Genomic DNA, 121,458 nt, shown 5'->3' on the forward strand with positions numbered 1-121,458 from the left:
CTTCCCCACCTTGGCTACCTGATGAATGCATTCATCAAGGCCTAGCAGCAGTGAGGCCTGCTCTGTGCTGTTTGCTCTAAACCTCTCCTTCCCAGGATGCGGAATAATGCTGTTCCCTGCATTTATTATTATTATTTGTGATGACATAGCACGGCCTCCAATTACTTCTTTACCTGGCTGAAGTTTCCAGAATACCATGAACTCTTTGTCTTTTATCCTTGTATTCCAACATTTACTGTAGTACAAACACACAGTATGCCCAATAATTGCTTGTTTAGTTAGCAAATATAGTTTACAATGATTTACCTGAATGTTTTTGAGAGTTCTAGCTGTTGGGGTAAAAATGTTTCTATGTACTCTGGTCCAGCCAGGTCTTCAAGTCTGTAAGCACACAGACACAGACATACGTGCCCAAGCCCCAAGGCCTCAGGCATATACTCTATGCTCTAGGTGTTTCACTACTGGCAAAGGGAGCACTCGACCAGCTGGAGACTTACTCCTGAATAGCACCATGCATCAATCACAGGAGTGTGGGCTGACTCTTCAAGAGGTAAAAATGTTCAGTGTTTTCACCCAAAGCATGACATTTTGTCTAATTATGTTAATTTTGCACCATTAACACTTTATACTACCAAGAAAGAAAAAAAAAAAAGGAAATGCGTGTCAGGTCAACAGTTACAAATGGCTAAGGAGAGATAGATTAATTCCTGCAACAGTGAGTTCAAATTATCCAGAAGACAAGTATTTAAAAGACAATTTGACACAGATTAATTAGCTCTGTGTCTTCATAAAGCAAAATCTTCCGTTTGGCTTGAAATAACACTCTAATCTGCGTGGAATGTTAAGTATACAGCTATGGTTTACTCAGTCTTTACCTCAATTTTCATTCTGAGTTTTCCACTCACACTCAGAGCTTTTCCCCACAGTTACGTAATGCCACCATTAACGAGCATGTTTTCGCTTGTAGGTGGCTGGTTACCAACCCTTTTTTCAGAATCAACCATTTGGTCAGAGGAAATGCAGGGGGACCTCCCTTGAAGACATTCATGAGACAGCTGCCTCACACTCCAGATGTATTTAAAAACAAAAACAAAAACAAAAAACCTACTTGTCAAAATTGTTCCCCATAAATTCCGTAAATTACTGTATATACTCATGTTGATCTTTACATACCAGTTTGAGAAATCATACCTAACTAAGCCATCATAGAGGTATGCATGTACTTTCGAGTTGCTTTTTTGTAAAAATATTCACAGTAGGGAAAAAAAATGAACCAATTTTTCTTACATAGAATTGGAGTATTCAAGTACTCCAACACTATTTAGCCTTTACAAGTAATATTTCAAGAGAACACAGGATCATTGGGAAGATGTTCTTGATTCAGTGATAGGAGAGAATTTAAAAAAAAAAAAACCAGTCATAAGCAATATTTGGAGGCAGCAAAAACTGTGATCAAGAGCATGGATTCTGCGGCGCCTGGGTGGCTCAGTCGTTAAGCGTCTGCCTTCGACTCAGGGCGTGATCCCGGCGTTCTGGGATCGAGCCCCACATCAGGCTCCTACGCTAGGAGCCTGCTTCTTCCTCTCCCACTCCCCCTGCTTGTGTTCCCTCTCTCGTTGGCTGTCTCTCTCTGTCAAATAAATAAATAAAATCTTAAAAAAAAAAAAAAAGAAAAAAAGAGCATGGATTCTGGAGCCCAACTGCCTTGGCTCAACACCCAGTTCTAGCACTCACTAGCTGGAGGGCTTCAGCCGAATTACTTCACTTCCTGGTGCCTCAGTTTCCTCCTCTGTGAAATGATGTAATACTAGCACTTCCATCAAGTGTTGCACCATATAAATAAGGATAAATAAGGCACTTAGAAGAGAGCTTTTCACATAGTAAGTGCAACATCAACACTGGCTCTTCTTAACGTTTAGAGTAGGTTTGTTTTTAAATACAATGAAAATATTACACACAAGAAAAAAACTTGACTGAGTATGCCCCCAAATATTAGCAATGAATAAGTCAATGGTGTTAAGGGCAATTTTTAGGGTTTTTTTCTTTTTTTAACTCTCCTAGAATAAAGCTAGCACTTTTTTGTTACTTTAAACGTTTGTAATTTTTAATTAAAATCACCTTTCCATCTATGCTTTTGCTATTAATAAAACACCATTTTTTTTAAAACTAGCACATTAGAATGTAATGGATCTGCAGATTTTAGTTGAAATTAAGCACAAATCCATTGTACAAGAATTTGAAGTCTATGGTATAAAGGTATGACTGCGGTTTTGTTTAATGTTTTATTCCCTGTTACCAATTATTCCTACATGGCACTCAAAAATGTCACTCATTTATTCACTTAATTATTTTAAGTATCTACTCTGAGAATAGAATACACAAAAACCCTTGCCCTCAGGTATTTTACATTCTCTTGGGGGACGGCCGGGGGGGGGGGACTGAAACAAAGTATCAGTAAAATTTGTAGGAAATTAGTAGATAATAATTGGGTCTGCCAGCAACAAAGCAGAACTCCAAGGCTAGGGCAGAGTGGAAGGAACCAAAGAGAGAGCCACAGTTTTTAAAAGGGGAGAGTCCCTAAGCTCACCAAGAAGCCGCCAGATGGATGAATACTTTTCTGGCTAGTACAAATATTCATTCCATCATTCCACCAAGAGTTACTGAGCACTCAGTCGATGTCAGGTCCTGGGCTGGGAGCAAAAGGATCCATCGTATCCGAGCGGTTGCGGGAGCTGCCCGACCCAACTAAGTCTAAATGGTCACAATACAATCTGGCCCTTTACAGGAGGATTTTCTTGACCACCCCCCCACCCCACCCCCCTTGCTCTTAACCGTGATCTCATTGGAAAAACTCATTTGAGGATTTGGGGAAAATCATCCTAATGGCAGTCCATTTAAATAAGAACATTCACAGTGAGTTGGGAAATGCAGACTGTGCCTTTAAGGTTTAATACATTTAATGCTTGAGAGGAATTACAAGAAGACATTTTGTGACATTTGAAGCTGTTTCGATTTCAGCTGCCAGTTATCTGACACTCCAAAATAAAAATCACTACGAATTTGCAGCCTACTTTACTTCTAAGTTCACACAGCAGACCTGTGATTCTCCCAATGCCCCGCAGACCCTCAAACACAATGATCCTTTAAAAAAAAAAAAAAAAGATGTGGTTTGCAAGGCAATGAAAAATTGTAATTTCAGGACTTTGGGTATTACTAACTAAAAATAGTATCCATACCTTTTCGCAAGCTGAAATGCAGAAATCTCCATTTTAAATCTAAAGGAAATTTAGGTTTCAATTACATTCCACAAAATCTCAAGTATTCACTCATTCCAAACTTTTTACTCAAAACCTACTAGGTGCCCAGCATTGCCACGGCTTTCAGAGCAGTTACATTTCAGGCATCTGCAGTCTATTTAGTATTACATACCCCTCACCAATGCTATTTTCACTTTTTTAATTTTAAAGCTTTTTTTTTTTTTATTTTTTAGTGATCCCTACACCCAAGGTGGAGCTCGAACTCACAACCTCAAGATCAAGAGTCACATGCTCCTCTAACCGAGCCAGCCAGGCACCGCAAGATTTTTCATTTTTAAGTGAGATGAAACAAGTATGTCCCTATTATCTGGGAATTTCTTAGTGTACTCAGTAACAGAGAATTCAAACACAGATATAAATAATTCTATCATTTAAATTGTACAGAATGTGTGAAGAAGGTTCTAGAGAATAACAGGACATCTCAATCTGATTTGAAGACTAAGAAAGCTTCTTGAAGGAGGTGGCATCTGTGATGGGAACAAGAGGGGCAGGGTCAAGCCAAGTAAATTATACGGGGAATAGTCCCCTTGTCCCTTGTCCCAACATGTACATACTGAAGTGCTGATTTGACTAAACTGGGACCAGGATAGAGTATTTAACATACTTCAGCTGGACATTACAATTTTACCCTTCTCCTTCAAACATGAACTTACCAATAGTTCAACTGAAGCTAGAAAAATAGCCAACACATCCACTGGCCCAGAAAATGGCAAATCCTAGATCAGCCTCAGCTTGGCTCAATGGCCAAAGCTTTTCATTGCCCCATAGTGCACCTGTTTCCAGCTGCTCGACCCTAAGGAAGCTGGCCAGGCTTGCAAACACTGCCTAGCTCCCATTTCAGTTCATGGGACACTGGACTACTCGAAGAAGAAACCAATTTCAGAGCCATAGGAGTTTACTTTAAGATTTCCAAATGCAAAGAGAAGAAAATGTCAAAAGCTGTCATTTAAGCCCAACCCCATACTCTCTACAACTCGGGCAGCCCACTCACCCTGCCTTCATTAACACAGCTGCTTCATGAATTCCTTTTCTGGCAAGAAAACCTAATCATCAATTCTTTGGACTCTTGGNCAGAGCCATAGGAGTTTACTTTAAGATTTCCAAATGCAAAGAGAAGAAAATGTCAAAAGCTGTCATTTAAGCCCAACCCCATACTCTCTACAACTCGGGCAGCCCACTCACCCTGCCTTCATTAACACAGCTGCTTCATGAATTCCTTTTCTGGCAAGAAAACCTAATCATCAATTCTTTGGACTCTTGGACATTCTGAAAACAGATACTGGTGTTTGTGAAATGCCATCTCCCCTTTACCTGCTTTCCTGGTCCTGACACTACTTCTCACTTGCCGGCGATGCAATATGGAGCTCGGGAAGCGGAGCGCAGGATCTGCAACTTCCGCAACCACCCAAGAAGAAAGCCGTTTTCCCTTTACAGCAAACACATACGCGGAAAGACACAGCCACACATCTATTCGTGGTCATTTAATGCTCACTTGACAGTGGAGGAAAAAAAATGATTAGAGAAGAGCAATGTGACCTCCACAACTCTGATGGTTATTTAGAGGGTGCTTCTTAAGCATCAGTGGTAGCCAGAGGTTTTTCTAACCATCAACAGGGCCCCCAACTTTCCCTCACTTCTCAACATGAATCTGAAATGATTCTGGGACCAACAGAACTGGATTCAAATCCCCAATCTTGCANCCACTTGACAGTGGAGGAAAAAAATGATTAGAGAGGAGCAATGTGACCTCCACAACTCTGATGGTTATTTAGAGGGTGTTTCTTAAGCATCAGTGGTAGCCAGAGGTTTTTCTAACCATCAACAGGGCCCCCAACTTTCCCTCACTTCTCAACATGAATCTGAAATGATTCTGGGACCAACAGAACTGGATTCAAATCCCCAATCTTGCACACACTGGCTGTGTGACCTTGGGAAACTGAAGTGGTAAAGCTAAGCCGCAGTTTACTCATGCCACATGCTCAAAAAATATAAATTTACTTTCCTGTATCCCCTTCAGTTGATATTCCACAGGTTTTCATAAACAGGGCAATAGGGATTTTAAAAATACTAGATTTATCTGTCATTTTACTCAAGAGCAACTGCCTTGAGCTTTCCAAGGAACACCCCTCCCAGTATCCCCCGAATCTCTCCATAATCCAGCAACAAAAGGCTAACTCACACATCTGGGACCTCTAAGACCCCACAGCTGGTATCCTTTTTGATTCGTTGATGCCTGAGACATTCAAAGTGGCCTCAAAGTACCTTGCTTCCAGGGATCCCCAAGAGTTAGCCATGTTTCCCCTATGTACTCCTCCAGGCCTTCAGGATCCCTTGCCATCATGACGCAACCATACAGGGCAGCCAATCCACTATGCTCCCACAGGCCAGAACGTGTCCTGACTGCCACAGTGGGTAGGTATGCCTTTGGAGGCGCCATAACCACTGTAACCCAGGTGAGCAAGCCCCCCATGCCTATCTGGCCCTCGAAGGCTTTGACTCCCCACCTTGGGATGATATTCCCTACAATGATCTGTGTGGCCACTTGTGGGTATTTCAGCCACTGTCAGCAGGTTCTGAGAAAACCAGAAAAGGATGGGTAGAGCAGATGGTCAGGCCAGGAGATAAGAGTCACTGCAGGCTCGGACCAATGGCAGGAAGTTCCAACTGGGTGGCTCACACTGACCGGGGAGTGTAGCCAAGACCAAATATAAACCTGGTCATCTCAAGACAGAGGGTGAAAGCTTAACCTTCACACTGCACCACCTCTCATTTGCCCTTAAGTCTATTTTCAATTTAATTAAACATGACATTCTAGTAAACGATTTCCATGGCTTAGTTAACATGACAGATTTGGCCATCTAAAAATCTTAAGCAACATTTTAAAATCTAGAAAAAAATTTTTAACGTAATTGCTTAGTTCAGCAGAAGCTTAAAGAGGGCCTTAAACAGTATTACTGATTTTAAAAGAAATTCTGTACTTTACTGCAACTCACCTAATGACTACCAGTCGAACAAAATGTATCCACCCAAAAAAAAAAAAAAAGGGTGGCTACAAAACTTGGATGTAATACCCTGTCAAACCACAAGGTGTCATTTAGGACGTGCCGGCCACGCCACCAAAAGAGCACACCAATGTCTGAAAAAATTTTATAAAAAATCCTCACAGGATCAGTGAATTGTTACTTTAATGAACTATGTGTGTTACAATTTCTTTCTTGGTAAGTTTTTTGACTTCAGAATAAATTTAAAGAGAACACGTTTAATTTTTTTATGTATACCTTGCTTCATACGTTAACTGTATTACTGTAATGCTTAAGTATTTTTACATCCCACCATTGCATTTACTTTCCAAAAAAGTGTGTAAGTGAGTCAGCTAGTAAAATTATCATCTGAGTCGTTCCTCAAGCACCACCACTTTGCGCAATACAGGCCTCCGTGTCTGCGACTCCCGCAGACCACTCCTTGTCTATTGCTAAGAGGAAGCTGTGCATCATCAGGACTCCCCTTCAAGGTCAAGGAAACTGAGAGATGGACACTTTTTTTGTTGTTTTGGGTCTGGGAGGGGATACTCCCAGCATTCCTCCTTAGGGGGATCAACTCTCCCATACTTCATGTAGCCCAGCCAGAATTCATCAGGATACTTTCTGTGGCCTACAGGCTGAGTTGAACAGCATTAAAAAAAATTTTTTTTTAAGCAGCCTCATACCACAGTACAAAAGTCAGAATTTAGTAACATCAATCCTACACCGTAAGAACGCAAAAGGGAAAGCAGTTCAATCCCATCAAGGTATCCCATTCTTGAAAGACCTAAGAACTTTTCCACAGTAATTCCCACCTCCAGCAGACTTCCATTTTGTCTTGTTGACCAGAACTGAGCTACACACACCTTTTAAGCCAACCACTCACGTGAGGGAAGAAAGGGTCTCAATGACGCCATTCGGGATAGTCCCTACAATCCAGAGCACCCCTAAGGCAACTTCAGCCAAAAGTCTAAGGATAGTTCTTAGATTTGAATTCTACATTCACTACACAAATTCGTCAAGGTAGAACTTAAGAATGCAAATCATTTAATAGATGGATATGTATTTCTGTTTCTGTCAAAAGACAGCAAATACTGTAAAGTAAACCAACCACTCACCTTTCAACCCTGACAAAAATGTATACTAACTCTGCAAATGCGAAGCTGGGTCCAAACTGTGGGCAAGATTCACCCTTCCTTTACTTTCCATGCAGTACCTGCTGGCCATCAAGTAACAAGTGTGTTAAGCCTTTGGAAGAAGTCAAATTACCAAGCAAACAATCTATTCAGAGCAGACAATTACATATACTACTTGCATCTGATTAGGCGGGGTCTTTATAATGCAAATTGTTGTAACACAGGCTAACCAACTTCAAAAATCCACCCGGGGTAGGCTTTCAAGGAAACCTGTGGATTCATCCTCTCCATGGACTCGTGGCATCTCATCTTCTCTTAGCTTTCCTCCAGTGGGGAGAGCTTCATCCTCAGACTCCATATGGTAGACATGCCATCTGTATAACCAACAGCTCAAACTTCACTCTTAACGACAAAATGGTTGCCTCACATTTAGACCCCACATCCTTATCATCAATGATCTGTGGAAAACAGTGAGTCAGTTCATAGCACATAGCCGGGTCTTGGGACCTTGTGCTGTCCAGAACAGACGTATTTGGCTAAACTTAAATTAGTAAGTGCAACCAAGGGGAAAACCACGAAGGTTGGCATGGGTTAGTCATAGTGTATCTTCTCCACTGTCAGTGGGATCAGTCCCACACCCCAGCCACACTTAAGTGGGTATGATCAGAATATAGTCCAAGGAAGCAAAGAGAAAGTCATGGTTATTGGCCTGGCAAACAACAAATGCGCCTCCACATCTGAGTTTCTACCTCCTTAAAGCAATTTTTCCAGCAAGCCTCCAATTTCCAGGACTATTTCAGAGCTACACTGTACTGACTACAGGACTCATTTTATTCATTCAACTTAAGACAAAAAAAAATTATTAAAAATCATGGCATGTTGTAATTAAAAAGTACCCCAGAATCAAACTCAACATACCGGAGGCATCTTCCTCAGTTGGTTTGTGAGGTTTTGTGGCTACAGGTCTCACAGATGAAACATCATGTCAAAATGGTTTCTGGATTCATGCTCCCTGTGCTACAACCATCCCTAATCAAGCTTGGAAATTTCATTGCTGGCATTACACACAAAGATGTGAAACAAAAATTGGGCTAAGGGATGACATGCCAGCCCAAATTAGCATATGGATCATTTTCACGAGTCGCACTCTGAACACAGTGGTCAACCAGGAGAAAATGCCAACACCTGCATCTATCCATCCAGCTCCCAGCTGCAGCCTAGACACAAAGCAAGAAATACAGAGGGAATCCTCAAGGATCTATCAAGCAAGGAGATGAAAAATGAGCATACCATGACCTGAGGCCCAAATAGGATGTTCCTATTCCACCATCTCAAGTCCCCAACAATCGATGAGGGGCAGTGGCTTGCACTCTGAACACACCTGGGATTGGAGTCTGAAGACTTCTTTGACAAATTACTTTGCTACTCAGTAATTCATTAGGTATCTCTAAGTCAATTTCCTCTTCTATAAAATGTGAGCAATATAATGAAATTGGGTACTTTTGAAGCACTTGTGTAATTCACAATTACTCCCTCTTAACTACCCCCCATGTATAGAGGAGCCATATTGTGAATAATTGCCCCAACAACCGTTTTCATAATTGTTGCAGATGATTGGACCAGAAGTAAAATCTGGCCAATTCTGAGCCAACTGTATCTCTCTCCCACATAGCATATAGAATTAGGCCTGAAAGGGAACAATTAGGTTCCTTGAGAGTGGTAGGACCAGGAACATGGAACCTCATGCTGTCATCAGGCAGAGTTCACCACTTGTACTAACCAGCAGAGAGAAACAATCTATGCAAGAAGATTTGAAAAGACACACAAAAGAGCTGAAAGGAAATCAAGAGAGTCCCAACTGCTTTCTAGGCCCTTGCAAAAAGCCCAGCTACAGTCCTGCCAAAGTGTTCCGTGGCAAATCTTTTAATCTTACATCAGTCCTCCTCAATACCCTGCTCTTGTTTGAGACATTTAAGTTGGTTCCTGTTACCTTCGAGCACAGAATTTTTAAGAATTCCTCGTGTCTCACTCACTAGCCAACTGAGAACTAAGTGAGATAATGATGGGTAATATACTAACCTACTATAAAAAGGATGATCCATTTCATGACTGAAAAATAGGACAAAAATGTATAGTTTAATGAAGAACAAATTATTCGGCAGGAAAGAATTTGTTAACATGTAAAGTTGTTTAAGATTTGTCATTAAGGTGATCATCAGGTTACCAAAATAGAATTTTGTACCAGGAGTCAAACTTTTTCTATAAAAAGCCAAACAGCAAATAAGTATTTCAGGCTTTTTGGGCCACATGATCTCTGTCCTAACTACTCTGTTGAATCAAGAAAGCAGCCACAGGTAATATGCCAACAGACAGACATGGCTGTGTTCCAGAAATACTATTTATGGGCAACGAAATGTGAATTTCATATAAGTTTTACCGGTCACATACTTGTAGTCTTCTGATTTTTTTCAGCCATTAAAAGATATGAAAATAAATTCTCAGCTGTGAGCTGCAGACACACACTAACACACACAGCTTTGAAAACACTACTTCCCAGGGCACCTGGGTGGCTCAGTCGCTAAGTGCTTGACTCGGTCTCAGCTCAGGTCATAGTCTCAGGGTTGTGAAATCAAGCCCCCCACCCCCACCCCGCAGGCTCTGTGCTGGGTGTGGAGCCTGCTTGAGATATTCTCTCTCCTCTCTCTCCTCTCTCCCTCATTTTGCCCCTCCCCCACCCCACCCTGCTCACCTGTGCACATGCTCGCTCTCTCACTTGCTCTTTAAAAAAAAATAAAAATAAAAAATTCATTTCACAATGTTAGTCTACATTAAAGTGCTGGGTTTCAGAGAAACTTATTTTCTTTTTGATCACATATGTTTTCTATTTTCCTAGCATAGGCATGTGTACTTAAATTAGTTTTAGTTACATTTAAAAAAAAAAAAAAGGAAAGTGAGGTCATGAAATATCATTCAAAGAAAAGGAGAAGGAAGAAAAATGTCAAGGATGGAATGTGCAAGCCCTTCTGCACCCCCCAGAATGCTAGCATCTTCCTGGGGGCTGGGCCAGACTGAAGTGTCCCTGAAAACCAGGACTACACCACTCGGGAATGCAGGAAATCCTGTCTGAAATGAGCTTCCCACATGAACACAGAGACACCTTACCCAGCGCACAGCTTCAGCTATCCTAGCCTCCAGTTCCAGAGGTTCTATTAAAAACCCACAGCCGGGGCGCCTGGGTGGCACGGCGGTTAAGCTTCTGCCTTCGGCTCAGGGTGTGATCCCGGCGTTATGGGATCGAGCCCCACATCAGGCTCCTCTGCTATGAGCCTGCTTCTTCCTCTCCCACTCCCCCTGCTTGTGTTCCCTCTCTCACTGGCTGTCTCTATCTCTGTCAAATAAATAAATAAANCTTTACATACCAGTTTGAGAAATCATACCTAACTAAGCCATCATAGAGGTATGCATGTACTTTCGAGTTGCTTTTTTGTAAAAATATTCACAGTAGGGAAAAAAAATGAACCAATTTTTCTTACATAGAATTGGAGTATTCAAGTACTCCAACACTATTTAGCCTTTACAAGTAATATTTCAAGAGAACACAGGATCATTGGGAAGATGTTCTTGATTCAGTGATAGGAGAGAATTTAAAAAAAAAAAAAAACCAGTCATAAGCAATATTTGGAGGCAGCAAAAACTGTGATTAAGAGCATGGATTCTGCGGCGCCTGGGTGGCTCAGTCGTTAAGCGTCTGCCTTCGACTCAGGGCGTGATCCCGGCGTTCTGGGATCGAGCCCCACATCAGGCTCCTACGCTAGGAGCCTGCTTCTTCCTCTCCCACTCCCCCTGCTTGTGTTCCCTCTCTCGTTGGCTGTCTCTCTCTGTCAAATAAATAAATAAAATCTTAAAAAAAAAAAAAAAGAAAAAAAGAGCATGGATTCTGGAGCCCAACTGCCTTGGCTCAACACCCAGTTCTAGCACTCACTAGCTGGAGGGCTTCAGCCGAATTACTTCACTTCCTGGTGCCTCAGTTTCCTCCTCTGTGAAATGATGTAATACTAGCACTTCCATCAAGTGTTGCACCATATAAATAAGGATAAATAAGGCACTTAGAAGAGAGCTTTTCACATAGTAAGTGCAACATCAACACTGGCTCTTCTTAACGTTTAGAGTAGGTTTGTTTTTAAATACAATGAAAATATTACACACAAGAAAAAAACTTGACTGAGTATGCCCCCAAATATTAGCAATGAATAAGTCAATGGTGTTAAGGGCAATTTTTAGGGTTTTTTTCTTTTTTTAACTCTCCTAGAATAAAGCTAGCACTTTTTTGTTACTTTAAACGTTTGTAATTTTTAATTAAAATCACCTTTCCATCTATGCTTTTGCTATTAATAAAACACCATTTTTTTTAAAACTAGCACATTAGAATGTAATGGATCTGCAGATTTTAGTTGAAATTAAGCACAAATCCATTGTACAAGAATTTGAAGTCTATGGTATAAAGGTATGACTGCGGTTTTGTTTAATGTTTTATTCCCTGTTACCAATTATTCCTACATGGCACTCAAAAATGTCACTCATTTATTCACTTAATTATTTTAAGTATCTACTCTGAGAATAGAATACACAAAAACCCTTGCCCTCAGGTATTTTACATTCTCTTGGGGGACGGCCGGGGGGGGGGGACTGAAACAAAGTATCAGTAAAATTTGTAGGAAATTAGTAGATAATAATTGGGTCTGCCAGCAACAAAGCAGAACTCCAAGGCTAGGGCAGAGTGGAAGGAACCAAAGAGAGAGCCACAGTTTTTAAAAGGGGAGAGTCCCTAAGCTCACCAAGAAGCCGCCAGATGGATGAATACTTTTCTGGCAAATACAAATATTCATTCCATCATTCCACCAAGAGTTACTGAGCACTCAGTCGATGTCAGGTCCTGGGCTGGGAGCAAAAGGATCCATCGTATCCGAGCGGTTGCGGGAGCTGCCCGACCCAACTAAGTCTAAATGGTCACAATAAATCTGGCCCTTTACAGGAGGATTTTCTTGACCACCCCCCCACCCCACCCCCCTTGCTCTTAACCGTGATCTCATTGGAAAAACTCATTTGAGGATTTGGGGAAAATCATCCTAATGGCAGTCCATTTAAATAAGAACATTCACAGTGAGTTGGGAAATGCAGACTGTGCCTTTAAGGTTTAATACATTTAATGCTTGAGAGGAATTACAAGAAGACATTTTGTGACATTTGAAGCTGTTTCGATTTCAGCTGCCAGTTATCTGACACTCCAAAATAAAAATCACTACGAATTTGCAGCCTACTTTACTTCTAAGTTCACACAGCAGACCTGTGATTCTCCCAATGCCCCGCAGACCCTCAAACACAATGATCCTTTAAAAAAAAAAAAAAAGATGTGGTTTGCAAGGCAATGAAAAATTGTAATTTCAGGACTTTGGGTATTACTAACTAAAAATAGTATCCATACCTTTTCGCAAGCTGAAATGCAGAAATCTCCATTTTAAATCTAAAGGAAATTTAGGTTTCAATTACATTCCACAAAATCTCAAGTATTCACTCATTCCAAACTTTTTACTCAAAACCTACTAGGTGCCCAGCATTGCCACGGCTTTCAGAGCAGTTACATTTCAGGCATCTGCAGTCTATTTAGTATTACATACCCCTCACCAATGCTATTTTCACTTTTTTAATTTTAAAGCTTTTTTTTTTTTTATTTTTTAGTGATCCCTACACCCAAGGTGGAGCTCGAACTCACAACCTCAAGATCAAGAGTCACATGCTCCTCTAACCGAGCCAGCCAGGCACCGCAAGATTTTTCATTTTTAAGTGAGATGAAACAAGTATGTCCCTATTATCTGGGAATTTCTTAGTGTACTCAGTAACAGAGAATTCAAACACAGATATAAATAATTCTATCATTTAAATTGTACAGAATGTGTGAAGAAGGTTCTAGAGAATAACAGGACATCTCAATCTGATTTGAAGACTAAGAAAGCTTCTTGAAGGAGGTGGCATCTGTGATGGGAACAAGAGGGGCAGGGTCAAGCCAAGTAAATTATACGGGGAATAGTCCCCTTGTCCCTTGTCCCAACATGTACATACTGAAGTGCTGATTTGACTAAACTGGGACCAGGATAGAGTATTTAACATACTTCAGCTGGACATTACAATTTTACCCTTCTCCTTCAAACATGAACTTACCAATAGTTCAACTGAAGCTAGAAAAATAGCCAACACATCCACTGGCCCAGAAAATGGCAAATCCTAGATCAGCCTCAGCTTGGCTCAATGGCCAAAGCTTTTCATTGCCCCATAGTGCACCTGTTTCCAGCTGCTCGACCCTAAGGAAGCTGGCCAGGCTTGCAAACACTGCCTAGCTCCCATTTCAGTTCATGGGACACTGGACTACTCGAAGAAGAAACCAATTTCAGAGCCATAGGAGTTTACTTTAAGATTTCCAAATGCAAAGAGAAGAAAATGTCAAAAGCTGTCATTTAAGCCCAACCCCATACTCTCTACAACTCGGGCAGCCCACTCACCCTGCCTTCATTAACACAGCTGCTTCATGAATTCCTTTTCTGGCAAGAAAACCTAATCATCAATTCTTTGGACTCTTGGACATTCTGAAAACAGATACTGGTGTTTGTGAAATGCCATCTCCCCTTTACCTGCTTTCCTGGTCCTGACACTACTTCTCACTTGCCGGCGATGCAATATGGAGCTCGGGAAGCGGAGCGCAGGATCTGCAACTTCCGCAACCACCCAAGAAGAAAGCCGTTTTCCCTTTACAGCAAACACATACGCGGAAAGACACAGCCACACATCTATTCGTGGTCATTTAATGCTCACTTGACAGTGGAGGAAAAAAAATGATTAGAGAAGAGCAATGTGACCTCCACAACTCTGATGGTTATTTAGAGGGTGCTTCTTAAGCATCAGTGGTAGCCAGAGGTTTTTCTAACCATCAACAGGGCCCCCAACTTTCCCTCACTTCTCAACATGAATCTGAAATGATTCTGGGACCAACAGAACTGGATTCAAATCCCCAATCTTGCACACACTGGCTGTGTGACCTTGGGAAACTGAAGTGGTAAAGCTAAGCCGCAGTTTACTCATGCCACATGCTCAAAAAATATAAATTTACTTTCCTGTATCCCCTTCAGTTGATATTCCACAGGTTTTCATAAACAGGGCAATAGGGATTTTAAAAATACTAGATTTATCTGTCGTTTTACTCAAGAGCAACTGCCTTGAGCTTTCCAAGGAACACCCCTCCCAGTATCCCCCGAATCTCTCCATAATCCAGCAACAAAAGGCTAACTCACACATCTGGGACCTCTAAGACCCCACAGCTGGTATCCTTTTTGATTCGTTGATGCCTGAGACATTCAAAGTGGCCTCAAAGTACCTTGCTTCCAGGGATCCCCAAGAGTTAGCCATGTTTCCCCTATGTACTCCTCCAGGCCTTCAGGATCCCTTGCCATCATGACGCAACCATACAGGGCAGCCAATCCACTATGCTCCCACAGGCCAGAACGTGTCCTGACTGCCACAGTGGGTAGGTATGCCTTTGGAGGCGCCATAACCACTGTAACCCAGGTGAGCAAGCCCCCCATGCCTATCTGGCCCTCGAAGGCTTTGACTCCCCACCTTGGGATGATATTCCCTACAATGATCTGTGTGGCCACTTGTGGGTATTTCAGCCACTGTCAGCAGGTTCTGAGAAAACCAGAAAAGGATGGGTAGAGCAGATGGTCAGGCCAGGAGATAAGAGTCACTGCAGGCTCGGACCAATGGCAGGAAGTTCCAACTGGGTGGCTCACACTGACCGGGGAGTGTAGCCAAGACCAAATATAAACCTGGTCGTCTCAAGACAGAGGGTGAAAGCTTATCCTTCACACTGCACCACCTCTCATTTGCCCTTAAGCCTATTTTCAATTTAATTAAACATGACATTCTAGTAAACGATTTTCATGGTTTAGTTAACATGACAGATTTGGCCATCTAAAAATCTTAAGCAATATTTTAAAATCTAGAAAAAAAATTTTAACGTAATTGCTTAGTTCAGCAGAAGCTTAAAGAGGGCCTTAAACAGTATTACTGATTTTAAAAGAAATTCTGTACTTTACTGCAACTCACCTAATGACTACCAGTCGAACAAAATGTATCCACCCAAAAAAAAAAAAAAAGGGTGGCTACAAAACTTGGCTGTAATACCCTGTCAAACCACAAGGTGTCATTTAGGACGTGCTGGCCATGCCACCAAAAGAGCACACCAATGTCCGAAAAAATTTTCTAAAAAATCCTCACAGGATCAGTGAATTGTTACTTTATGAACTATGTATGTTACAATTTCTTTCTTGGTAAGTTTTTTGACTTCAGAATAAATTTAAAGAGAACACGTTTAATTTTTTTATGTATACCTTGCTTCATACATTAGCTGTATTACTGTAATGCTTAAGTATTTTTACATCCCACCACTGCATTTACTTTCCAAAAAAGTGTGTAAGTGAGTCAGCTAGCAAAATGATCATCTGAGTCGTTCCTCAAGCACCACCACTTTGTGCAATACAGGCCTCCGTGTTTGCGAGTCCCGCAGACCACTCCTTGTCTATTGCTGAGAGGAAGCTGTGCATCATCAGGACTCCCCTTCAAGGTCAAGGAAACTGAGAGATGGACACTTTTTTTGTTGTTTTAGGTCTGGGAGGGGATACTCCCAGCATTCCTCCTTAGGGGGATCAACTCTCCCATACTTCATGTAGTCCAGCCAGAATTCATCAGGATACTTTCTGTGGCCTACAGGCTGAGTTGAACAGCATTAAAAAAAATTTTTTTTTAAGCAGCCTCATACCACAGTACAAAAGTCAGAATTTAGTAACATCAATCCTACACCGTAAGAACGCAAAAGGGAAAGCAGTTCAATCCCATCAAGGTATCCCATTCTTGAAAGACCTAAGAACTTTTCCACAGTAATTCCCACCTCCAGCAGACTTCCATTTTGTCTTGTTGACCAGAACTGAGCTACACACACCTTCTAAGCCAACCACTCACGTGAGGGAAGAAAGGGTCTCAATGACGCCATTCGGGATAGTCCCTACAATCCAGAGCACCCCTAAGGCAACTTCAGCCAAAAGTCTAAGGATAGTTCTTAGACTTGAATTCTACATTCACTACACAAATTCGTCAAGGTAGAACTTAAGAATGCAAATCATTTAATAGATGGATATGTATTTCTGTTTCTGTCAAAAGACAGCAAATACTGTAAAGTAAACCAACCACTCACCTTTCAACCCTGACAAAAATGTATACTAACTCTGCAAATGCGAAGCTGGGTCCAAACTGTGGGCAAGATTCACCCTTCCTTTACTTTCCATGCAGTACCTGCTGGCCATCAAGTAACAAGTGTGTTAAGCCTTTGGAAGAAGTCAAATTACCAAGCAAACAATCTATTCAGAGCAGACAATTACATATACTACTTGCATCTGATTAGGCGGGGTCTTTATAATGCAAACTGTTGTAACACAGGCTAACCGACTTCAAAAATCCACCCGGGGTAGGCTTTCAAGGAAACCTGTGGATTCATCCTCTCCATGGACTCGTGGCATCTCATCTTCTCTTAGCTTTCCTCCAGTGGGGAGAGCTTCATCCTCAGACTCCATATGGTAGACATGCCATCTGTATAACCAACAGCTCAAACTTCACTCTTAACGACAAAATGGTTGCCTCACATTTAGACCCCACATCCTTATCATCAATGATCTGTGGAAAACAGTGAGTCAGTTCATAGCACATAGCCGGGTCTTGGGACCTTGTGCTGTCCAGAACAGACGTATTTGGCTAAACTTAAATTAGTAAGTGCAACCAAGGGGAAAACCACGAAGGTTGGCATGGGTTAGTCATAGTGTATCTTCTCCTCTGTCAGTGGGATCAGTCCCACACCCCAGCCACACTTAAGTGGGTATGATCAGAATATAGTCCAAGGAAGGGAAGAGAAAGTCATGGTTATTGGCCTGGCAAACAACAAATGTGCCTCCACATCTGAGTTTCTACCTCCTTAAAGCAATTTTTCCAGCAAGCCTCCAATTTCCAGGACTATTTCAGAGCTACACTGTACTGACTACAGGACTCATTTTATTCATTCAACTTAAGACAAAAAAAAATTATTAAAAATCATGGCATGTTGTAATTAAAAAGTACCCCAGAATCAAACTCAACATACCGGAGGCATCTTCCTCAGTTGGTTTGTGAGGTTTTGTGGCTACAGCTCTCACAGATGAAACATCATGTCAAAATGGTTTCTGGATTCATGCTCCCTGTGCTACAACCATCCCTAATCAAGCTTGGAAATTTCGTTGCTGGCATTACACACAAAGATGTGAAACAAAAATTGGGCTAAGGGATGACATGCCAGCCCAAATTAGCACATGGATCATTTTCACGAGTCGCACTCTGAACACAGTGGTCAACCAGGAGAAAATGCCAACACCTGCATCTATCCATCCAGCTCCCAGCTGCAGCCTAGACACAAAGCAAGAAATACAGAGGGAATCCTCAAGGATCTATCAAGCAAGGAGATGAAAAATGAGCATACCATGACCTGAGGCCCAAATAGGATGTTCCTATTCCACCATCTCAAGTCCCCAACAATCGATGAGGGGCAGTGGCTTGCACTCTGAACACACCTGGGATTGGAGTCTGAAGACTTCTTTGACAAATTACTTTGCTACTCAGTAATTCATTAGGTATCTCTAAGTCAATTTCCTCTTCTATAAAATGTGAGCAATATAATGAAATTGGGTACTTTTGAAGCACTTGTGTAATTCACAATTACTCCCTCTTAACTACCCCCCATGTATAGAGGAGCCATATTGTGAATAATTGCCCCAACAACCGTTTTCATAATTGTTGCAGATGATTGGACCAGAAGTAAAATCTGGCCAATTCTGAGCCAACTGTATCTCTCTCCCACATAGCATATAGAATTAGGTCTGAAAGGGAACAATTAGGTTCCTTGACAGTGGTAGGACCAGGAACATGGAACCTCATGCTGTCATCAGGCAGAGTTCACCACTTGTACTAACCAGCAGAGAGAAACAATCTATGCAAGAAGATTTGAAAAGACACACAAAAGAGCTGAAAGGAAATCAAGAGAGTCCCAACTGCTTTCTAGGCCCTTGCAAAAAGCCCAGCTACAGTCCTGCCAAAGTGTTCCGTGGCAAATCTTTTAATCTTACATCAGTCCTCCTCAATACCCTGCTCTTGTTTGAGACATTTAAGTTGGTTCCTGTTACCTTCGAGCACAGAATTTTTAAGAATTCCTCGTGTCTCACTCACTAGCCAACTGAGAACTAAGTGAGATAATGATGGGTAATATACTAACCTACTATAAAAAGGATGATCCATTTCATGACTGAAAAATAGGACAAAAATGTATAGTTTAATGAAGAACAAATTATTCGGCAGAAAAGAGTTTGTTAACATGTAAAGTTGTTTAAGATTTGTCATTAAGGTGATCATCAGGTTACCAAAATAGAATTTTGTACCAGGAGTCAAACTTTTTCTATAAAAAGCCAAACAGCAAATAAGTATTTCAGGCTTTTTGGGCCACATGATCTCTGTCCTAACTACTCTGTTGAATCAAGAAAGCAGCCACAGGTAATATGCCAACAGACAGACATGGCTGTGTTCCAGAAATACTATTTATGGGCAACGAAATGTGAATTTCATATAAGTTTTACCGGTCACATACTTGTAGTCTTCTGATTTTTTTCAGCCATTAAAAGATATGAAAATAAATTCTCAGCTGTGAGCTGCAGACACACACTAACACACACAGCTTTGAAAACACTACTTCCCAGGGCACCTGGGTGGCTCAGTCGCTAAGTGCTTGACTCGGTCTCAGCTCAGGTCATAGTCTCAGGGTTGTGAAATCAAGCCCCCCACCCCCACCCCGCAGGCTCTGTGCTGGGTGTGGAGCCTGCTTGAGATATTCTCTCTCCTCTCTCTCCTCTCTCCCTCATTTTGCCCCTCCCCCACCCCACCCTGCTCACCTGTGCACATGCTCGCTCTCTCACTTGCTCTTTAAAAAAAAATAAAAATAAAAAATTCATTTCACAATGTTAGTCTACATTAAAGTGCTGGGTTTCAGAGAAACTTATTTTCTTTTTGATCACATATGTTTTCTATTTTCCTAGCATAGGCATGTGTACTTAAATTAGTTTTAGTTACATTTAAAAAAAAAAAAAAGGAAAGTGAGGTCATGAAATATCATTCAAAGAAAAGGAGAAGGAAGAAAAATGTCAAGGATGGAATGTGCAAGCCCTTCTGCACCCCCCAGAATGCTAGCATCTTCCTGGGGGCTGGGCCAGACTGAAGTGTCCCTGAAAACCAGGACTACACCACTCGGGAATGCAGGAAATCCTGTCTGAAATGAGCTTCCCACATGAACACAGAGACACCTTACCCAGCGCACAGCTTCAGCTATCCTAGCCTCCAGTTCCAGAGGTTCTATTAAAAACCCACAGCCGGGGCGCCTGGGTGGCACGGCGGTTAAGCTTCTGCCTTCGGCTCAGGGTGTGATCCCGGCGTTATGGGATCGAGCCCCACATCAGGCTCCTCTGCTATGAGCCTGCTTCTTCCTCTCCCACTCCCCCTGCTTGTGTTCCCTCTCTCACTGGCTGTCTCTATCTCTGTCAAATAAATAAATAAAATCTTTAAAAAAAAAATAAAAATAAAAATAAAAACCCACAGCCTAGAACCAGTTTCCAAATTGTGGAGCCACATGATCAGGGAGTAGTTGCTTTTCCTTTTAGAAGATCGCTCAAGGGAGCATCCATGCTAACTAACCAAGACCCACATAGCAGCTCTTCCCGATTCTCCCCCAGCCAGGACCAGGAGGAACTTAAGTGTGCTGCGAGTCAGCATCGGGCCTTACCTCCCGTGTGCCAGGCACCATGCTAGCGGCTATTCAAAAGATGCACTCCCTCCACCAAGAGAGCGGCACAACATGTTCTCCACATCCTTCTCGTCAGGGCTCACTTTAATAAATATGAAGTTAAAATTGCGCTAACAGTAATGGTGCAATACTCCTGGAACCCAAGGTCTCATTTTAAGCCTTCACTTGACCTTTGAGGTATAATCACCCCAGTTGGGACAAAGAGGCTCAGAAAGGCAAAGTGATTCACCCCAGCCAGCAAAGGGTCAAGTCAGGATTCAAAGAGATCTTCAAGTCACTAAGCATCCATGGCCTAGGGCCTGCGACAAATGCATATTTTCAGGCCCCACCCACAGCCCTGATTGTGAATCCGCATTTTGACAATCCCCAAGTCCAGGTGTCATGTGCCCAATAAAGTCACTGTCCTAAGAAACTTCTCCAGATTACGAGGAAAGAAACAGGCTGTACTAAGTGCCTGTGGGCCGGGCATTGTGCCACTTGAATAGATTTTTCTTTTAATCACAAAATAACCCCCATTTCATACCTATTATGTTACTATATAGGTCAGGACCTGGAGGCCCAGGGAAGTACCTTGCCCACAGTTACAGCCTGTGAGGAGTAGGGCCAGGATTTGACCCCAAGGACCCCAAGACCTCTCCATCTGCCCTTCCTGCTCTCAGGTCCGGAGCCCACGGGAGGTGGAGGACCACACAGCCAACTTGGAAGATGGCTCAGGTGACCTTCGGGAATTGAGTTTACAACTGATATTGGGAAGGGAGTCATTTCTTTTTTTTTTTTTTAAGATTTTATTTATTTATTCGACAGAGAGACAGCCAGCGAGAGAGGGAACACAAGCAGGGGGAGTGGGAGAGGAAGAAGCAGGCTCCCAGTGGAGGAGCCTGATGTGGGGCTCGATCCCAGAACGCCGGGATCACGCCCTGAGCCGAAGGCAGACGCTTAACAACTGTGCCACCCAGGCGCCCCTGGGGTCAATTCTATTTTATACATTCAAATTTTTAATAGGCTACACTAGGGCACAAGAGGTTTCAGATACTTAATTTTGTCCATCAGAAATTTTTTTTAACCTCTTCTAATTAAGGATGCATAGCGTCCTTATGAGGTTTGTCCAAAAGATGCTGAAATGGCAGTCTTTGGTATGGTCGAGTTCCTCATCTGTAATAAAAGTGGAAACAAATTAGTCTCAGGGCAACTATTAAACCTTCGGTCAGCTAAAGAGAAATGGCTCTGAATGAGCACGGAGAAGTCTTGGATCTTTTCAAAACAAGGAAAGACTGAACTATTTTCAAATCAAGTCAGGAGGATCGGGGGAGAGGACTTGCAGGATGGTTTATGTTGGGTGTTGTCCTAACTCAAATCTTAACGGGTATCGCAAACGGAATGGAAGGAGTGGAAAAGGTTATCACAGGCAAGCGGAAGAGAGACTTCACATACCCTGCACATCTTTGTTCTGTCCAAGGTTTTACTCCTTTCACCTCAAAATATGACTGGCACATCGTAAACATTCAGTCAACGGTTGACAAGTAAATGAGTAAGTGGTATCAGGCAATGATCACTAAATACATGTAACATTGCCCCAGGAAATCCAGGGGGTTCCATAGGGGTGTCTCTAGAGAATGCGGAGGGATCTTGGGTGGACAGAACAGGCGTGCAGCAACTCTTCCCCACATCCAGCTACAACATCACCTCTTTTATGCACCCGGCTTGTAATACAGATTTACCTTGAACAGTCTCCTCACTACAAAGTCACTAAAATGTCAGAAATCCCGGTACAAGAAAACAAGATGAATCAAGAAAGAAAAGGATTCTAACTCTGACGATTAGCTGTGGAACCCTGAGCAAGTGGCTTCACTTCCCAGGGCCCCAGGTTCACCCTTCATAAAATAGTTGGAATCTGGGTACATTATTTTTAAGGTCCTTCTAGTTCTAATGTAGTTTTATTTCATCATGTTAATCACCATCTGATTTCATTTTTCTTCTTTTCTTTTGCTTTATTTTCTTTACAAGAAGCCTTTATTTATTTGTAGGAAGACTTATTTTCAAAAATATATAAATTAAATTAAACTAAAAAAATTCCTCCCAAGTATTCCCTGAATTTGCATTGCTTTTAACAAAAGCTAGCAGAGATGTTTTCCACGTTCTCGCCTGGGGAGAAGAGAATTTAAAGTCAAGCTGTACGGAGAGCTGGAGCCTTCAAATGCAAGTAATGCTTAATCTGTTCTATTTCTGAAGCACAAAATAAAACCAAACAAAAAAGAGAAATAAGCTACCGCTTCGCCAGTGCCAAGTTTCCTCATGCATAAATAGAGATCCATCCAGAAAAACAGCCTTCTCAGTCGGGTGGGACAAATCCTTGTGTGCTTTTGTGGAAAATTCCCCAAACTGGCATCAAGGACACGGTCTACAGCTGTCGCCACGTAGGGCCAGAAAACCACACAGAAGTTGTGAGAGGTCATGAGATCTGCTGGGGCAAGTGAAAAGAAAGGCTGCTCCATCCCTTGATTCCACGGAGTAAACATGGGTGACAGTTCTTGAGCTGACTCGGAGACCATACTGAGCAAACCTTGTGTAAGAGAGGTCTGATATTAGACCTCCAGTTGCTATTTTTGTGTGTATGTGTCTTTTCTTGGCCCACCACTGCCTTTCCCACACCTATCCAACCCACCATGAATTTGAGTGGTTAGTGCTGCTTCGCCACGGACCAGCCGCTAGTCCTGACCACCAATCTCCAGTAGATATCGAGTCAGGTACCAGCACGAAGTCCGGCCATACATTCTTGTATTTTAATTACCTGCATAGCTCTTGTCCTTGATTTTTTTTTCTTCTTATTTGATGCTTTAAGTCTCAGAGTGATGTTAAAATGCAAAATCCAAGAACTTCCCCATTGTTCACCATAGTTTAAGTCAAACACTGCCTCGCACACAGTGAGATCTCAATAAATAGGCACTGAGTGAATGGATGGTCTTGACTCGCCCCTTGTGGAACCACACTGACTTGGTGGGGGCCCCAGTCCCAGAGCACTTGGGAACCTCTTTCTCATCTTCAAGGGCAAGTCAAGACTTTCTCCCTCTCTACATTTCTTTTTAATGTAATACTGCTGTAACATTAAAAGTATTTTGAAAACATGAAAAGGCAACCCATAATACCATCATCATAGCAAAGCACTTCTGTTCACACGTATATTATTTCCTTTCAGTTTTTATTCATAAGCAGACAGTTTTTACAAAATTACAGCCAAAGAATGAACACTATTTTACTGGGTTGCTTTTTATACTTACTATTATAAACATTTTCTAAGGCTACTGTTTATATTTATAATATTAATGATAGCTAACATTTCAGAGTTTGTCAGGCATTGTTCAAAGCCCTGGTATTATCTTGTTTTATCTGCACAATAACTTAAAGGTGGGTAGTATTACTTCCATTTTGTAGATTCCCCTTCTAGACAAGGCCCTTACACATGCACACTGTAGTTATCAATCAATTTCCATAGGCCATTCTTTTTAAGAATGACTGGCTACAACTTAGATCCATCAATGGCATGTGTCAATCAACGATGATGCAGCTTGTCTGTAGGGATTCTACCTCTTCCAAAAATAATTACTTAGAAATACATAAGATAGGTTCAAAGTAAGCCAAGTAGAAAAAATGTAGATGTACAAAAACATGGAAGAGAAAAAAAAGGATCCCATTAAGACTTATTTTAAAAAGTCATGCAGAGATAAAACCACATATTGTTTAATTCCATTCACACAAAACCACAATGGCAGAAATTTTAGGANAAAGATGCTGAAATGGCAGTCTTTGGTATGGTCAAGTTCCTCATCTGTAATAAAAGTGGAAACAAATTAGTCTCAGGGCAACTATTAAACCTTCGGTCAGCTAAAGAGAAATGGCTCTGAATGAGCACGGAGAAGTCTTGGATCTTTTCAAAACAAGGAAAGACTGAACTATTTTCAAATCAAGTCAGGGGGATCGGGGGAGAGGACTTGCAGGATGGTTTATGTTGGGTGTTGTCCTAACTCAAATCTTAACGGGTATCGCAAACGGAATGGAAGGAGTGGAAAAGGTTATCACAGGCAAGCGGAAGAGAGACTTCACATACCCTGCACATCTTTGTTCTGTCCAAGGTTTTACTCCTTTCACCTCAAAATATGACTGGCACATCGTAAACATTCAGTCAACGGTTGACAAGTAAATGAGTAAGTGGTATCAGGCAATGATCACTAAATACATGTAACATTGCCCCAGGAAATCCAGGGGGTTCCATAGGGGTGTCTCTAGAGAATGCGGAGGGATCTTGGGTGGACAGAACAGGCGTGCAGCAACTCTTCCCCACATCCAGCTACAACATCACCTCTTTTATGCACCCGGCTTGTAATACAGATTTACCTTGAACAGTCTCCTCACTACAAAGTCACTAAAATGTCAGAAATCCCGGTACAAGAAAACAAGATGAATCAAGAAAGAAAAGGATTCTAACTCTGACGATTAGCTGTGGAACCCTGAGCAAGCGGCTTCACTTCCCAGGGCCCCAGGTTCACCCTTCATAAAATAGTTGGAATCTGGGTACATTATTTTTAAGGTCCTTCTAGTTCTAATGTAGTTTTATTTCATCATGTTAATCACCATCTGATTTCATTTTTCTTCTTTTCTTTTGCTTTATTTTCTTTACAAGAAGCCTTTATTTATTTGTAGGAAGACTTATTTTCAAAAATATATAAATTAAATTAAACTAAAAAAATCCCTCCCAAGTATTCCCTGAATTTGCATTGCTTTTAACAAAAGCTAGCAGAGATGTTTTCCACGTTCTCGCCTGGGGAGAAGAGAATTTAAAGTCAAGCTGTACGGAGAGCTGGAGCCTTCAAAAGCAAGTAATGCTTAATCTGTTCTATTTCTGAAGCACAAAATAAAACCAAACAAAAAAGAGAAATAAGCTACCGCTTCGCCAGTGCCAAGTTTCCTCATGCATAAATAGAGATCCATCCAGAAAAACAGCCTTCTCAGTCGGGTGGGACAAATCCTTGTGTGCTTTTGTGGAAAATTCCCCAAACTGGCATCAAGGACACGGTCTACAGCTGTCGCCACGTAGGGCCAGAAAACCACACAGAAGTTGTGAGAGGTCATGAGATCTGCTGGGGCAAGTGAAAGGAAAGGCTGCTCCATCCCTTGATTCCACAGAGTAAACATGGGTGACAGTTCTTGAGCTGACTCGGAGACCATACTGAGCAAACCTTGTGTAAGAGAGGTCTGATATTAGACCTCCAGTTGCTATTTTTGTGTGTATGTGTCTTTTCTTGGCCCACCACTGCCTTTCCCACACCTATCCAACCCACCATGAATTTGAGTGGTTAGTGCTGCTTCGCCACGGACCAGCCGCTAGTCCTGACCACCAATCTCCAGTAGATATCGAGTCAGGTACCAGCACGAAGTCCGGCCATACATTCTTGTATTTTAATTACCTGCATAGCTCTTGTCCTTGATTTTTTTTTCTTCTTATTTGATGCTTTAAGTCTCAGAGTGATGTTAAAATGCAAAATCCAAGAACTTCCCCATTGTTCACCNCTTGTCCTTGATTTTTTTTTTCCTTCTTATTTGATGCTTTAAGTCTCAGAGTGATGTTAAAATGCAAAATCCAAGAACTTCCCCATTGTTCACCATAGTTTAAGTCAANCATAGTTTACGTCAAACACTGCCTCGCACACAGTGAGATCTCAATAAATAGGCACTGAGTGAATGGATGGTCTTGACTCGCCCCTTGTGGAACCACACTGACTTGGTGGGGGCCCCAGTCCCAGAGCACTTGGGAACCTCTTTCTCATCTTCAAGGGCAAGTCAAGACTTTCTCCCTCTCTACATTTCTTTTTAATGTAATACTGCTGTAACATTAAAAGTATTTTGGAAAACATGAAAAGGCAACCCATAATACCATCATCATAGCAAAGCACTTCTGTTCACACGTATATTATTTCCTTTCAGTTTTTATTCATAAGCAGACAGTTTTTACAAAATTACAGCCAAAGAATGAACACTATTTTACTGGGTTGCTTTTTATACTTACTATTATAAACATTTTCTAAGGCTACTGTTTATATTTATAATATTAATGATAGCTAACATTTCAGAGTTTGTCAGGCATTGTTCAAAGCCCTGGTATTATCTTGTTTTATCTGCACAATAACTTAAAGGTGGGTAGTATTACTTCCATTTTGTAGATTCCCCTTCTAGACAAGGCCCTTACACATGCACACTGTAGTTATCAATCAATTTCCATAGGCCATTCTTTTTAAGAATGACTGGCTACAACTTAGATCCATCAATGGCATGTGTCAATCAACGATGATGCAGCTTGTCTGTAGGGATTCTACCTCTTCCAAAAATAATTACTTAGAAATACATAAGATAGGTTCAAAGTAAGCCAAGTAGAAAAAATGTAGATGTACAAAAACATGGAAGAGAAAAAAAAGGATCCCATTAAGACTTATTTTAAAAAGTCATGCAGAGATAAAACCACATATTGTTTAATTCCATTCACACAAAACCACAATGGCAGAAATTTTAGGAGTGGTTGCCAGAGGTGCGGGGAAAAGGAGAAATGAAGACTGACTACTAACAGACACAGGGTTTCTTTTCAGTGATAAAAATGTTCTGGAAGTGGACACTGGGAAGGATTGTGTAATTTGCAAACACCCCTATAAAGCACTGAACTGTACACTTGAAAATGGTGAGGACTTCTTGCTATAGGAGTGATATTACAATGAAGAACATATTTAAAAAGTAACTGAATAAAGAAGTGGTATAATACATACACACATAATTTAAAAAATCAAGAAAAGGGATAAAAGGATGCACAGAACATGGTTCGTGGTAGAGGAAGGAACTGGAAGCAATAACAGGAAGAATTTCTTCCCCTCTAGTTCTACATTTTCTCCACGGCTTTAACATAATACTACATTAAAAATATACACACACAGGTGCTGCCAGCTGTCCAATAATCACACTGAACAAGAAGGGTAAGGAATATTGAAGTTCCTGGACAGCCAAGAACAAATCTAACACTGGTGTATCTTCCTACTTTCATCTCACTCAAAAACACAAAATAAAATGCTCAAAATCCATGAGTGAGAAAGTGAACAAAGTGGAGGCTTTCTGTGTCAACTACCTATGATCATCTACTTAGAAAAACCAACATAATCTAGAGACAAACTATGAGAATAAATGAGAAAGATCTGCAGCTCTGCTAATACATGACTGACCTACAAAGATCAATCTTATTACTCAACATCAGTAATGACCAGTTAGAAAATACAGTATGAGAACAAACAAAAATAGAAGATATTTAGAAATTAAGTTGAGCAATAAAACAAAATACCTCTCTAGAAAATAATTTTAAAATCTAATGAAGGACAAAGATGGTCAGAATATATGGAAATTTCAACAGTTTTTTTACACGTAAATTTTGCCATCACTAATCTGTAAATCCCCAAATTTCAACATCTACATTTGAGAAATAGTATTTATTTAAAATTCACATAGAAGAAAGACGCATAGGCCCATGTATAGCTCAGTCAACTTTAAAATAGAAAGTTGAAAAGCTGGCAAGCAGATGCTAAAACACACTATAAAGCCATAACAATAAAATAAACCAATGGAACAGAATAAATATCTTAGAAACCCTTATGTGTATATGAAAACCTCTTATGTGACAAAATCCAAGTAAATAAGAGAAGTGTTGTTTAAAAGAAGGTGTTGAGAAAATTTGTTCACTACATGGGGGGAAAAAAGAAAGCTATAAAAACATCGTAACACTATATAAATAGGGAGACTCTGGATAGGTTTGAGATACAAAAGCAACAGGACTATGGCGTTAACTGAAAAAAAATTCTTGAGCCTCATAAACAAAACCAATAAAATAAAAACACATACAGGGAGCCTGGCTGGCTCAGTCGGTGGACTAAGTAACTGTTCATCTTGGGGTCATGAGTTTGAGTCCCATGCTGTGAGTAGAAATAACTGAAGTAAACTTAGGTTTAAAAAAAAAAAAAAAGCACCTACTAGTCGGGAAAAGAAAGAAAACAAGAGTGATTTGGCTGCATCCCCACCCGGGGAGGGCCGAGGACAAGGACAGCACCTACATCAGAATCACTCCGCGACTTTACCCCAGCACGCAGATTAACTGGAAGAACTAACAGAACCACAGACAACGCGAGACTTCGGCCTTACTGCGAGATCAACAACAGTAGCTCCGCCAGCAAGCTTTTGTGGAAAGTGACAGGAGCCCCGAAAAACCGGGGAGGGACGTAGTAAGAAGAAAAGACTACAGAAAAGAGGGTTAAAGGTGTGCAGGACTTCAGGTGGCAGCCTCAGAAAGGTACAACATCTGAAGGGAGAAGAAACACTTTAGAGTCTGGATTGGTAAGGAAAAAAGGAAGCATGTGGAGGAAATCTGGTATCCTATGAAACAAAAACACATTAACTGGAGAATACCTGGCAATTCTCCTGCTATGATGATAGATAGATAGATAGATAGATAGATAGACAGATAGATAGATAGATGATAGATAGATAATAGATAGATAGAGAGATAGATAGACAGATATTGCATCTCACTTCACAGACATAAAAGGAAGTTCCTGAAATAAACACTTGCAGTCTTCCCGAACCTGATCCACAAAACAGACTCTAAGACGATCTACATCTATACGAACTTGGAAGTATAAACCTGAAACTTAAAATTGAAACATTTCAACTGGTGAAAAGTCTCCCACACCACCCCCAAAACCACAGCAAAGCAGAAGAAACTATATAGCACAATACTCCAGATCCAGTGTTTTCAAGCAAGCCCCTGGGACTATGAAGAACACCTGAATCAGATTATCAACATCTAAGGAACCAGAATGGACATAAAACAGGAAGAAATAAAGTAAAAGTGGATGAAATGAAATGGAAGAAAAAAAAAGTCATCTCAGGAACCAAAAATTAAATTGCAATTTGCCCTACGAAGTATTTAGAGTCGAATGAACATTTAATACGTAGAAAGGAAACAGAAAACCAAACAAGAAATAAATATAAGATAAAAACATAAGAAAAGGTCAAAAAGAAAGTAGTTTAAATAGAAGATGAACAAAAGAGATCCAATTACACATGAAAACAAAACAACGCAGGGGCACCTGCCTAGCTTGGTCAGAAAAGCCATCAAGTCTTGTGATTTGATTGTGATTTGGAGCCCCACATTTGGTGTCAAGATTACTTAAAAATAAAATCTTAAAAAAACAACAATAGGGGCGCCTGCGTGGCTCAGTCAGTTAAGCGTCTGACTCTTGATTTCCCCTCAGGTCATGATCTCAGGGTTATGAGATGAGCCCGGCATTGGTCTCCCCGCTCTGCAGGAAGCGTACTTAAGATTCTGCCCCCTGCCCCTTCCCCCCAACCGCTTGCACACACAAGCAATCTCTCTCTTAAAAAAATAATAAATTTTTAAAAATTTTAAAAAACACAATGCAATAGAACTAATAGTTTAAAATACAATCCATGAAAAGATTCAGGAAATAACAGAAAATCTAAATCCACATGCTAAACAGGCCCACCAGGTACCTGCGAAAATTAGCCCAGAATAATCAACCCTCAGATATATCCTAACAAACCCATTAGACTTGAGAGATGAAGAAAAAACCCAGAAGCCTCCACTCAGGCAAAAAGAACAAGAAATTTTACAAGAGCAAGAAAATTCACCTGGGATCACACTTCCCAAGAGCAACATACAAACCAAGGCAGGAAGCAAGCAATATTTGCAAGAATTCAAGAGGGAAACGCAAAACAAGGCTCTTCTATCCAGCTAGGCTGTTCTTTAATAACAAGGCCATAAATACACAGTAACTTAAAAGACATTTTTCCACACCCAAGAATTTGGGGAATATTGGATTCAGGAGTCCTTGAAGAATCTGCTAAGGGATGAATTTCATCCAACCAAGTTATGACTAAGGAAGTTTAGGTAAAAGGAGTGACAGTAAGGATTTAATACATCTAATTTTAGATTTAGAGCTAAAATAAAAATGGACATAAGAGTAGAATAATATACAATGCCATCTATTCCAACAAAGGCAATATAAGGTGAAGAAAAAGTGAAAGAGAAGGGAGAAGTAGAAAAGAGAATGAATTCACAGACATTGCATAGAAGTATTTCTCGAACTTTTGTCATCTGAAATCCTTCACATTTCTCAAATTTTTGAGAACTTCAGAAGGTTTCTGCTTATTAAATTTTTTAATTTAAATTCAATTAGCCAAGGTATAGTACATCATTAGTTTTTGATATAATGTTCAACGATTCATTAGTTGAGTATAATTAATTATAGGTAGCAGTATTTTCCATATTAGCAATTAAACCTGCGAAGTTATTTATTTACTTAGAAATAACAATAATAAACCTGTCACATGGTAACATCAATAACATTTTTATGAAATATAATACTTTTCCCCCCAAATACAGTGAGAACAGTGGCGTCATCTACGTTTTTTGCAAATCCCTTTAAGATCCGGCTTAACAGAAGATAGCTGGGTTTTCATAGTGCTTCACACATTTCATTAGCCATCCGGGTGATAACATCATCAGGCATCATGTAGCGTCTGGAAAGCGTTCATGGGAATTCACGAGAAAATATGAGCAGGAAAGCAAAAGGATGTCTTGGTGTTATTAGGAAAATGGTTGGACTCAAAGACCCCCTGAAAGGCTTTCAGAGGCCTCAGGGGATGACAGTTTGAGAACATTCATTGTGCACATAAAAGGGAAGAGTCGGAGGCTACATTAGAAACTGACAAATTAGGGGTGCCTGGCTGGCTCAGTAGGTAGAACATGTGACTCTTGATCTCGGGGTTGTGAGTTCAAGCCCCACACTGGGTGTAGAGGTTACTTAAATATTAAAATCTTAAAATAAAAAAGAAACTGACTAATCAGATAATGAAGGTTAAGGAAATAGTGGAGAAGGGCATTTAAAAAGGTGTAAATACAAAGGTTATCACCGAAACACCTAATCCTAATCCCAAAGAAAATTTAAAAATTAAAAAGCAAAACAAACATGTCAAGTAGAGAAACAAAAAATACAACACATACGGTAATTATAATTGAAATAAAATGAAAGAGTAGAGAACGTAACAAGCATTTCAGTAAATGTGAATTGGCTTAACTCATCTTTCAAAATAAAAATATTTCCAAAACGACTAACAAAGAAATAGCAAATCTATGATGTATACAAGAGTTACACCTGAAAACCAGTGAATCGGAAAGACTAAAGGCAAAGGGATGGATACAGACACAGCAGGCAAAGGAAGCCAGTAAGAAAACAGTGTTTGCAACGCTGATATCAAAGTAGAATGCAAGCCAAAGACAAATTAATGAAACAAAAAGACCACTATTAATACTAACAGCTGCAATTCAAAACAGAGATATAACATTCAGAAATATCTATAAACCAAATAACACAGCAACCATCTTTATAAAGCAGAGACTACAAAAGCAAATACAAACACACAAAACACACTGATAATGTGCTTGAGCAAACTACTCTCATTGTAACATAGATCAAGGGACAAAAAGTAATGGGGCTAGAGAAGGCCTAAATAACATTCTCAGTAAAACAGATCTTACAGAAGCACCTGGGTGGCTCAGTCGCTTAAGCGTCTGCCTCCAGCTCAGGTCATGATCCTGGGGTCCTGGGATGGAGGCCCCGGTCGGGCTGCCTGCTCAAGGGGATGTCTGCTTCTCCCTCCCCATAACTTGTGTTCTCTGGCGCGCGAACTCTCTCTCTCTCAAATAGATAAATTAAATCTTAAAAAAAAAAAAGATCTTACAGAAACATATCAAACATTAAACCCCCCGAACAGAAAATACATTCTCCTCCCAAACCCACATGGAACATTTACAAAATGGATCAACTATTAGGTCACAAAGAAAGCATCAGTAAGTCACACACAGAAGAAATAGTATAAACAACACTAATTATAATGCAACAAGGAATTGATAACACTATTTAAAAATAAGAAAACTATTTCACCTGGGAATTAAAAATGTTCTCTTAAATATTAGGTGAAAAAGTAAACACGGGATGCCTGGGTGGCTCAGTCAGTTAAGCGTTTGCCTTCAGCTCAGGTCATGGTCCCAGGGTCCTGGGATCTAGCCCCACCTCAGACTCCCTGCTCAGCGGGGAGCCTGCTTCTCCCTCTGCCTGCTGCTCCCTTTGCTTGTGCTCTCGCTCTTTCTCTCTTGGACAAATAAATAAAATCTTAAAAAAAAAAAACAAACACAACCCCAAATTTCAAATTCTCTAAAACATAATGATAATGGAAATACTGCATGTCAGAATCTGTGGAATACATTCAAGCAATAATCAGGAAAAAAATAATTGACCCATATAATTATATCAATAAATTAAGTTGCAAACTAAAAGTACATTTTTTAAACTCCAGGGGGACCAAGTCATGGCAAGGGAGGCCCAAAATACTCTGAGGGTTACTTCCAGAAAATGTTTTTTAAAAGAACGACCAAGTTCACTAAAATAAAGCATAAAGAACAAAATAATAGTTAAAAGTGAAAATTAATATAGTAGAAAAGAGAAATACATGAAATCGAATTAATAAATCAAAATCCTGGTTCTTTGAAGAGTATTAATGAAGTGGGCATATCACTAGTTAGCCTAACCAAGAAAAAAAGGAAAGAAAACACAAATATATAAATAAATAAGAAATGGCCACTGAGATAAAAAAAAACTTTAAAAATCATGAGATTACTTTGCATACCTCTATGTAAATAAATTTAAAAGCCCATATCAAATTAATAGTTGTTAAAGACATACAGTTTAGTTGGGGGGAATGCAAGCTGGTGCAGCCACTCTGGAAAACAGTGTGGAGGTTCCTTAAAAAGTTGAAAATAGAGCTACCCTATGACCCAGCAATTGCGGTACTGGGTATTTACCCCAAAGATACAAATGTAATGATATGAAGGGGCACCTGCACCCCGATGTTTATAGCAGCAATGTTCATAATAGTCAAACTATGGAAAGAGCCCAGATGTCCATCGACAGATGAATGGATAAAGAAGATGTGGTGTATATATATACAATGGAATATTACGCAGTCATCAGAAAATGAAATCTTACCATTTGCAACCACATGGATGGAACTAGAGGGTATTTTGCTAAGCGAAATAAGTCAGAGAAAGACAATTACCCTATGATCTCACTGATGTGTGGAATTTGAGAAATAAGGCAGAGGATCATAGGGAAAGAGAGGAAAAAATGAAACAAGAAGAAACCAGAGAGGGAGACAAACCATAAGAGACTCTTAGGAAACAAACTGAGGGTTGCTGGAGTGGAGGTGGGTGGGAGGGATGGGGTGGCCAGGTGACAGACACTGGGGAGGGCACGTGTCGTGGTGAGCACTGTGTATTGTTTAAGACTGATGAATCACAGACCTGTACCCCTGAAACAAATAATTCATTATATGCTAATAGGAAAAAAAAAACCAGTTTACCGAAATTCTTTAAGTATAGTTAGAAAGCTTAAATGGGCTAATTTTCATAGAAAAAAAAGAGGAATGTATCAAGTCTATAGAGCACCAGGCTCACAAGGTTTCACAATGAAATTTTACCAAACTTTCAATAACCAGACAGTCCCAATATAACAAAACTTGTCCCTAAGCACAGAACATAAAGTACAATTTTTGAAATCATTTTACAAAGCAAATATAATGTTGATAGCCAAATATGACATACTCGAAATTTTTTAAAGATTTGTTTATTTGAAGGGGGGTATATAAGCAGGGGGAGGGACAGGCAGAGGGAGAAGCAGACTCCCTGCTGAGCAGGGAGCCCAATGCGGGGCTTGATCCCAGGACCCTGAGATCATGACCTGAGCCGAAGGCAGAGGCTTAACAGAAGGAGCCACCCAGGTGCCCCAACATAGTCCAAATTTTTAAAAATAAAATTACCAACGAACATAATTTGTGACTATTGATTCAAAAATATTCAATATTTATTAGCAAAGAGAATCAATCACCACACTGTGAAAATACTGTGCAATAACCAAGCAGGATTTGTTGTAGGCGCTCCAAGAACACTCAATATGGGAATTGTATTAGCAGAAAATACCATAAATCTGAGGAGAAAAATCATGTTATGATCTTCATAAATGATGTAAACTTTTTAAAAATTCAACACCCATTTCCAATAAACACACGTACACCATGATTCCAAAACTCTATCTTATGTAGTGTAGAAACACTACAGATATGTGCAAGATGTGTACCTCCAAGATGGCCTTCATGATCACCATACCCATGAACTCACCTCTTTGTATAGACCTCTCCCACGCTGAATACTGCTCGTCTGTGCACCAGATACACAAACCACAGAAACGATGTTGCGTGACATCCAAGGCTCAGCTATAAAAACAATTGTAGTTTCCACCTCGTTCCTTCATTGGATCATTTGTCTGGTGAAAGCTCCCTTCCGTGTTTGGAGGACACTCAAGCAGCCCCATGCAGAGGACCACGCGGTGAAAAGCTGTGGCCTCCCAACAGCCAGCACCAACTTGCCAGCCACGTGAACGAGCGTCTTAGAAGCAACAGCTTGGCCTCAGCTATCCGCAGCCCCGGCCACCATCCTGACGGCTACTTCACGAGACACCCGAAAGCCAGAATCACCCAGCGAGGCCACTCCCGAATTCCTGACCCACAGACGATGTGTGGGCTAATAAATGGTTATTACCACATTCAGCCGCCAAGTGCAGACGTAATTTTTTACACAAGAGATAACTAATACAACCTGTACACGAAAGCCTTAAAAACACCCCTGAAAGACAGAAAATCAGACGTGAAGAAATGGAAAGCTGGCCCTCATTCTTGGACAGGACAGCTCAGCATCATAAAAAGATGACTTCTCCCTGCACTAATTTATAAACTTGAGGCAATAACAATAAAAATACCAAACGGGTTTTTTACGAAGCTAGGTAAGTTGCAACAAAAGTTCACAAGGAAAAATAAACAGGCATGAATAGCTAACTATTGCACAGCTATGAAAAGGGACTAGCCCTATCAGATACTAAAACAGTCTATGAAGTAGGGGTGCCAAGTGGCTCAGTCAGTTAAGTGTCTGCCTTTGGCTCAGGTCATGAGCCCAGAGTCCTCGGATCGAGCCCCGCATCGGGCTCCTTGCTCAGCAGGGAGCCTGTGTCTCCCTCTCACCCTGGCTTGTACTCTCTCAGTATCTTTCTCTCTCTCTCTCTCAAATAAATAAAATCTTTTTTAAAAAGTCTATAAAGGTTCTATCATTAAAATGGTGTAATAGTACCGCCACGTGAACAAGCAGGCAGACTGGTGCAAAAGCAGAAAGCAGGATGTCCACGGAAGGACCCACGTACGTGTGGAAATGTTACATATGATAAAGGAGGCTCTCAAACCCCTGTGCAAAGACGAACTTTTTTACAAAATGATACTGACACAACCAGAGAGCCTTTTGGAAAAGATGCAATTAAATGCATTCCTTTCATCATACGTAAAAATAAACTCCACAAGGATCCAGAGATACAAAATGTAAAATTTATTTATGCAGATATACAGATAAAAAATAAAACCATACAAGTTCTAGAAGACAACACGGTTGAATTTATCTATAACATGAATATAAGAAAAGTTTCTAACGAAGACTTAAAATCCAGTTGAAAAAACTCCTTAAAAGATAAATGTGACCATATAAAAATAAAAAAAAAATTTTAATGGAACAAAACCCCAGCCGAAGTAACATGACAAATGACAAGCTGGGGAAGAATATTTGCATCACAATAGATCACAGATAAAAAGGTATTATCCTTAATATACTTGAAAACTCATAAAGGGGAAAAATGACCAAAACCTCAATAGAACGATGAATTAAAGGCACAAAAAACTCATTAAAAAAAAAATGTACAATGGTCCTTAGTCACATGAAACTATTTTGATTTTACTCATAATAAGAGAAAAGCAAATAAAATTACACTGAGAGACCATTCCTCTTCTCTCGAGTTGGCAAAAACTTTAAAAGCTTGGCACCACATTGGGCTGGCAAGGCTGTGAGGCACTCTCTCTCATTGCTGGTGGGAAGGCGGATGATGAACCGTCGTGGTGGGGAAATCGGCAATCTCTAACAAAATTACACATGCATTTCCTTTTCATTTAGCGATCCCGGTTCTTGGAATTTACCCTGAAGATACACCTCTAACAGTAAGAAAACGCATGTGCATCAGGTTCCCCAATGGAACATTATTTGTAAATGCAAACTATTGGTAATGACCTGAACGTCTCTACATAGGGCATTGGTAAAATCAACGATGATCCATACACACAATGGGGTGCTTTATAATAAAGAATAAAAAAAGATCTCTATGGGGCGCCTGGGTGGCACAGCGGTTGAGCGTCTGCCTTCGGCTCAGGGCGTGATCCCGGTGTTATGGGATCGAGCCCCACATCGGGCTCCTCTGCTATGAGCCTGCTTCGTCCTCTCCCACTCCCCCTGCTTGTGTTCCCTCTCTCGCTGGCTGTCTCTATCTCTGTCTCTGTCGCATAAATAAATTTAAAAAACATAAAAAAAGAAAAAAAAAGATCTCTATGAGCTAATATGAAGTGAGTTCAGCACATATTGATGTGACAAATGCAAAATGCAGGTATATTCATATTCCCTTATTTTCCCATAGACACAAAGTGTCGATGTAAAAGTAGCTAGTTACGAAGGGAAAAAAATGGTCACTGGCAGACTCAGCTTAATTAAGTGACCGAAGTTAACACTGTTGGTAATGTTATAAATTGATATCATGTGCCTCCTGACATGATGCCCTGAGAACACAATATAGACTTTGAAGTATTTCTGCAAAAAAAAAATCATCATCATGAAAAAACATCACACAAACACACACTTTGGAACAATGTACAGAATAAAATGGTAAGGGTATGAAAAATAAAGAATTCTGAGAGACAGAAAGAAAGAAAGGAAATAAGAGGTGTAACAGGTAGAATCCTGGATTGGAGGGAGAAAATAACTATAAAACTCAATACAAAGACAATTGGCAAAATTTGAATTTGCATAGTGGATAAGATAATAATACTGAATCAATGTTAAATTCCCTGAATCCATGCTCATACTCTGGTTATAGCTTGTTCCTGTTCTTAGGAAATGCACACTGAAATAACTAGGAGCAAAGAAATACAATGTTTGCAATTTATTCGCAAATGGTTCTTTAAAAAATATAAATTTTGAGCGTGTGGGGGGGGAGAGAGAATGGTAAGCAAATGGAATAAAATATTAAAATTAGTGAGCCTGAGTAAATAATATATTGGGATTCTTATGTATTAGTTTTGCAGCTTTTCTGCAAGTTTGATGTTCAAAATCGTTTTTAATTTTTTTATTTATTTATTTTAAAGATTTTATTTATTTATTTGACAGAGAGGCAGCGAGAGAGGGAACACAAGCGGGGGGGGGCATGTGAGAGGGAGAAGCAGGCTTCCTGCTGAGCAGGGACCCTGATGCAGGGCTCGATCCCAGAGCCCCGGGATCACGCCCTGAGCCGAAGGCAGACGCTTAACAACTGAGCCACCCAGGCACCCCTAAAGAGAACGTTCTTGACCCACAGACCTCCTAGTGTCCAAGAATAGCCTTCAGAAGACATACAAATTGACCTAAAAATGTATATGAAATATCTAGAACGCAAAACAATACTATTTATCGTCCAATAATACATAGCTACTCAAGATTGAGTATTAAAGAAATTAGGGTGGGTATCTATAGGGATGGGGATGAGAGGTGAAGGTGAAAATAAAATAAAATGAAATAAATAAAATAAAAATAAGAACATGGATCTGCACATACTAAAAATGATAATGGACGAAGAACTGAAGAGTATAATAACTCAACTCTTTGTGTCCAAGATACAAAAAAGAAAGTAAAAATTGTCTGTATGGGTATTTTTCAAGGTCAGACTTAGGTTTCATCAAATTCTCAAAGAGGTGCAAGATCCCACCAAAATGTCAAGAATCTCTGAGCCAGGGGTGAAAAACCTCAGAACATAAGGGATGGAAATAGAACGTGGGTTGGTTAAATAATATAATAGACAATTTTTATCTGACACAGTTGGGATTGACAGTTGGCTAGTTAAGTGAGAAAGTGAGAAATTTTATCCAAAAGTGAGAAGACATTAAAAAAAATAGTATTCATACATTTACAATATTTTATTTCAATTTATAATAAATGAAAATACATGTATTTGCCTTTACCAGTCTTCTGGTGTGGAGCCAGGACTTTCCTTTGTGAATGAGTGCACTGACTAGATTTCTACATTATATTTCTTCCATAAATCAAAACCATAAAGCTTTTTCTGGTTTCCAGTGAGTTCTCTAAGTGGAGCAAGAACATAAAGACACTTCTTTTTTTTTTTTTTTAAAGATTTTATTTATTTGACAGAGAGAGAGACAGCCAGCGAGAAAGGGAACACAAGCAGGGGGTGTGGGAGAGGAAGAAGCAGGCTCCCAGCGGAGGAGCCTGATGTGGGGCTCGATCCCAGAACCTGGGATCACGCCCTGAGCCAAAGGCAGATGCTTAACGACTGAGCCACCCAGGTGCCCCATGAGCCACCCTGGTGCCCCCATAAAGACACTTCTGAAGCAGTCTAAGTGTGGAATCCTCATAGACTTTCCCAATCTTGCCAAAATATTACAGCTATCTAACCCACATGTAATTCAAAAACAATTATTTTCACTGTAACTTTGCAAAGCAAGAAACTGGATTCCATAAAAATATCCTCTCCCTCTTCTCTCAAATATCAACAGATGTGGGGGGCAAAACAAATGCCACCCACAAGTGTCCATGCTCTAATCCTCAGACTCTATGAACATCTTACTTTGCAGGACAAAAGGGACTTTGGAAATGTGATTAAATTAGTAATCTTGAAATGGGGAGATCATACTGGATTATTTGGTGAGCCCAACGTAAGCATAAAGGTCCTTGTGAAAGAGAGAGATGGAAAGCCAGACAGAAATTGAAAATACTTCGCTACTGGCTGACGATGGAGAAAGAAGCCAACCACAAGTCAAGGAATGTAGGTGGCATCTAGAAGCTAGAAAAGAAAGGGAACAGAATCCCCACCTAGAGCCTTGGGAAGAAACGCAGCATCTTGCCTCTAGTTCAGCAAAACCCATTTCAGACTAAACCCCAGTACGATAATAAATTTGTATTGTTTTAAGCCACTAGGTTTGTCCTTATTTATTAAAGCAGCAATAGGAGACCAATACGCAGTTTATATAACAGTTAATTAAATGATTATAAATGAGCATAAACTGATTTATGATGCAAACAACCCTTGCAAAACATGTAATTCCATGAGTGAGACCAGAAGTGTACAAACATGAATGAGATATACCAGCAATGATTATTCAAGATCATGTGGGCATCAATTAGCACGTTCTTGGGAAAATGGTGAGCATTCAGCAATCCAGCCAACCAAGCTCTTAATCCTCAGACAGATTATTTTACTAGCTCTTTTCGAAGTGGTCATTATATGTCAGGCCCTGTGCTAATCACTTTACAACAATTCTATAAATATACACTAATTTCATTTTTTTTCACCAATGAGGAAGCTTAAATTCAGACTTTAAATGACTTGCCTCAGACCTCATAGCTAGTAAATGGCAGACTTACTAGCCAACACTTGCTCTGTGACCCATCTGATTCAAAAGCATAGGCTCTTAAGGCCCCTTCCAAACCTGAGTTTCTAGAATTCCCACATGCTAACTCCACCACCTCAATTTATAGATGAAAAAAACTGCAATTAGTCTAACCATTTCTAGTTCTATCACCATAGCAGTCAAGATCACAGCAAGAAATGGAATCTAAACACGATAATTTGAAAGGAGGTGTATAAAGGACTTTTCACAAAACATGTTTTACAAACACTCACATCAAGTGAGGGGTGCCTGGGTGGCTCAGTCAGTTAAGCGTTGGACTCTCGGTTTTGGTTCAGGTCATGATCACAGGGTCGTGGGATCAAGGCCGGTGCGGGGCTATGCGCTCAGCATGCAGCTGCCCTCAGATTCCCTCTCCCTCGGCCCCTCCCCCAACTCTCTCAAGAAAGGAGGGAGGGAAGGGAGGGAGGGAGGGAGGAAGAAAGAATCAAAATGGAGTTTACTCCACCTCAAGGAAAGAGTGCAAATGAGATCACATGACAAGAACTTGACATGGTGTAAGTAATATAGTTTGTAATCAGGAAATATAAACCAAGAGCTATATAGACATTTTCTTCGACGTATCTAGCATTACACAGCATTTCTATGAAATTTCATTTGAGGCTTGATAAATATGTGGCCACACAAGGACTGCAGTTCAGCCACTTACTCCCTGTGTCCCTTAACCCACAGTTGTAGCCTTTGGTTCCTCATCTGTAAATTGTCTCCTACCGTCTTCACAGGGTTGCTTCAAAAACTAAGTAAGATAATAGATATGGAAGTGCTTAGTAAAGAAACCAAAAGGTCCCCTACAGATAAGAGAGACAAAGATCAACATAACCAACTATGTCATGAGATGAAAGCAGTCTACTAAGGGCTCCCTCTAAAATGAACAGAATTTTAGTTCATCAGAAAAATGCTGGGTTTTGTTTAAAACCTTGCTGATGTTACAGGCTTGTCACCCAAGACCTCTCATCATGGCCTCTGATGTCTGGGAAGTGCAAATTAAGTATCATTTTAAAATAAAACAAGATGACAAATTAAAGTCCAGACAGGTTCCTTTGAAATCACAACCTAACACCGCAACTGGTTCTTGTTAAAATGGTTTCATTAAATCCAACTGTTCAATTCCCTTTCTCAATGTATGGGATTTACTGTTGCTATACAGTCAGGCCACACATGCATTATAAAATTAAAATGCCAAAATCACAAGCACTTTGGCCTTTGTTTTTTAGGTTTTACTCAAGGTCTTTCAAGTATAAACAATATAATGATGACTGGGCTGCTCAGATCTCTTTTTCGAGGAAAGTGTTTTTGTTTGAATGTATGAACTGATGAGTCAGAATAGATGCTAAGTGAATTGTGAAAAGGATTATCTTAACTTTTTATCTCTCATACTCCTGAGCAAAATAACTGTTAAATAAGCACTAGAAAGGAGAGGGTGCCAGGTGGGCGAGCAACTGATGCAAAGAGGTAATTCACAAAATATATGTAAATGATAATACTAAAAAAAAACAAAAAAAAACCTTCAACAACAAACTCCATGAGAACTTGGGCTTTGTTTGGTGAACTGTTCTATTTCTACAGCCTCCCACAGAGGGTGGAACACAGTAGATACTCAATATTTACTGACAGGATAAATGAACTTTCCTGGTATTCAAATCAGTACAAAATAAAACTGTAGTTAAATTGTCATTATTTATCTAACAGATAACCAAAATTTATTTTGCTTTTCATGATGAAACCCAATGTTGACAGGGCACAGAAAGAGAAAATTTCAGTATGATTCTATTTTGGAAAATATTTGGGAGGTGGAGAGAAAAGAGAATGAATGAGGGAGAAAGAAGGAAAAAAGGTAGAGATTGAGGGTCTTTAAACTCATCTATTCCAGCTGCCTCATTCTGCAAATGACAATGTCACTCATTTGTTCAAGGTGGGACCAACTTCTGCCCTCAAGAAGCTTACAGTCATACGGAGGAGCAAGACGGTGAACGATGTTATTGCAAGGAGAAACGCAAAGAGCTGTGGAGGAACATAATGGGCCACCCAGCCTAGTGTGCAGAGTGAGAAGAGGTTCCTGTAAGTGACACCTCGGCAAAGACTTAAAAGAAAGATGGACTTAAGTGGAGAAAGAAACCCAAAGACTCTGGACTTTAAACAGTCAGTGGTGGTACAACTGAAACTCCTAGACATTATATTTGAGATGACGTAAGATGACTAAGAAAAGTGGAGCAAAGAAGGCAGCCCATCTATGGAACTTGAGATCCAATGAACAACACTGCAATGAGTTTGCTGGGTTTTTGTTTTGCTTCACATATGTGAGACTGAGTGCTGGAGAAGCCAGCAACCTAGAAATGCCTTTTTTGAGAAAAATACAACAGCAACAACAATACTCTGCTCTCTCCAGGCAAAGTAGCAGAAAAGGGGTCACACCCAGCAAGACAGAAAACATTTAGAAGACAGTCACGGTGCTCCATGCCATAAAAAATACTACAGCTGCTACCCCAACCCGTGTCAGCAAAGGCCAAGTGAGAAGCCCAGACTTCCACTCTCACTGGACTTTAACAGAGGTTCCCAATTCCCTTGCGAGGGTGATGTGAGAGAAGACTGAGTAGGGAGCTGGAACTTCCGTCCTCACCAAGTAGTAATGAATACGCTCCCATCCCCTCGGTGGAGACTATGTGAGAGGCCGAACTTCCACCTCTACCTGGCAGGAAGGAGGTACTCCCCCCTCTCTGCGGAGAGTTAAGGTATTCATCAATTCCATAGTATCAGTGGAGACGAGATGGGGAGCAGTAATGAGGTACTCTTACCTCTCCTAGCCAGGAAGATATCAGTGGGGACTAGTAGAGAGCTGGAATCCCCAAACCCACCACACTGTAACAGGGAAGGTCTCCCCTCTACCTCGGATGTCTGTGGAGACTGGGCGGGGAACTTTTACCCCATGTGGCACTTAATAAGGCAGTACTCACCCTTTCCCCTGCTGGAGTGGTACCACAGTAAGCCAACTAAAAACAGACTGTCTAAACAAGACCCAGTATCTCATAACATAATACCCCAAATACCCAGATTTCAATCAAAAATCGTTCATCAAATTACAAATCAGAAAGCTCTCCAAACAAAGGTGAAAGATAATCACTAGATGCCAACACCAAAATGAAAGAGACATTAGAATTATCTAGCAAATATTTTCAAGTATCATAAAAGTGCTTCAGTGAACAGCTACAAACACATACAACACAAATAACAAAATAGTCTATGAAAACAAAGTAAGACTAGAAAGAACCAATTAGAAATGTTACAACTATAAAACATAATAATCAAAGTAAAAAGCTCCATGGATGAGGCAAAAGGAGAATGGAGGAGACCAAAAAAAAAAAAAAAAAAAAAAAAAAACTTGTAAAAGAACTTGTAAACTGAAAGACACGGTAATAGAAATTACCCTATCTGAACAACAGAGAAAAAATAAAATGAAGGAACAAAAATAAACAGAGGTTCAGGGACCTATGTGACAATAAGAAAACATCTAACACTCATGTCATCATAGTTCCAGAGGAGAGGAGAAAAAGACTAGGAAGTACTAAAAAGAGTAAAGAAATGACTGAAAACTTTACAAATTTGGCAAAAGACATAAATCAACAGGTTGAAGAAACTGAGCAAACACCAAACAGGTTAAATCCAAAGAAATCCACATCAAAACACAATGCACCCAAACTTTAGAAAATTAAAGACAAAAAGAAAAAAAATCTTGAAAGCAGTAGAGGGAAATGACAACAAGGAAAAAAAACAGAACAAAGGAAGAAAAAAAAAGAACAAACAGAAATAAAAAAATAAAATGGAAGACTTAAGCCCTTACATATCAATAATTACTATTAAATGTAAATGGTCTAAGTCAGAGATGGAAAGTCAGAGACTGGCATAGTGCTTTAAAAAAATGACCAAACTGTATGCAAGAAACTCACTTCAAATGTAACCGTACAGGCAAATTAAAAGAAAAATAACTGAAAAGCTATATCATACAAATACTAATAAAAAGAAATACATGAATTCCTATTAAAGGCACTCCAGCTAAAGGAGACTTCAGGGCAGTGAAAATTACCAGGGATGGAGAATGATATTATATATATAATGATAAAAGGGTTAAGCCAAAGATATCTCAAACCTAAACGTGTATGTACTGAACAGAGCTGCAAAACACGTGAAGCAAAATTCAATAGAAATAAAAGGAGATGTAGACAAATCTACAATTGTAGACGGAGACCTCAACATCTCAACAATTTATAAGACAGAAGATATGTGTATGTAAATTTTGACACTACCATCACCGAACAGGATCCAATCAACATCTGTAGAATGTTACACCCAACAGCAGAAGATCCATTCTTTCTCAAACACCCTTGAAACATACACCAAGATAGAATACACCTCTTGGGCCAGAAAGCAAGCCTCACATTTTTAAAGAAATGAAATTTTACAGGTGTGTTCTCCAACCAGAGTGGAATCCAAGAGCAGAAAGTGAAATCAATAGCAGAAAGGCAGCTGGAAAATCTCCAAACAACTGGAAACTAAAAACACATTCCTAAATAATTCAGGGGTAAAAGATAAAGTCCCAAGGGATATTTTAAAAACACACTGAATGTAATAAAATTGAAAATACACCATATCCAATGTTGTGAAACACAGTTAAAGCAGTGCTAGGAGGGAAATTTATAGCACTAATATATACATTAGAAAAGTGAAAAAGTCTCAAAACAATAATCTAACCCCCCACCTGAAGACCTAGAAAAAGAACAGAAAAATAGATACAAATCAAGCAGAAGACAGAAATAATAAAAAGCAGAAATCTATAAAACACACCAGTAAAGCAATAGAGAAAATCAATGAAAAGGAGAGCTCGTTCTTTGAAAAGATCAATAAAACTGACAAACACCTAGCAACTGACAAAGAAAAATAGAGAAGACACAAATTACTAGTGTCAGGAATAAAACAGAGCCTATTATTAAAGACCAAGAAGGCATCGAAAGATTAATATGAAAATACTATAAACAATCCTACACATGTAAATTGGACAATTTAGATAAAATGGATCAATTCCTCAAAAACACAAACGACCACAACTCACCCAAAAGAAATACCACATTTGTAATTAAAAATCTCCCTCGAACAGAAATCTTAAGCTCTAAATGGTTTCACTGGAGAATTCTACCAAACATTTAAAAAACACCAACTCAACACAATCTCTTCCAGAGACTGTGGAGTGTTTACCACGTGCTAGGCACTGTTCCATCAGTTTTTACATGTCCTGAGCTCATTTAATCCTTTCAACAACCCTAAAATAGAGGCCCTATTATTACTCCCTCCCATATGAACAAAACAAAGGATATAACATAACCAGGACTCCAATTTAGGTTTCTGTGATACATCTGAACAAATCAATGCTCAGATTTCTTGTATTTTCGTCTTCATCTATCAGCCAATACATAGTCAAATTTCACTTTTGGAAAGGGAAATGCAGATCTGACGAGGACGTGTTCTTTCAACAAAGAACTTGGGATACTACCATAGTTGGCATTCTCAATAGAAATATGTGTTTTGTAAATAAAAGTAAAGGTTATTCCTGCTGGCAACTGCCGTGCAATTTCCATCTAGATGACAGTTAAAACATATCTGAGAGAATACAACCAGAAAAGAGGTTTATTATTGGAAATGGTAAAAAGCTTCGCTATAGGAGAACCAGCCCCACCACTATAATTAGAAGAATCAAGAATCAAAACACTGCTTCATTAATTTTTTCCTTGTGTTTGTTATTTTACCCCATCAAGACTAATTATACCCCTTCCCGTGGCTTTTAACGAGCACTGTAGACCGAGCGCTTAGAAAAGCTGCGGTACATAGGTGTATCTGAACTGCCTCCATTTAGGGACAAAACCGCATGTCAAATACATTATACTGACAAATAAAATTTGCCCGACTAGTGTTTTCTCTTCACAAAAGAGGAAACACAACTACCTTCCCACAGACGACAGAAAAATCACTTAAGCTTTAATATTTAAGAAATACTCTTCGTACATACCTCCTTCTCAACAACGAAGAGTTGTACGTTCACTCTGCCCTCAAAATAATCCGTAACGCCCCGATGGCAAGGCTCGCCCGGGTTTAAAGGATATTTGCCCCATTCTGTATCACAAGATACTGGCAGGCGAGGGCCGTGCTGCTGGGATACAAGGCCTTCTCTGAGGAGTTCCAGGGACTGGGGTGGCCTACAGCGGGGCTTCCCAAACTNCTACTCAACAACGAAGAGTTGAACGTTCACTCTGCCCTCAAAATAATCCGTGACGCCCCGATGGCAAGGCTTGCCCGGGTTTAAAGGATATTTGCCCCATTCTGTATCACAAGATACTGGCAGGCGAGGGCCGTGCTGCTGGGATACAAGGCCTTCTCTGAGGGACACAGGAATTCTGGGAGTTCCAGGGACTGGGGTGGCCTACAGCGGGGCTTCCCAAACTTTTCCAAAGAGGAACCTGACTCCCACTAGCAGAAGAGAGCCCTGGAGCATTTGGGATGTGCTAACTGCCAAGTGCTGGCGGCAGGCTGAAGAATGTGTAATTACCGCTCTTCTGTATTTCCAATAGACTGAACCTCGTACAGCACCCGCCATGTTCTAGGCAGCACGTGAAGCAGTGCTCCAAGCAAAAGGACTTTGAGGCTTCTGCTTTTTTTCTAAATTAAGGCTCCACTCCAATTTTACATTCTATGAAGTTAGATGTTTAATATAAAAACCATGTTTCTTACTAATCCTTGAGAAAAAGGAATGCTTTAAGAAGAGCATTCTGCCCATCTACCTTCATGGTAGAGGACTTCAGACATCCCTCACAGAGATGACTATATATTCCCAAGGGTACAAAAACCCTGTTTTGAAAATTACAGGTGACACTCCCCAGGAAGAGGTTTCCANCCTGGGGCTTCTGCTTTTTTCCTAAATTGAGGCTCCACTCCAATTTTACATTCTATGAAGTTAGATGTTTAATATAAAAACAATGTTTCTTACTAATCCTTGAGAAAAAGGAATGCTTTAAGAAGAGCATTCTGCCCATCTACCTTCATGGTAGAGGACTTCAGACATCCCTCACAGAGATGACTATATATTCCCAAGGGTACAAAAACCCTGTTTTGAAAATTACAGGTGACACTCCCCAGGAAGAGGTTTCCAAGGCAGAACGGGGGGGAAATGAATGCCTGGCTGACACTCTACTCTCCCCAATTCTTCTCTGCAAAATCCTTGCCTTATTAAGACCCCAAAACATTGTTAGCACTTATTTTTTCCAGGAGAAATAGTTCTCATAGCACTTGACAGAACAATTAACACCTAAGGAAACAAGTTATAAAGCTAGCTTCTGACTTCGCACATACAAAAAGACTACTTTCCATACTGGAATAGTTCCAATTGTAATCTGATGCTTCATTTAATCCGATTTAAAACTGTAATTAAAAACTGTAGCCATGAAGTGCCTCAAATGTGACTCCAAGTTTTCCAAAGTCTTTAGATCCAATCATAAAGATACCAGGAGGAAGCTGCGTTAAACTTTTTTTTTCTTCTGTGTCTATGAATGTGTACAGAGAAAGGAAGACATGAACTGAGGCTCCAAACCTCCTTGGTATGTCCTCCAATTCTCTGAAATGTCATTTGTGCTAGAAAGTACCAGACAACCAAGATTTCCTCGTGTCACCCTAACCTACTCAGTGACAGGTACAACCTTGATAGGTTTTTTTTTTCCCCTTTCTCTCTCCCCCTCTCCTTGCCCCATAGCCTGTTTGCAGCGACAACGACCAGACTCTAGGGTAATGCATTCATTAAATTCCTTCTGGGTGCTTTAGGTAAGTTTCCTGTCCTGGACACCAGGGAAACTTTTTTTTTCTTTGACAGAGTGACAAGAATGACTTTGGTTTTGACGAGATTAATGACTACATCCCTAGACACAAATAACAGAGGAGCTTCAGTCCAGAAAGTAATTTCCCCCAAACCTCTAAAGAAAATGACAATGCGGTAATTTCCAAGTTGGTGCGATTGATGGACTTTTGAATTTAGGGGGACATCTAAACTCACAGTAAGAAAACAAAAACATGCAAGTGAACAGTTCACATTTCCTCCTTCGTCGTCGGATCTAAAAGTTCAGCCTGGCACTAACACAAAGAAGGAATGATTCCATCAGCAGCGTAACAGATGGCGGGCACGAAATGGCTGTAACCTTCTTTGAGCACGCTGGCGAATAGCTCCATGGAGTTTAATTTACCAGAATGGGGGCTGCTATTTTCTGCCTGGCGCCTCCTGCACGGCAGGCCTGGCCACAGCTTGGAGAGCTGCGTCTTAGGGTCCAGCCGTGCAGGTTCCCAGGTTAACCCTTCGAGACAAGCAAGGGTCTTGAGTTACCACAGCATCCTTCTTCTGCACTGGATTCTCTTCCAACAAATGCAACCCAAACTTCTGATCATAACAAAGCCAACTGCACACGGTGGGGTATTTTTAGGATCGCTCTTCTTCTACTAGCATTGAAGAGACACGGGAGCACTTTTCTCTTGGACAGTAAATCACAGTTTTCTGAAGGCCTAGAGGCAAAATTCACCCAAAGGGAGAGGTCTCCTATTGCCAACTCCCTCCTCCAGCTAGCTACGTAAGGGCTCCCACTTATGGAAGAGCAGACATTATTTCTGAAGGTGGTAGGAATTTCCACCCATGGCTTCTGGATCAGCCGGTCCCCGGCTGCAACCTAGAATCTCTGGGGCTGGGACACAAGCATCAGTAGGTTTTAAATCTACCCAGGGGGTTCTGATTGGCCATCAAGGTATGCAAGAAATACTGCATTTAAATTTTTAAATATTGCATTTTACACTTCTAGAAATTGTTGCAACAAGTTAATATAATTTCTATTCTGAGCCCCCATCACACTGGGCTTGTCATTGTTAGGATTCCTTCTCTATGTGCCAACCTCTCCAATGCTTTTGTGAAGGTTCTCTGAGGTTTGCAGAATTAATCCACACTAGTTAGCGTGCCCCACCCAGATGTCAGGGAAATACTACCCTGCAGCCAAGGAATGCCCTTGGACCAGGCTGTGATGAACGGAACAGTCTGAAAGTAAGGATGTTTCTGCCTGAATATCCTGTACAAGCATTACGCGAAGTTCCTACGTGGCTCGGATGAGGAGGCAGTCTCCTGCGGGGCAGCTCCCCCCTTTTATACATAGGGCTGATCCTAGAGAGAAATGGTTGTCTTCCAAAAGGTATGATGTGCCCCTCACTAATTCAGACAGGATCATCCACACCATGCAATCTGCTGGTGAGGCTTCAGGGCCACCAAGCTATACGTGTTGATCTCTCCACTATGAGTCCTGGGCTGATTTTTTTCGGCATCCTTTAAATAAGCAACCACTGTCTGATTTACTCAGGAGGTTCGTGAATAAAAGAAAAGCATCGACAGGGCCTGGACAGGGCCTGGACAGGGCATTTTGGGCGTGAGACACAGAAAGCCACTCAAATTCATCTAAGTGAAAGGCAGACAAGTGAAAGGATCGCATGGAACTCTCACAGAAACAAAGTACAGAAAGTAGGGGCTGTGTCTCCCACGCTCTAGGGGGTCACATGATTTCACGCTGCTGTGTCTGCACTGTGCTTCATTCCTTCTCTCCTGGCCCACCAGGACCTTTGCTCCATTTGCACACGGCCCACTCAGATCACTCAAAGGAGCCTCTGCTTGTTTCCGGGAGAAAGTGCAACAGCTCACCTTGGGGGATGCGGGGAGCTAACATCATCTGGCTGGTGTAACACTTGCAACTGGGGCTGCTGTAAAGGACTGGGGTCATCACTACCCATAAACACAAGCTCTGCTGGGTGACGTGATACCCCAAGAAACTAAAGATCATGCATAAAATTAGTCATAACACCTTTATTTCAGAATGTCTACAGGACTGAATTTCATAGCCATACAACTAATTTATAGCTCCAAATCACAATAATACCGAATCAAAAATACTATGATCCTACACAAAAATGTGGCCTGAGAGATGTTCGTTTGAATTTAATGTACTTAACGTTTCACATTCTACAACTGCATATATAAAAACACAAACACGGCTGGGGGAGACAATGGCTTCTAGGTCAAAAGACATCACTTTCAGCAACATCTCACTTACCTTGAGGTCAAAGATTTGACAAGTGTAGCTGAGAAATCAGGAAGGTACAGGAAAAGAGTAAAATATCGTCACCAGGTCAATGCAGCAATGCTCGTTCGTTTTACTGTTCTCAGAAAAGCCCCTCCAATCCTGTTTACTGTTACTTGAGACGTACAGCATGCAGTGACATGAGTTCCCAACCCCAGACAGAACGAGAGGAAGCTTCCCAGGGGCAGGCAACCACTGCAGAGCTCAAGGAGCAGAGCCATTTGGTGGAGGGGCTTTAACAAACCCAAATAGGGCCTGCAACAATGAAAAACATAAAGGATGACCTTAACATTTTTTCATTATTTCTACGAGATTGTACACAAAAGCAGGGAAATGTATACTAAGAGTTACAATGTAAATGGTTCAAATAAAGGAAAAAAGATGTGTGACTTAAAAGAACCACCTTGACTTGTCTACACCATGTACCCTACAATGTCTGACAAATGGGATATTATTACCACATATATACTGCTTATAAAATACACAAAGCAATTCTATAAAAAGAATACAGCACCTTTTTTATCCACATATGATTGAAACCATAAAAGCCCCTTCATGGTAAAAGCGCCTCAATCATGAAGGGATAGCCTCAGTCAGCTTACCTCTGCATTAAGAACTTTATACTGCGTCCTGAGCGGTCAAGTCTATTGATCAGTGGGCCCAAATGACCACAAAACCTTTTTACATGCTACAAGGGCAAGAACATGGCCCCGAAATCAGCGTTTCTCAAAATATGGTCTGTGGAACAGCACGACTGAATCTCCTGGTGAATTCGCTTTAAAATGTAGATCCCCCGGTCCCAAATGCAGTTTCATGAATCCTAATCTCTGAGGGAGGGTCTGGGAGCCTACAGTTTAGCACTCTTCCCCGAGGATTTCTGGGACAAGTAGAAGTGTGGCCATCACTCTACAAAATCACCATCTTGAAGTGCAGGCTCAAGGGCACTGGGGTAGCTCAGTCGGTTAAGGGTCTGACTCTTGATCTCAGCTCAGGTCCTGATCCCAGGGTTGTGAGTTCAACCCCCTCGTTGGGCTCCAGGCTGGGCTTTCTTTCTTTTTTTTTTTCTAAATGAAGTGTAGGCTAGGCCACCCAGTCAGGAGGCAACTGGCCGGGTCTGTGAATTAACCCCTTCCCACACTTATTTCTAATATGCCCAGTAGGGCGGAACTCCAGGTTTTGACATTTCTCACAGGAAAAGGATTTCTGACATAAAATAAAAATAAACTCTAACAAGCTCTAATTAATTTTAAAAAGAGCATAAGATTTCTAAGCCATATATGTGAAGCTCAAAGCAATGGATGCCTGAAGAGCGTTAAAAAAGAAATACTGAGTGACCAGAAGTTTTCCTGGGAATAGAAAGAAAATACATCTCAAAGCTGTCCTGCAGAAGAGGCAGAATGCAGCTGACATCCAGAATGGGAAAATGCAAATCTATTAAAAATTGGCTGGGGTGTTTAAGCTAGGTCTTAACACTCTTGAGGCAGAGGCTGAAAACTACTGGCAAACACGTTTTGTATGGCCGGTACAATGTTTTAAACAACTGTGAATTATCGCCAACCTGTAAAAACTGGGAGAATTCTTCCCTTTCAAATAATCTGTCTTTTCCTACCAAACTGGAAATTGGAATCACTCGAAAAGCCAGCTACACGGCTACAGTGTGGGGGAGCCAGGCAGCAGCTGCCCACCTTTACACAGGTGTGTGTCCCCATGGTGTCCCAGTGGCCACCTGCCCAAGTGACTCATGAGATCACCTGCCAGGTGCCCAAAGCCATTTGCACTGGCCACCCCAGCTCCAGGCAATTAGAGCAAAAATTCCGGTTCTCTGTGCTTCACTCTTTCTAGTTCTAACAAAAATTCTTGCTACAAAGATCCTTTCCTACTTTAGAAGTGTTGAGAAAGAAATCAGGTAACATCTGAAAATCACTTAGAATTCACTACAGCGTTCTCATCCCTAGCTGCCTACTGGAACCACCCAGGGAGCTTTAAAAAATACGGACGCCAGGTTCCACCCCCGGAGATTCTGCTATATTGCTCTGGCTGTAATCCGGGCAGCAGGTGGTGGCACCTAGAGCTCCCCGGGCGGTTCTAATGAACACCCAAGGCTGAGAACTGCCGTCAGAGGAGGCATGTTGCTGAGTATGAAGCATTAAGTTCATCCCAATGTCAACCTCCAAATACGGATTTCTAACCTCTCACCTTTGGGATAATTGACATCACCTTTTATTTTCTGAAATGGGCTATTATCCCAAAAGCCTACCAAATGACATTTACAACCTGGAAAAGGAAGTCAAAGTATGTTCTGGTTTCTACCACTCTTTTTCCCTCCAACACACCTGAAGAATGAAAAAAATGAGAATTATCCTAAGGGACAAAACTCAAGCAGCACAAACAGCTCAAATACAGTAAGAAGCAGCTTACGCTGGCAGGCTTGTATGTAAAAATGAAATTGCTTTGAAATTCATCACTTGCACTAAGTGGAAAAATTTTCAAATATTAAAAAAAAAAAAAACGATTTCCCCCAGTCTTTCCAGTAATGGCCCAATTTTTATCTTAAGCAGATAAAATTCCAAATTACTGCCTCTCTTCAAGCTGTTAGGTAGTATGCATTTATATTTTGGCTTCCAATCACGAGAAATGCAAACTACTGTCACCTAATTTTCAAACGGTAATACTACCTTACAATACATCTGAAAAGTACATTTTCAAAATGGTTTCACATAATAATGACTTCTGTTTACGAGACTTCTACTCTGCAAGAGGTAGTAGCATACTGCACTTGGTAGACGTGATCTCAAATCAGTCCAACAACCTCACGAAGTTAATCCTATAACCCCGTTGTACAATTAAAACGAAGGAGCTTCAGAAAGATTGAAGATTATGTAAATGATGCATCACTGAGCAGTGGGTGGCAACACCTGCACTCAAACACAGGTCTGTCAAATTCCCACACCTGTGCTTTTCGCAATAAACTCCCCCCACCCGCCCTTCTGTGTTTAATCATCACTAGACAGAGACATCTGTGCCCAGTTCTCCCCACTTGCCAGTGAAACACAGAGAGGGATCGGCTCCACATTTCACAATGCCAAAGTTACACCCTGCCTCCCTGCTCTCCACGCTATGTTCTTTGAGAAGACCAAATCCCACAGCTGACATGTTACGTTACAGAAGCTATACTGATGGACCTCAGGTAGTACTTATGGGTAGATATCAAATGCTCCCGATTTCTGAGAATCAAACATTACTCTAAATCTGGCATAGCTTCAACATAGGCCTGGTACGTTCCTTTCTGTTGTAGGACACCTATGCATCAAGTATCAGGTTCAACTCCTTTATCGGTCCCAAAATCTTCTCATGAAACCTACGAGCAATAATGCTGATAACATACGGGCACAAGTGCCACTTGCCAGGCCTCTAGCCCATCCTTGGCTTCCCTGACACCATCACCAGGCAATCAGCAGGACATCCTGAAGAAGGGCAGACATCACCTTCTCTGGGTTTTTTCCTTTATTTGTAAATCATAAAGATACTGTGTCATAAAAATCCACCTAGAAGGTCTCATGTCCAAGAGGGCCACTAGCTGAGTCAGGCTCCCAGGGGAGGATAGAGTTTCACACCCTGGCACGGAGGTCTCCTCTTCTTTAAGCTGCCGACACTGTATCCTTAAGCTTGTATTTGGAAAACTGCATCAGTGATGTGTTACAGCCAAGAAGGGATTCTCGAGAAAAAGTAGCATAACACAGCTCCCCTGCAAGAGAAAGCAAACAGGCTCTATCACCTAATAAACATGTCTCGCCAATCAATACTTATTTGCCTCTTTTCTGAAGCAACTCTTAAAAGTCACCTGAATTCTAGCACTATGGATAATTCTTGAAGAAACTGCATTTCTGCCTCCTAATGATCTTCAAACAAAGCTAGCACCTTATTTTATTAAGTCCAGTGACCCAGAGGAGCTGGTTCAAAGGGGAGTTAAGACAGAGCTAAAACTGAGGGCTTAATCATTCCAGTGTGAAAGAACTCTGCCATGTTATCAAACCTCACCAAGCTGCCAGAGGCAAGAACAAACAGATGTCAGGGCTATTTGTTTTATTCAAAAATGACAGGAAATCAAAAATCTATCAAATGGATATGTCAGCAGCAACACCATGAGCATACTGGTTAGTGAGATTTCACACCTCCATTCTGGCTCATGACAAAATCACCTTCGAAGCTTTCTAATTTTCAAATGCCCACGTGGATACACAGGCCAGAGAGTTCTGGGGAGTAGCTTGAGGACTGGGCACCACATACAAGATGGTCACAGTCTATTTGAATTTAAATCATGCAAATCTGAAATGTGGTATGATATAGAAATAGTAAATAATGTCTCCCTGATATAAAAATAGTAAATAATGTCATCCAAATCCCACAGAATTTTTTTTTTTAATTTAGAACTGCAAAATTCGAACTGGCAAATGGAGTCCGCTGTACACAGGACCTAGACTCCCGCCGCATCGCAGGGCTGCTTTATCTGCTAAACAAAATGCCTACATCTCTACTCCATGATGCACGTGTACTGGGACTTCACGAGCAATGGTCATGATGACTGTTGCTGCTGGTTTAACTTCACTGTTGTGATAATTTCAATGCTTTTGTAGGCCTTAAAATAAAATCATCCGAGTGGTGAGGTTAGCACTAATACAGGGAGAATAAACTGTCACACTATTAACTTTGAAACACAGGTAACATGCGGTCCAATGCTATATAAAAAAGGCTAAACAGGGGCGCCTGGGTGACACAGCGGTTAGNACAGGGCTGCTTTATCTGCTAAACAAAATGCCTACATCTCTACTCCATGATGCACGTGTACTGGGACTTCACGAGCAATGGTAATGATGACTGTTGCTGCTGGTTTAACTTCACTGTTGTGATAATTTCAATGCTTTTGTAGGCCTTAAAATAAAATCATCTGAGTGGTGAGGTTAGCACTAATACAGGGAGAATAAACTGTCACACTATTAACTTTGAAACACAGGTAGCATGCGGTCCAATGCTATATAAAAAAGGCTAAACAACCACCACAAGACTCCTTGATCCTTAGGATGGGGCACGCTCAAACCTAGGGGATAGAAAGCTTTTCCTTAAAGGACCAGACAGGAAATATTTTAAGTCTTGCAGGAAGCGAGCTCTCTGTCACAGCTATTGACTCGGTGGGTCTCGCAGTCCGAACAAAGCCAGCGACATAGCTGTGTTCCAATAAAACTTTATCTACAAAAGCAGAAAGCAGGTTGGATTTGGCCTGAGGGCAGTAACTGACTGACCCTCTACAGCCTTACCTGATACCGACCCCCCTCCTTTAAATGTGACATTTTATTGCTCATAAAAACAACCATTCTTCCATTTTAACAACCATTCTTCCATTTTCCATAGAGCCAATTTTGAGAAAAGAAGTTCCATTAAAACAGGCATATTTCAAGCTTGCCAAAACTTTGTAATAATAGTCAACAAAAAAAAGGGAGCAATAAGCTGGCAAAAACACGGCAGCAACATCAAAGCCTTAAAATGTTCTATATCATCTTTTTTGCGATGCTTACATAACTATGTATTTGTCAAAACTCACCAAACTGTATGCTTAAAATTGGTCTATTTATTTGTACATAAATAATAATTCAATAAAATGGATACTGAAAAAATGCTTATAGCCTTGGCAGCAGGCTCTAATTTGGGTTAGATTTATGTGGTAACAGTGTGTGTGTGTGTGTATATATATATATATATATATATATATATATCCCTTACTTCACATTTGCCCCCCTGGGTCATGAATTAAGAGAGCCTGAATTACGTAAATCCTTCAAAACCTCTGTTGCATTAAATGCCCTGAATACAACTGTCCCACACTAAAATCCTGGTAGTCCCCAAACCTCAACCACTTCACTTGAGTGGCAGTAAGTTGGTTTTAGAAACAACGTAAAGCCCCGAGTTCATGGCTTGGCTTTCAACCACAGTAAAAACAAAGAGGGTCGCCTGGGTGGCTCAGCCCTTAAGCCTCTGCCTTCGGCTCAGGGCGTGATCCCAGAGTCCTGGGATCGAGCCCCGCATAGGGCTCCTCTGCTGGGAGCCTGCTTCTTCCTCTCCCACTCCCCCTGCTTGTGTTCCCTCTCTCGCTGGCTGTGTCTCTGTCAAATAAATAAATAAAATCTTTAAAAAAAAAAAGAAAAGAAAAAACACAAGAACATGGGTAATTTATGGCAATAGGTGATGGCTTGTTGAATTTCTTCATTCAAAATCAAAAACACAAGTTGGTGTGAGGGTCATCTCTGTTCTTTTCAGCTGTCTTTCCTCCAGGGTGGAGCATGTCACCACTTAAGAAAGAAAAAAAAGTTAAACAGCACGTGGCTGAGATGCTAAAATCAAGGAAAAGCCACACAAGAAAATCATTCCTCCAATTAATCTAAAGGCAACAAAATCCGTGACGACAATTTGAAGACCCCAGCTATTAGCTTGCTCAGGGCCCTTGTATTTCATCTGTCTCCACTCAGAGACAAGACCTCATCTAACACAACTGTTCTCAAAGCGAGAGCCCTGGGCCAGCAGCATCGCCGTCACCTGGGAGCCCACTAGAAATACAAATCCTGGGACAGCACCCCAGACCTACCGATTCAGAAACTCTGAGAGTGGGGCCCATCGCACTATGTCTAACAGATGCTCCAGATGATTCTGATAGTCAAGGACGCTCCAAATCATTAAACTGAAGTTTGAAAAACAATATATACTTCTAAGTGGAGTCCCATCACGTTCTCTCATTTAACTTGGAGCTGACCTTAGACCTCACCCTTTGGGATAAGATGGGATCCATGCTCCAGGACATTAGCTCTAGGGCTACTTGCGAGCCTCACAAAAATGCCTCAAAATTCGTTTTCAAAGAACAGAGTAGATGTAGGAAGGCAGCATATTTCGATTGCTCTTCAACATTTTTGAGCACCTGCCATGTGCCGTGCTTGTGCTAAATGAAATTATCTTATTTAGCCTCCCCAGTCATGAATAAATCTGTTCCCAGGCCTGCCTAGCACGCGTTCAATGCCGAGCGAAGGACTTGTACATAAATGTTCATTTTGCTTCTCCTTTGGTTAATTGTTCTCAGACTTTATTGTATATCACAATTAGAGTCCAAGGTTGCTGCTACGAAACCAAGCGTACTATAGTTTTAAGCCAACATAAGGGAATCTGAGGTAATATTGAATTACCCAAGACAATGCTTGCTTTACTCAAGTTAAAAATTCAAGTTCAATAAATTTGGTCAGATGCAAATCCATTGCACTCATTTATTTTAGGCTCTGGTTCTCTCTTAAATAACTTCGTTCTGTCCCTTCTGCGATGGAGACCATTCTCCTTCATGTGGACAATAAAAACTTAAGGGAAAAAAAAACTAATTCTAAAAACCCCCTGCTACCTGTGACCCCGACAGTATTTGTCCTCAACAAGAGGTGGCAGGTGCCTTTCCAGCATCCTCCGCACACAGCACGCAGTGTTAGGCATGGCACCCTTACCCAGAGCCCGAGAACATTCTCAAGACGTCAGAATCCTTCTCTACAGCGCTTCAGGCAGCCACTCCCAACCACTACAAGTATTTATGACCAATAAAACACACTTATTTCCCTGGCCAATCAAAACATGCCCCTGTTCTGTTTTCTCTTCCTGCTTCAAATACAGCTTTTAAACCCTTCCTTTCATTGTTCCCAGAACAATAAAATTAAGCTTCAGCTAATCCTGAACCACAGTCTACAAATCTATGGCACCTTGAGGGTTGTAATCATGCTGGATTGTGCTGAGCGGTTTAAACCATTTGAATGCAGTTGTAACCCAGCACGTGGTACCAAACCACTCTGAAAATCAAAGAACGAAGTCAATGAAGGTACTGAAGAGATAACGAAACACCTGTGAGACAGGCTTCTCTGCCCGTAACCGGAGAATGTACAGCAGAGTAGCCCAGGGAGGCTGATGCCTAAAACAGGGCTTGCAAGCATGAAAACATGGCTGGAGGAAAGAATTCTGATTTTGCTTTTGGTACTCACTCATGATTCTTTATTCGGCTAAGGGGGCACCACACTGTTCCTTCAGCAGCATCTCCATTATTCTAATTCCCTAGAGAGAGAGAAGAAAGAATCATGAGAACGCCACAGTTCACGCACAAGCACTTTTATATACGTCACGACCCTTTCCCTTCAAGGAATCCAAATCATGGCCCTATATGCATTTCAGAAAAGTAAGCCCATAGTCATACCTTACATTTTCATAATATTTTCCTCACCAATTTCACATACCTTTTCTCTACATGCACTCAGAATTAGTCAAGGGAAGTGGGCACAGGAGAGTTCAGAATCTCCATTTTAAACATAAGAAAACAGGCCAAGAGAAGGTAAGTCACTTCTTGAAAGTAGCCCAGCTGCTAAGTGGCATTGCCAGAGCTGGAATATAATGGCAATAATGAGTATTTATTGAGCACTTACGAATGCGCTATGCTGGCTGCCCAGGTTTTCGTGATCATGGTCCTGGGTAGTGGGTGCAGGGTGCACCACGGAGACCCCTTCGGCACTGGGCACCTCTTCCCCACCTGCCAGCACTGGAGGCACTACCACTCTCAGCCACACGGAGCTGCCTTACCTGAGGCCATGTCCCCTCTCCAGCAGCGGCCCACATCCAAGGACTGGTGGATACAGGGGTCTACAGGCCCAGCCCCCTTCCCTCAACTCCGGCAACCGTGAAGGACATCCCATGTCTAGAGGTCCCCGTGGGATCAGCTGAGACCTTCACCACAACAACACACAGTTCAAAGTCCCCTCCTGCCTGACCCTGCTTCCCCCACTCCCTCTAGCAAGGGCTGTTCCCAAGGGCCCTCTCCAGTCACCCTCTGCACAAAAGTCTCCATCTCTGAGTCCATGTCCCAAGAGCCAGCCTGGGATACCTGGTTTAATACACACAAAACCCCTGAACAAGTACTATTCTTACTCCCATTTTACAGATGAGGAAACATTAACTCCAAGAGGTTTAAGCAATTTTCCCAAAATCCTACGTCTGCTGAGTAATAATGCAAGGAAAGAACAGAGCCATTCTGTTCTGGCTTCAGAGGTTCCCCTGACCCTTCTCACATGCTCATTCCACAAATGCACATCCCGACCTGTCCATGCACCCACCCTGCCAGTCAAAATCTGCCCAAAGGAAAGAGGAAAGCAGACACTCCCTCTTTCCTCATTCAAGAGCAAGTTCTGCAGACCAGGGGATAAACCTTCACACAGAAAGACAGGATGATGATGTAATTATGAACTAGAGTTTTAAGGAGGTCAGAGCAGGGGGAATGGGAGACACTGTTCTCAGGAACTAGAAAGTAGTTTACAGGGAACAGGAATAATCTAAGCTAACTTAAAACACCGGTCCCCAGACCGCTCCCAGGAAGACTCTGATTTAATAGGGCTCAAGCAGGCCCCAGGGCTGTGCACCTTTAGCAAGCACACAGGTAAGTCCTGTGATCAGGCAGGTCTGGTAAACAGGGAGCTTCTGGAGAAAGGCAGGGGCTTCCTACCAGGGGTTTACTCTGTGGCACGGCAAGGGAGTGAGCCCCTAGAGAAGACCATAAAATATACCGAGTGCCAGAGTACACCAAACAAAATGTAACATATCCTTGCGGTTTCCGATGCTCCTTCCGCTTGTGGCCAGCCATCGCCACAAAGACTGCCCCGGTCCTACAAGGAAGAAGTACCACTTAAAGGATCCTGACAGAATGCTGAGAAGCACAGAGTGGGGGTGAACCAAAGCTGCAAACTCTAAGACCAGGAGCATGGCTGTCAGAGTCGGGAGAGCCGGGTTCTGGTCACAGTACCGCCAGTTATTTTGGGGGTACTTTAGCTGAGTCACTTTTTACCAAGGAGTAACTGCGACTGGAGAGCTGAGGGGACAGCAAGGCCAAAGGGGTAGTGCAGCTGCACACCAGAACTGGGAGGGGGACCCACGGAAGCACACAGGGATCCCCACGCCTTACCGAGACCCACACCGTCAACATGTCTGGGCCTGGAGCCTGGAACCTGTAGATTTGTAATGTACCTCATGTGGTTCTGAAGCACAACTGGTACATTTACCAGAATTTGTGAACGGCAGCCTGACACCACCTCGAAGATCCCCTCTGGCCCTGCCAGTCTGGGAATGCGTTTCGGAAGATATGGTACACACAGTCCTCTGGTCCTCTTAGAGCTACTCTCCTTGCAAAGAAATAGGGGGTAAGGAGGAGAGGGGGGACAAAACCACCTTACCCTAAGATCTAATTGCATTCATTTCTGCTCTCATTCATTCATCAACAGATCCACTCAACAAATATTATGGACCTACTGTGTGCACTGGAGATTAAACGGTAAACAAACAAGACAGAGCCCCTGCCCACAGGGAGCTTACAATCTAGTAGTTTTCATTCCCCTTGTTTCCATTAGTTTGTTTCAACAAAACCCTGAACAATAATTAAATGCCTTCCCTCTGTTTCCAGGAAGAATAAAAATAGCCACATTGATTCCGTTGCAACCTCCTTTTTGCATAAATCTGGTGGTACGTCTTTAAAAACAGGAAAGTGCACTCCCTCCTTAGGAAGTGAGCACTGGTGAACTCTCCCCATCCGTCTAAATTAAGAATGCCACCACTTACCGAGCTGAACACTAATTGACATAAGTGAAGACTTTGAGGTTTGCCTTGGGAATTGAAAGACGTTATTTATTGAATCAATTAATAAGTTCACAATGTGACAGTTGATTTTTCTTTCCCTTTTTCCCCCCCCCTCTCTCATACCACTTTAGTCTTTTTAAGGAGAACAGTTAGAAATAGAAGGTGGAGAATGGGGGCAGAGAGAGAGACCTATAAAGTGAATTTAAAAAAAAAAAACAAAAACAAAAACCCTAACAGGGAGGCCAAACCATTACTTAGTGCCTCTCTTTAGTATGGAGAGACCAAATAAAAGCCCAATCGATAGAGTCCTTTCAAATAAAGTTCCAATGCTTAAAACTCAACCCCTAGGAGATCAGGCTTAAAGAGGCTAAATTTACACCACTTATCACACAACCAGGCCTGAAATGCAGAAAAAACATTAAGCGAATCCACCTTCATAGATATGGCTTAAAAGCTTTTTGGACTGACGAACCATAAACCAGCTTGATTTTATTATGCCTTCCCCTCCGAGATTTTTTTCTATTACAAGGCTATCTTTCCCTATTTGCCAATGTACAGATAAGTGAGCTCTCTCACGGTCTCATTTCCCTAATACCAACACTGCGCGGGCCAAGCACAGCCCCACAAAGGCGTTCCAGAGTCTCACAGATTGAAAACACTTCACAGCTCCCCCGTGCTAACAGTCTCAGAGAAACAGCTGATTATTGTGGGAAACAAAAAGCTTGTCTGAAGGGGAGCTGGACAAAACTGGACTAAAGGTGGCTCGATCCAGACAGTGTCTTTACTCTGTTCTCCAACTGACGCTTCCTTAAGAAGCCCTGATTGACCTAGGAGGTCCCAAAGAGAGTGCTAGTAGACCTTCTAAACATTGCAAAGTTCTCAAGCAGTTCTCTAACGACAAAACAAGAACTGCTCACTTAACTACCACAACAATCAAAGATGGATGCAGAGTCTGGCACACAAAAAGTCCTTGATTTTGATGGCTTACAAGACTGATAAACTGATTACTTTTGAAGGCCAGGCTGAAGGAGTCTGAATTTTAGCATTACAGCAGCATCCTGCCCGGTAGTTAGCATTCTTCAAAGTGCAGTCGAAAACAAGCACTGCCCAGGAGATTGAAGAACAGAACAAGGAAAGAATAAAGAATGAAAGTATTAAAAAAAAAAAAAAGTGGGAAAGAATGATGTGAAAAGAATTTGACAGCAGAGGTAGGACCTAAAATGGGTCCCGAAGAATCTGGATTAGCCACGAGGGGTTCACAAAGTGCAATAATGTCAAATGCTGAAGGTCGCATTATAAAACCACTCACGCCTTCGATAAAAACATTTACATCAAGCAGACCTCACTTCTTTTTCTATTTTTTTCATTCTGTTGGTTTACACAAACTTTCTTCGAATCTTTTCATTTACTCTGTATAGAATCATAACATATGAATAAAAGGAAGGATGAGAATATGTCACTCCCTGCTGCAACCCTTCCAGAGTGTCCCACTGCTCTTAAAATACATGCACACTCACTATCATGGCTCCAGGGATTCCCCACTCAGCTCAGTGCCCTGCGTAGACACAGGCCTGCTTTCCATTCAGGCAACAGGCTCAGTTCCTTTCTCTTTCACACACTGCTCCCTCCAGCAGGAACATCTACAGATCTACCAGTGGCGGGCTACCTCCTTGCCATACTGAGATCTCAACTCACCCAGCACCTCCTCAGAGACTCCCAATGGCCCTCACTACAAAAGCCTGGCCACAGCCTGGATCACACAGCTTGGTCCTACGGTCTTTACAGCACTCATCACGCTAGAAAATGACCATGCTTTTTCAAATATTTGGTACTGTCAGCCATCCCTTCCCTCCCAACAGAAAGTAAGCTCCAGGAGATGGGAGTAACAGCTGGCCAGTGGGCATCATCTGTGGGAAAGAGGGAGGAATTCGCATTCAGTTTTGTCATTAAAGGTAAGAGACACACTGCTCAAAGCTTCTCCAAGAAGACATCTTTTGCCCAAGAGAGCATCTTTTAATCTGATGGAGGTTAATTCTTCTACATTTAGGTCCTCCTCATCCATAAAACCGGGATAACCCCAAACAATAATAATAGTCAAAATTATGGGCATACACTATATGCCAAGCACTGTGCTGAGTGCTTTACCTGCCAGTGGCTTATTTTATTCTCCTATCTGCCTTAGAAGATTATCTTTTTTTTTTTTTGGATGAGATCTGAGATTCAGAAAAATTAAGCATCCAGACCAAAATCACACAATAACTAAGAGGCAAAGAGTCTTGATGTGACCCAAAGGAATCAGGATTGAGAGTCCAGGACCCAGGATGTTTCAGCACAAGGGGGCAGAAGGCATAACTGAGACTGCATATGTGAAAATGCCTATTACAATGCTGGGTACACAGCCAGAGTGTGTTCTTCCCTTCCCTATTTACTATGTTCAAAAGCCTGATAGGTAAATCAGACATCTGAGCCCTGCTCCCAACCTAAATGGCATGATCCTTAATATATGAATCAATATTTAATCACCTCTACAAATTATTTTAAATACAATGCTTTCCAGATAATCAGTAGGAATATCGGATAGAATGACTTCAATATAATTTTCCCATAGTAGCTAATAAACTCTTGAGTTAAGATTCATTTTTATTTTGATAAGTAACCCAACATCTTTAGGTGTAACTGCAGAACATTAACAGACGTAATAACTCAGATGTCTGTGCTTCATGTTATAAAACTCCCTCTCCTTAAAGAGAACGTTTATTCTCACAATTGTTTACGGAAAAGAATATACCCCCCAAAGAATAAAATCTAAAAACTGGAAAGGCCATTGTACTATCTAGACCAGAGAGGAAAGTCTTTGCGAGGAACTGAAGGTGGCCCACCTGACTTAGAGAAGTGTCCTGGGATCAGATATCAGGATGAAAGAAGATCAAGACATTTCCATCTTGCCAGTTCTCAAATAAACTCTGACCTGACATAGACATTTTAGTGGCTAAAAGGCATTTAGGCATTGGTGTTTGCCTATTTTATGAAGTTCCTTCCCCAACCCTCCAGTGTAACCCCATTAGTCTATTTTCATTTTCAGTTTTTTAGAACGATCTATATATAATTTTATTTTTCCTGACTTGGACTAAATGGCTTTTTCACTACTAACTAATCAAGAGACCAGCCTCCTACCTAGGGCCACACACCATCCATGACATTTCTGACAAACAATCTCGTTACCTGTTAGAAACCTCCACTGATGGGAGGCTTTCTACCCCTATTCCATCTGTCAATCCTCATTATAAGACAGTCTTCCCAACTGGCTCACTGAAGGGGTCCAGTACCAACTCTTATACTCTTAACAAGCAAGCTAAAACACAAGGCTCCTATCAATTCCCTTTATGAGCATTTATTCACTATTCATCAAATTTAAGTGCAGGCATAATTTCGCCTTGCTTTTTCCCTGTTCTGAGAGATAAAATGATTACTAGCATGCTTGTTGTCTCTAACAGAATAAATAAATCCACTAGATGCCCAGATAATTCTCCTTTTATCTTTGATCTCTTCCCTTCTCTTCACCCACATTCACATTAATTTCTATACGTCAACAATTTTCTTTACATGTAAGGCCAGCCTATTCTGTCTTCAAATCTTGTGTGTCTTTTGAAGAAAACATAATTTTCCAAAGCCATATGTCAGTCAAAAACCCATCACACCAAATCTCACCAACACTGAGATTATCTCCATTAATCCTCTCAACAGTTCCCTGAGCTAAGACACGTTCACTCTCACCATTTCCAGGTAAGGAAATTGGGCCTCAAAGAGGAGAGTAACTTGCTCAGGGTCACAGAGTGAGTAAGTGACCAACCTGGAACTCTCCAGCTCTTTCTGCAGTGAGTATTTGCCTCAGTGAGTTTGTTTCTGGGCCCACACAGTGGGTGGAGGGAAGTGAGCAAGCACGTGTCCGTGCGGGGCTGCTGTGAGGGTTCACTGAGGCAACAGATACGGTTACTGACACATGACAGACTTTTGTCAGACATCCCCGCCCATCCTCTCTGGGGCCTGAAAAGCGGCTACTGATTTCTTTGTGGACCCACATCTGACTAGGGGCCTCTCACAATGGGACTCCCACAACCAGGCACCCCCCCATTTAGTGGATGGTCAGTGACCCAGAGGATACGTCAGCAAGGACTCACCTCGTGCCTAGACCAGATTTCTCCAAGCACATTCTACTTGATCTTTACATCACCTCTAAGAGTTAGTAAAACTTCTGTTCGACGACACTGAGCCTCGCAGGGTAAACCAACTTTCTCTAGGTCACAGGGTCTTCAGCAAAGGGAACAGAACCAGAATCCAAGTCACAGGAAAGAACTGTTTATAGAAACGCTATGGCCCTACGAGGCTGTGCTGAGCACATTATAGGCTGGTCTCATTTAATCCTCACACTCAAGGTACGAGTCAGTGGCATGAAGAAAATGAGACCCAGAGAGGCTGAGACACTTGACCAACAGCACCCAGCTATGTAAGTACGGAATCCAGATTCACACCCAAGTTTTTGTGACTGAGCCCGCAATATACCGACTCCTTAAAAAGGTACATTTGGGTTTTCTCAAAAAATGACATGTTGCTTCAGGCACAGTCCTTCCTGCCATCCCAAAGTTATTTCCATCTACATCTGGGTGATTTTAATTTATCTATTTAGGGGAGGCAGGCTGAGACGAAGCCACATGTAATTCTTGAAGCTGCCCTAAGGATAAAAGCATCTCACCTCATCTCCAAGTGCACTTTGTTTTCTGTTGATACCAAGTGAAGCTCTCTCCTGCACTAGGAGAAGCTGGAGGACAAGCATGTGCACAGGAAACATTTCGACCCAATATCTGCCAATCAGAATTCCTTGGTTTTATCAAAAGCCAACTAGTGAGGCTGTTACTTCCCACAAAAAGCCTTTCATTATTTCTTGGGAATAAAAGCCCGGAGAGGTTGAATGAGGTATGAGGTTACAGCTTTGGGCCGGAGGGCCATAATGAACGTTAGCTACGTAAACAGGAGGGCTCACCTCCACTGCCCATCCTTCACATTACCTGTGCAACGGCAGAACCATGACATCCATGGCAAGTGTAAGCATTTACTATTACGAATTAACACAAGCAACCAGAACAAAAGCTACAAATAAATGACTAAATCATAAAATCACTACATTCAAATAACAGTCTAAAGATAAACTACCTGCTGTTTTTAAGAGTCATTCGTTTGCAAAGGGGGAAAAAATACCATGTAGTGCTCAAAGACGCAAATATTCTTTAAAATCCCTAGCCATTATCTCCATTATCCCCATTATTATCAAATAATAAACTGATAAGGGGAAAGAGAGAGTAAAGAAATGGTTGCAATAACACAGCTGATACTCTTTAAAAATTGTTCTATTTCAATTGCTAACTAAATGGAAGCATTACTGGTTAATCCCTAGGATCTTATCCTTTGTATTGTTTGGTCCCAGATATTCCTTCATGAATTAATAACTCCCACATGGACGATGTTCTAAATCTACCAGCTGCCTTGAATGTTTAACAATGTAATAAAATTCTTCCCTTCAATAAAAAAAAAGCTAAGGTTTATTAAAAAAAATACATGTGCACATCTTTCACTTGGTGAACTGCAAAGGTGAGACTTTTAAATAACAAACACCTGTAAGAGATTCTGAAACTGAAGCAAACCCTCCAGGCTCAGGGACACCTGATTCACACCTTGTTTGGAATCTGGCCAAGAAATTCAGGTTCCCTGGGAAATCATTTGTTAGACTGGCTGACATGGAAAGGGGTGAGCTGCTGGAACAGTAAAGTAGGGGGGATATACTAGTCATCAAGTGCTGAGAATAAGGGTCTGACTGCCTCATGTGAACAAGGGTTCCACCACTCACCACCTGTGTGATTTGGGGCAAGTCGACTCAACCCTCTGTCCCTCCATCTATAAAATGGTCATAGAGTCCTTACTGCAGAGCAGCGTTAAGCAAATTGCAGGAGGTAACGCACATAAGGTACTGAGGATGGTATCTGGGGCATAGAAGGCACTCAATAAATATGACCTACTATTACCTTTCCTATTACCCCGATGGCTAAAAAGTTTCGCTGCTTTTAAGATTATTTTAAAATAAAATAGGACAGAAACAGGGGCGCCTGGGTGGCTCAGTTGGTTAAGCATCTGCCTTTGGCTCAGGTCATGATCCCAGGGTCCTGGGATCGAGCCCCACACCAGGCTCCCTGATCAGCAGTCTGCTTCTCCCTCTCCCTGGCCCCTCCCCCGCACCACTCATGCTCACTCGCTCTCTAATAAATAAATAATCTTTTAAAAAACTAGGATAGAAACATAAGGTCTTCATACATTCAGAAAAATCACACAATACCGTGCACATGTGTTCACTAGCTCAGTAACTATTTGCTGAGCACGGACTTTTTGCGCTAGGTGCTGAGGATAGAGTGCCGAGCCCCACACGGAGCCTGCTGTTCACTGAGGAGACAGAATCATGAACAGTCACATACTGGTAACAGTACTTCAGGGAATCCTTTCTAAGGTAATGACACAAAATATGGAAGATTCTGCGTATAAAATGTTTCACATGGTCTCCCTTCTAATGGGAAGCTCGGAAACGACTTCAGTGCTCAATCCTAAAGAAACAGGGAAATCAATCTACACAACAACTTGATGAAATACGACTCAGTCATTAAAATGCTGGCTTTGCAGGTTCTATAGTTGCTGTGGTAGCCCTGTGTGATACAGTATCACTCGAAAAGAGCAAGACATGAAATTGTACTTATACTTAATTATGACTGTTTAAAATCTGCATAGAAAAGACTGAAAAGAACTTGCCACTTTGAGCTATAATGGCAAGATGACAGTTATCATTTCCGGAGTATTTAATATGTGCCAAGATATTTTCAGCACTTCTTTATACTAGTCCCTTTTATTCTGCTCAGAAGGTTAAATAGTATCATTTGCATTTCACCAGGGGCTCAATCTGTACACACCCTATAAGGAAGGGGCCAGAGATTTAAGTTCCTTCCGTGACTCCCAAAGACAGGCTTATCATAACCTCTACAGGACTCCGTAGCCTTAATAGGAAAAATAAGTTTCCACCTATTTTTCTTTTTAAATAGTAACTGATTATTTGCTGTCTGCCAAGTCCTGTCCTGAGCATTTCATGCATTTAACTCATTTACTTCTCCCACGTACTTGATGAGGTAGGTTCCAATATCGTCCTCACTTCACAAATGAGGACAATGAGACTCAGAAAATTAAGTGGCTTACTCAAGGTCACACAGCTGATCAGTACAGGACATTCTGCTGGTTTTCAAAGAGATCTAGGGCAAAAGAACCTATATGGCTCTGCTGAAAATATATATTTTAAAACATTTATGTGCAGGTAGCACCTATTAAAAACATTTTAAACAAAACCTTAATTTTTTTGTTTTTTTACAGGCTGAACGAGTCTTTTTGGGAGAAGTACAGCCATTTTTAAAATTATGAAATACTCAAACATATCAAGAAGCGAAGAGAATAGAAAAAATAAGTTTTAAAAAATGTTAGTATCTTGAAAAGTAAAAAAGCTACATCCCCACCAGAGGCCACTGATTGAGAACATTTATAGGTACAGCCTCTAAATTCTTCTTAAATTGGTGTCAATATAAAAGAAGTTAACTCTCAAAAACCCACCATTTTCCTTTACTAAGGAAATTCAGAGAAAAATAGAAAAATAGTTTAGCTAGAATCTAAGGAAGAAAGCTAGACAAGAAATAAGGAGTCAAGGTGGCTCAGTGGGTTAAATGTCTGACTCTTGATTATGGCTCAGGTCATGATCTCAGGATGGTGAAATCAAGCCCCATGTTGGGCTCCTCGATGAGCCTGGAGCCTGCTTAAGATTCTCTCCCCCCCCTCCTGCTCTGCCCCTCCCTGACCCCTCTCTCTCAAGGAAGGAAGGAAGGAAGGAAGGACAAGAGGGAGGAAGGAAAGGGTCAAATCCTAGGCAGCAAGTGGGATTCTAAAGAAATGGAAAGGGACAAAGAAATATCACTCCAACAAACTTGGGTTCACAAGTCACAGGCTTCTTTCCTCCTTACCTGGCAGGCACTCCGGCCTTCTCCCCCTCTCCTGCTAGGGCTCTGCCTGGTACCACAAGTCCCACACAAAGGGTGGACACAACAAAAGGGGTCATTCAGCAAGAGATGAAATTCTCCCACAGAGTGGGGAGACAGAATAAGAAATAACCACCTACAGAGGAGGAAGAATGATCAAGGGGAACAGCTGGGCACCTCAGAAAACTCACAGAGCATTTAATTAGTATGCTGCAGGGCTTAAGTACACAACTAAAGTTTAACTATTGGATGTACCTTTAAGAAATTAAATTACCTTTGCAATGCAAGTTGCTCTACCCAGAATTCTGTATTAATTCCTGATCTGAGAAGGCTCAATGACATTTTCTTGGCCTTGTTGCTCAAACTAAGAATCTTAATTTAGCACAAAGAACCCAGCTGAATTCCAGTCCAGTCCTCCAACAGATCTGATCCACAAAAGTTACGTGCCTCAAATGCACTTAATCCGCACAATCTGCAGACACAGCCCCCATTTTTCCAGGATGTCAATGCCCCCCTGGCCAAAGCTGTTTCAGTTTTCAATCCTGCGTCTGCCTTAGGTTTATATGAGGTATGTGAAGATTTATGGTGGCCACAAATACCTATTTTCTCATTGTCTCTGTTTTTGAATTTAGCACAACAGAGTGGAAGAGCGAGCTCAGAGAAGTTAATAGATGGGCTGGAAATTCTATCCACAACAGTGGGGAGAACATGGCTCCCAAATCTCCAAAGATTCCTGGGCAGGTGTGAGAGTAAAGGAGCACTAGGAAAGCAAGTCTCACAGTAAGTAAGACAATAAGTCTCACAGTAAGACAACGCCATTTTCTCTATGTTCTGACAAGTGTTGACTTTAAGGTCATCTGACTCCAAGGTCATACCCCACGCTGATGGAGACCCATCACGCATTAGTCCTGTCTCCTCAGCCAAGTTCTCTGGGGGAAAAGATTCTGTCCTCCAGGTCAGGGAGTCAAAGAGTACAGCAGTTAAGAGGATGGGCTCTGAGGTCAGCCCACCTGGAATTCCAGCTCTGCCACCTGCTGGCTGATGACCTTGTGCAAGTAAAATAACCTCTGTGCCTCCACTCCCTCATCTGTAAAATGGAGCAGTGGGAGTAGTCTCTCTCTCTCTCTCTCTGATTCACTGGGAAAACCCACTGCTCATAAAATAGTACAGTGTTCGGCTCATGGTAAACACTCAATAGATTATAGTTAATATTAATATAGTATAAGGTTTTTTCCAAATTTCCACAACAGTCTATGTTTTCAAAAAGCATGGATTAAAAATAAGCCAACATATCTATTATCAGGTACCAATACCCCAAACACCCCTACAACACCTACACATCTCTGTAATAAGCACTTTATTTATCTCACCTGAATAGAACTATAAAATGAAATTGTAACATCCCTACCACATGCTTACCACCCCCCCTTGCTAACTAGTATTTTATGAAAGCATGTTTATTATTTTCAAATATTTTACTGCCACCATCTCAATCCCTGACCATCTACTTGTTACATGAATTATCTCTGATGGTCCTGGATGCCCACTTAGCTTAAACTCCTGAATTGTCATGCAGGCTTAAAGACTATTTGTCAGAAAAGAATTTTAAATCTTGGTATTTACACATTGAGGAAAAGGAGGGACAGCTCCAAAAAAAAAAAAAAAAAGTATCATGTCAGAATTAAAACTAACCCTCCTCGTCCAATCCCTGATCTACAAAAGATGATACTGAAGTTCAGAGCAACCAGTCCAAGCAATGTGGCCACTGAGCGCAGCCAAGGCAGGGCCACCACCCGGATCGCCTGATTCTTGGCACTTGTGTTAAACGCTGCGTGATGTGTGGAGACGTGACTTGGATCGCTATGCAAATAACGCCATTGACATATCTAAGGCTCAAGAAACCACTTTCTGCCATTTCAGCTAAGAGCCTAACTTCTCAGGTTCATCGAGTTTCATAGAAGGCAATGCCCCACAGCTGCAGCTGGCTGATTGCAGGGTTTCCCCCAAGCTTTACCACTGAGCAGTCTATTATAACCCTGATGAGTTCAAATGAGCCATCAAGGGATTGTGGATTCTTAAGTCTCACAGTCGAGGTAAAGGCACTGACTTAAACTCAGGGAAAGGACCAAAGACTGTTATCACTCACGGAATACTCATTTTCACTGAGAGGTTTTCAGTACAAAGGCTACATTGCTTGGGACTGAAACTCTAGAGATAGCATGACAAGCTGAGTTGACAGGGAGGGGATAGGTAAGCAAAGGGCTGTTACTATCATTTAACTGATCTAGCAATAAGTTGTTAAAAATCAGAACTCCTGGTAATAGTCTCACAGCATCTAATGATTAAATACAGAATAAATCAATCTATTTGAGCACTCAAGAGTGGGATTAAAAAGTATCACCAACAGAGCTAAATTGAGAGCTAGGAAATAAACCCTCTGGAACTAAGGACAGAACATATTTCGTCAGTTCTTTCATGTTGTTCAAGTAATGTAAAAAATCTTGAAAAGATTCACATAACCAAGGAAATACAAGGCTCCAACATACACTCAGCAGATTATTATACTGATGTTCATATGTCATACTTGTGACTTTTATTTATTCTTTTGAATGACACTTTTATTTGCTGTCTTCCTCTATCTTAGAATTACTGGGTTTTGAAACGTCCACTCTTTTCTAGGGTTGTGACTACCACACACATGTGTCTCCTGGACATTCATTTCACAGATGAGGAACTGAGCAGCTTAGGGCAACCAGTCCAAGATAACACCATTAGCCTGGAGGAGGACTGGGGTCAATTAGTTAATGACAGAAGCAGTAACTTTCAACGTCTTTGGAGTAGCAATCAGAAGACTGGGGCTAACAATTTCATTTCCTCTTCACAATAATCCTATGAGGGTAGAATAATGAACCCAGCTTTCCTAATGACAAATGAAGTTTAAGAGGTTAGGTCCTTCATTCAAGTCAGACAGCAAGGAAACTGGTAATACCCAGTTGGCTTCTGGTGGAAGCTACAAATTGGCAAAAATTCTTTTGTCAAGAAATTTAGCGATTTGCATCAAAGGTCTTAAAAATGTGCACACTCATTTACCCCAAAGATACAGACGTACTGAAGAGAAGGGCCATATGCACCCCAATGTTCATAGCAGCATTGTCCACAACAGCTAAACTGTGGAAGGACCCGAGATGCCCTTCAACAGATGATGGATTAAGAAGATGTGGTCCATATATACAATGGAATATTGCTCAGCCATCAGAAAGAACGATTACCCAATATTTGCAGCAACATGGACGGGACTGGAGGAGATTATGCTAAGTGCAGTAAGTCAAGCAGAGAAAGACAATTATCATATGGTTTCACTCACTTGTGGAACATAAGAAATAGCAGGGAGATCGGCAGGAGAAGGAAGGGAAGAATGGAGGGGGGGTAAACAGAAGGGGGAATGAACCACGACAGACTATGGACTTTGGGAAACAAACTGAGGGTTTCAGAGGGGAGGGGGGTGGGGGATTGGGACAGGCCGGTGATGGGTATTAAGGAGGGCACATATTGCATGGAGCACTGGGTGTTATACGCAAATAATGAACCATGGAACACTACATCAAAAACTAAGGATGTACTGTATGGTGAATAACATAATAAAAAATTATTATTAAAAAAAATGTGCACACTCTTTAACCCAGGAAGTGAGGAGAAATATACACAAGTATTTATATTCATGAATTTACCACAATATTAACTACAATGGTGGGAAAAAAGGAAAACCAACAATAAGAGAAATTCTGCCAATGGAATATTAATGAAGGTATCAAAACTCATGTTTTCAAGGAAGAATGTTAACAGCGTGTCCATAAATGGAAAAGATAGGCTAAATAAACAGAATACTCCCAATATTGTCTTTCAAAAAATACCATAATACATATATACATATGCCAACATACACAGACACAGAAAAAATTAAATCACAATGTGAAATGTGGATACAATGAGTATTAAAATTACAGATGTAAACAAGTGATAAAAAATAAGTTTTAAAACACCATAAACTGCTGCAATCTAAAATTTTTGTTCAGATAAGTATTTAAGAAGGTATTTACATATAAAAATACCTTTCTTATCAGAGAACTTCTCTTAATGCTATTAATTCTTGAAGTTTCTCTATGTGCCAGCCATATTTCATATATGTGCCCTCACTTAATCTTTAAAATAACCCTATGAAGTATGACCACTATCACTTCATTTTAGAGATGAGAAAATTGAGGGTCCAAGATGTGAATGTGACATCTAGGAAGTGAAAAAACCAGAGCATGGACCAAAGAGCACTTCTCGAAAGCTTCACATTCAATCCTTATTGTTAAACACACAGCCAAAACCTTGTTTCATGCTGAATAATCCTTCTAAGGCAGAATATACCAGGTTCAGAAATTGACATCTGGTATATGATTATTAAGATCTGTAATTTGCTCTAAAATATGTCACACATACAGTATCCTATCACGGTGCCTGTGCTAGTTCACGTTATGCACCAGGGACACTCAGCTGTCCCGATGCAGGCTTCAGGCTCTCAGGGTTGGGCTATGAGCATTCTAATCAGCAAACCTACTCTCCAGAAACTTTAGTTACCTTTATCCTTGAAAACAGCAGGGGCTTTGATAACTGGAATAAGGAATGTTAAAATTGTGACTTTTCACTGGTAAAGTTAGTGACTTCCTAGTGAATGTGCCACATGGACTCCCATTAATTAAGTGGAACTTAAGATACAGGTATCAGCTCACAATTCCAGAGATACACCCATCTTTGCACAATGAAGGTCTAAGATTCTATCCAGCAAGCCCTACACCAGCCACCTTTAGGGATGGCACCCAAAGTTTATGCCTAGATGGTCCTATGACCACCCCACTGGATCAGAAGATTTGGCTGCCTGATGCTATCTTTAAAACAGCTGAATCCTGCCTTTGGAATAGTGTCAGCTCTGCTTTCAGTGCGCTAGCTGCTTATGCAATTCATGGTCAGAGTACCCGGAAGGACAGAGATTTAATTAAACTGATAAAACAGGTATACTATTTTGTGCTACTTATAAACAAAGGGTTAATGAAATGTCTGTATGTGTTGCAGAACTTTATAAGCTGGTAGTAAGGTCGTGAGGGTGCAGCTGACCTTTACCAACTTCTAATTATCATCAACTCCTAATATGCGTCTAAAAGAATTTAACAGTCGTGCATGCAACTTGGCATACCGATCAGCTGAGATCAGTATGGTGGGCAGCGCTGACACTGCTCCTAGTGATTCCTGCCTCTTGGTACTTATGCCCTTGTGTAGTCCCCTCCCCTTGAGTGTGGGCTACATCTAATGACAATACAAAAAAAAAGAAATGGATGTCACTTCTATGATTAGGTAACAAAAACTATGGCTTTTGCCTTGCTAGCAATCTCCTGCCCCCTCTCTTGCTTGCTGCCATGTTGTGAGAGCCCTACATGGCAAGGAATCAAGGGAGACTGGTAGAATCCTACCAGCAACCATGTGAATGTATTTTGAACTGAATCTTCCCCGTAGAGCCTTCCGATGAGATCACAGCCCCAGCCAACACCTTGACTGTATCTTTCTAAGACCCCGAAACACAAGACCCAACTAAGCCATGCCCAGACTCCTGACCCACAGAAACCAAGAGACAATAAATGTGTTGCTGTAAGCTGTGGGGTGCTGGGATAATGTATTATACAGCCACAGATGACTCATATAGTTTATAAAAATGATGCAACCAAAAAGTAGCCAGGTTTTTCAAATGCCCGTTTGGACCACTACAAATACAGTGTCTCAGTGTATGTGTGCATGTGTGTGTGTGTGTGTGTGTGTGTGTGTGTGTGTGTATTATGTACAGTGTCGTATACATACACAAATACACACATTTATATATACTGGTATATACACAAGAATAGTATCTTCTGTCTCAGAGAATTACATTCCACTATTAAAATGCATTTTTATAAACACCCTAAGGAAACAGCATGTTCAGATATCTTTAGCTGTAGCATGTGTAGGCCAGACCTTCTTTAAAGTGCTGCTCAAACTGTTTGACTTGCCCACATTGTTTCAGTGACAAATATTTCACATGCTGTTGAATTCAGCCTCTCTCCACTTCAGCCTCCTGATCAACACAAGAATAATGATGCGACTAATAATGGGGTCTTGCCAGGAGAGTGGCTAGGATAACAAATTATTTTATTACACACTGAAAATGTATTTCATAAACTTAAAAAAAAGAAAAAAAGGATAAAACCTCTATGGGAGTGCATCATGAGAGCTCCGTGTTTCCACAGCATTCAGTGTCTCCAAGCACAGAGACAACGGGGCTAAAAAAGAACACTTGCATCCCAAGAGTGTAATCACCCATATTACCTCCTAAGCCTCTCCCAGAAGAGTAAACCCCAAAATCTGCAAGAACTATGTGGGAGTTCCCCAAAAAGTTCTTTTGATTTTGGTTTGGAATTTTGGGGGTCAGGGGCCAGGGGACTGGTGAGTGAACTTAGGAGAGATGGAGACAGTTACCAGTGCAGTATGAAGCATACTTTCTCAGTGGGAACCATATCAACACAAGGTGACAATTTCTGTTGGGGAGTGAAAAATATCTTACACTTTTTATGTATGAAGCAAAGGCATAATATAGTGTATAAACATAATCAGTATATCCATGGTATTAGTATTTCATCGGGAGGGGGACAAAAAGGGGAAAAAAAGTCTAAAAAGGCTCACTGCATATGGTTGGGTGATAATGAAAAAAAAGGTTAAAAACCAAGACCCCAGGGCTACCTTCCCAGACAGGGAGAGCACCTGCAGAGCCACACTGCCTGGGGAATATCCCGCTCTCTCTGTGGTGTCCTTCTCCTAGGATCCCTGAGGTGGGACTTGACGGGCCTGGCTCCACCCAGCTCTGCTTCACAGCCGTTGGCCGTTCCTCCAGGCTGCAGAAACCTGTATGAAGCCTTTCGTGTGTCTCACACTTCCCTCAATCCCTACTTTCTGTCAGATCTTTCTGTTTTCTTGATCTGTTTTTCAATGTGCCTGCTTATCTCAAGGCAAGCTAAAATGTGCACTTAAGCGGTATCCCGTGTCCTACTTGTCTGTGGCACTTTCAACACTTCCAACCCATCATGGATCAAAACCATCCACCAGAACCTGAAATTACAACAGAGAGACAGAGACTATGGTGGCGTCAAGAGACAACTGAATGCCTTTCAGACTGAGGAGAGCACCATATGGCACACTCCCTGGTGTCACGAGCTGGGAGTGGGGTATATATAGCAGCACTCTTCTGGGCGGACTTGAGAAAAATACACAGTAATGGTACAGTCCATTGCTGCCGTGGACAAAGATAGCGAGCTACCTCAAAAACAAACTTTTAAGCAGTTCCTTAAAAAATTTAAACAGGATTACCATAGCATCCAGAAAAAGAATTGAGAGCAAAGACTTGAACAGGCTTTTACAGACCCCATACTCATGGCAGCATTATTCTCAATAGCCACAAGGTGGAAGAAACCCAAGTGTCCCGTCAGATGAATACTAAGCTGTGGTACATACATAATGGGATACCACTCAGCCTTAAAAGGAAAGACTGACACACATTATGACATTGATAAGCCTGAAAACATGATGCTAAGTGAAATAAGCCAGACACAAAAAGCACAAATATTGTCTGATTCCACTTATAAGAAGTACCTCAAGTAGTCAAATTCACAGAGACGAAAAATAAACGGGTGGTTGCCAGGAGCTGGGAGGAGCGAGGAATGGGGAGTTATTTATTTAATGGCTACCCAGTTATTATTAGGAAGATGAAAAAGTTCTGGATTTGGATAGTGTTGATAGTTGCACAACACCGAATGTACTTAATGACAGCAGACTGTGCATTTAAAAAGAGTCAAACTGGTAAATTTATGTAACGTATACTTCATCACAATAAAAAACCTTTAATACAGTTTTTAATATTTAGAGTGGGGGGAATCAGGAGATCTTCACTGTAGGTTCACCTCTCCATCCTGATCTACGATTTTGGCAAGACAAATAACATCTGGAAAACCCATGCTTCCTCTTCTCTAACACTCCGCTTCCCGAACTTTCAGATCATCGCATGTACTCAAAGGCTGGTCTGTTGTGGCCCCAGGAGTCAGAGCCAGAAAGTCTGTGTGCAATGCCTGAATCTGGATTTGATCAGCAGCTCAAGAAGCGAAGGTCCTTCCATCCTGAGAATCCATGATTCCTTGAGCTTTCGAACAGATGGATGACATTTTCCATCTCGTCTTTTGTATGTCACCAACCACATCATTCCCAACATCACCTTCACAGGTATGTTTTCTTTTTACTGAGGTATAACTGGCACACAATATTAGTCTTAGGTGAACACATAATGATTCGATATTTGTATATACTGTGAAATAATCACCACAGTAAGTCTATTAGCATTCATCACCATACGTAATTACAGAATTCATTTTTCTTGTGATGAGAGCTTTTAAGATTTACTGTCTTAGCAACCTTCAAATATGCAGTACGGTATTATTAACTATAGTCACTGTGCTGTACTTTACATCCCCACATCATATTTATTTTATAACTGCCTCTGGCAACCACTGATTTGTTCTCTGTATCTATGAACTCGGTTTTCGCTTTTGCTTTAGATTCCACAAATCACTGAGATCATATGGTATTTGTATTTCTCTGACTTATTTATTTAGCACGATATCCTCAAGGTACCATCCATGCTGCTGCAAATGGCAAGATTTCTTTCTTTTTTATGGCTGAATAATATTCCTGTGTGTGTGTGTGTGCGCGCGCGCAAGCACGCACGCACGCACGTGTGCATGTGCATGCCACATCTTCTTTTTCCACTCATCCATCAGTGGGTATTTAGGTTGCTTCCACATCTTGGCTAATGTAAATCATTATTTACATGGGGGTACAACATCTTTTGAGTTAGTGTTCTCATTTCCTTTGGATAAATACTCAGAAGTGGAATTGCTGAATCATAGGGTAGGTCTATTTTCAATTGTCTGAAGACCCTCTGTGCTGTTTTCCACAGTGGCTTCACCAACTTACATTGCCACCAACAGTGCACGAGGGTTCTCTTTTCTCCCACCACCAACACTGATTAGTTCTTGTTCATTGACACTAGTCATTCTGGCAGGTGTGAGGTGATAGCTCATTGTGATTTTGATGTGCATTTCCCTGAAGATCTGTGATGTTCAACATTCTTCCTATACCGGTTAGCCATCTGTATGTATCCTTTGGAAAAATGTCTATTCGGTTCCTCTGCCCATTTTTTTTTAACATTTGTTTAGGGGTTTTTGCTATTGTTTTTTGTGTATGGTGTTAAGAAAGTGGTTCGAGGGGCGCCTGGGTGGCACAGCGGTTAAGCATCTGCCTTCGGCTCAGGGCGTGATCCCGGCGTTATGGGATCGACCCACATCAGGCTCCTCCGCTATGAGCCTGCTTCTTCCTCTCCCTCTCCCCCTGCTTGTGTTCCCTCTCTCGCTGGCTGTCTCTATCTCTGTCGAATAAATAAANAAAAAAAAAAAAAAAAAAAAAAAAAAAAAAAAAAAAAAAAAAAGTGGTTCGGTATCATTCTTCCGCATGTAGCTGTCCAATTTTCCCAACGCCATTTGCTGAAGAGACTGTCCTTTCCCTACTGTATATTCATGGTTACTCTGTTATAAATTAACTGACCGAATAAGCATGGGTTGATTTCTGGGCTCTCTATTCTGTCCCTTTGAGCTACATGTCTATTTTTAGGCAATTCCATAATAGTTTGATGACTACGTAATATAGTTTGACATCATGAAGCACATGCCTCCAGGGTCTTTCTCGAGATTGCTTTGGCTATCCGAGGTCTTCCCTGCATCCATACAGATTCTACGACTGTTTATTCTTTTTCTATGAAAAATGCCATTGAAATTTTCTTTTGTAAAATAAAGATATTTTCAAGACAAATAGCACAAAAACAAACCCATAGTCCACAGGAAAGCTGAAAAAAGGACATATCATTATAGTAAAAGTGGTAGAAACGACAGCTGAACACACCCTCAACCTGTCTGGCACTCTGGAATTTAGGCCAGGTAGAGTCTGGATAAAACCAGAGGCAGGGGGCTCTGACCAGAAGGGAGGACGCTCTCTAGCCACCCAAAAACCCTTAGAACTACCAATATCATAGCCCCTCATTCCCCCGGTCCACTCCTAGTTCTTCCATTGCACCGAACTCCTCGTTTCTGCATTCCTCCGTCCTTCCCATAAATTCCACATCACCTTGCACTGGCTCTAGCAAGCACACCACATCTGCCGCCGAGTGCAGAGCGTGGATGTGGCAGTGGGGTATAATCATTAACCATACGCTCCGGAGACAGCGAGGTTAGGGTTCAAATCCCAAGGGCACCACTCACTAATTCTGGGACCATGAGAAAACTGTTTTATCGCTTGGGACCTCAATTTCCCTGTGCATAAAAGAGAAGTAGAGTTCCTATGTCACAGAGTTGCTTAGAAAAGTAATTTGTGGGGTGGGGGTGGGGGGCTGGGTATCTCAGTTGGTTAAAATGTCTGACTCTTGATTTTGGCTCAGGTCATGATCTCAGCGTCCTGGGCTGGAGCCCCACATCAGGCTCACCAGGGAGTCTGCTTGGCTTCTCTCTCTCCCTCTGCCCCTCCCCCTGCTCTCACTCATTCTCTCTCTCTCTCTCTCTCTCCCCCAAATAAATCAATCTTTAAAAAAAAAAAAAAGAAAGAAAAGTAATTTAGGTAATGTGTACCATGCATAGTGCTTGGCATCTAGTAAATCTTGTAAGTACAATTGTTATTTTAATACCCTTCTCAGCATTGATCTGAATGCTGGCCACTGAATGCCAAGTGGAGCTCAACAAATTCTCACTATCAGCAGATGTTTATTTATTGCCTGTCAAGCTTTCCACCCCAAGCTTTTAGATACCTGTGAAATAAAGCTGTATAAGGCACAGGTTCCACTCTTGTGAATTCTCCTTCCTACTTGCGTCTCCAGCTTCCCACCCAGTGCCTGGCACATAGTTGATACCCAAGTGTTTGTGGAACTAAACTTCTGAGTTTAAAATCTACTGTGTGTTCATATGAGTTTGAAGAGAAATAAACAAACATGTAACCATAAAAATAAAGTATGAAAAAGAAGCATGTGAGTTAGATTTTTTTTAATTCTTGACAACAGGAAGAACACCTTATATATATTTAACCTGTGTTTTTCAATCTACTGAAAACTTTCAAACATAGTTTTCACACCTATTTGTGGAATGCCTTAAAATTCCCAACTTGTGGGGCGCCTGGGTAGCTCAGTTGGTTAAGTGTCTGCCTTCGGCTCAGATCATGATCCCAGAGTCCCAGGACCAATTCCCATGTCGGGCTCTCTGCTCAACAGAGAGTCTGCTTCTTTCTCTCCCTCTGTTCCTGCTCCTGCTCTCTCGCTCACTCTCTCAAATAAATAAATAAAATCTTTTTGAAAAAATCTTAAATTCCCACCTTGTAGACAATTAAATTTAGGATCAGAGGGATAAAGTGACTAGTGCCACATTAAAAAACCAAGGGGCTTTAGTGGGCTAGAAGTCAGAACAGCTTTTATTTCAATAACACAGTTGTTGACTTGGCTACCAGAGGGCAATTCCCATTTGCCTGCCCACATACTTCCACTTAAGACGAAAGTGAGGTCCGAGTGATATATGAAAAAGTCAGCATTTGTGTCAGAACGGCCCCAAATTGCAAGTCACCTCCACGTGGTTAAGGGAGGAGAGAAGAGCAATTGCACAACGCCTGGAGGCACAGAAACTCAAGTGACTCACCTTGGGGCCCAGATCCAGGGCTAGCTTCTAACTGACAAACACAAAGAAACTTTGTGAGGGCCTCGGTGTGCTTTTTTCTGGATAAAAATAGATAATCAGAGCCCACCTTTACCAGCACTGAACAGCCTCAAGGATAAAGTCCTAAAGTGAAAATAAAGTCACCTCAAACACTCTCCCAGTAATGTGCACACAAACTATTTATGCAGGCTCAGCTGGGAAGGTTTATCACGAAGTCAGGCTGATACGGGAAAACATCGGCACTTGGATAAAAGGTAGAAGACAATTTAGCATGAGTACCTCCTAAAATTGAAAAGCTAACTCATTAAACTGAGCCTCTTAAAAAAAAAAAAAAAGAGGGAAGTCAGAAAAGGCAAAACTTAGCAGGAAAAACATATTCTTACTTCTGAGCCAAAGTGAGAAAAAAAAGAGAAATCAGTTGGGTTCCTCACTTTAAAAATTTAAAATCATTGAATGATTTCCAGATCATATTCATCAGAAACCAACTGAGATGCAGCTGTGCTCCTTTCTACTCATTTCCACATAAATGTAGGCGCACTGCCCAAGCTACTTAGGTTGAGGGGAACTGGGATTAAGATTAATAAAACCCCCTCTCTGCCATCAAGAACACAGAATCTACTGTGAGGCCACGTCAGAAACCTTTGGGAATACTGGCACGTCCCACCACCCCTTTCCCTGGGAAGTGACATCCCTACCCTGACCCACACACTCACAGCCCAAGGTGAGCCTTATTCACAATGACTTCCACCCACCTGGCCATGCTTGACCTATGAAAGGACAACAAGAGTCCCTTTCAAAGAATTTGGAAATGAATGAAATAAGCAGACAGTCCCTTTGTTGGCCAGAACTCTATATAACATGCATGGAGGACGGTGGAGGCCCACCTCATACTCTACAGTCTGTGAAGCAGAGAAAGAGAATCAAACAGACGCTTACTCTTACAGTCAAGTGCTAAAGGAGGAATACTGTGGGTTCCTGGCAGCTCTCCGTCCCAGGGCAAACCATTCTGAAGCCTGCCAGCCTCACCACCCTTGGACCCTTACAGTGAGTTACACACAGCCCGGTTCTCAGGAGGCAAACATTCTGCTTCATTTACCTGAACACATCTTGCACAGTAAAGGGGCCAAGGAGTAAGACTTGCTCTAAAAGATGGGAATGTGAGTCCAGACTCCACCCTTTGCTAGTCCCAACCTCGAGTAAATCCATTTAGCCTATGCTTCACACAGTGCCTAACACGAAGCAGGTGCTCAGCATATATGGGTCAGAAAAGGGAAGGCAGACTAGCGGCCACCCACACAGCAGGTGCACTTACCCTTTAAGACATTGCTCATCAATACAACGGGACTAATAGTGTCTACTAGGTGTACCTCACAGGCTCAGAATACACACAACCAGTGTACGGTTAAAACTCACTGACAGGTTCAGACTGATGGACAGGTCGAATATAGACCCACCTGAATTAATAAAAGAATATTTATGTATCTAAAGCAGAGGTTGGCAAACTCTGTAGCCCACAGGCCAAATCCAGTCCACTACCTGTATCTGTGTGGTCCACAAGATATGAACGGTTTTTACAAGTGAACATTTGCAATTTGACGGTGGGGAACACTAACTTTGAGTCACTATTTAGTTAAATGTTATGTTCCCCCACAAAACAGAATCTCATTTTTCTGATTAAAAGAACTGAACTATAAATAAAATTCAATTATTATGTTTTAATTTTGTCAGTAAAAAATTCATGGAAATTTGTTTCTCTCTTGTTGTAAAGTACCAACATCATATCTGCAGTTTGCCTTTTGGCCCACAAAGCCTAAGATATTTACTATCTGGTTCTTTACAGAAAAAGGTTGTCAATCTTGATCAAAACAATGTATAAGAAAACTTAGCGATATGGCAATGAAGTTATTCTTCTCATCAGGCCCATTAATTTTAGCCCCATCAATTTTGCAGAACACGGGGGTTTTTACACATGCATACTTTGCAACAGAGCAGAAAAACCTCCAGTCATGTCTGAGTGTGAAAGGGCACATCAGATCTTCCAGAAGCTCAGTTACCCACTTCACACTCGGCTTAAACAGGCCGGGCCAGTCAGTGCACCTCTGGGCTAGGAACACATCATTAATCCTGACAGTATGTTTATGGAGTACCGTATAATATCAAACACTCAGTCATCACCTTCAGCCTCCCAGACTAACACATCACAGTCCAGGTTCCTTCTTGAACCTAGACCTGCAAAGGGAGAACAAAGGTTCATGACCCAGAAAAATCTCTGGGGCAGAACAATATTCCTTCAGACCAGTCATTAAACCTATTATTAAACCTACTGTTCCACAAATAAGAGCCATTAAACCTAGTGTTCTACAAAACAGAACAAGGGACATATGTGTAGTATTCGTCCTGAGTAAATCGTGGAAGTGATTCTGCCCCTCATCACAAGTAATAATAACAGTTAAAAAGCAAAATATTATAAATAAAACAAGTTAATAAAAATGAATTTGTCAATACTAAAAAACACCTGTAATAGGTATATAATCATGCAAAAGGAATAGACTTTACCCTAAATAAGTTTTGAAAATAACGCTGTGAAGGCAAGAAAATACACATATATAGCTCTACATAAGGACAGATGCAAAAACAGAATAGTACTACTAAAAACAGGGTACAGACCTTAGAACTCTAAGGGGGCCTCTGCATCACCCTCATGGAAGCCTGAGCTCCCGCAAGTACGGAGTCCGAAAACCACAAGAACTGACTACCAGGAGATCATAAAAAATAGTTACTTCAAAGGTTTGTGAGGATTAAAAGAGATGATAAATAAAATATTCTTTTTACAGTGAGTGGTACATAGTAAGTGCTCAATAAATACTAGCAATTATCTTTTTTAAGGAAATAGTTGTCATCATACTGTATATACTAAAAATATAATTATTCGTTCTGATTATATGTCTTACGTAGACTCTTAAGTATTTTCCATATTATTACATATTCTTCACTGGCGTATTTTTCAATTTAACGGGTCACAAATGGCACTTAAGTTTTACTTTGATTTGGATTTATGTAATAATTAGCAAACAATTATTTTTGCATCTATTTGTTTATTTATTAACTATTATTTTTTTTCTCATGATGTCTGCTCATGAGCCTTATTCAATAACCCAATGGGAATCTCCATGGTTTCTTAAAATAAATGTTGGTTCAAAGCAGAAACAAGCTTACCTTCTGGGCACCCTGTCTTAAGAATGTGCTGGCAAAAGTTTCCAAAATGCAGTTGAGAAAGCCAGCCCCTGTGATTGAAATCCTGCCTCTCTGAATGAACTCTGTCCTGTTAAAAAAAAAAAAAAACACCAAAAAAATGCATCTTTGATGTCATTCTATGTTTGGATATTTAAACTACAGAGATTTCCAACAGCATAATTACCACTTATGATCAACACAAAACAATGTCCATAACAATTCAATAACCGCCTATTACAACAAAATTTTTGTTAAAAAGAGACTTACAGTTTATATATACGATTATTTTATTCAAATTAAAGAATATCTGTTACACATTGTTAAAGAGTAAATTTTAAAAGTTCTCAGCACACACAAAAATATTTTTAACAATGAGAGGTGAGGGATGTGTTAACTAACCTTATTATGATAATCATTTTGTAATACATCATATATAAAATTATATTGTATACTTTAAACTTACGCTATGTCAGTTATATCTCAATAAAGCTCAGGGGATAAAAGAAAATATATAGCTCCATTATTCTAATTATACCAACTGCAGAATACAGGATTTCTAGTCATACCTAAGACATAATTCTATGATAAAATCGTGATAGTCGAGAGGTCAGTACTCTATCTTTAAAATGTTGTTCTACTTGACCCACAATAAACTTAACTGATTCCAATTAATATGCACATTATGAATATATATATTCATTTCATGCAGCAAAATGGCTTCTTAAAATTGAATCTGAGATAATTATCAGATGTATAACTTTGGTTAGATTACTAAAACTCTCTTAACTCAGTTTCCTCATGTGCAAGATGAGAATAATCACAGTATCATCCTTTCACAACTACTGTGAGAAGTAAATTAGTGAATACACATAATGGGAACATGAACTGTTCCTGAGAAACAATGAGCATTCATTAAATGAGAGAGACACGCAGTAAGACAGACTGGAAAGCCAGAAGCCTGGGATGACTTCTTCTCTCCTTGACTGGAAAGGGTGGTGATCGTAGATGTGCCACTATGCTATTTAAAGTTCTACCAGCAGGTGTGCCTGGGTGGTTCAGTCGGTTAAGCGTCTGCCTTGCAGCTCAGGTCATGATTCTGGAGTCCCGGGATCCAGCCCCACATTGGGCTTCCCGCTCAGTGGGGAGTCTGCTTCTCCCTTTGTCCCACCCCTGCTTGTGCTCTCTCTCTCTCTCAAATAAACAAAATCTTAAAAAAAAAATAGAGTTCTACCAATATTAATTATCTCCATTTCATAAAATGGATTAGATAACACTTGAGAGTGACATCAGAAAGATGGCAGAAGAGAAACCTCCAGGTCCTCACTCCCCCATAGAGGTTCCAAGTTAACAGTACATGGACCAACTTGCCTTTGGGAGAACTCCAGAAACCCGTTAAGAGTTCGCAGCACCCCAGGTGAGTGCAAAGTCAAGAAAAGCCACATCAAAGTGAGAAAGAAAGGCTGCTGCATTTACCCACCTTAGCTTCCGTTCACTGAGCAACGCACAGTGCAACTGGGGAAAAAGTCCCCACTTCTAGCTTCCCCCTCCGGAGGCAAAGGGAAGAATGAGATATCCAATATTCTGGCTTTACAAGGGGGCTGCGCGAGGGACAGGTTTCTATCTCATCTGACTCAGAATGCTGAAAAGAACGGCAGTATACTTCGGGGGCTGCTGAGAACAGTATGGTGGCTTGTTACAGCACCGGAGTGTCTGCGGTGCCTCAGACAGGCATCAGGGACAGCAAGAGATCGTGGCAACTTGACAACAGGGGTAGACCTCTTTAACAGAAAATTTCACACAAAAACCTAGAGAAGAATCAACCCCAGAAGAGGTTTGAAAGACCCCCAGAATCTCTACCCAGGCTGATTAGTAAAGGTCTTCCACTGCATGAAGCCAGTCCATTAAGACTGGGAGAGGTGGCTGTTTTTTCAAATGCTTGAGTTTCAACAAAAGATTACAAAGTATACAAAGAAACAGAGAAACATGGCCCACTCAAAGGAGCAAAACAAATCTCTAGAAACCAAGCCTAAAGAAATAGAGATCTATGACTTATCTGACAAATAAATCAATCATCTTAAAAATGCTCAGTAAACTAAAAGAGAACACAGAGAGAAACTAAACGAAATCAGGAAAATGATGCATGAACAAAATGAGAATATCAACAAACAGTAACCATAAAAAAAAATTCAGAAGGTGAAGTATACAATAATTGAATTGAAAAATGTCCTAGAGGGATTCCACAGCAGACCTGAACAAGCAGAAGAATCAACAAACTCAAACACAAGTCATGCGAAATTACGGAGCTAACAGGAGCGAAAAAAAAAAAAGAATGAAGTGAGACAGCCTACGGGATTTACAGGACATCACCAAATGGATCAACTGTACACATTATGGGAGTGCCAGAAACAAAGGCGAGAAAGGGGCAGGTAGCCTATTTGAAGAAATAGTGACTGAAAACTTGCCAAATCTCAGAAAGGAAATGGACATCAAGCTCAATGAATACCAAAAACGATAAAACTAAAGAGACCTACATCAAAACACATTATAATCAAACCATCAAGTAAGAATCTTGAAAGCAGCAAGAAAAAAGCAATTTATCACATACAAGGGAGCTCCAATGAGATTTTCAGAGAAACTCTGTAGACCAGAGAGGAATAATATATTCAAAGTACTGAAGGAAGGGGGAAAAAAAAAAAAAAAAAACACCAAACACTACAAACCAAGAATACCTATTTGACAAAACTATCTTTCGGGAAAAAAGTAGAAATTAAGACTTTCCCAGATAAACAAAAAAATGAGGGATAAATTTGATTACATTTAAACTTGCCTTGTTAATTCATGTGTCCCACACACTGACCAGCTACCGTACGCTAAGCACCTTACTCTGTGCTAGAGATCTAGAGTCTCTGCCCTCCAGGATCCCACTGACTAGTGGGAAAGACAAAGAGGCAAGTGGCTGAGGGCCACGCCAGCTAACGGAGCCAGAGCATGCCAATGAGGAAAACCACCAGGACCCAAGGAGCTTAATAAATTCTGTTCATAGGAATGACCAGAGCATAAGGTGGGCATGGGAGATAATTACGAGAGGAGGCTGAAGGACAAATGGAGGCCACCAGACTGCAAACGGTTTTCTCATGCTGCGGAGTTTAGACTTTATCCTGCAGCAACAAGGACTCCCCTTGTGAGGCCACCAAGTAACAGGTATAGATGAACAGTTACATTTACACCACTGACTAAGCAGCATGCTGCCACCCTTTGAAGCTTTTAGACCTTCTCCTATCCTCCACTTGCAACAAAGTACCCACACTCAGTGACCTCAGTAAGCACTTTTTATGTGAATAAATTCATTAATATTAAATTTCTTTACAACCAAAAATATTCAACAAAGAAAATATTTCCTATACTTTCTTCTATCTCTAAGGAAAAGAGATGGGAGCCATGTCTCCCGTATGTGTATTTGGGTGTGTGTGGGTGTGTGTGCATATATATATATACACACACACACATATATATATAGAGAGAGAGAGAGAGGCACATTTGCTCACACTAAGAAAGATATTCTGAGAATATTATGGATCCAAAATGCTGTGATTTTGGTAAAAAAAAAGTTATCCTGACTCTTATTAGACCTTCTCTCTAATTCTCTAGTAGCAGTAGCCTCTTGATTCCAATCATACATTCCATAAAAGGAAGCCTTCAGATCTCTCTCTCTCACGCACACACACAGTTATCCTAGCCAATCTGACATAAATAGTCTAAGCAAACAGTCTAGGCAAAGCGGCTTCCACCTCTTAGATTTAAGCCTATTTAAAATGATTTGTTCATGTAAAACTATATCCTAGTGACACTAATCTTTCCTGTCTTTATTCCAGATTAGTCAGAGTAGAATTTTACAGTGATTTTAATATTTAAAAATGAAAAGTTGAGCAGTCTTACACTCTTGGGAGAGATAAACTCTTCAGTCCTCAAGGCAAGTGTAGGTGAGGGATTAATAAAAGTCTCTGTTACATCATATTCTAACCAATATTTCCTTCTGCTACTTTTGGGAGATGTAAGTGCTCAGAAAAGCACTCTCATGGCTTGCCCACATATCACAGAATAACGGCCGGTAAAGCGGGGTCATGCCCTCACCATCATTGAAATGAGTTTATCCTAGTATATTTTAAGACTGCTAGAGAAGAAAATGTTGCACTTTTCCTCAATAATTCATTGACAAAGCACATCGGACCATTTTCTTCTTATTACACATAGCCAACCTAAATCCCTCATGCTAGATAAGCCTTCTTTTAAGTTCCTTGGCAAAACACAGCAGGTTACACAACAATGTACAGTTTAATTTCAGCTCTCAAAAAGAATTAACAACAAGAAAGAAAAGATGGACAGATGGATGGAAAACGAATGGACAGAGCTGAAATATGAAAATAATCTCTAGACATTAGAATTACAGGTGTTCTCATTGAATCATCTCTTGGCTTTCCTTTTCCTACACTATGTAACCTCCGTTTTTTGTGCCTTTTGTCCTAAGACTCTCTACTGCCCCCAAGCTTGAAGTGTTTGATGTTTCACTCAAGAGACATAAAGATGACTGAAGTTTTCCTACATCTCTCTTTTATCTCTGCAAAGCCTAAAGGAAGGACTGATCGCATGTATGACGTTACGTACCCAGGGTCACTTTTACTTTTCAAAAACTCTACAGCAACAGTGTGTATTCTGTACCAGACACTGTATTATCTTCTGAGGTTGTTACTCTTAAAACATTTTCTCTCTTTCACACATGAGGAAATTGTGGTGAAAAGAAGTTAAATAACTTGCCCAGGGTCATATAGTTTGGTGGATGTCCATTCATTATCTACTGCTTCAAAACCCCAGTCCTGCCCCTATGTCAGTTAAAGACACAGCGCTTCTCCTAGTCTAGGATATTAGAGACCTCGCACCATGTTGTATCATTCCCTTCCTAAGCAACCCAAACATTCTATCAGCCAGCAGATAGCGTTTATTTTACTTCTAACGGCCCCTCAACAGCCCATGACATTCTCTTCCCTGCTACTGCCACCGCCACTGCCTGGGGTCAGCAGAGCGATTTTCTTTCTCTTGCCAGGACCACAACTGCCTCTCAGTGGGAACCTGGTGTCCGGCGTGCGCTCTCTATAATCCACGCTGCCCACAGTCAGTTTGCTAAGCACCTGCTGACCCTGTCGGAGACGGCTTCCGGAGTCGCAGAGAAGAGCCCCTGATGCTCAGCGGAGATGCAGCCACATCACTGCATGTAACCTGTGCATTCGTTTTCACCAGCGCATACTGTTCCACTGTTTGAAAATACTCCAAATTATCCATCCTTCTACTGAAGATGAACATATTATAACACATCCAGGTAAGCAGGCCCACAAGCGTCTCTTAAATACAGATTAGTTGAATGTCTGGGTCACAGGACATGTGCAGTTTCAACTTTAGTAGATGACGTCAAATGTTTTTCTAAATGGTTGTACTTGTGTTGTTTTTTCTTTACTGCTTCAATGCCAACTGAATGGCTAGCACATGATAGAAAAATCAATAACGCAACAGGAAGAAAAGCATGGAGAGAAGGGAGAGAAGAGAAGGAAGCAAAAGAATGAGGGAATTTATAATACCTCTCAATACTGTCATCAGGGCAATTGAACAAAGTATCCCGAGATTTCCTCCTGCTAACGTCAGTAGGGGGCAGCGTTCACCTGGCTCAGAGATAAGGCACCAGAGGATCTGGAAAATTATGGTGGAAGAGGAAGCTCACTCATTCATGTGGCGCCTGTGTCAGAGTCACATCTCCTGCTCTGTCCGTCCACAGGCAGGCTTAATTCAACACAGAACACGACGGAATCCTGACAGGACGCACCCCTCAACCTAGGAACATCTTTGTGAAAGTGAATGCCAGTTTATATAATCAGTCTCCTACTTTTACGTCACTTAAAAATGTATTTCCTTCTGGATTGGGGAAAATAAAAAAGTTCAGGGGAAATATGGATAAATTAATTCCCAGAGCACGCAGCCACTAGCTCTGAATCCTCAAAACAGCAGTTTCCGGGAAAGCAAAAGCTCTTAATGAGATCCTGTCCTTGAATTATTGACTGGTTAGGTATGGCAAATCTTGCCTAATTGTTTTCATGATGGGAATTTAATTAAAGTGTCTTTGAGGAGGAACAAAGTTTCCACAGATATTCCTGTGGTGATGACATCTCCGTTCTAATCATGGTGATTCTGGCATTCTCCTGTAACCACACAGAGGGATGGCCCACAAGAAAGGCAGGGTCTGCAGCTCAGATCGCCCGCTCCTGCTTCATGGGTCTCACGGTGCTGCAGACTGCCAGGCTCCTGTGTGAACTCCACCACGCCAGAAGACATGGTCTCTCCACCCCGTCTCACCAAACCCATTCCTATCATAATGCTTCCTTGGAGAACCAATCCAATGGACAGAGTTCTCAATAAGTGCTAAGCAGTCTTAGCCTTCACACACACTCTCTCTCACACACACACACACACAGAGGGAGAAAGAGAATACAAATTAAGGATGTAGTTTTTGGATTCACATCTCAACGCTAACACGGAATGAAAACCTGCCAACACAGGCGAGGATCTAATGCTGCGTAGGTTCAGTCTCCTCAGGAAAATGGGATTAATAATACCTACTACATAGGTTGTTCCAAAGGTGAAGAAGGTAATATGTGTAAAGCCCTCAAGGTAATATGTGTAAGCATTCAATAAATGTTAGCTAATAATACTAACCTACTACTATTACTACCACTAATAATAATGCCATCTACTACTACCACCATTAGTATTCCCATTCACACAAAGACAAACACGGTGTTTGAGAAGGTAAATGCTCATAGCACAAATCCAACCTTGGTCAACCCCCAAACCTTCGTGCCTCAGTAAATTCTAGGTGACACTCAATCACCCTAAACCACTTGGCAATGACTCGCTCCCTACCCATTCTGGCCTTCAAAGCCCTTGGAGCTCTGGAGCCCTCCCATCTCACCAGCCTCCTCCTCACCCTGCCATCACACATCACACTCGCGCACTCTGCACGACAACCATGTGAAACCAAACACCCCACTAGCCTCTCCAGCCCCCACTCCTGGGGCCCTCCCCCTCTGAGCTGCTCTCCTCTAACAAGTCCCAGGAACGGGTTATTAACCATAGCCCTAAATTATTAATAGTGAGCTGCAGCAGGAAATGCGGTAATGCTAAGGAATTATCAAGTGTTAGAATCTCAGGAGCCCAACAGCCTAGAGCAGGTACATATTACAGGGCAAGGGGGCTCAGTCTCTTAAAACACGGTACTTAAGAACTGATAATCAATTACAACAGATAACACTCTTTTTGTAAGTAGGCTCCACACCCAGTGTGGAACCCAACACAGGGCTTGAACTCACGACCCTGAGATCAAGACCTGAGCTGAGATCAATCGTCAGATGCTTAACCAACTGAGCCACCCAAGTGCCCCAGATAAAACTTTTAATAGCTTACCATGGTAAAGTATTGTATTAAGTCCTTTGTATACACACATTTCAGCTATTTCTCACGACAATCTTATGAAATAATATTGACCCCATTCCACAGATTAAAAAAACTGAGGTTAAAAGAGGCAAATTTGCTAAGGTCTCACAAAAATAAGTGGCAGGGCTATTATTTAAATCGACACAGTTACCCTCAGATCCCATATCCCTTCTCCCAATCCTACTACCTAGAAAAAAATGTCTACTTAGGGCAAGCTTATTGACATCCTGAGTGGTAGGGCGAAGTTTCACAATCTACAACAGTTTGTGAACTGGTCCATTCAGAGTCTTGCCTTGGGATGTCAGGCCTCCTAGCACACACATCCCATTTGGTGCTGGCTTCACGGACACAGCACCCATGCTGCCAAACAGCGCTCCGCCAGCAGAAGGGCTACGGCTAAATGATCTGATGGCCCTGTTCCTGAAATTCTCAACCACTCTGAACAAGGGGCTTTGTATTTTCATTTTGCATTGGGCCCTGCAAATTACGTAGCTGTTCCTCATCCCATTTCCAATACAGGTCTATACAACACTGCCAACTGCCATGCCCTTGGGGAGTTTTCTGAGATGCGTAGCAATGCGTGCTTCAGTTCAGCAACACCTAACATAATAAAAGCCTCAAACACATGCAAACCCTGAGACTCATATATCTACTTCTAAAAATGTGTCCTAAGCAAATAATCTTAGTTGAGGGCTTAGAGCGGCCTATAAAGATATTCATCACACCATTATTTAGAAGAGCATATAATGAGAAATAATGCAAATGCCCAATACAGACATTTAATAAAACACACCAGAATAATTTTATCCAATGAATATATCTAAACAGCCACAGGAAATCATTTTAAAATGACATATTTAATAAGGAAAGACAGTCCCAAACGTAATGTTAAATTAATGTAGAAGTCAGAATACCATGTACAGTAGGTTCCATGTTTGTAAAAACGATTTTTCTGCAGAACGAGTAAATGAGTAAATAAATTGTAGCAACTGCAGCACACTCCTAGGATGGAATGCTACACCGCATTGCAACAAGTACGGACGCACCCAGACGAGGCTCCCAGAAACAACAGTTAACAAAAGAAACCGACACAGCAGAGTGCATACGCTGATTCCGTTCCACATGAAGATCAACAATGGGCTAAAATTAATCTATAAGGATGGAGGTCAGAATACGGGTTCCCTTTAGGGCCACCGACCAGAAAGAGCACATACCTGAAGAGGGCGTGAACATACTCTGTTTTTTCTTTTATGTATATCGTAACCATCCTACGGTGAGTAGGCAACACTTGTAGGAAAAAAAGAGGAAAGATTATTTGAACACATGATAACAAAAGATATTTGGAGTAAGATCCATCCAAACTGGAACTACGCGAGGGTCGGGTTTTCCTATCTTTAGACAAAAGCCTGCTGAGTCATCCCAGAGCAGAGGGGAGATCAGGAAGCAGCAGCCAGGAATCAGCCCCTCAATTCCTCTGCACGCTCCCACCCTCCTGAGGTCAGACACACATGACCCGGAGCTGCCTCCACCTCCAGCACAGGAAACGTCTCAAAATGAAGCTGTAAATGCAGGCCAGGAGACTCGACTCCATGTGGCTTTTGACTTTCCATCTCTTTGCTTATTACCAGTAGTACCCGTGATTGGAAAGATGACAACCGAGCTCCCAGGCATCAATTCTCGACCTGACGTGGAAGGCAGCTCCTTACACGGGGCAGATGGGCATCAGATTTCTGGTTGTCTTAAGACATTCAGGTTGTTCTGCATGGTATCAACGCAGGGTGATAAAATATTATAATTTCTAATACTCGACATATTTACTTACTACAGATGTAAGAAACTAACAAAAGAAAGAAAGAAAGTTTAACCAGCATCTCTGATCCATTAAGAGCAGAGACTGCAACACAATTTGGACACTGGTGTCTCTCCCTTCTTCCTCCCTTACGTCCACTGAAAATTCCCTTCTTACATAAACTCAAGAGAGCTCTCAACTAAGTTCTGTTAAACTTTTCAGGAGGGTGCTTCTGCCAAAAAGTGTTTCCTGTTTGCTTGGAGAGCCACATTATCAACTGGTCACGCTTTGTAAGATTAACAGGAACTCTGTGAAAAAGGGAGTTTCAAAGAGACGTCAACAGTATGTTTGCTCACAACTGGGACCACAGGACACGGACTAGGTATCAGGGGCTCCCAAATCTATGTGCTCAACAGATTCACCCGAAGAACTTATGAAACACTGACTGCCGAGAGCCAGCCCAGGCCTACAAAACTATAGCCAACACAACAAATCTACCTGTTTAACCTTCCCCCTGACTGCACTAATACACAAAAACCAAACGGCAAGAAGGATGAAAACAAAAAGTCAACAGGCATTGACTAAGATATTTACAAAGTTCTTACTTCTCAACGGCACAGAAAGCTCCCCTAGCTAAACATCCTTGTTTCCAGTTTAATTATCACCGCTATTTCCAATAAAACAGCCTATTCCACTTTATGAAGTCAGTACCTTTAAGGAGCCAGCTCCCTCTGAAAACAGCATTTATTCATCCTTAGTTCCACCAACAACTTCCTTGTGTGTAATGCCTTATACTCTCCAAATATAGAGCGTTCCCATTATCTTATTAAATCTTCACATTACTTTATGAGAGAGTTCAGGCCAGCTTTGTGCCTTTTTCCAGAGTCAAACCGTAGATAAGTGACCCAGCAGCAAAAACCAGAAGCAAGGTCTCCATATTACTGGTGATTTCAAGATTTCCTCTACCTTGAATTTCCTACCAAATCATCTTGGACTTTCCCAGTTTGCACTCGCCCCCCCTGCCAATCCCACCCCTTTTCACTTCCCTCGTCCCCGTTTCAGCCCCTAAGAAGCATGATCTGCCATTCGGTCAACAAGCAGCACAGGGCATCCCCTGCAAGCATCTGAGCACTGTGCTACAGACCGAGGATACAGCGGGGAAGGGAAACAGGGAAGACTCTGATTATATGACGACAATCATAAAAAGCAAATGACTATCTTTTGGAGGGCAGCCCTATTGCTCCAAAAATAAGACTCCTGCCCAGACAGCATATTTACTCAGAAAAGGCCTTGTTGCTCAGTTTCTGTAATTGGCAATGCACCCTAATTGTCTGATCACCCACTGGGGCCCTGGAAATTAAGGTGAATTTAAGCCCACGGTGTTATGTTTTGGGAGGAATACAGTGGCATTTATCTGGGCTATTTGATAACTACACCCTCAAGCCCTTTACTGTCAGGAATGGGGCTTAGAAATAATTCCTAAGTAAAGTTAACAAAGCCAGAATATTTTAATATTCCAGGGGCAGCAACTTTGAAGGTCAACCAAAAAGGCTGGTGCCCAACACAAAGAAGTCACCAAACTGTCAAATCTGCTACTAGGGGAGAAAAAAAAAAAAAACTTCAATGCAAGGAAAAAATGAATACACACACACACACACAGAATGCCCAACCATCAAACCCCTGAAACATGCAAATTACAGTATCTGTGATTTACCAGGCGAAGACGCAAGGCTTGGGATGTTTCAATCCAGAGATTGAAAAATAAAAAATAAAAAATGTTGTACATCTTATTAGAATGAAGAATATTCATACGTGTAACTTCAATTATCATGAAAATTTATTGAACTAAAAACAGCTGTTCATCCCATTAATTTAATCTGGGTGTGAAGTTTGATTTTGGTTTTTTTGTTTCTTTTACTACATTCTAGAGAAATTTTTTTGATATTTTACAAATGTTAGGTCAATACAACCAACCCGCACTCTACTAGTCTGCACATTTTAAATCTCAGAAATAAGGTTTACAAGCATCAATGAATAAGCAAAAGCTGTTCCACACATGGCTGGGTAAAGACACAGGCCACGAAGATACTCAACGCTGAGCAGGGGAGAATGATCTTGTTAACCTAAAGCCAAAGAAACCCAGCTTGGCAACATCGTGAATGGAGTGAAGTCTCCGCTGATGGTGATAACTAAAACCTTGCTTCACGATAACAGAAAAGTTACTACTGACCACAAAACCCATACATTTACGGTGAAAGAGCAAAGCCCAAGAAAATACTTTTACAAGATGATTATCTTTTTAGAATTGCTTGGATAAATATCCATCATTAAAGCCAAATCAGGGGCGCCTGGGTGGCACAGCGGTTAAGCGTCTGCCTTCGGCTCAGGGCGTGATCCCGGCGTTACAGGATCGAGCCCCACATCAGGCTCCTCCACTATGAGCCTGCTTCTTCCTCTCCCACTCCCCCTGCTTGTGTTCCCTCTCTTGCTGGCTGTCTCTCTCTCTGTCAAATAAATAAATAAAATCTTTTAAAAAAAAATAAAGCCAAATCATATTTATATTAATTACATGCCCCCAGAGTACAGTGAAAATCTCTTTTAAGGAGAAGAACCAGGGGCGCCCGGGTGGCTCAGTCAGTTAAGCACCCGCCTCTGTCTGGGGTCATGATCTCAGGGTCCTGAGATTGAGCCACACATTGGGCTCCCTGCTCAGCAGAGAGTCTACTTCTCCCTCTCCCTCTAACGCTCCCTCCTGCTCCTACTCTCTCTCTCACTCTCTTTCTCAAATAAATAAAATCTTTAAAAAAAAAAAAAAAGGGCGGGGGAGACACATGGGTGGCTCAGTTGGTTAAGAGTCTGCCTTTGGCTCAGGTCATGATCTCAGGGTCATGGGGAAAATAGGACCAAACACAAAACAATAAGAAATTAATAAATTTATCTTGTAATGTAAGATTTCAGAGAACAGAAACCATGACTGTCCAATTGAGGAGTGTACAGCCCCAGAGCTGGTATGCTTGAGGGAACATGAAATTATAATGTAACTCTCGCCCAAGAAGGTGCCACAAGTGCAGAGACATCAGTGGGAAGCCAAAGCTGAATCTAGGTAAAAAAACACAGATCAAGGCTTAGTCAGATTCTAAGGAACCCTTTTGGAGCCCATCTCTGAATTGAGCCGACAGGCCATGTATAGGGACAGAATGACACCTGGTTTCCCATCACATACCCACACCTGCTAACCAACACACAGCCTGAGGGTCTCATTTTAGACTCAACGGCTGTGACAACTTTTTCTCTTAAAAAAAAAAAAAAAGGGTTGTCCATATTTCATCTTCTGGGTATAGTGGCTAGCCATCGTTGTCATATTCCCTGGCAAAGGAGGGGAAAGAAATAATGTCTTTTCCTTGATGTCCCCCCAAGATCACCCACTCATTTCGAATGTCTGCCTAAAATGCCTTGCTTAAAGCCATGTCAAGAGCTAAGAAAACAAGTTGCCTAGAGTCTGGACCACAGCTTTCATCATATTAACCCCTGCTCAGAAACCTTCATGCGGCTGCTGATTGCTGAAAGGACAAGACCCCTCCTCCATAACCGGGGATCCAAAGCACTCTATACAGTTTGACATAAATACATCCTTTATTCATGTCCATATTCCTACCTCACCACGTTGCTCAAGGTGGTATCCATGATACCTGGACTCACACCTTGGCTCGGCAACTTCCTCTCACTGTGCGTGTTATTTAACCCGAGCTTTAAAACACTGCGGGGGAAGGATCTAGCTTTGACCTTGATATGGTAGGTGTCAATAAATATTGGCCCGATATATCAAAAATCTAAAAAGAGAGTGGGCGAGTACAAAAAAATAACAAATCAAAGGAAAAAGGAAGTGTAATTGGTCAAACCCTTTTATAGAACCATCTGATAATATGTATCAAAATATAAAATACATATAACCTTTGACCCAGAAATCCAAATTTGCTCCATCTACCTTAAAAGGTTAATAAATAACTACAGAAATACGTAATAATAGGGATTTCATCACAGCATTATTTGTGACAGCAAAGAAATGCAGAAACAATCTAAATGCCAATTAGGAATGAACTAAGAAAATTCTGTAAATAGACACTATTGCTAGGTAATGAAAACTGGGTTTTTTCCCCCAGAACTGTTTAATATTTTTTTTTAAGATTTTATTTATTTATTCGACAGAGATAGAGACAGCCAGCAAGAGAGGGAACACAAGCAGGGGGAGTGGGAGAGGAAGAAGCAGGCTCAAAGCAGAGGAGCCTGATGTGGGGGCTCGATCCCATAACACCGGGATCACGCCCTGAGCCGAAGGCAGACGCTTAACCACTGTGCCACCCAGGCGCCCCTAATATTTTTTATAAGACACATGTATCATATTTTCCAGAATCAAAGTATTAGAAAAATAATTTTTTAAAAAGACACAAAGGGAAAAGGTCCTGAAGGATGTTTTCCTTGGATTCTCAGAGCCAATTATCACTTTACATTTCACTGATAAAGGTCCAGTTCAAACTAGCCAATAGACTGGATCTCTGAGAATACTGACACTAAAACAAGGTGGGTGAAAGGCTTTTGTGTTTTCTGTATAAAATCAGACAACTCAGTCCTTTTACTACTTCTACATACAAAAAAACCCCCAAAACAAAAGATTCCCCTATACTCTGGCCACCGCTTTTATACTTAATTCCAAACACCCACGTTCCATGTGAAGCTCCTGCAATGGTAAAGGCAGAGGAAAAGCCATCACTAAGTGGTCCCAGGCAAATCCGCTCAGAGGCTAGCGAGACGAGGCTTTCACACTCCTTCGGTGTGCGGCTGGACCATGTGAGAATTACCACTACAGGACCGAAATTACGGGAAGCAGTAATGATCCATACAAGTGATGGGACTCCAGAATGGATTTTAAATTTGGGGGTTTTAGTTATATGAGCTTGAGAGTCTTACTATTTCCATTAAAATGACAGGTGAATAAAAGATTCAAGTCATACAAAAAAATGAAAAACATGATCCTCTGAAATCAGAGCTCACAGCAATAATCACTATTAACACTTGTTTTATTTTGCTTTTGTTTTTAAGCGTATCTCAAAAAGGAATTATCGCTTCTCGCCATTATATTGGCAAACATTTTTTTAAAGTATGTTAATAGGAACTGCTGGCTTAAGGGAAATGAACTCTCGGGCCAATATTTATTGACACCTACCATATCAAGGTCAAAGCTAGATCCTTCCCCTGCAGTGTTTTAAAGCTCAGGTTAAATAACACGCACAGTGAGAGGAAGTTGCCGAGCCAAGGCGTGAGTCCAGGTAAGACGACCAACTCATTATTTTTGCTATATTCAGAGCTGGGCAGCCATCAGCATGAGTTCCAGAACATTTTCATCACCCCAAAAGAAACTCCATGCCCATTAGCTGTCACTGCCCACTCTTTCCCTCCTTGCCCATGGCAACCACTAATCTAGTTTGTCTCTATGGACATACCAACTCCGTGCATTTCAAGTACATTGATTCACACACTCTGTGGCCTTTTGTAACTGGCTTCTTCCACTTAGCATAATATTGTCAAGCTTCGTCCACATTATAGCACATGTCCTTCATTCTTATGGCTGAATAATATTCCATTTATAAGTATACCACATTTGGTTATATATTCATCAGTAGACAGACATATGGTTTCCACATTCTGCCTATTATGATTAATGGTACTATAAACATTTCCTATACAAGTTTTTGTGTTTTCATGTATGCTTTCAACCGAATATAAATTGCTGGGTCCAGGGGTAACTCTATGTTTAACTTCCTGAGGCCCTGCTCCATTCACATTGCCATCAGTGCTGTGTAAGCGTTCCCACTGCTCCCCACCCTTTCCAACACTTGTTACTGTCTTATCTTTTTTACTATAGCCATCCTAGACAGGTTTGAAGTGCTTTCTCACTGTGATTTTGATTGGCACTTCTGGATACAGAATGATGCTGACCATCTTTTCACGCACTTATTGGCCACCTACACATCTTCTTTGGAGAGACAGCTACTCAAATCTTTTGTCCATGTTTTAATTAGGCTTTTTTAAAAAATTTAAGTATAATTAACATGCAGTGTTCTATTAGTTTCAGGTGTACAATATAATTTAACAATTCTATATGTTATTCAGTCTCACATATTATGGATGTATATATATTATCAGATATATGGCCTACAAATATTCTCTCCCATTCTCTGCCTTGTCTTTTGACCTTCTTGACAGTGTCCTTTAAAGCATAAAAGTTTTTAATTTTGATGAAATCAATTTCACCTATTTTGTCTTTCATTGCTTGGGCTTTTGGCATCATATCTAAGAAATCACTACCTAATCTAAGATCACAAAGATTTTTACCTGTTTTCTCCTAAAAGTTGTATTAAGTCTTAATTCTCATTTAGGTCTTTGATCCACCTTCAATTAATTTTCTTTTTGATATGAGGTAAGGGTCTAACTTCATTCTTCTGTTTGTGGATACCCAGTTGTGACAGCACCATTTGTTGAAAAGACTATTCTTCCTTCATTGAATAGTCTTGGCATATAGCTTTTTAAAATCTTCCTTAAGTGTTACATAGCTTGACAGTGGCAATGTTTACACAACTATGTCAAGACTCATAGAACTGTACATTAAGAATAAATTTTGCTGTATATAAATAATATACTCAATAAACCTAACAATTAAAACTTCTCCTTTAGAGAAACATTCACATATTGCTTATGTAAGGACCATATGCTTCACAAATACTATACTACTTTTTGTAATAAAGAGAAACTGGAAACCATCTGAACCTCTACCAAAAAAGGGGGGGGGGGGTACCTGAGTGTCTCAGTTAAGTGTCTGCCTTTGGCTCAGGTCATGATCTCAGGGTCCCTGCTCAGCAAGGAGTCTGCTTCTCCCTTTGTCCCTCCCCCCGGTTCATGTGCTTACACATGTGTGCTCTCTCTAGCTCGCTCTCAAATAAAATCTTAAAAAAAAAAAAAAGCTAAACAGATGTAGTATAATCATAGGATTGAATACCACACAATACTATAAAGGAATAAGCTAGATTTTATATATCTTAAGTAGATAAAGTTCTATTAAGCAAAAAAGGTAAGTACACAATGACTGACACAGAATGAAAGCACATACGTAAAAAGATAACAAAACTCTGCTATACAGGCTCTGTGAATACACATGTAAGTACCTAATGGTATCTCTTAAAAGTCTGGAAGAATCCTCAGCACACTGATAACACTGACTGCCTCTGGAGAGAGCAAAAAGGCACCAAGACTGGACAGGGTGATCAGAACAGAGCTGATCCCTGTTATTTTTCCCCCAAAGGGAAATCTATTCATTAACTACATGTAGGATTAAAAATAAATAATGTGGGGCGCCTGGGTGGCTGAGTCAGTCAAATGTCTGACTCTTAATTTCGGCTCAGGTCATGATCTCAGGGTCGTGAGATCGAGCCCACACACCGGGGATAGAGCCTGCTTGAGATGCTCTTTCCCTTTCCTTCTGCCCCTCCCCCCGCTTGCCCGCATGTGCATATGATCTCTCTCTAAAATAAAAAAATTAATAATGCGTACCTTACGTGAGTTGTAAATGGAGGTTATGAGTATGGAATCATAGCTCTTTAATACATGCAGTCATCTGTGCATCCCTGCACCCAACCTACACACACACACACACACGCAGCTGATCTTACCAGTTTGGATTTTCCATACTTTCCCGGAAGACGGACTCTTCCTTCATGGATGCATACTGTGTCCACGTAAGGCAGTGACTCCGGATAGCCATGTTTCTTTCCTGAGGATTGAGCCACGATTCCTCTTCCAACTGGATATTAGGTACCTTTAAAATGCTCACCTGTCCAACAGAGAGTGGACGGCTTTCTCAATTTAGGAAGGGCAAGCTACATAAAGACTAAGTCCAGAGTTGCTTTTAGGCTTGGATAACGAAGAGCACAAGTGACGCTCACATACACATGATGGCTCACCAATGGCTGTGAGTCCTCGATAATCAAACACACTATGACCTTACTAAATGCTGGCGAGGACATGCAAATGGCCCAGGATTTATGCAGGCTGTACAGTCCCTGGCCTGATTTCCCTAACTGCTAAACACCAAGGAAATTATCAGCCTCCTTCGTGTCTCCTCTAGGGCTGGTTATGGTCTTCTTAAATTGATGGATTCTAATTGGGCTCACTTACGGGCTCGCATGCAGGACAATATCAGATAAAATATTTTCTTCATTTTAAACTCTGTCCAGTACCTCGAAATGTATGCTTGCCAAGGTGGAGAAGACATGGGAAACTACAAAGGCAGCATTGTACAAGTCAGAGGTGTCCTTAAATTATTTAAGACTTGAGAAACAAGACAAAGTTGAACGCCTTTTTAAATAATAGATTCAAAACATGTATATAGGGCAAAGGCACGGTATACACCTTGTGGGAAAAGCCAATGACAATTTGCTGCACACAGTGCAACACATTTTACCATGTGGAAAATAAAATGAAGTTCTTTTTCATTGTCACATCGGCTTTCTTTCCTTCAAAGAACGTGACAGAGTCTTAATGCATGACAAGGAAGTGACAGAAGCCACCCTTTTTATTACGTAGAGCAAAGAGCACAGCATTGGGATCTACAAGCTAACTGGCTTCTCCACCACAAACGGAACCACTTCCGGGTTGAAACCACCATCTGAGGCATCGTAAGAAGTGTACGCCAACATGCTCTCCTCTTATTTCCTAACGATTCTAAAAGGACTCTTGTCAAAAACCCCACTGCGACTTAAGCAATGTTATTAAAAATTCTCACTTACCTTTGCCAACAATCACCAGAGTGCTTAAGAATTTCAAAGAGAGAAAAGAATTTGCTATCATGAAGATTTCATCATCACCACCATTACTTTACACAAACACGCACGGAAAGACTTACAGAGAGCACTGAGAACATTATACTCCCTGAAATAACTATACGCTCTGACAGTGAAACAGAAACTGAAGTTTTTATCTTCCTTGCTGAAGATGAGACTAAATATTTACCATCTGCCCATTTCTGATCATTCTGATCTAGGAGTCGTATCTCACCACGGACAGATGAGAAAAGCTGGTCACTTCATCCAATGTGTCCAAGGTAGCTTTACAATAATTATAGACCATCTCTATGTCTACTAAGGGCCCTCCACAAAAGAGAAGCAAAAATAGACAGAAAAAACCTATCTCTGGTGGCATTTGCCAAACTGAGGTTAGATATGAGAGTGCCTTCTCCCTCTGAGGGACTATGAGGTACAACTGGGAAAGTTCTAACACTCCTGTACATCAGAAAATGCTGTCTCTTTCCAGGACTACGTGAAAATCACCCAAATCTGGTTAAATTTTAAAATGAATTTACCTTCCTTAAAATTTCTGGAACCACATTCTGACAGACTGCAATCCTCTTTCTATAGATGATCCCTGTTGACACATCTAGAAACAGAAAATTTTTACACTCAAAAAATTTTTAAGGAACTGTATTCTTGTCCTATGTCGATAAAACTTTTCACGTCGATGTCGATTTTCTAAAACTTCAGTAGAATTCCTAGAGAAAAAATGTTTAACTCAAAACTCAGTGTCCCTGACCACTTTTCTGGGCCAAATCATTCCAAATACACTCATCTGTGGTCAAGGAATAAGGGTAAGACAGCTAACTCACAGTGCACATTCTAAAGTCAAGGAGAAAGACTTGCAAACCATTCACTGCTCTGGACTATGAATGTCAACACTCCAGTGACAAGGGCCAACAAAGAGAATATTTTAACAAAAAATGGAGAATCTCATTCTGCCACTTTCTGCACCAACCATGTTTTCAAGCACAGGCTTCTGGCTACAAAATTTAAATCTATAATTAATCATATTAATCATACTCTTTACTCATAGGGAAAAAGCTTCCCTGTGACTGGCACTACTCTGTTTTGGAACTAAGTTTCCAGAATAGCACCAATAATGTAAAAAACACAAAATACATGTGAATTAAGAAAAAGGGAAACAGGTTCAGAGAAAAGAATAACCTCTGAGGTGTTGTCTTTTGCCCTGTAAATGAATGTGACCCAGCCAAGCTCCTACAGGGTTTCTCAAAGCTCCGGCTAGAGTAGCCTTGAACACTGTGGCAACCACCCGGACTGCCCAGAAGCCAGTGCCAGGTTGAGAAGCGGGTTCATCTCCTTGCCTGCTGGCATTTCTCTAGCCATCCCATCCAACATTTGTAGCACGCATACCTAAAATGGGCAAAGATGGGGGCAAAGATGCCCCTGTCAATGCTAGAAACTATAATTAGTGCTTCTATACCACTTTGGGATGTGCACATTGTTCTCTCATTTGATCTGCACAACAATCTAAAAGCAGGATTATTATTATTTTCCCATTTAATAAATGAAGAACCTAAGTCTTCAAGAAGTGAGGTCATGCAGGTAGTAACAAAATCAGGCCTTGAAATCAGATTTCTCTGATGCCAAATAACACATCTCTCCCAATATTTAAAAAAAAAAGTTTTTAAAAATATTCTTTATAGAATTATGGACATGAAGAAAAGGCCCTCACAAGCGAAAGACAGTCTCACGCTCATCAGGCACAGAGAAGACTTCAGAGTCATGTGACGAACAGCGGCATATCATCTGTTTTCTCAGAAGGCTCAAGAGCATGTCGGAAGTGGGTGTGGGTGTCTCCAAGGGTTTATACACTGCTTCTGTCCCTTACTAGAGCTTTCCGCATGGCCCCGTTCTCAAGTCCAAGCAAGGACAATGAACGTGCTTTCAGAGAGATACAAATGACAGCAAGCAGTGAAGACTCCTACACTCTAATTCCGGGTTGAGTAAACATTTCCTGTAAAGGGCCATACGGTACATATTTTAGGTCTTGTGGGCCAGATGGTCTTGTCACAACAACTCAACTCTGCTGTTGTTGCAAGGAAGAAGCCATAGAGAATATATAAACAAGTGGGCATGGCTGTATGCCAATAAAACTTTATTCACAACATAAAGCAGGACAAGCATAGTTCATCAACTCCTGTTCTGGTCAATGTGGAACCACGCTGTCAAGTACAGTTATGATTCCATAATCTAGTCACTTTATAGTCACATTTTATATACATGCTACTAATCACAACTACTTTGCCATCTACGAAATGATATACGAATATATTAAAGGGATATAGCTATGTGACTTTGGGCAATTTATTTAACCTCTCTGTACCTTGGTTTCTTCATACATTAAATGGGAATAATAAAAATACATACACCATACATTAGTCTGAAGAGTAAATGAGTTAATAAGAGTGAGAGTGCTTGGCACATATGAACTGCTCAGAAATGTTAGCCGTTACTACTGTCATCAGTTATTAATTGAGAGAGTGACAAGAGCATATTAAGCAAGCCTTCTACTGCTGTAAGTGCTGGGGACTCTTTTCTGTCACTTCAAATACAGAAATACACCTGTTCATATATCTGTTTAAAAAGTAACAGGCTACACACACACAAACACCTTTACAAAAATCAGTATCACTTAATGATCATCACCAAAGTGAGGTATATTCAGAGAACTTACCTCTTTTTTCCTCCACAATCTTTACAGAGATGACATTTTTATCCATGGGGTTGGGATACTAAATGAAAACACATAAAGAAGAATTACCATTCATCTTTTACCAAAGTGAATTCTTTCCCAGCAACCCCAGTTCTTTGCAGAACAGTACATATTTTCCAAGGAACCTCTAAGGCCCGTTTTCAATCAAGGCTCTTCACTTTACTACTTGGGCCTAGATAAGTGAGAAGCTATCATTACTGAACCTGCAAAAATCCAGGGAAAACCTTCTTGAGATCCAACCTAGCCCTGGGAGGAGAAGGGCGGGTGAGGTTACACTAGGTTAATTACGGAACCAGCCTCACATAAGTGAAGAGTGGCCTCTGTGCAGTGCCCTGGGCTACATGCTCTATTTACCCACAAGATCTTGTTTAAATCCCAAAACAGCCTCTCTGCTGTGACTGAATCACGTATTATCATGGTCTCATCTGTCAGAAATGGAAACTGAATAAAGATCAGAGTTCAGGATCACCCCGCTAGTCAGTGGGAGAGCGTAAAATTAAACCAGGCCTAATACAAAGTTAACCTTTCACTATGATCGTATACCATTGCCTGGCAGCTGGGCCAGCATCACAGGAGAACAATTCTAGAAGTAATCTACTCCAGGTGCTCAATAAATCATTTATTAAGTCCCCTGAAAGACAATTTGGATATAAAAAGGCTGGAAAAACGAGAGACTATGGACTCTGGGAAACAGAGGGCTTCAGAGGGGAGGGAGCGGGGGATTGGGACAGGCCAGTGATGGGTATTAAAGGGGGCACGTATTGCTTGGAGGACTGGGTGTTATACGCAAACAATGAATCACGGAACGCTACATCGAAAACTAATGATGTACTGTATGGTGACTAACATAATATAATGAAAAACTAAACAAACAAACAGGAAAAAAAAAAAAAGGCTGGGGAAAAAAGCTACCATTTTGTCCTGGGGAAAAAAGCTACCATTTACATACATTATTTCAGTTTAATTCTCAAATTAGTACCATGAGGTATATGCTGCTTTCTCCCTCTCACATGTGAAAAATAAGGCCCAGATAAACGAAGTAGTTTGCTCAAAATCACTCGGCTAAAGAGCACCAAGACTGTAATTTACCCACAGATATTTTCTAGTGCCTTCTAAGCCCGCCTTCCTAACCTACCCCTAAATCTCCTCAGAATTACTCAAATCCGATCCTCTCTATTGCTCAGATGCAAAGAGGAAGACTTCAGGAGTGGAAGTGACTTCCTCAAAGCCACAGGACAAGGTGGCCCCTGATCACGCCCGCTGAGCACCGTTGGGCTTTGTCCAGAAGCTTATACTGCCTCATCGCGTGACCAAACCTGAAAAGAAAACTACAGGAAGTCTCATCCAAGACATCATGAAGTGCCAAGGGGGGATGAAAGCAGTGAAGAGGCTGACAGGCAGGGGAAGAGGGGCCGTCCACTCAGTGAACTTGAGCTTCAAGTCTGTGGAACCCCAGGAAGTGGTATATGCAACTCAGTGAGTGTGGGTCTCCCCATCACACAGCAGTTACCTGCATGCATACATGTGTGCATGCGTGTGCGTACGCATGTGTGAGACAGAGACATTGGCTAACTGGCTGATCTTCAGAGAAGAGGGTCCACTACTTTCACACATATTAAAGGATTATGATCTACTTCAGTCACTCCTCTATCTCTACCACTAGCAGTATCTGGCACATAGTAGGCACTCAACAAATTTTTGCTGAATGAGTGATTAGGAAGATGAACCTCGCTGACCTCAGGGCTCAACTTGGAAAACAAACTTCACTTTGCTTGGGGCCTATCTGAGGAGAGAACACAGAAGGTCAGTCCTCAGCAGGCTCGACACTTCATCAGACCCCATGCCATAAACTCTGTCATTCACACTTCCATCCTGGCAACTGCAATCTTGAGAATTAATCACAAAGTGGATTTGTAAGTACTCATTCATTCATTCATTCATTCACTCATTCAATTCATTTTTGCTCCAGAAAAAAATACTCAAAATTACGATGACTGTTTTCTTGAAGTTTAACCTTCAGATAATGTCCACTAGGGAGGGTCAAGTTCAGCTACTCTGTTTGTGGCAAGGGGCCTCACTTACAGAGCACCCATGAAGCAAGGAAAATATCTCCACCTCACACAGATCCCCTGCATTGCGTGTGTGTTTGTGGGCGTGAACAAAAACTTTCATACTAAGGTAAAATGAAAGTCGGAAAGTATTTCCCTCACTAGTCCTAGTTTGCTCATTTTGTATTCAATACTTCCTGACTGAATATTACAAACATACTTAAGTTGTAGGAAGATTACTGAACTAAATTATGGAAGAGATCTGAAATATAATCACCAGAGGAGGATAGTGATAAAAGCTTTCAAGTTCTGATTAGTTCACTAAGTTATCAGTGAAATTCCTAAAGAATATAAACACAGAAACTTCACACTTTCACATAATTTTAAGATTTCTTATTAAGCCAAAGGGCACTGACTGAAACAATAGTGAAAACTGTCTATTCATTCTTCATTTAAGAGGTTTTGAATACCAGGGGCGCCTGGGTGGCACAGCAGTTAAGCGTCTGCCTTCGGCTCAGGGCGTGATCCCGGCGTTATGGGATCGAGCCACGTCAGGCTCCTCTGCTATGAGCCTGCCTCTTCCTCTCCCACTCCCCCTGCTTGTGTTCCCTCTCTCGCTGGCTGTCTCTATCTCTGTCGAATAAATAAATAAAATCTTTAAAAAAAAAAAAAAAAAGAGGTTTTGAATACCTACCATGCCAGACACAGTTCTGGGCACTGAGGATGTTGTAAAGAAAGAAACAAAACTGTACAGAGTTTACGTATTAGTTGGGGAAAGAAACAAAAAAATAAACATTATCAGGAAAAAATAAATCAGACTAAGGGATAATAAGGAAATGGGAAATTGTGGAGAGGGATCACTGTAAAATACCTAAAGCTCACCCATTAGAAAATGCTTATAAATAATAAGTAAAATGAAGGTTTCAGTCAAACACAAGAGATTCTGAACTATTCACTTTAGTAAAATTATCTGCACGATTCAAGTCATTTTCCTACCCAACTACTTTGGGGAGTTGAATAGACACGAGCCTCCTGTTTCCACATGAGAATGGGAAAAGAAATGAGAGGTTTATTTACAATAGCTAAATACCATGACGTGAAAGGCATATATTCTAACTTTTTTAAATTTAAAGATTTATTGGGCTGAGGCTCCCCCTACCTGGCATTACTTGAAATGATCTGACGCCATCTTGTGGTAACCTGAATATTCATAAGTTAATTCATGAACCTTCCCCTGAAGTCAGGTAATAAGGGGTTGAGAGAGGGAAGGCTCTCAGAGAGGGTCATCACCAGGAATGCCAATTTGAGAAGGCAGGAGGCAGTGGACAGGTTTCTCTGGACACCTTTTCAAACACGGTGTGACACTGAAACGGATCGGGCTAGGTCAGGATCAAGACTATCAAAGACGTCATGAGCATCCACTGATTTACCACACGGGGTATCAGAGGCTGTCTCATGCATTATCGCATTTAGTACTCACCCAAACGAGTAAGCCTACCAACTACTATTAAGACAAGGAGTCTGCGTAAAAGCAAATGACGTGAAGCCTGCACACAAGCAGGCTCACACAGATTTCCCAATGCCCACTCCACACTAGCAACTCCCATGGAAGCAAAAACACCCGGACACCTGCCAAAAATGCTGGCCATCCCAGGATCTGGCTCAGTGGATCACGAACCGTAGTGGCAGAACAATCACCACGTGGGGCCGTGTACATTCGCCCTGCGTGCCATATACTCTGGGGGACTAACAGGATTTTCCAAGGTACATTTCACTTCATTTTGAACTTACTTTACTTCCTTTATAGAATGATAAAAGAAATCCTTTTTATTTCCCCAAGATATCAATCCACTGCAAAGAACACAGTCTAATGAGGGTAAAATGCAGACCCCTCTACAACATCATATACCTTGCTTTCATTTCCTTTTACATATTAAAGGTAAGAGGCCTAAATAAATAAATAAAAGGGAAGAGGCCCCAAGTTGCAAAACACTGGGTAAGAAAGAAAATGTACATTAAGACAAACAAAGAGCTATGAAAAGTGAAAGGCCAAGAAAGTGAGCCCATCTAATTACAGGAATGACAGTCAATACATTTGTGGGAGGAGCTTCATGAAGATAGTTATTTACCTTCCTTATTGACAAGGGAAAAATATACAAGCTTTCATAAAGCCTTCTCTTAAGAGTAAGGAGTTTTTAAAATAGCAACTTTCCAAAAAGCTCAGAAGTCAATGCCTGCCTTTTCTAACACTGCCCCGCCCCCCAAAAAAGCGCTAACGACCTCTAAAGGAGCCACTGTTTACCAACTTCCAAATGGCATTATCCAAGAGAGCACAAGAGGCAACTAAGCTCACAGATCGGTATGATTAGTCGTACACAGGCCAAGAGGACCTACAAGAAGACTGTATATTAACACTTCCGTTTTACAAGCACTCCAAGAATCTTTGCTGCTCAGGCTGCTTGCAAACAGGCATGTGCAAAGAGGTGGAGCTGCTGAATCTTGACTAGGCCTTTAGCTAAACAAACAAATCACCATAAACTGTGCCAAATTTACGAGCTACGTGCAATAGTGTATCTTACAGGGAAGCAAAGTTGATTTTACACCAAGATCAAAGGAATCGTGGTTAATCAAAATTTCAGTGATCAAGGAAGAACATATTTAAGTCAATAAATCTTTGAGTAGTTGTTCCTTGCCCTTTCAGACCAGTAGGAGGATGAAGTAGGATGAGGTAGAAAGAACAAAGGCCAAGACGTCCAGACCGTGACACTGCCATCTGTGAAGCCAGGGTGGGGGCCACCAGAGGACACTCAAGGCCCTTCTGGCTGGGACAAGGTATGATTCTAAACAAAGGCCAACAATGTCACGTCACTCTTATTCATTCAAAAATGTCCTAACAGGGAACTTGAGTGGCTCAGTCAGTTAAGCCTCTGCCTTTGGCTGAGGTCATGATCCAGGGTCCCGGGATCAAGTCCCATGTCGGGCTCCTTGCTTGACAGGGAGCCTGCTTCTCCCTCTGCCTGCCCCCTGCTTGTACATTCGCGCACTTGCTCTTTCTCTCTGACAAATAAAAAAAAATCTTTTAAAAAATGCCCTAATAATTGGCAATGACATAATAAAGTTTTTTGAAGGAAACAACTTAAAATTACGATACAAAGGAAAACCCTCCTATCTCAACGTTAAATGCATACATAAACCAAATGCATTTAAAGATACAAAGTCTACAAAGTAACTAACCAGTACTCTTCAAAAATACCTCGGTCCAGAAAGACAAAAAAAAAAAAAAAAAGACTGAGGAACTGCCCCATGTTGCAGGAGGCTACAACATGAAAACTAAATGCAATGTGGGATCCTGGATTGACTCTTAGACGGGAAAAAAAGAGATGAGCAGACTACTGCCAAATTTCAGTAAAGTCTGTAGATTAGTTAACATTGTATCAGTGCCAATTCCCTGGTTTTAAAAATTATACACCCATTTGGGGAAGCTCGGTAAAATAGTTCTTTGTCTGTTTTGCAACATTTTGTAAGTTAATTACTGTGGACCCTTGAACAACATGGGTTTGAACTGCGTGGGTCCACTTCTATGTGGATTATTTTTCAATAAATGCAGTACAGTACTGTAAATGCATTTTCTCTTTCTTATGGTTTCCTTAACATGTTTTTTTCTTTAGGTTTTCTACCATCAGAATACAGAATAGAATTTGCATAACATACAAAATATGTGTTAATCAACTATTCATGTCATCAGTAAGATTTCCAGTCAATAGAGGGCTACTCATAGTTAAGTTTTTGGGGAGTCACAAGTTACAAAGATGCAGAGTTTAAACTGTGTGCGGGGCCAGGGCCGCTAAACACCATGTTGTTTAGGGTCAACTGATTTCTCAGTGAAAAGCTAAGAAATAGGGCGCCTGGGTGGCTCTGCTGGTTAAGTGTCTGCCTTCAGCTCGGGTCTTGATCCTAGGGTCCTGGGATTAAGCCCCACATCGGGCTCCGTGTTCAACAGGGAGCCTCCTTCTCCCTCCCTCTCCCCCTGCTTGTACTCTCTCTCTCACTCCTCTCTCTCTCACTCTGTCAAAAAAAAAAAAAAGGAAAAAGGAAAAAAAGAAAAAGAAAAAGAAAAAGAAAAAACAAAATGAAAATACAGAGTGTTGAAAACAGAATTGAGTTTTAGAATCCAAGAGACCGCAGTATGAAGCCCATCTGTGGGAGTCTTGGGCAAATTACTTTAATCTCAGCCTGCCTTAGTTTCTTCACCCGTAAAATTAGGGGGGAAAAATCCATCTCAAAGAGTTGTCATAGAAATTAAAGGGAATAATTTTACGTAAAGTATAACACCTGGGCACCAGGCAGGTTCTCAATAAACAGTAGTGGTTTTTTGCTGCTAAAGAATGAAATTAACATTTTTAAAACTTAGTTTCAGGACTTCAGTGTTTATCTCACAATTTACTGTGGTGCGGCATTCAGTATATTCCTAGTATCCTTCTGCAAACCAAACAGATTTAAATGATGACTTAAAAATTATTAGAAGATATTTCTTCTTTTCCAGACTAGATCTTCACGAGCTCATGCTTTACCAATTCAGGGGCCATGTGACAAGAACTCCTGACACATTCCTCCCTCCTAGCATTAGGGAAGGCATTGCGTCAGAAAGTAGGAGGACTAGAGAGAATATTTACTTTTTTAAAAAGGCAATAAACTCTAAGTAGTCTAAAAGCTCTCATAGATTTATAATTAAAATACGGGGCACCTGGCTGGCTCAGTCGGTAAAGCGTGTGACTCTGGATCTGGTGGTCGTGAGTTCGAGCCCCACAGTGGGGTAGAGATAACTTAAAAATAAAATCTTATAAAAAAAAAATATGATCCTTGCCCCACATTCTTATGTCTGTAATATGCCCCTGAGAAAGCACTCATGATAAAAATTAATGTATTTTCCTCTGTCCCCTTGACAGCAAGCTCCTTGAGGCCTCAGGCCATGTTTTATTTACCTCCTCATCTCCCAGGGGCAAAATGATACAAAGACATTATAAATGTCCATTAGTAGACATATGAAAGTTTTACTATTACTGCTTTGATAGTTAAAAACTGCCCTATCTTCTATAACCTGATTAAGCCACAGCCACCACTAGATACGTTTCCAAGCACACTTTTGCATCATTTAAATAACATTTAAAAAATAAGTTATAATTCAAATATGCACCATTATTCATGCTCTTTCTTCTCTTTATTACTCCAGTTTGGTAAAGACTTGTGCAGACTACTTCACCCAGCTTTTTATTTTCAGGTTCATGGAATGAGTGTAAGGAATTATTATTGTTAGTATTACTATCAGGATTTTTAACACGTACTTTAAAGCACCTACTATGTGCCGACATGAAGTTAAGTGTGTTACATGCAACTATGTGCGTTATCCACTTAGTTTCCCCCAGCAATGCCAGAAGACAGTGACTATCACCATATTCTGCAGATGAGGACCCGGAGGCATAGAAAAAGAACTGACTTGCCCAAACTCACACAGCTAGAAGTGCTCCGTCCCCCCGTCTGATGTCAGAGCCCGTGCTCTTCCCGTTTGCACCATTCTGCTTCATGTCGGACCTAATCTTCTTCTAGCAGGATTGAGGATAGGAAGATAAAAGAAAGACTATTACAGTGTAAGTAAAAAGATAAATAACCATTATGTTAAACTAGCCCTATCATTTGTCAAATCATTTATTTTAGAAATATGGGTTCACCCCAAATATTTCAGGAGCTTTTCAGGAAGAGATGTTCCCCACAAGCAAGTGGCAGATTTGCAAGGGAGAAAAGATAGGATCAGAAATGGAAATATTATTAATTACCCAATCAACTTTCTACTCTAAACAGAAATAGCCATTCATAAATCGCCTTTATGAGTCTAAGGGTAAACACTCAAACCATTTTGTTCAGCACATCAGGCTCCCGGCAAGAATAAAAACCCGGGGCCACTGTGTTGAAGCAAAAAGAAATTATTTTAATCTGCCATTTTATTACAGAGCCGTAAGTAAGGACATGTTCCTGAACCCCACACTAACCGCAGTCTGAAATTACACAGGGCTAAACTCCACAGTGGCGTGCTTCATTCACCCATTCCACAAGGATTTGCTGAGCACCTACTGTGTTCCAGGATCTCTCTGGGTGCTTGGGATGCATCAGGAACAAATGAAAGCTCTCTGCCCAGGAAGCTTACACCCTATTCACAATGACTCCTTTGCCTGCAGCACAGAAAGAAAATCAACCTCAACAACTCTATAGTAAGAAAAATCCTAATTTCTTTGGCCTTAACTGAGAATAAACAAGAAAAAACAGTCAACATAAGGGCCCTCTGAGTCCTTTTTAATGACTTTAAATTTTAGGTAGACAAAACTGAAAGAGTGTTTGAATCCAGTTCACGAATGCAAGCCCAGTAAACAGGCCCATGTGAGCTCGTAGAGATGAGCGAGCTTCCAGCCTGCAACCAGGCAGCCTTGCACGCTCTTTGTGGGTGGTTTTAAGTAAAAGGAAGGAAACAGCTGTAAGTGGTAAGAGCTAGAAAGCTAAGAGCCATACAAAGAAGCCTAAATGCACTGTCAGGTGCACTGACAATATAGTGCACAGAAACCACGGTTTAGCATCTGATGAATAAACCATTTTGGGTTTCATAGCATTCCCCCATGAAGGGTTCACTGAGAAACACTACATTCCATGAACAAAGAGTTCTGTGGTGTTTGTTTTCAAGGTGCCACTTAGCTTTGAAAGCATGTAGCTAATATTTTGCCTGTGGTATCCAACAGGCAGGTGTAAGAAGAGCAAACATTCTTCAGGTTTTAAAAATAGTAGTATATAATAACTTGGAAGGCGAGTCCTAACATACCAAAAGACGAAGATCAGTAGACTCTATTTAAAACAGAACATCCTCAGTGCTGAAACGGCTTCAAACATACCGCTGTGCAAAATCAGATTAAATGCTTCCAGAGAGATCCTCATATGATTACCCCTTCTGCCACATGCGTTCCTTTCAAAAAAATACATAAAGACTAAAAGAAAAATAAAAGTATATTTAGCCACAAAGATCATTCTTACTACCTTACACTTATAAAAAGCTTATGCTTGTCAAACTCTTAGACATTTGATCCTCACAACAATCCTGGGAGACAGGTGAGGTATGTGGCATTATTGTTACACAGATAGGAAATAAAGATAGTACGGTTGTCATATACAGTTGTGCATGTTGCTCCCTGCACAAGGTCTTCCAGTTAAGCGGGCAAGTGGGCAGAGGGGGCTACAGCCACCTAGTGGAAGGAGCGCTGAGACAGAGCAGGGACCAGACTTGGGTCCCCACACCCAGGAACTGGCTAACAAGCTACAATAATCCAGTTTTCTAGCCCTGCCAGCAGGTGCTGCTTGCCATCAGAAACTAAGGCCAGATGCCAGAAGCCACAAGCGCCAAACAAGCCCCCCTCACCCAGCTTTCAATCAGTCTGATCCACTTCAGACACTGTGCAAACCCTCCGGCACCTAAAAGGGATGGCTGGCTGTGAAAACCGAACCAATCTAAGCCAAGATGGACCCCACTGATGACCCTTTTTTAGCCTAAGCCTCTTTAAAACTCTCCCAGGCCTCTCCTTGGGGAGCTAGACTACAGAATCTTTGTCTCCCTTGTACTGGAGCATTAAGCCCTGATAAAGCCTTGCCTGGAACTCCCACTCAGCCTCCATTTCTCCTGGCTTACACAGCCCAGGAGCCTGACCGGTAACGGCCCCTCTTGCTAATTTGCATAACTAGCCCCACTGACTGTGAGCTTGTGGAGCCCACCACCTAGAGGAGGACTCTCTAATTTGCACAAAGGCACAGTACAGACTGGTGAAAACTGTGTCCCAAGGCCACCAAAAACTGCTTTTAATGGGGAAAGCACAATGATTAGAATCCAGATCTACCAACTTCCAGTTCATGGCTTTAAGTAATGTAAGGTGAAAATGCTCACAGCAAGTGGATTCACTGACATCTCATAATTTAACAGAGCCCCTCTGAAGCATTGCTTTGTGAATAAAAAGAATGGAAGTGTAGTGTCACCCATAGTGTTTACACTGTCCCATTGCTAGGCCTTTTCTGAAAATACTCTTTCCCTAGCCCTACCTTCCAAAATATCCTATTTATTAGGCGCCAGACACCTGGCCAAGTGTTGTATAAGAATGCTAACGCACTGTAACTGAATGCAGCTCTATAAATGACCTCAGCCGTAAACACATGGCACACAAAAACCAGCCAGCTGAGCTCAGTCCACCCACAGAACTGTAAGACCCAAAGTCTACCTTTAGTTTAATCCACTGAGTCACAGGGGTGACTGGTTAAAAGCAACAGAAAACTGAAACACTGTATTTTCTCAGCTTAGCACACATCAATACTATACCCTTACATCAGGCACAAAGGGTCCAAGACGAATAACCGTGAGAGAAGACTAGGCAAAAGACAACTGAGACTGGATAAAGAGCACAGCAAAGATGATTCTGGAACATTTTATTCCCTCAATAATCAACTGAGTGCCTATTATGTGGCAGGCAGCAGAGCCCAGGGACTAGAGCTTGAGACTTCGGATTCAGGTGCGCTGAAATCCTGGCTGTCCCAACTGCTGGCTGTGGGAACTTAGAAAAGTTGTTTAAATGTCTCCAAACCTCATTTTCTCTAGGTAGTGAAATGGAAATCGGTCCTAACTCCTTCCCGCAGCTGCTGGATGGAGTAAACATGATAATATATGAAAGTACTTTCTCCCCGAGCCCCCTTTCTTCCCTAAGAAACTCCTATTCACACTTCAGCCACCATTTGACAAAGGCCACTTTTTTGAGAAAGCCTTTCCTAATGGCCACCCTGGGGGACTTGAGCAGGCCTTCCCTGCTATATTTGGTCCCAGCAACAGCAATTTCTCTGTGTAAACACACATCATCAATTGTAAGTATGTGTTCATTAGTTGTTCGTTTATTTATGTCAGTCTCACCCACTAGAGACCATCAGCTCCACGATGGTCTCTCTGCTGGGCCCTAGCACTGAGCCAGGCACATGGAAGGAAAGGATCTCTAAACACCTGCTGAATGAAAGAAAAGCATTCAGCCCAAAAGCATGACCACAAGCAAAGTACCCTCTGAAAGAGAGCTTGGCGCTGTGCTCTGTGCTTCTGCAGGAGTGAGTCCTGCCCTCAAGAAGCTTACAGTCTCATGAGGGAAAAAGATACGTGCAGAAGTAACGATCCAACACGAGAAGATGATCAGGGACGCCCGGATCCAGTGCTCCTCCAGTTCTGGCAAAACGGAGATCAGCTCTTGGTAAAGAGCATCCAGAAAGACATTCCAAGGGAGCAGTGGCATTAGAGAATCCACACTCCAGACTGCCAGTCCTAATAAAAAATGGAGTGTTGACTTTTTCTCTTTTGGGCCCAGAAATCTGGCCTAAGGCAAAGTCTCCACCAGATCCACACCCATGCTTTCATTCCTTTATTCATTCATCATTTACCAGTTTTTACTGAGCACCAACTAGGTGGTACGCACTATTCTAGACACGGAGGATCAATGAACAATATCAACAAGCTGACATTCTCCTGGAAAAAAACAAAACAAAACAGGCCTCTATGGCAACACCATGTTAACCAGCGTCCTCATCAATCCTTGTGACCTGGGTCCCCAACTGCATCACCCGCTCTCATGGAGGTCAGGTCTTATCACTTAAAAAATTAACTTCCTCCTCCCAGCATCTCGGTTTTGCTTCTGGGTTGTGTAGGGAGCATACTGCCTGGTGGCTGCCATCCAAGGCCAAGGACAATTCTGGCAAATCTTGCTTTAAAAAGTGAAAGCTGAAGGGGAACCTAAAATATCTTCTGATACAAGACTCTGTCTTAGATGCAGAAAGCGAGGCCTGAAGAGAAGATGACCCTTGACCAAATGAAGTAACTACAGGCAGAGACAGACTACAGTTCAAGAGTCTCAGCTCCCAGGCCTGGATGCTCTCGACTTCTCAAAGTTTCCTATTCTATTACCACGAGCATAGTCCTACGAGGCGTCCCTGGGATAAGGAGGACTACTGAATATCGAGCCTAGGGTGCAGTTATAGTAGTACAAACAACTATAACATTTTGAAGGCCTAAGCACCAGTCCAAGCACTTACACACGAATTATCTCACTTGATTCCTCACAACAACCCTTGGCGTTAGCACTTTTATTTCCCCCAGGTCACAGATCAAAAAACTAAGGCACAGAGAGGGTAATCTACCTGCCCCAAGTCCCACAGCCGTTTCATAAAAGAGAAAGTAGCGAGGTGGTTAGAGGGACAGTGCTGAATAAACTAGGGTGACCGCTTCCACAGGCTCCCACCGGCTTTGGGGGTGGGGGGGATGATGTACTAGAAAGATCGGCAAGTCATGTGTAACCTTAACCAGGCTCCAGAACTTGCATCCCCTACGAGTGTGGAGCAGGGTGTGAACGTGCTGCCGCTCACGGAGCCTTCCTTTCATCCCAGGGATGGGTGGGGAGCCTTCGAGGAAATCCACTTCCACCCCCGCCCCGCACATCCCGAGGCAAAGCCCGCAGCTGGTGCGCGAAAGCGGACTCCCGCGGGGGCAGGGGAAGGGGCAGGGGCAGGCGACGGGCGCCCCAGAGCGCGGACAGCTGGGCCGGGGGTCGGGGCGGCCCCGGGGGAACGCGAGCGCGACCCGGGCCGGGCCGGGTGGGTACCTTGCGGAGGAAGCTGGCGACCACTTGCTCGAAGGGGTACTTGTACACCTGGCGTACGTCCACCGTGACCCCCATCCCCGCACGCCAGGCGCCGGGTGTGCAGCGGCCGCAGGCGTCCACACCCGCCCCACCAAAGGGGCGTGGGAGGTCTTTTCCTCCCTTTTCAAACTTTCGAAACTTTATTGTCCTCCCGGAGGAACAGACAGACGGTGGCGCCCCGCCCCCTTCCGCCAGCGCGGTGCGTGGGCGGCCCGGGCGGTCTCGGCACTGCAGGAGCCCGGAGTGGCTGGCTGGGCTGCGGCCCGCGCGCTGAGGCCTGGGCCTCTGCGCCAGTGCTTTCCTGTCGTCACCTCGACTGAGCTTCGGACTCAGCAGCCCTAAGAAAAGTGATCATAAATACGGCAACTGTCCGCCCTCCAAGTTTGGGTTGTAATATAACCCTCCGTGTTGCTGAGGTCCTTGGGACAAAAGTCAACAACTGCATGACACTCAGGACCGGGCAGCTGCCTCAAAAGCGTTAAGTTGGGCCTCAAGTATAGTAAAAATTGCCCCATACGCCCCGGCAATGTTCAGGAAATAAAGAACCACGGCTTAGCATATCTGACCCTGTAAGGAAATTCCTATGCTCCTCAAAGTTGAGACACCATGGAGCAAGGAACAAGGCGACACGTAATGAATGTGAGTACTTGTCACTGGACTGTACAGATTTTGCAGGAAAGAACAAGTGAATCCGTTTATTCAGTGAGTTACTCAAGGTATTACTGAGCATCTGCTCTGTGCCCAGCACTGTGGTGGGCGCTGCACATTCAGTAATAACTAAAGCGTGGTCCCTGCTGGCAGGTACTCCAGTGAGCCCGGTCATTTAACAGCCAATAAACAAAACAGGAAAACAAACAGGATAATGGATTAACGTTATGGGGGTGGGGCCTGATTTTAGCTAGGATGAATGAGGAAGGCCTCTGAGGTGACTTCCACATTTATAATTTTATAATCTCGCTTGCTACTGACGCACATAGTCATACTGGCATTGCAAAACCATACGCTTGGGTAGATCCAGCTCTCTGTTACTCAGGGCTTCACTCCCTCCACTACAAGAGACTGGAGACAAATATACACCCATCCCAAAAGACCTGCTTTTAGATTCATAACCACTAACCTCAAGGGGCCTTTTAATGGTGCTGGACAAAACAACAACAACAACAAAAAAAAACCTTACATTTCTCTCATCCACTGTCCCACAGTCTTCTCACCTCAAACCCCCAACACGTCCTTCCCAGCATTAGTCTCATGACTACCTTGCTTCCTTTTTCATTTAGTAAATAGGAAACCTCTTTCTGCTACATCTGTCTACTCACCTGTCCAAATGCCCTGCCTTCTCTCCTGTTCCTGTGAGTGAACTGTCAGTGCTTACTTGAATGCCAGTCTCTCCACCAGTCCACTGAATCCAGCAGTGGGCTCACAAATGGTTAACAAACAGCTCTCCTAAAAAAACCCACCAAAACAAGGTCCTGATGTCTAATGATTGCAGTTTTTGTCACATAAATACTCCCATCATGGCCAATTTCAAACTACCAAAGTGATGTCACCAACCATGGAGGTGGGAAAGACACACCCAAAAATGGGCCACTGTGGGCCCCTGGTTAAGCGTCTGCCTTCAGATCAGGTCATGATCCCAGGGTCCTGGGATGGAGTCCCTCATCAGGCTCCTTGCTCTGCAGGGAGCCTACGTCTCCCTCTGCCTGCCACTCCCCCTGGCTTCCCCTGCTTGTGTGCTCTCTCTTTCTCTGTCTCTGACAAATAAACAAGTAAAATATTTTTTTTTAAATGTGCCACTGTGTGGTATTTCTACCATCCACATGTAGCAGACATGACTGCAAGAGCATAGTTAATGCAGCCAATGCAATCTTGAGAAGGAACAAAGCTGGAGGTATCACAAATTCTGGATTTCAAGATACACTAAAAAGCTATCATAATCAAAACAGTATGATACATACACTGTTGGTAGGAATGTAAATTGGTGCAGCCACTATGGAAAACAGTATGGAGTTTCCTCAAAAAGTTAAAAATCAAACTACCATATGATTCAATAATTCTGCTATTAAGTATTTACCCAAGGAAAATGAAAACACTAACTCAAAAAGATATATGCACCCCTATGTTTATTGTAGCATTATTTATAATAACCCATATATGGAAGCAACCTAAGTGCTCATCAATAGATAAATGGATAAGGAAGATATTGTGAGAATAATAAAGTATAGTTTATATATATAAATGAGTATATATATGAGTGTATATATATGTGTGTGTATATATATATATGTATAGAGAGTGAGAAAAGTGATAGAAGTTTATTACGTGAAGATAACAGAAAAACCTCTCAACAGTGAGAGGGTNTGTAACAGAAAGGAAGGGAATGGCCCCAGACCCAGGGCCCAGCTCAAAAGCCAGTGGGATTTTTTTTTAAGGTTTTATTTATTTATTTATTTATTTATTTATTTGAGGGGGGGAAGAGGGGAACCTGATGTGGGGCTTGATCCCAGGACCCCGGCATCATGACCTGAGCCAAAGGCAAACACACTTAACCAACTGAGCCACCTGGGAACCCTAGCCAATTGGGTATTTAAACAAAGAGCTTGATCTGGCGGCCTGCCCCCAGCCAGCATGCTTTACGGCAGTGGTGGCCACCACCCTCTTGGTCCTGGAGGCTATAAAGCACCACCCTAGAAGGAGCACTCCACCCTTTCCCATGGGAACCACCACCTGATAGGTAGATGAGCACGTGGACAAAAACCTGATTGGGTGATGGGCACATGGAGGGTTAATCAGATTAAAACAGGCCACACTAGAGAGCCCTTAAAACCCCTAGATTTAGACTTCAAACCAGCAACCCTCTCAGGTCCCCTCCTTCTTGGGAGGCTTTGTAATATCGCTCAATAAACTTTGCTTTGCTGCCCACCACTCTTTGGCCTACCTCTTCATTCTTCGAAGTGGCGTGACCAAGAACCACAGGCACTAAAGGAAAAGAAATCCTACAACATATATATAATGGAATATTCCACAGACATAAAAACAAAGATGAGATTGTGGCATTTAAGACAACATGGATGGAACTAGAGAGTATTATGCTAAGTCAAACAGGTCAGACAGAGAAAGACAAATACCATATGATTTCACTCATATGTGGAATGTAAAAAACAACAACAAAAAAACCGAATTAACAAAAAGCAGAAGCAGACCTATAAATACAGAAAACAAACTGATGGTTGCCAGAGCAAAGAGGGCTGGTTGGATGGGCAAAATGGGTGAAGGGGAATGGGAGATAATAGGCTTCCAGTGAGTAAGTCACATTACTGAAGCGGGAGAGCTAGGTTCTTGTCTCACTGAATCGAGGAATTAATCTCTCAGACAACGCACCATAGAGAGTGAGAAAAGTGATAGAAGTTTATTACGTGAAGATAACAGAAAAACCTCTCAACAGTGAGAGGG

The 121,458-nt window shown here is 41.5% G+C and overlaps 1 protein-coding gene across 7 annotated transcripts; it reads right to left on the reverse strand.

Annotated features, from left to right (window-relative positions):
* Positions 1–50,090: 50,090 nt before the first annotated feature.
* Positions 50,091–118,145, reverse strand: PRELID2 (PRELI domain containing 2). 7 transcript variants are annotated; one of them, XM_019793585.2, is made up of 10 exons: positions 117,970–118,110; positions 114,126–114,266; positions 113,390–113,487; positions 112,772–112,863; positions 105,177–105,234; positions 102,991–103,064; positions 101,303–101,463; positions 84,242–84,347; positions 58,434–58,503; positions 50,091–54,127 (listed from the first exon to the last, which is right to left on the reverse strand). In XM_019793585.2, exons 5-9 carry the CDS (start codon positions 105,220–105,222, stop codon positions 58,444–58,446), a joined length of 447 nt encoding a protein of 148 aa, XP_019649144.1. In that variant the 5' UTR covers positions 105,223–105,234; positions 112,772–112,863; positions 113,390–113,487; positions 114,126–114,266; positions 117,970–118,110; the 3' UTR covers positions 50,091–54,127; positions 58,434–58,443. The 7 variants fall into 7 exon arrangements, with proteins under 7 accessions (XP_019649144.1, XP_034512102.1, XP_034512103.1 ...); XM_034656211.1 differs by having other exon boundaries at positions 114,126–114,288; XM_034656212.1 differs by lacking the exon at positions 114,126–114,266 and having other exon boundaries at positions 117,970–118,118.
* Positions 118,146–121,458: the final 3,313 nt, after the last annotated feature.

This window comes from Ailuropoda melanoleuca, chromosome 3 (assembly GCF_002007445.2).
Source record: "Ailuropoda melanoleuca isolate Jingjing chromosome 3, ASM200744v2, whole genome shotgun sequence".
Lineage (NCBI taxonomy): Eukaryota > Metazoa > Chordata > Mammalia > Carnivora > Ursidae > Ailuropoda > Ailuropoda melanoleuca.

What these genes read in the sequence shown, in the direction of transcription:
- PRELID2 (XM_011217631.3), bottom strand. Translation starts at nt 118,044, where the DNA reads ATGGGGGTCACGGTGGACGTACGCCAGGTGTACAAGTACCCCTTCGAG. An exon ending in TTCCAGAAATTTTAAGGAAG is followed by an intron (nt 101,464 to 102,990) that starts GTAAATTCATTT and finishes TCTGTTGGACAG; the next exon opens with GTGAGCATTTTAAAGGTACC. An exon ending in TAAGACAGGGTGCCCAGAAG is followed by an intron (nt 58,504 to 84,241) that starts GTAAGCTTGTTT and finishes CTCTCTCTCTAG; the next exon opens with GGAATTAGAATAATGGAGAT.